Below are 142004 nucleotides of genomic sequence, written 5' to 3' on the forward strand. Positions count from 1 at the left end.
CTAATGGCTTTTCACAGATGATTTGTCAAACATCTTATACACTGACTGTGTGTGGTTGACATACCTCTTAAGTTTCCTTAAGAGAACCGCTATTTTTATTGTAATATATCTGTTGAAAAAGAAATCAAGTTGTATGTCCTGCAGAGTCTTCCATATCCTGCTCATTGTTGTTGACTGCACCCTCCTTCCTTGTGTCTGACGCATGTTCCTCTGGTCTCTCATTCCTGACAGCAGGTGTTAGTTAGATCTGGAGTTTAATCAGACCCATGGTAAGTTCTATTAAACGTGTCTGTTTTCTGTTCTTGTGAGATATTTCTTGAAAAGTTTTCCATGACACTCTGTCTTTTAAAATGACACCCAGGGGCCCACGAGATGGCTCAGTGGCTAAGGGTGCTTGCTGCCAAACTTGACAACCTAGGTTTGGTACCTGAAATCCATGTGATCCTACTCCTGAAAGTTGTCCGCTGACCTCCACATGTGCTATGGCACGCACGTGCCCACACGATAAACAAACAAACAAACAAATGTTAAAATGGGTAAGGCTTCCTTGATGGCCTTTGTCCATCATTGCATTATGACATGCGAAACAGTGGTTTTCAAAGTCTGTCAAGTACTTCTGAATTTATTACCTAAGATCCTTTCCTAAAGCACTTGGCTACATCTGCTACTTGGTTACGCAGGAATACAGTTAGTGTAGAAGTTTCAGGTAAACGTTTGCCTCAGCTTGTGTCCCAGTATCTGCCAAAGGCAATGGTGAGACCAGTGTTAACCTCTGAATATCTTTGCTGAAAGGCACCAGGCTAGCCTGCCACCTTCACGGGTTTCGCCTGAAGACTCACAAATACCAAAGCAGAGGTGGTGGACTTTACCACTGACGGCGCGGCATGAGATTCACGTTCACGTCGATTCTCCCCTGTTCCAAGTTTCTAGGGTGGTGTAGTGTTCCCCAGATGAATACTGTCTGTGCAGTGGGGTTGTGTGGCAGCTGAGAAACACCGGACCTGGGAGATCACAGAGGGATTCGTCTTTGCTCTGAGTATGACATCGCTTGACCCAATGCCTTTACTCTGTGCACACATAACTATGGTAGACAGCCTGGGTAAGGCTGGACAAGGCTGGAGAAAAGCAAGGGGCGCTGGGCTCATGTGCTGAGCTTTTTGAATTATTATGGAAAGGTGTGGCTATCTTTAAATACACTTGGTGTACTTCATTCTATTGCATTCATCGTGCCTTGCTGGTACTCAGTGTCCCTTATGTGACTGGTAGGAGCCTTTGATTTGGCTCCTGCGATTTGCTGGTGTAACTGCCATGGTCCTGCATAGCCTTCTAGTCTAACAAGGTCTTTTGGGCTCGCCCTGTTCATTTTCTACTACAGAGTTCATGTACCTCTTCCTTTGCTGGCTGCTGGTGTCTAGACACACAAACTAGGTGGGAAGTGTGCTCTTAGGTTGGTGTCCGTTCTCTGTTTTAGGGAAAACAAATATTTGTTTTGAAATACAGCACCATTATGGATCATATTGATATTTTAGATTAAAATTTCAGATTGCTGGGCTCAACTGAACTTTAAAATTTGTGTTTCTATCTTTGTTTTCCTAAATTGTGTGTATGTGTGCATGGAGTGTGTGTGTGTATATGTGCATGTTTTGTGCACATGTGTTTGTGGGTGTGCATGCATGTGCACATGTCTGTATGTGGAGGCTAGATGTTGATATTGAGTATCTTCTTCTATCAATGTCTACCTTATTTTTTTGAGACAAGGTTCCTCACTGAACCCAGAGCTCATCCATTGGCTAGAGTGACTGGCCATCAATTTCCAGGGATCTATTTTCCTCCACGGCCCTACCCCCATTCTAGGAGTTACAGGTGTGAACCAAACCTGGCATTTCCGTGGCTGCCGGGTGTCTGAACTCGACAGGTCCCCATGCTTTCGTGGCAAACACTGCATTGACTGAGCCAACTCCCCAGCCCCCATGTCTCTAGTTTTTACATAAAAAATAACATATAGTTACACTGTCTCCCACAGCCTCATGTTTTGAATAGTTACTACCCAACTTGGGGTGTTATTTTGAAGACTGTAACACCATAAGGGGCCTGGCTGGTAGGAGCAGGCCTCTGGGGCAAGCCTTTGAAGATTATACCTGGTCCGGGTTCCAGCCTGAGTCCCAGCCATCATCTTGTCTCTGTCACGTGAATAACCGTTGACTTGGTCTCTCTCAGAAGCTTTGATGCCATGTCTTCACTACCTGAACAGACCACAATCCCTCCGAAACTGTGAGTCAGAAGTCAGCACTGCCTCCTTTGGTGGTTCTCTCAGGTCCTTGACCACGACCACAAGACAAGCAACCGATGCACATGCTTACACGTGGCCTGTACCTCCCTCATTTCTTTCAGAACATGTGCCTGGTATATCACGGCTCTTTTCTTCTTCCTTAGTGCCACCACTGTATTGTCTGGCCTTGCTGGGACCCACCAGGCATCCTCTTGCTCTTCCACTGTGCATCTCCAAACTTCTGCCATTGAAAAGAATGCTTTAGTGAGTGACGGTCTGATGATAACTCACTTGTCATTTACCAGTAAATCTGTGACTAGATTCTTAGAAGTTCAATGAGAGAGCGAGCAATGCTGTAGGCAAGCCCCTAGAGCATTTTTTAAATTAGTGATTGATGTGGAAGGGTCCAGCCCATTGTGTGTGAGGCCATCTCTGGCCTGGTGGTCCTGGGGTCTATAAGAAAGCAGGCTGAGCAAGCCGTGGGGAGCAAGCCAGGAAGCAGCACCCCTCCATGTTCTTTGTGTCGGCTGGAGCCTCCAGGTTCCTGTCCTGCTTGAGTTTCTACGCTGACTGCCTTCAATGATGAACTACAATCTGGGTGTGTAAGCCAAATGAGCCCTTTCCTCCCCAACCTGCTTTCGGTCATAGTGTTTCATCATAGCAACACAAACTCTAAGTAAGACACACAGGGTTGGGCCTTGCTACTTTCTGTCACTGAATACATTATTAAGAGTGATGTGGCATTTCTTTTAATAATTCCAGTGTATCTGAAATTATACACTTACAGCAATTTAGACTTGTTAAAAAACAACCTTTTTACTTAATTTTGGGAGAGTACAAAGATCTTACAAAAAACAAAAAAAACTGTGTTAGTTTGCCTAGGCTGAGCTCAAGTTAATCAAGCAGTCAGAGTTGGCCTTGAGCTAATGATTCTCTTATTTTCACCTCTTAAGTGCTAGGGTTGCAAGCATGCACCTCCACACAAGGTAAAAGAATTCATCTTAGTCATGTGACCAAAGATAACACGTACTATGGAGGATGTGAAGAAAAGGACCCTTGGTGGGAATGCAAACTTGTCTGGTCACCATGTAAAGCAATAAGGTAGGTCCTCAAAAGGTTTCAAAAGAAACTAGTATGTGGTGGCGCCATCTCTCTACTGAATACACACCCAGAGACAAGGGGTACTCTGTTTAAAGAGGCACCTCCATCTGTATACTAAGTATAAGCCCGTTCTCAAGAGCCAAAAAATGACAGCCATCAACGGATGAGTAGATAAAGAATGTGTATTCTAGACACCGTAAACACTGTTCATCCTGGAAAAAGGATGAACGTCATTTGTCGCAAATGGACCTCAAGATCATCAGGTCATATGAAATAAATTAGGCGCACAAAGGCAGGCATTACATGATGTCACTCTGACATAGAATCTCCAAAAGTAGCTTTTGTGGAAGCTGGCAATAGAGCGGTTGTTATCAGGGAACGTACAGGGAATTGGGGGATGTTGATCAGTGGGTCCTAAGGGACAGTTGAGAGGAGTCGCATGTTCTCGTGGGCTGTAACACACTAGGAGACTATAGATAGCGATAATGCATTGTTTGTTTAGAACCATTAGAAGCGATTTTGGATATTTTCACTATTAGCAAGTGATAGGACTAATGATAGAGTGTTTGCCTAGTATTTGTGAGGACCTGGGCTCAATCCTCGGGGGGTGGAGTGGGAGATTAAGAAAACATATAAGAAAAAAGAGTAATGGCAAATGTTTGTGATCATACGTATGGTTTCCCTGATTTAAAGATTGTACAAGATTGGAGCTATAGCATGCTTGCTTAGTACATATGAAGGAAGACCTGGAGTTTGATCCTCAGTGTGTGTGTGTGTGTGTGTATAACTCATGGGTTGAATCTCATATGGTTCCCACAAATATGTATAATTTTGTTTTTATTTGTTAAGACGCAAACAATTAAAAAGCACAAGTGGTATAAGAAACTAAATATTTGTATCAGTCCTGGGTGAAGTGCGAGGCTTTGATGTCACATAGACCCGAGTCTCCATTCTTGCCTCCTCATCTGCAGCTCAGGTGACCCTAGGGGAAGCATTAGTGTGAAATGTGGGGTGTGTATACATGGAAAACCTTTGGCTGAGTGTGGGAGACCAACGCCTGGGAAAGACAAGGCGAACTTCACACGCCAAACACACACAACCCTTCCTTTGTCTTCCAGGGCCTGAGTGCAGGAGACAGTGAGGTCAGCACCAGACAACTAGGCGATAGGTGGAGTAGCTTACCCTAGTCTGCCCTGAGCTTCTTTAGTTTGGGCTCTGAAAGTCCCTGCCCTGGGAATCCCCTCATTTCCGAACAGACTACAAGTGGCTTCCCTACTGGAGAGACAGGTCTGGACAGAGGGGTTCCTGAGAGCCTTCAACAGTTAGAGACAACTCTAACTCACCTTTGCCAAAAGTTCACATAGCAGAAGAAAACAAGCCCAGTTATTGGTGCAGAGAGAACCAGAAGAGACTTGAAGCTCAAGCGGAGCCCTTGTCCTAAGGAAACGACAATACCTGTTTCCTGTCTTCCATCTGTGACTGGGAGCAGTCTTAAAAATGGTCTCTGTGGGGTCAAAGGCAATAGTTGTCTGCGAAGTGATTGCTGTGCAAGCACCAGGACTTGAGTTCTAGTCCCCCAAAGCCATGTAAAGGCCCAGACATGGTGGTGCGCACTTATGATCTCAGACAGAAAGGTTTCCTGGGGCCCACTGGCCAGCCCATCAAGCACTTGGCAAGATCCAGGCTAATAAGAGATCCTGTCTCAGAATAAACAAAAGAAGGAGAGCATCTGAGGAATACCACTGAGGTTGTCCTCCAGCATCCACATGCATGCTCACACATACGTGCATGCATGTGAACACACACACACACAAGGGTCTGGCCTGTTTGGTGTCAATGTTAACTGGAAAGCCTCCAGTCTCTCTTATGCTGATGAAGGATATGATTTTATTGGTAACAATGGTGCATTATTACCAATAAATATGTGCATTAGCTTTCAGCCATTCTGAATTATGGCTTTCATTTCAGTATAATAAAAAGCAATCCCCTGGTACTGAATTTTCTCATCCTTATTCACTGGGGGTTAGTCATGCTTTCAGAATGGCCAAGCGAGAACCCTGGTATTTGGCAGCCTGGTCTTCAGGCCTCACGGCAGGCGTTTCCATGCCAGACTTGTGTCACTGATAGGGTTTCTCTGCTCCGATTACTTCATCATCTTTATGAAAGCATAATGTCCTTGCATGGATTATAGAGTGCCCCCAAGACTGCCAAGAGGTAGCTACCCAGCCAGAAAGTCGTGGGTTGTGCTGGGACCTCTTCATGTCCCCCGTCATCTTGAGCCTCCAGCTCTCTGCTTTTCGCTAGAAACTGAGGAACGGGCTCAGGCATGGTTCCTCAGACCAGGGGGATTTATGACTTGAGTCATGCGTTCTCAATCCTATTAATTGTCTCTGAAGCATAACTTCACATTCAAAATAGCGTAACTGTTCTCCAAAGTCTGGGATGTCCTCCCTGTGGATGGGAAATGAGTGTAGTCTCCCATGGCCCATTACACACACTCCGTGCCCTTTAATATGACTGTCTGCTCTCCTGCTTGGAAATTGGAATTGGAAGCCTCTTTGATTTCAAGTACATTTGTTCTGTTAACCCCATGGAGGGTGTGGGATCATTTTAGGGGGCTTGGTTACCCTCCTGACACCTCGTGGAACCAATTTCCACTAGAAAAGAAGCCATGTTTATAACCCAAGATGATTGCAAGATGCCCACTCCTGGTCCCTCCCTTGCTCCCTTGACATAGCCCAGGGTGGCACCAGGCTCAGGGCTGCTCAGTGGGTCTTCCTCTCAGGGACCTTATTCTCCAAGACAGGAGGCCACCAAGAGGGCTGAGTCATGTTTATATTTGAGCCCACTCAATGCAGCTCCCAGAGTGGCTGAGAAGCAGCCTGACTCTCCGGGCTCTGGCCTCCTGGCAGCTGCCATGTCTTCACACTCTGCACAAAGCATGCTGGGAGTTTGGTGGTGAAGGAAGCCCGAGGGCGGCCATAGATGGTCTGGCCCCGTGGAGCCTGAACAATGAAACAGGAGAGTAAAAATTCAATATTGCTTATTTTGTTGAAGCGGTGAACCAAAACTGAAGACACAGCCTAAAGCACGGCAAAATTGAATCCGCCTCCTGTTCCTCCCCCACCTGCCATCTTTGTTCCTGCAGGTCCCGGCTCACGTGCATTGTGAGAGGGAGCAATGAGCTAATTTTTGGGAAGCACAGACACCTTCCTCACACTGCTTTTGTGGCCACGACTGAGCTTTTCTCTGTGGTTCAGATGGAACAGGTAGGTAAGTGGTTTCGGTGGAAGGAACAGGGATCCGCTGGGAAAGATTTGTCTGGAGGTGGGAGATGATCTTGGCCATTGATAGGCAGGAATGGATGCCACCTGTGAAGTTGTCCCATGGGTCTTTAGCTCTGCAGGCCTCAGGATGACGATGCCATTGCGTGCATGGGGCTGACACCTGCTGTCCTATGCAGAGTGAACGGGATCAGGAAAGCAGGTCTTTCCCACCCTGTTGGCACAAAGGCCTGGCATACCATAAATGTTCCAGAAATTTCTGTCTGCCATGCCTACAACATAAATACTGGAATCTGCCCTGTCTATGTGATTGCATCCCATCCCGCCAGACCTTGCTCAACCCTTGTTGGGTTTTTTGGTGCCTTTTGTTTCTTCTCCCTGGAATATTCTGCTGCCTCTGTTCTCCTTTTATGGGATGCTCGCTCTCACTAGGAGGATCTCAAGCTCCTTCCATGGTCTGCTGGATGTGAGGGATACAGCTGTGAATGACTTAATGTCCAGCCCTTGAGAAGATTCTATTCTGGGGAGGAGGGTGAGCTAAGCCATAGTTAGATAGCTGTGTGCTGGCGATGCATCCCACAAATGGCACAGCAGGCCAGGGTGTAGAGCGGGAGTATATGCCAGCAGTTTTATCAGGAGGGCCAGGGGAGATCTCTCTGAAGAAGACGGGAAATATAGTGGGGAGTGGGCAGGTAATGTCTGGGAGCTGTCTGTGAAAACAGGCAACAGCAGTGACTGGAATGTGCTGGGGATGGCGAGAGGTTGGGAACAGAAAAAAGGAGGCTGGCGATGGAGGAGCAGTGGGGCAGAAGGATGAGACAGTGGTGCTGCATGTAGGGTGGAAGGGAGAGGCTGGTGCAGACAGGGCTTTGGGCTTTACTCTGAAATGGAAGGGCTTCAGGGGACTGGAGCATCCATCCCAGGACAGCAACGGCATCAGACTGACAGACAAAGCCATTTGCTCTGAAGTTGTGTGGAGAAAGCCTGCAGCAGTTGGAGGCAAAAGCAGAGAACTTCAAGGGAAGAGGCCACGGCAGTGACCCTGGCCGGGGAGGACAGTGTCTTGGCTAGGGAGGGGGGAGTTCCTCTCCGAGGGAAAGTGTACTCAGGTGTCAAGAACAGACAGTTCAGTCACTCTCAACCTGACTGTTGTATGGCCACAGACAAACATGACAAACCTGACTCATAGTTTCAATTCTCCCCACCCCAGCACACCACACACACACACACACACACACACACACACACGTTGTTGGTGGTTAGAGACACACTCATGAAGAAAACACCAAGTCCCTACACTTTCTAGGGTCCACCTGGCTTCTCAACAGAGTCTCCTGTGAGGGGAGGGGCCCTAGGGCTCTTCAGACTTGAACAGTCTAACAGGACTGCCTCTGTCATTGCCCCCATTTCACTTTGACCAACTCAGACCTGTCAGATTTAGATCAAATTTCTCAAAATTGAACCAGATTCTGCTGGGTGGTATAGTTGTGAAGTGTTGACTTTTGCTATAAACACACAGCCTGGTCTCAATCGCAAGGCACAAGAATTCAGACCCACTCAGTATGGTTGCCGGAAATGGGCACACTTTCATGGCGGGAAGGCATAGTGTCCTTCAAAACACTGGAGTCTCTGAAACTGCAAGAGCACCCTCACTTCTGGTTGTCCTGAGGTAGGCGTTCCTTCCCCCTTCCCTCATGGTCTCTGCATAGCCACCTTTCAGTGAGGAGATGGAAAGGGCTTCTCCTCGAATTTCTGCATCTGCTTACCTAGCAACATCAGCTGACTACTTACAGTGGGGGAGGGGCTGCCTCAGTTCTCCTTTCGGAAGCAAGGGCCCTCTGCTGAGAACACAAGCGGCCACTTTTTACTAACTCCTTGAGATATTTTCTTTTCCCATTCGTGTTTTTGTGTGTGTGTGTGTGTGTGTGTGGCATGTGTTTGAGTGCCCACGCATGCATACACGTGTATGCACATGTGTGTGGGGGTCTGTAGTTGATGTAAATCAGTGGTTCTCAACCTTCCTAATGCTGCAACCCTTAAATATAGTTAGTTCCTCATGTCGTGGTGACCCCCAACGATGAAATCATTCTGTTGCTATTTCATAACTGTAATTTTTCTACTGCTATGAATCATAGTGCAGATATCTGCTATACAGGATATCTTATATGCAACCCCTGTGATGTCACTACCCACAGGTTGAGAAACCCTGATGTAGAGACTCATCTTTGGTAGTTCTTCCACCTTATTCATTGAGTCAGGGTCTTTCAAACCAACCCAGCACTCAGCGATGTGGCTAAACTTGCTAGTCAGTTTGTTCTGGAATCCTGTTACAAGGAGAGCGGGGTAGCCCCTTGTTTGTCCTGGCTGCCAGGCTAGCTTACACCCGAAATAATCACACAGAAACTGTATTCATTTAAACACTGCTGGACCCATTAGTTCTAACTTTTTATTGGCTAACTCTTACATATTAGTTTAACCATCTTCATTAATGTGTGCTCCATGGCTGTGGCTTACCGGCAAGATTCTAACCAGCGTCCATCTCAGGCAGGAAAACCATGGCATCTGTGACTCTGCCCTTCTTTTTAGCATTCAGTTCTGTCTTCTCCACCTACCCAAGTTCTGCCCTATCAGGCCAACCAGTTTTCTTTTTTTCTCTCAGTCATCCAGAACTGGAATTACAGGCAGGCAGCAGTTATGTGGGTCTGAGGATCTGAACTCTGGTCCTTATGCACAGATGACAAGCTCTTTAACCACCGAGCCACCCTCAGCCCCTGTTTTGATCTGCAGGTTGTTGGACTCTGACAGTGGAGTAATCTAGTGTTTATGGGGGATTTCCTGTGTGCCTGGCACTACCCAGGGCACTTGATGTGACAGCAGTGCCTGATTGGTCATCCTTGACGGACCGATGATGCAAGTGGCATTGCTGCTGTCACACAACTAAGGACATCCAGGTTTGGAGGGAGCAGCAATGTGTCTGAGGTCACAAGGTCTAGGAGGCGAGGGCCCAAGGTTGAAGCCACGTGAGCCAATACAAGAGTCTATGGTGACAGGTGCCCTGTAGGGCAGAGGAGGGTCAGGATGAGGAGCGCCTCAGACAGCCTGTCAGCAAAGCAAAAGTCCCTTCTACATACCCTCACAGACTCTCTCTGGGAGCTCAGGTGTGAATGGGACATGGTCCCTGTCCTCAGGAAGTTCATAGTCTCGCAAAGCAAAGACCAAGAGCTAAGTGGACCAGGATCATGGTGCCACTCATTGCTTGGTGAAGTTCCTTGGGTAAACTGAGAGGAATCACTTTACTGATGTACTTGCTTCTAGGGAATAGACCTTATAAATTATTTTTTATGATTGTTAATAGTGAACCTTGGTGGGAGTGGGCTAGGAGATTACCAGTGCCCAGCACATACATGGCCTGGCCTAGCCCATCTTTGGGGCCTGCTGAGGTCGAGTGGACATTTTATGGAAGGGAGAAACTTTTGGCAGCTCTTGCAATGTGGGTAAGGTGAGTCACTCAGAGGAGGCTCTGGAAGGCACAGGAGGCATGGCTTATTCATGCCCAATTCTGTTCCTTAGCATTGCATCATGGGACCTTTTTCTTCTAGCTTTAGACACTGTGAGTATATGTGTCTGAGCACAGCACACTGGAGTGAGTACTGTGGAACATTCCTTTACACAGTGTAAATATATGTCGCTGTGATTAGTTTAATAAACAAGCTGACTGGCCAATAGCTGGACAGGATACAGTTAGGTAAGAAAGTCAAACTGAGAATGATGGAATGAGAAAGAGTGGAGTCACGCATCACCAGTCAGATGCAGAGGGAGCAGGAGATGAATGTGCCATGTTAATAAGTGTACTTCCACACAGCAGAGTCTATATAAGGAATATGGGTTAACTTAAAATGTAAGAGCTAGTTAGTAATAAGCCTGAGCAATTGGCAGAGCATTTACAATTAATATAAGCCTCAGAGTGGTTATTTGTGATTGAGCCATGTGAACCTCCAGAGTGTGTGGGGAGCTGAGGAAGCTCTCAGGGAAGCTCCATGCAGGTGCCTGGGGTGTCAGGAAGTAGGCTCCAGGCAGATACCTGGGGTTTTCAGGTTTTCCCCTCTCTCTCCCCGGGGAGCTGAAGGCAGGTGTGCTTTTGATACCGAAGGATTCTGGAAGAAGCCTGCCCTCTTTAGCTCCTTGAATATGACATGCCTTGTGGGGCCAAGGACAGAAGACAACAAAGGTCGTAGGACTTCCAGGATGGTCCAACTCACCAACCTACCCTCTGAAGGAGTTGACTGGATCTTCAAAGCCCTGGGCAGAAGACAGGGCATAAAGGGAGTAAAGGACCCGGTCATTTGAGGACTATTTTAATGAGTGTTACCTTTCCCTTGAAGAACTCACCTCTAATAGTACGATAAGCCTACTTCCTCCCCGGATGTTCGAGGTGTACCCTGAGAAGAATATAGCTCCCCTACTCCCCTGTGAGGTACAGATGGCTGCTAGCCCATCTGGTTATATACATTTCTATCTAGACTTGAAACAACAACAACAATTTAGATCAATTTTACTTAGGGCCAGCAAGACGGGTAAATGTGCTTGCTGCTAAGCCCACACAGCAGAAGGAGAAAACCAACTTCTAACCTCCACTGGTGGTGCATATATGAGGGGCTGCTCACGCTCCCGCAGGTGGTGCACGTGCGAGGGGCTGCTCACATGCCCACAGGTGGTGCACGTGCGAGGCGCTGCTCACGCTCCCGCAGGTGGTGCACGTGTGAGGGGCTGCTTATGCACCCACAGGTGGTGCACTGTGAGGGGCTGCTCACGCGCCCGCAGGTGGTACACGTGTGAGGGGTGCTCATGCACCCACATATGCGCACACATAGACACACACACACAACACAATAAATGTAAAAAATAAAACGAAATCTCACTTAGAAGCCAAAGTGAACAGTGATTTATTAACATAACTTCATTCAAGGCCTGTCAGAGAAAAATAAGGCAGTTTATTAGATCAACAAAAACACTTGAAACCCAGGGTGATGGAAAGCAGGGAGTCTCAAGCCGCCTAGTGCAGTACCTTCCCGTATTTTGGTTCTCTTTACCTCAGCACTATCAACATGGGTGCCTGGTAACCCTAGTCACAGGGCTGTCCTGGGTCTTGAAAGACATTTTCAGAAACACTGATCTCTGTTCCCAATGCCAGGAGTGCCAACCCCTTTGTTTAAACCAAAACATCTCTAGACATTTCACATGTCCCTCGGGTAACAAGATCACCCCAGGCAAGGACCATTGCCATCTATTTTGAATGAAAAAAATATTAGTAGGTAGGTGTGTTTGCAACCAGCAAGTGTATATGTGTGTATGTGTGTGTGTGTGTGTGTGTGTGTGGGTGAGAGAGAGAGAGAGAGAGAGAGAGAGAGAGAGAGAGATCACTGTTCCCAACACTCTTAGGATTCTCTTTAATTACATAGACATTTTATTCTAAGGTGGGCACAAAACCCACAGTACAAGTTATTAGGTGGGTAGTTTTCAATATGCTAAAATTTGTATGTAACACATTGGAGTGGGTGTGTTGTTTTCATTATAATTTTTGAGGAATAGGAAATTCTTCATGTTAGAAACATTCAAACCAAATGTTGGCACATCCCCCGAAGCCCTTTGAGAGTCAGCCTGGAGCCAACGGTGCTGGTTTGGATCTGAACATGGTCACAGGTTGGGTTGGGAGGGCAGCTTATCCGTTGCCCCTGGGACCCCTTGGCTCTGTCAACTACAGGCTTGAAGACAAGGAGACTGTGTGTACAGGCCTGGGAATCTCTCATGAGAGGATCTGGACTTGAAGCAAGAAACTAAAGATTGGTTTAGGGTGTGAGACCAAGGGAAAAACAAGCCCCTGGCCCCGTGCAACACTAAGAAAGAGCCCATGAGCCTGGTGACGCAGGGCCAGGAGGTTAAACCCAGAATAATCATAATGAAAACAATCTGTTTGCACCATTGATGTTTCCAGAAATTCCTGGGAGCAAGTCCAAGGCGGAGAACCCCAGCCGGAAGTGCTGCTGGTTGGAACTGAGAAGGTAGTGGTGGGACCAAGGGCCAGAAGAAGGCATTTTCCTTGGCTTCCAAGAACAGGGGCAGGGTGGGAGGGGAGGCGGTGACCCCCCAGAGAAGCAGCAGCCAGCAGAGGGGGAGGAGTCCCCAAGCTGCAGAAACAACAGCTGGATTTAATGTTCTTGGAAGCAAGTCTTTTGCTGGAACCAATTTGTTCTCCCTTCTCTGAAATTTCAGGCCTTGCTCCTCAGGAAATCTGCCTACAATGAGGCCGGACAGCTGACCACAGACAGGCCACCTACCACCAAATCCATAAGAAATCTGCCTGCAGTGAGGTGGACCAGCTGACCACAGATCACCTACCACTACAGCCATGGGGATAAAACATACACAGTCCAACCTGGCAAAGTTTTGACAGGGCAGCCAGCTGCCTGCCTGTACCTCCTCAGCGGCAGGGGCTGTTCCCAGCGGGAGGCTGGCCTGAGGCTAAGGAAGCAGAGAGAAGCTGTGCTGCTTTTAATGGGTAACATCTTCCTCTCTTCTACACCAGGGCCACTTAGGGGAAATCCCACCTTGCCCTACAATTGACCTGTTACCCTGTGTTAGAATTCTGTGCTTAGAAAGACCTTGGAAAGAACAGTCTTCTTGGTTATTTTACAGGGGAGTGGGGTCACTGAGACTTTACTGAGATGACATTTCTAGTCACCTACCCAGCCTTCCTGCTCACCAACTCTGTGCTCTTCGAAACCTGCAAATTCCCTCAGTGGGAAGGGGTTCAGGGCTTCTCAACTTGGTCACCCTGGGGTCTCCTGAGGAGCAGTGGGCATAGATCTGTGCACACTGGGATTGTGTGTGCCCCAGTGTATGCAAGCCTTTGCACACTGGGGGACTGCCATCTGCCAGTACTTATGTAGTGTTAGGTGCCGGGATTAGGGTAAGGTTTGGGGACAGACTGGACACCCGAGTGAGTGCTGAGATTCAGGAAATCTTGGGTGGCCCTGGAGGGGCTTTGACTAAGGGTGATATTAGATTGAAGTCAGGCAGGTCAGATAAGTCATTCCAAAAGGGATGTTGAAAATGTCACTGGAAGAGGGACTTGGGAGGACTCCCAAGGCAGAAAGAGTGAGGCCTGGGAAGCTGGAAAACAATAGTGTAGTTGAGAAATACCCAACAGTCCCTGCCATCTACAGGGCTGGGTCTCCATGAGGAGCAAGCAGCCATCTGGCTGACATCTGTTGAGTACCCACTGTCTATCTGGTGCTGTGCTGGGTGCTGGCGGCCAAGCTGGAGGAGACAGCTGAGAGTCCAGCTTGCGTTTCTGTTGTCTGTTTTTCCACGTGCAAATCCCCTGTCCTGTGGGTTCCAAAAGGAACGAGACCCGCTCTGCACCCTGGAGAACTCCCTGGTCACAGGGTCGACAGGTCCATTTCAAGATGGAGCACAGAGACGAGGAAGGCAGCTTGCCGGGAACTGTGCGTAATTCCCATCCCACTCCTCACCCCACATAGCCGCTTCCCGGGGCTCCAGGGCCAGGTCTTTGTGCATCGTTCAGTCCAGAAGGCGTGTCTAAATTCACGGGATCTGTGTGCATTCCCTTGCTTCTGAGCAAGATTCTCAAAGGACTCTGTCCCAAACACAAGTCCAGGTCTTCTGCTCAGGGAACTCAGTGTTCACATCTCCTTGGGTGAAGAAGGCCTAGCATGCTACCTCTCCATCCTGTGAATAGATCCAGGTCCCGGGCAGGGAGATCCCCAGCTTACCAACCTCCTTGCTTCATAGCTAAAGGCTGAGCCCAGGATGAATTGTCGAAGCAGGTGTGTTTCCATCTTATAGATAGGGCCACGGAGGCTGGGACAGTGTGGTACCCACCTCACGACAGGAGCATACACCACCACTCCTCCCGACCTTTGGCAACTTCCCCCAAATACAGATCACGTGTGCTGTGCTCCAGTGCGACAGACTGACTGGCTCGGTTTCCTAAACCAACCGTGAGGTTTCCTGAAATGTGCTTTAGAGTGGCCGGCTTCAAGGGCTCCCCGCAGAACCCTGCCCAGGAAGCAATGAGCCAGCGCTTCCCTGGTTGTGTGCTTGTGGCTGACCTCCGCCTCAGAGACCTTCCCCTCCTCATTAGGGAAGGATGCTGAGGAGGGTGGAGTAGGGAAGGATGCAGGAGAGAGCCAAAACCTTTCTGGGAACCATCTTAAGGGAAATGGATGCTTCTGTATGGCCCTGCCCTCCTCTGGGTCTTAGCGTGTTGGTGCTGGAAAGAATGGACCTTGGTTCCTGAACCATGCAGAATGAAGAGGTCAGCACATTCCAGGGCCTGGCCTTTCCTCTTTGGTCAAAAACTTACAGCAGATGGAAGATCTGGGCCTCTTCCTCTCCCTAGACTGACTGCGAAGTTGGCAGGTCTCTCTTTGCTGGACAGAGGTATTGAAGCTGCTTGGTGGGAACTGAGGCTGAACTTCCACATACAGTGCTGCTGGGCTCAGGACCACCGCCTGCTCTCAGGGCCTGGCCAGATCGGGCAAGATCTTATTCTAAGACTTGCAAATCCTGATCCCGTGCCTCTCACAGACACCCCCAGGGGTTTTGACCTCCATCAGGGCACAAGGGTCTTCTCAAGCCCTCATACTTCTGTCCTTGTTCTCCTCTGCTAGGAACACCCTCTCCTGCGTCTTCCTCTTGCTAACTCCTGCTCAACCTCAGCTCGACCCTATCCCACTTCCCAATACTCCTACATGTGCCCGCGGAGAGTGGGGTTGGTCTTCAGTCCCACACCCTGGATTTCTTAGTCTGTATGGAGCTCCAGACTCCAGACTAGCCCCGGTTCACCCCCTTTCCTAGACAAGCACTGAGCGAAGGTGATGGCTCCCACACCAGCCAAACTGGCTCCACCCTTACCAGAGAGGATGGAGACTATGTCCTTCAAGTTGATCAGGGTAAAATCCTAGAGTCACTCTGACCTTCCTCTTTCTCTTACAGCTCGCGTCCAGATCCATTCTCCATTTTGTCAATTTTGTCTTAAAATACACGCAGAGGCTAATTGCTGGGAACTGGAAGCCCATCTGTGGTACCTGAACTTTGGGACAAGGGATCACCATCCACAGAAAGGCTTGAGAAAACTTTGGTGATGATGGGGACATAAATGCCTCAGTCACAGAGGCGGTTTCGTGACTGAATATGTCCATCTAAACTTGTTAAAGTAGACAGTTACGTGTAGCTCAGTGTGTGCCAGTAAAGCTATTATTTAAATCGGAGTTTCTCCATGACTTTTGTGATATTCTGGATAGGTCCCTTTCTTTCTCTCAGCTTGCCCACAGATACACTTGGTTTCTCTATGGAATCTTCCAACAGGGCCATCTGCATTCACCATGCTTATCATGACACCCAAGAGGCTGCAGTGGGTGGGCCGTGTCTATGTGACTCAGTTTCAGCCCAGGACTCTTCTGACCCTAGACGCCCTTCCTGTAAAGTGGCTCAGACCCAGCTAAGGGATTAGTTGGAAAGTGGGGGTGTGCCAGAGTGCACAGTCAAATGATGCCTGGAAAATAAGGACCCCTCCTTGGGTCCCTGCTGTACTAGGCTCTCTTCAGGCCCCCCAAAACCTCTAGAGCTTGGAGAGATGTTCAGAGACTTTCATCAACACCCACATCTGACAGATAGGGAAACTGAGGAATGCAGCAATTGCAAGTTCACTCCCTTGGGTACTGATAGAATTTATATAGGAGTGCAGACTGCTAGATGCTTCATTTTTTTTTCCATCTAGGCCTTTAATGTGCCATCCTCCTGCCTCAGCTTCCTGAGTAGCTAGAATGGGTGGCCTGTGCTACCAGGCCCAGATCAGCTTACTGGACTCTTAGTTTAGTAGCAAGTCACTCCTTCCCTTATCCCTGCTTTTTATTCTTTTCTTTTCTCTTTCTTTTTTGAATGCGTCTTTCCTTTCTAATGTACAGCATAATTTCCTTATTTATTCCAGGTATTCTTTGTCCCCTCAGGAGAAGGTAAGATCCGCATGGCCAGAGAGTGTGTCTGTTCTGTAAACTCAGCAACACTTAGAAGAGCATCTTTCCTAGGCTTGGAACAGAGCCAGGGCTTAAATGAGTGCCATGATCAAAGGCTACTGCTTGGTAGAAGAACAAGAGCTTATAGATTATTATTTACTTATTTACTTTTGGTTTTTCGAGACAAGGTATCTATGTAGCTTTGGTGCTTGTTCTGGAACTAGCTCTTGTAGATCAGGCTGGCCTTGAACTCACAGAGAACTCACATCTGCCTGCCTCTGCCTCCCAAGCGCTGGGATTAAAGGTGTGCACCACCACCGCCTGGCTGCTTCCAGATTATTCTTTTTTTTTTTTTTCTTTTTGGTTTTTCGAGACAGGGTTTCTCTGTGTAGCTTTGGTGCCTGTCCTGGAATTAGCTTTTGTAAACCAGGCTGGCCTCGAACTCACAGAGATCCCCCTGCCTCTGCCTCCTGCATGCTGAGATTAAAGAGTGTGCCACCACCGCCCAGCTACTTCCAGATTATTCTATTGAGCTCAGTGGGTCTCTTCAGTACTACCTACTTTATCTGTTTAGTGACCCACAAACACAGGTTTTTCTGGAGTTTTTACAAGCTATACTACAAATGAGGTGCCCTAGCAAGGGCCAACTGTGGGGAGAAGGGCCTTTATTTAGCAAATAAATGTCATAAAGCGACGTAGAGCAGACAGAAGACCAGCAGGCTTGATTTAGGTGTGAAACCCTCGGATGAAGTATTATCTTCTCTCCTTGTAGGAAAAATATTCTGGTTCGAGCCCCGGGGGTTGGACCTGCCCTGCAGTGGGAGAGTATACATGGCACTCAGCTCTGCCTCCTCCCACTTGCTGGCAGTGAGGTTTGGGGCCAGCTAGTTCTTTGAAGATCTTTGTCTTCCCCTCTGTGAAATGGGACCAGAATGTTTTCTCTGTTGACTTGAGGATGTATGGGAAGGTGGGAGTGTTGTTGTTGTTGTTGCTGCTGCTGCTGCTGCTGCTGCGGCCACCTTAGGAGCTAGCAGTGTGGGGCCGTGCCTAGGGGGTAGAAGGCTTTAGGAGCAGTGTGGGAATATGCCTGAGGGTAGGTGGCTTCCACTGACAGCAGGCCCACAAAGCTGCCTATCTGCTTTGGACAATGTGTTGCTTGGGCAGGTCACATGAGCTCAGTTATATTCCCTGAGATTTCTATGTTGACGGCCCAACCATCAAGACACTCCAGAATGATTTTGTATTTGGGGACAAGGTTGTCAAAGAGGCAGCAAATTTACAAATAAGTCTTTAGGGTGGGATGGGATCCAACCCTACTCCCCTCCTCTAGGAAGGAGAGTTTTGACCTAGGCCTTATAAAGAGAAGTTAATATCAAGACAGGGAGGTGATCACCAATAGCGAAGAGCGAAGAGGACCCCAGAGACATCTGCCCTGCCAGCGCCCTGGCCTTCCAGCCTCCAGAACAGGGAAATGATACATTCCTGAGGCAGAAGCTGTCCAGGCTGTGGTACTCCATCACAGCAGCCCCAGGGAACCAATGCTGAGATGCTGACTCTCCAGCCATGCAGACCCCTTCCCACACATTGCTCCAAGCATCCCCTCTCCAGACCAGCCCTCCTCCTAGACTCCAGAGCTGGGCAATTGCAAGCCTATCCCTGAGAGATGTTAGCTCAAGACTGTCCTTAGAACACTGTGGGCACTGCTCCTGAGCTAGACCCTAGGAAGATGGCTTTCAAGGAAGAGCTTCTAGAAGGACTTTCATCAGTTTCTCCCATGTCTGAGTCAGATGAGTGAGGTCTCTTCTTCTCCGTGAAGGGCAGACATGCATCCAGGTCCTAAGCCAAACTCCCTCTTCCTTCCACCTGTCCAGTGGTGTAGGAGGTTCATCTGTCTATGTGTTGCTTTCATTGGTTGAATAAAGAAACTGCCTTGGCCTTTTGATAGGGCAGCACTTAGATAGGTGGAGTAAACAGAAGTGGATGCTGGGAAGAAGGACAGTGTGGCAGATGCCACGGTTCTCCTGCCTGAGACGTATACTGGTTAGACTCTTGCCAGTAAGTCACAGTCGTGTGGTGATACACATTAATGGAGATGGGTTAAACTAAAATGTGAGAGTTAGCCAATAAAAAGTTAGAGCTAGTGGTCCAACAGTGTTTAAATGAATACAGTTTCTGTTTGATTATTTTGGGTGTAAGCTAGCAGGGCAGCCGGAACAAGGGGCCCTGCTTTCCCTTCAACAATCCAGAGGTCCTGTGTAGACACAGGGGGGTTGCTAGGGTTGGGAGCTGTGTCTGCATGCAATGCTGCATCCTGAGCCAGGTACTCCCATGTCAATCACAGGAGAGAGGACAGGGCTTCAGTCGGTTGCCAGGTCTGTCCTGGCTTCTCTACTCAGTAGCCATTGCCTGCTGGGGCAGTTCATCTGGATACCTTCTGTCCTGAGCTAGATTTTGACTTAGTCGTGAAAGGTCACAGTGTCCTCTTACCAGGACTACCCTATTCCCCATTCTGGCCATGAGACCTCTTTCAATTGCTATAGTCAACAATACAGGCCAAAGGCCAATGGAATGAGCTCAATATGTGGCTATTGTGAACATTAATGAAATCCTTTTGGAAGAATGTCCGAGTCAAAGGGTGGGGCAGAAACTGTGTGCGACCTGGTGGAAAGGATCTTACTTTCTCTTAGAGGCAAGGAGAAAACTAGAAAGTAAACAAGACCACCCACATATATTCTCCTCAAAAATCTGGGCCTGCCAGGAGCAGCTATGGGTTTTGGTCCATTGTCATGTAACTGTCACTCTGCAGCCCATGGTCGGTGGCCATCTCCTTATTTGCCTCATTCTTGATTTAGGAAGGAGGAGCTGCCAGGACCCCGCCTGTCAACTCCACATCCTCCACCCTTCACCTCATCTCTTCTGCTTTCTCTGTGTATCTGTGACACACCAAAGAGTCTGTAGGGAGAGAGAATAAAATCTCAGCCCTACTACCTAGCTGCCACAACTTTCCTGAGTCTGAGAAACCTAAGGTCAGACCGGAGGGCAAGCCCAACAGGAACTGGTTGGTGTCCAAATAGCTGCTGTCATTGGGACACTTGAAGAGTCCCTGGGGGTTCTTCTGGGCATTGGAGGATCAGGGCTCGGTATTCCCACTTCGGCTCTGAGATGGACACCCAGTTCGCTCATGTGTTTGTGATGTTTTCTCACTTTCCCCCATGTCATATCCCACCAGCCCTAAATGTGGATGTTTTCTGGTAGAAGGAGAGCAATGCTCAGACGTCAAGGTCTGTGGCCTCTAGTCTGTTTGTACAAAAGGTCAGACTGAAATGGGCCTTGCCTGGCAGTTCCAAGACTGGATTCGCAGCCTCTGTTTGCAGGTCTTATGACTGGAGTGACCTGGGCAATCCATCTTCCATCTTTCTGTCACTGTGGATGGATCCCAGGAAGGAAGATGATGGAGGACTTGGGCTCAGTCCACAAATGTCTGAGAACTCTCTGGAGGTCCCCTGTGCAGATGGCCATTTTAGCAGCCCGTGCTGAAAATGCCAAAGAGAAGCAGGCCATATAATCTCTGGGCCTGCCTGTATTTGCTGTGGGTGCCATGGCACCCAACTTCACTGGAACCCATTGCCAGGGACTTTTTCTCCTCAAGTTGCCTCAATAGACAAGGGAGGAATGAACCAAGCAGGAATGCATGTGTCAAAGATGTTGAGGGAGTTTCCTGGCTGTCACTACACACTAACTCATTTCCTACTTTCACAGCGTGGTCTAGTTGGCATTCAGAATCCCATCCTGGGAATCCTAAACTTCTGACTAATTTTGTAAAGTGTTCAATTGTGCTGACGAGAGGAATCTTCCAGAGTCAGGAAGATAGGAAATGCATTTAACAAAGAGTTCCTATGATGGTCCAGAGGCTCGGATAACGGACCTGACCCCAGCTCAGGTCCCACTGGCTGGTGAGATCGAGGGTCTCAGTCTCTTGGGCTCCTCTGGGCAAGTGTTCATCTTTCTTTGCTTCAGAGTGGCTCCAAGTTGGCTGGAGTCTGACTGGTCCAAACAATCCTCCCTCTGGGAGTTTCCAGTCGGGGCTGTCTTAGTTACTTTTCTATCTCTGTGAAAAACACTGCAACCAAGGCAACTTATAGAAGAATGCATTTGATTGGGCTTATGGTTTCAGAGGATTTATGATGGCAGAACAAGGGCAAGTTCCTAAGAACAGCTGTGAGCTCACATCTGGATCTGAAAGCAGGAGGCAGAGAGAACACACTGGTAAAAACCTTCCCCCTTTTAACAAGGCCACACCTCTTAATCCTTCCCAAATAGTTCTACCAGTTGGTGACCAAATGAGGCCAACCTCATTCAAAACACCACAGGAACATACAGAAGGGAAAGCAGAGGATATGGGGGGTGGAGAGGGAGAGATGAAAGAGATGCAGAGGTCTAAGGAAGTTGTGTCCCAAGAGTGGCAGATCCATCAAGACTGAAGTCACAGATACTGGCTTCTGGGGAGCAATGAAATGAGGATTCATCTCCTGGACTGATGGTGAAGCTTGCATTCCAGCCTTGAACATACTCATCCTGAGATTTGGGGGTAAGTCATAAAGCTCCCTAAGTCTCAACATGCTCCTAATAGGGGTGATGGGTGTGACCTGTTTCCTCAGCTGTGAGAATGTGAAAGATAAATCTCACAGAGTCTCTGGTGCCCTGACTGAAACCCAGGAAGAGGAAGCACTTGACAAGCAAAAGCTATCATCATTACCAACCCGGCCCTAGGATCAACCTCTGATCCCCAAGTCCCGGCTACTGGGCCCTGCTGATGTCCTGTTCATCTATCCATGTAAGATCCATTCATTCATCCATTTGTCAAGCCACTCAACTATCTCGCTATCCACTCTTCCTTCTTCTACTATAAAGAGCTTTCATGTCAAGTCACTGGCATGTTTGTGTTTCTTGCATCTGGACAAGCCTGTCCAGAATGGAAATAAAAAGAGCCTTGTGGGTGTGTTGAACCTGGGTTACCCTATCATTTCACCCATATGGCCCGTAAAGGACCTGGGCTTCAAAAGGTCTTCCGTCCAGTACAAACAGAATAGAACATGATTTTGGGAGCAATGCTCTGGTGGTTAGAGTAGGGCACATTTCAAAATAAGCATCTAGGGGTTTGGTCTTTCTGGAGGACTTCCAGAAGCAGTGGACTTGTGAGGAACAGGAGCAGTAGATACGTAATGTGTATATCCTGTGTGTATGTGGGTATCTGTGTTTGTGCCGGGATGAATGGGTATGTGGATGTTTCTGGAGGGAGGGGGGGTATGTAGTTTTATACTGGGGAGGGGTGTGTGTGCAGTTAGGGAGCTAAGGATGGGGTTCTCCTGTGTGCATACACACCTGAGAATTAGCACATGAACACTTGTGATCCTGACCACAGAGAGTGTGACCCTGACCATCCCGGTGTGCACGTGATTTCTGTGCATGGCTGGTGTGGGGAAAAGCTCTCTTTCGCCTTTAGGAGCCCATCCTGCCACAGTGCAAGATGGGGTGGGCCAGGCTGCCTGGTCACAGGCTACAGGGCTATAATAACAGATTTTACAGGGCCTATTGAACCCCAGGAACCAGAACCGTTCAGAAACCTGTGTCAAAGTCCAGAAAGGGGGGAAGTCCCAAGGATTCTTCTGGGTTTTTGTCTCAAGGGGCACAAAGTAACCTTTGCCTCTTCCACCTGGCCAAGTTCCTGGTCCCCCACCCACCATGAGAGTGGAGAGGCCAGGTTCCTGGTCCCTCCCCACAGCCAGGAAGGAGAGGAGGTTTCACTTTTCTTCTTGTGGTTTTTGCTTTCAGACTCCCTTGCTGAAGCTCCGAGAAAGCGAGATGGTAGCACCTTCGTGATGGCCCAGAGCCATGGTGAGCAATGCTGGGTGGAGATGTCCTGGCCTCAGGACCTGGCCCTGTGATTAGCTTAATCCAGCTGCCCTGGTAAGACAGGCCGTCATGCCATGGAGCACACCTCACTAGCAGCTTCCGCGAAGAGGTCTGTCTGTCCAGGGAAACACAGTGTGAGCATTACGGCCCAGGGCAGGGCAGCGGTCAGACCTAGCACTGAGAAAGGATGTTGGCTGCTGGTTGGCCAACAGCGGGTAAAGGAAGCTGCTGGTGTCCAACCTCACACCTAAACATTAGTCTGTGTCAAGCATCGTGGCTCCCAGAAAACCTGGCTACCCAGAGATGGCTCCATGGCCCTCAGTGGTCATGTCATAACCATCTTCACTGTGTTCTCGAGCCTGGCCAGGTGCTAGGCAGGTCCTGGATACTCTCACAGAGCATCTTATCAGATGGTTCCCAACTACTCTCTGATAGATCCACCTTGTGGGATAGGCTATGAGAAGCTGAGCCAGCCTTCCCACCTGTCCACAACTAGCCTCACTGGAGTCTGTCCACACACACACACACACACACACACACACACACACACACAGACACACAGAGGTACATTCACACAGGCACAGACAGACATAGGCACACACATATAGGCACAGACAGACACACAGACACAGATACACACGTACACACATAGACACAGACACACACACGCACACTCATAGGCACAGACACAGACATTCACACATGCACATAGGCACACATGCACAGGCACAGACATGTATACACACAGACACACACACACAGGCATACACACATACACCATAGGTATTTCATATCCTAAGACACCCCCACTCCCATGCAGTCACATAAACTGTTCCTCTCTTTACCCTCTGCCTGGAGTTAGCTGGCCTATCTCCCACCCTCTGTTAAAGGCACCTTTGTTGACAGCCTGTGCCAACAAAATGTGTCCTGGTAGACTCTTGCTATTCCTCCAGCACATCTCAGAGAAAATAAGACGAGGTTTAGCTCAGGAGAAATTAAGTACATTAGCAAGATTCATGTTTCCTCCCATCAAGAACTTGACATTGCAACCTTAAAGGTAGAAATAATCACAATTTTTTATGTATAGCATCTAGATACAGTTTATCAACTTCAGTCCCCACTCAATTCACTGTTAACTTTCTTCCTACAGAAATGCTTCATGTGCCTGAGCCAAAATCCCAGAACGATGACATCTGACCCCTGGGATGAATTAAATAGATCAGTTCCCTTAGAGGCCACTTAAGAATATCTTTACTTCCTCCTGACTATCCAAAGATGCTTAGCCAGAGTGGATGCTGTCATTAGCATCTTGAGGTGGCTCAAAACAGCTCCTAGCCACTGAGAGAAGAGTTGTCAGGTCTAGCATTTTGTTGTAAGGACATTTTGAATTTTAGATCAATGGGTGAGTTTTTAGTGAAAACATGCCCCCAGTATGGAATAACTTTAATGGTCTGCTGTGCAGACCACAGAACATGTGGTTTATCTGGCATCGTGTGTCCCATCCGCTGACCCTAAGCTGATGCCTACACCCGCTGTCTGTGCTATGGGGCCTCAGAGGCTCAGCAAGGGAACTGTTGCCATAGCAACCACTAAGCTTGTCAATGATTTTCACTGAGGACAGAGCCAGGCTCTTCCCAGCAGTCCTATCCTCTTCAACATTCTAGAAAGTAGGCTCGGCCAATACCGTGGTTGCCTGGTCCTGAGGTCACTTTGGTGTCTTATGTAGCAATTACAAGCTGGGTACTGCCTTAAGTTCATACTTCCGTGGTTCTTCCTATTTTTCTTTCTCCCCATGAACACGTTTTCCCAGAGGAAGAAGGTAAGCTTCATAAAGAGCGTGTCAACCACCCAGTGACCTTGCATCTGAGCAAGGATAACCCTTGTGAACACACGGGACACAGCTCCCACATGAGGCCAGGGTTGGGTTTTGGGACAACACCATTCATATTAATGCTTATCTGTGGGTTAAATTACAAAGCCTTATTTGGTCTTCATCTTCAGTAAGGTTTCTAAGGCTATTGATGACATCAGTGAAGATATGTAGCCAGATCAATACTCCCTGATCAGTATTTGAGAGCTTGGGTTGATGTTGCTCATTTATCCTGTAAAACATGGCATTTTAGGCTGGTTTGTTTATTCCTATAATTGTGAAATGCTTTGGTGCATGCGTTGCTTCCAAATTCCACAGCTATGGCAAGCTCTGTTTTGCTTCCCCACACACAGTGTCTTTGAGACATGCTGACAGCTGAGGTGGACCTGTGAGGGACTCAGTGACAGGTGCTGCTTAGAGTTGTCCTTTGCATGGCTTGGAGAGCTTCAGCGGTCAGATTTCCTTCAGCAGCAGGCTTTGTTAACCCCACAGGCCAGCTGATGCAGAAACCTGCTTCCCGGGAACTTTCTATTTCTTCTCGTTGTGGTTTTCCTTGAGCTAGGGCCACTGTTGGGAGATTTTGGGGGGAGGTGGAACAGTTTTCTTGTCATCTACTTGGGCTGGCAAGAGGTTCAGGTAGAAAGGTAAAGGACAGACCCTGCCTTGGGGGGGTTGGAGGGTACACTCCATGTTCACTGTCCTCCATGTTTCTGAGGCACTGAGGCTCTTATAACAGAGAGGCAACTTGGGCTGTCACTTTGGAGCAAACAGTCCAAATCTAACTCTTGGACTTCTAGCTGGACTTGAAGGACAACGGTCATTGGCTACAGCTTTATAGGGGAAGTCTTCCCTGGCCAGAGCCTTGTGGTAATACCTCTCAAAGAAAGCCGCTCACTCCACTGTATCTCTTGATACGGGCTTAGTTCTACAGACTTCCGTGTTTCTGTAGAGGATGATGAGCTGAGGAAAACTGGAGAAGTTTGGGCCCCACTCCAGCGCACTCATGTCCCACATCATGGCATGCTGCAGAGTGACCTGCAGACCTCACTGCTGCAGATGCAGACTGCACCACTGCAGACCACACTGCTGCAGACCACACCGCTCCCCTAGCTGTTCTAAGGAAGATGGCTTCATCTCCCGGTCTATGGGCCGTGAGGACCATCTGTCACTCCATTTGATTGATAGGGTGAACTTGACTGATCTGACTTGCTTATGTGGATGTTGCCTTCCTCCCTTGTTGCTTCATGTATGTTCATCCTAAAGCTATGTGCTTGGTTGAAGAAGATGAGATTCTCTGAATGGAAAAAGAATGGTCTCTGGTCAAGGGACCAGAGTTGGAGAGTAGGAGCAATCCCCTGCTAGAACCCCAAACAAACTCTCAAGAAAGAACTCATGTCCTGCTTGGGTGGTACCCCTTGGGTTCAGCACAGAAAGCCTAAAGAATAAGGTCAATCAAGATTGAAGAGAGATACAGCTCTGAGTGGCTCTTCCCCACCTTGGTCCCTAGGCAAGGCAGCTTGAATTGTACGTACTGATGATCAAATCAACCCTTTCAAAACATACGTGTCTCTTTCTATTGACTCCTTCAATCCCTCATATCTTTGAAGCTGTGGGAAATAAGCAATACTACTCTTTGACTGGAGAATATACAAGAGGTGACTTTATTGGTGACCTCTGACCTTCACAGTAGTTAGAGCACAGGTATTCCCTTACAGACAGCTTCCTGAGCCTAAGTGTAAAGAGAAGGATGAGGGGCCCTGGATGCTTGCATCTCACTGGGACCCATCAGAGGCATCAGTAGAAAGGATTGATTCCATTCCAGATGCTCCCAAGGCCCACAAGGGAGGAATTTTAATCTGTGTATTGCGGAGTGACACCCTCTACTGACTCCAAGTGACCCATCCTTTGTTCCCTGGCAGCCAGGTTGCAGGATAAAAGAGAATTTGTTTTATGTCCAGTGTGGTCCCTTATGAGAGGGAAGGATGAAAAGAAGCAGAAAACCCCCCATTGAGATGAGAGCTGCCAGGATCTCTTGGATCTACTGGGATGGACAGACGACCCTGGAATGAGACTGTGCGTTCATTTGCCCCGAGAGTATTTACTGGGCACCTTCAGACAGCCAGGCGAGAGTGACCCAGGCCCTGGTGCCCAGACGTTAAAGTATGACTGTTTAGAATGATTAAATCAGAACTGGCTCTTTGGAAGGAAGCAAGGACCATTTTATTATAGTATTTACCAAAGAAAATATCAAATACTTTTAGGCTTCCTCCAGGGAAACCTGATTCCTGCCCCCGCACTTCACAAAATGTTAGTCCCCATGGCTTCCTCGGTCCCCTGGGACTCAGCCGCCTTCTGCCTGTGTAGATAGCATCAGCCCCCGGCTGTGGAAAACAGGGTAGGCATTTGGCACAGCTCTCGGGGTAAAGCCGCATGTAGACGAGGGCAAAGAGAAAGGAACCTAGTGGCTCTGGGGTTATGGCCCTGGGGAGCTCTGCTGACCTCAGCCTGAGACTTCCCGTGCACTCGTGGGTGGCTACCTCAACAAATAAATGCCTTTACCCTTTTCCTCCCAGGGCTAGCAGTTTTCAGGGTGAGTGGTCTTTCTAGGCTTCAGCACAGAATCTGAGGGCTTGGCAGAGGGAACTCAGAGGAATTAGAGGAAAGTAAGAGCCTAAGCCGATTGCAGTTTGTAACATTGAGGGCCTCGATGGAAGTGCGGCTTTATGTCTTCTTAAAACACACGAGAACAAGGCCTAGAAAAAATGAACACGAGAGGCCAGCAAGATGGCTCAATGGGCAAGGGTATCTGCTGCCAAGTCTGGTAACTTGAGTTTGATCAACTTGGCAGAAGGGAGAACCAACAAGTTGTCCTCTGACCTGTACATACACACATTCTCTCTCTCTCTCTCTCTCTCTCTCTCTCTCTCTCTCTCTCTCTCTCTCTCTCTCTCTCTCACACACACACACACACACACACACACACACACTGTTGGTTTTGTTTGTTTGCTTTTGTTTTTGTTTGAGATATGGTTTCTCTATGTAGCCCTGGCCACCTGGAACTACCTCTGTAGACCAGAGCTGGCCTTGAACTCAGAGATCACCCTACCTCTGTCTCCTGAGACCTAGGATTAAAGGCATGTGCCACCACCACCCAGATTTACACACTAAGTTTTAAAAATGCAGGTATAAGGACTGTAGCCCTGGGGCTGGGGACAGGCAGAGCACCCTTCCTGTGGCTGTCATCACTACTCACCATTGCCTTGCGCATGACTCATGCCCGTTCTCTGCTCTCGAGTCACAGAAAGAGTGACCCTGAGTGAACTGGGAAATGAGGCCTGAGTGAGTCCCGCCAGTCACTGAAGCAAGTCGATGACGAGTTAAGCTAACCCAGAAGATGGACTGTACTCTTCTTCTTGCACAGGAACCTACCGTACTCACGGACAATAGCCAAAATCGTGTGCTTTGATCTAAAATAACGATTCAGCAAGTGTGCTTTTCGGGTCTGAAGCAATCACAACAGCACCTGCTAACTTGTCAGAGATGCAGTTTTGACCCCACTTCAGACTTTCTGAGTCCAGGGCTCCAGGCAGGACCCAGAGACCTTGTTTGAATAATCTCTGGGAGCTTCCAGAGCCCACTTAAACATGAAAGCCCCTGCTCTGTGCACACTACCTCCCTCCATGGGCTCACAGCCACCTGTGCCAGACCACACAAACACTACTGCATAGGGAGAATTTAAGGGATGGTACTCCTGGGGGGTCCCCGCTGCTATGTTTAGACTTTCTTCTTCTGCTTTTCATTGCGGTGCTGTGGCGTGTGGAAGATGAGCAGAGATGAGCAGAGCCTGGGTCTCTTAGAGACCTGAGGGGCAGGCCATCTTCCCTAGGATCCATTACTCTTCCTCTCAGGAACAGGGGAGAAGGAGAGCTCAGAAAGCTATACCAAGGTCAGAGAAGCAGAAGGTAATGAGTTTTCATCATAAGACCAAAGTTAGACCTGCTAAGGGGGGGCAGATCTCATGTTATCAACAAGAGACTGCCTTTGGCACAGGCTGCATCTAATATATATTGGGCCACCAGACACATAAAAAGAGAGAAGCAATTTGACTTAGGGTGGGGATTTGCACAGCTGTCCACTCTCTTTCACTATTAAGAGTCTGACTCCCACACTGTGCACGGTGGTGCACGTCTTTAACCCAGTACTAGAAAGGCAGAGGCAGGTGGATCTCTGAGTTCGAGGCCAGTCTAGTCTACAGAACTAGTTCCGGGTCAGCCAGGACTACACAGAGAAACCCTGACTTGAAAAACAAAACAAAACAAACATCAAAAGAGTCTGCCTCTCTGCCCCGTAGTGACATTTCTATATAAAGAAGGAAATACCAAGACTTGCAGAGAAGCCTGTGGATGCTCGCAAGGAGCAGCTGAGCATGGACTTGCAGTTATCTGGGGCCAGGAGCTCCATGGACTGAGTTTGAAGAATGCAGAAAAGAAATGCAATCAGAGGCAACAGGGAGTCCAAAGGAGGGAGGAGGGAGGTCAGAATGGGCCACCTCCTCTGAGTTCTGATGATCTTGAGGAATGTCTCTTGAAGAATGTCACAGTCTGTCAAGAGTCCCTTGTACTCTTGACGCCCAGTTAAGTTCCAGCTTTATCGCTGGAATATAAGGCCCCTATCTGCAGAGGTTACCTCTAAGATTCCTTATTGATCCCTGAGATGGCAGACAGTACCTAGCCCTATTGGTACACCTATGCATAAACATGTATAACCATGATAAACTTTAATTACTATATTAGGTACGGGCAACAAACAATGATGACTATAAATTACAACAATAGGTTGTGATAAATGTCACAAGAGCCCAGCATGGTGGCACACATTTTTAATCCCAGCACTCAGGAAGCAGAGGCAGGCAGATCTCTGTGAGTTTGAGGCCAGCCTGGTCTACAAAATGAGTTCCAGGACAGCCAGAACTGTCACAAAGAGAAACCCTGTCTCAAAAAAAAAAAAAAAAAAAGTCACTAGAGTATCCCAGGTCCGGAGATCATTGGTCAATTAGTTACTGTTCTTATTTCTATGATTAAATGCCTGATAAAAGCAACGTAATATTACATGAATGTTCTCTCTTTCTCCCTTCTTGTGAGGTTGTAAGATGTATCCATCTTCATGAAGAGATGAAAGAAAGGGAGAGATACAGGCCCTGTATAAAGAAGGGGAACCATTAGGCCACGATAAGGCTGATCGAAAGCAACGTAAGGGAGAAAGGATTTTTGTTTTGTTTTGTATCTGCTCATATTTCAAGGTGATGGCGTATCCTGAGAGAGAGGTTCCAGCGTCAGGAGCATCCACAGCCAGGAAACAGAGAGCAGTGGATGCTGCTTGGTGCTAAGCTTGCTTTCTCTGGTAGGCAGTTCAGGACCCCAGCCTGGAGACTGGTGCCTTCCTTTGTGTGCTTCTTTTCATTTCAATTACTCCAATCAGCATGATTCCTCACGGGCACCCCCAGAGGCTGTGCCCTAAGCTTTACCTCCTGGGCAAATCTAGGTTCTGTTGAGTCAGCAAAGAATATTAACCATCATAGGGAGTAAAGTTTGTCAGGAGTCACTTAGCGGCTGAGCTTGTAGGATATGGAATGAGAAAAGATAATAAGATAGATCAGACATTTTTAAAATTATTTTATTTTATGCTCATTGGTGGTTTTTATCTGTGTGAGGTTACATCAGTGTGAGGATGTCAGATCCCCTAGAACTGGAGTTAGGGACAGTTGGGAGATGCCGTGTGGGTGCTGGGAATTGAACCTGGGTCCTTTGGAAGAGCCGACAGTGCTCTCAACCGCTGAGTCACCTCTCCAGCCCCTAGACATGTTTTATGTAGGGTTAATATGATACTAAGTTGTGTGCTGTAAAGTTTATGAGAAGTAGAAATGAACCATTAAGGCACTGGCAGAGCTATAAACAGAAAGTATGCTATATTCTGCATACCGCCTGTGCGATGGTCCCGAGTCCCTAGCAGGAGACATGCACTTCCCCTTGTCTGTTGAGAACTGACAGGGTAGTCTCAGAGTTCCTCCCCATTTCCTATGCAAACAAGAACCATGCTATGTGCATAGCTGGTGCTCAGCAAATATTTGTGAAAGGAACAAATAAACATGTCACCCAGGAATGTTCTAGAAGAGAGGCAATGTCACAGTGTGACCAGTGGCCTGGACTTTGGAATAGACCAGATTGCAGCTTGAGTTCCATGCCAGTCTTTTCCACCGGCCTAGTGAGGCAGGTCCCTTAATTAGCTTCTCCTGCCTCAGGTCCCTTAATTAGCTTGGAGGCTACCCGTGTGACTTCCCATTGTGTACAGAGCCACAGCGAGGAGTTGCGACTCGTCCAAAACCACAAAGGGGAGATCAAGGCAGGACAGGACCCGGGGTGTCGTCTTTGACCCCACTTGCATGTGAGATTCTTGGTGATGGGTTTCCATTGCCAAACTGAGTGTACAGGAAACTGTTGCATGCTCAGGTGGTCCCCCCTCCTCTCCCTCCTCTTTTTAACTTCCCTCCCTGCTTCATTATAAAGCAATACTTCTAAAATTCAGAAGATACAGAAAAATGAAATTTTACAACAGCACATGTCCACTAAGTATAATGATAATCTGCACTGATATTTCACTGCATGTTCTGGTCTTAGAGTATATGTAAATAGCATGTTGTGGTTTGAGTACATATGCGTTTGTGTGCACACGTGGAGGCCAGAGGTCAATGTTGGGTGTCTCCTCCAATCACTTTCTACCTTAGCTTTTGAGATAGATTCTCTTAATGAAACTGGGGCTCATGGATTCAGCTAGGCTGCCTGGCCAGTGTGCCACAGGGCTATCCTGGCTCTGCCTTTCTACTACTGGGCTCACAGACACACACTGCTGTACCCACCTCTGCCAGCATTTTATTTATTTATTTATTTAGATTTTTCAAGACAGTGTTTCTCTGTGTAACAGCCCTATATGTCCTGGAACTAGCTGGGTAGATTAGGCTGACCTTGAACTCCCAGAGATTTGCCTGTCTCTACCTCCTGAATGCTGGGATTAAAGATATGTGCCACCACCACCTGACTCTACCTGCATTTTAAAACCATAACAGCATCTATTATATATGGGGTATATAAATTAGTTTAAAATTTTAAATTGTGTTTATTTATTTATTTATTTAGTGTGTGTGTGTGTGTGTGTGTGTGTGTGTAGTTTGGAGGACAGCTTGGGGGAGTTGGCTCTCTCCTTCCACCATGTGTTTCCCAGGGATTGAACTCAGGTCCTCAGGCTTGGTGGCAAACTCCTTTACATACTGAGCGATCTTGCCCACCCAAATTAGCTTCACTTTTTATTTGATATGATACAGATGTTTTCCTTATTCTTACAACTTAGCCCATGGGAGCTGTGTCTGCACACTTTGGGATCCCTTTTCCTCAGGGACTGGGAAGTCTTGCCTCTGATCTTGAGCCCAGTAGGGTCTAGTGGCTCTGCCATGTATGAGATTAAGAGGGGACAATGTCTTCACTCAGAAGGCCTGAGAGCCAGGTCACACCGACCTCCCCATGGGACCAGCCAGCCACTGGATTTCGGCCTTTACTTCATGTCTTTGAAATGGGATTAACCACCTGACTCCCAGGGTAGTTAGCAGGCAGGTGAGCTGCCAGCTCAGTCCAGATCTTGCTTTAGTGGATTCACCAGAGCCTTTAGAAGCCAGTTACAGGAAATCCAGTCAAACAAACTTAAATCATAAAGAGAATTTATTAGCTCACAGAATTGTCAAGTTCAGATCCTGTGACCCAAGAGGAACACAGGACCTGAAGGATATGACCACAGGCCGGGGGGGTTGTTGTCCTACCTGCCTACAGTTCTGATCATTCAGTCCCAGGGAACATTCTCTGCAGTATTTTCCAGACCTTCACACTGAGGACAGTACCCTACTGCTGGCAGCCCCAAGAGAAAACACACTGGCCTGATTGCTCCAGCCGAGGCCCAAGTAGCTCCTGCCTCAGTGGGCATCCACCCACCTACACCTCCTATGCTTTGGGGAGTTGAGGGTGGCCCCAAGAAGAGTCAGGGATGCTTTCATCAAAAGAGAGGCCAGCTTGGGGAGGGGTGAATAGCAGTTATGTCCTTCATACAACACTGATCCCACTGTGGCTAGAGGAAGTTCTCAGAGCAGGAAGCCCAGCAACCCCTGCGGGCTTGATAGTCACAACCCATCATGATGAGGCCAGAATCTTCCCCATCACCCTCTTCTCCTGTCTGCCATCCACTAATGCGGTGGGCGTTTTCTTTCAAATCCACATGCAGAGAACCACACCCTCAGGCACTCAAACCTGGTGACCATGAACTGGGAGGAGACTGGCCTTCAGTGACCTCATCAGGTGACTCATCTCACCTTTGCGGATATGGTCCAAGGTGTATTACAGTGTCAGGCCCAATTGAAGGGTCTATGAGTGGGTGGGAGAGCCAGTGGTGGGGGAGGGCAGGATCTGGACCGGGGAGAGGCTGACTGTGACAGCTCTGGGGTGGGGCTGGAAACCCCTATCCAGTCTCAACACCCAGGGCCCTATCTGTGTTCAGCAGGGAACAAAGATGTGCAGTAAGTATGTCTCCCATCAGCCCTGGTACTAGAGCAGCCAAGAGGGGCAGGTGCCTGTCGGAGCCACCCAGTTGTGTGTCCTACAGTGACTTCTTGCTTTCTTCTCTTGTGTTTGCACTTGGTCGTTGTCCTGAAGGCTTACAAGCCTCCTGGCAGGAAGTCAATCCAAGCAGGGCAGTGTAGGTGTATCAATGGCAAGGCAGGGCTCTGCTCCCCTTTAGGGGTGAGAAAATCGTGGCTCGGTGCTATGGAGACAGTGGTAAGGGTCCTGAGGTCGGAGGGGACAAGGAGCCTGAGGCCCTTCCAGGAATGGAGGACACTACAGATCTAGACAAATAAAGGGAACAGACTGGACACTAAGAGGAAAGTCGCCTGAGGAGAGAGGGCCCCAGACCTAGATCTGGAGCCAGGGTACAGGACACCTGCTGCAGAGAGGTCAGAGGTTGATCTAGGTGTTTGCGGGAAATCCAGGAAGTGGGCAGGCATCCTCAGGCCTGCTCATGAGGGCTTCCAAGGGTTGACTCTGCTATCGATGAAGTACGAAGACACAGGACAGGAGGGTAGGGCAGAGGGACTGAGAGGGCTGTGTGTGTGGAAGCCTGTTGTCAAGGCTCTCTCTCTCTCATCCTCCCCCCTGTGTGCGTCTGTCTGTCTGTCTGTTTGTGTATATACTGCAGGCAAGACAGGCTCCCTGCAAGAGGAATGGTATTTGAGGCTCGTGCGGAGACACCCCGCCCCCCAGGTTCTCCACATGAACCTAGAGGGAGATTATGCTGGCTGTGGAGAGGACCTGGGCTTGGAACCACAGCTACCATGGGTCTGGAAGGAGGACTATGTCAGCGGTGGAAAGGACCTGGGCCCAGACAAGGCAGAACCTCCAAACAAAACAAGTTGGGTACATCCAGGGAGGGACCAAGAAAAAGGAAGTCACAGCTGAACACATAAGAAATTCACATCTCTGGTGATGGTGACCTATGAGTCCAGCCACATGAGGACACACAGGATAGAGGCAAGAAGGTAACCCCACTTTGGATCTTGCAGGGGAGTAACCTAATCATGTACGGTCCTGGGGGGCAGAGTTTTTCTTCAGAGCTGGATCAAGACAGCCGCACCCATAGCAACGTTAGTCAGCTTCAAGATGGATCTGTGTGACCTTGTGAAGAGCTACAGAGCTTTCTGTGTAATGCTGGGGGCAAGGGAGACCAGAGGACTCCCTGGGAGACCTTCCACAGAGGGTTTAGTCATTCACTATGCTGGCCCTGCACTATGGAGACCAGAAAGGCGCACCACAAAGAAGCGACCTACACGGCTGAAATGCAGCAGGAAAGGAGATGTTACATATTAGAGAAAAAGATCTCTAGGTGAGTTCCTAACCATTGAGCTTAGTCACTCACTGCCGGCCCTCGGTCCTAAGATGGGCTGTTAAAGGAAAAGAAATCACTATTTATACAACAAGCACATTAAAGACGTTTGCTTGCATTGTTCAACCCCAGCAGATGGTCGAATAACTCCTGTTTGCCCCTCAGTCATTTCTGAGATGGAGAAAAGCCCCTTACATGTGTACCAACTACCAGTTGCAAATATGGCAGGCTTTATTTACTAAAATACAATGTAAAAGCCACTACATTTCCCCTTTTTGTCTAAAATGGTAGTTGTCAACATGATACACCTTGAACTGTTGTTGGTGCTGTTTTTAGGTGACAATCATGCTTATTGGGAAAGAATTAGGGGAAGGAGAAAATTCCACAAAATTTAAATAGTGATATGAAATTATGGGAACTCAACAAAAATATAACTTTCCCAGTAGAGTTAAACACAGTAAATCGCAGAAACAAGCACCGTGTCAGAGAGCCCACCTATGGTTCTCGATCTACTCCACAACCTTGAGACAGCAAGACCCATGGGTCCCCAGGTCCCCATTGCAGGACTGAGAGCATTAGACGCGGGCTGAAAGTGTGCCTGCAGAGTTGACCCCTTTCCTCACAGGAGTGACAATGAGCCCCCCCAGCATGGGCTGGGGCTATGACCTGAATCTGAATAGGTACGGTGCAGACAGGGCAGGTTGGACCCTGGTCCCCAAGGAAGAGGCTGCCGAGGGAGCAGACATGGGAGATGCGTGGGAGAGGCCCGTGGGAGTTAATTCTTTCCTTGCCAGATGACCTGCACTGGGTAAGACCAGGAGCTAGCCCAGCCGAGCCAGATCCTGAAGACGTCATCATAAAAGACAACTGAAACGATCATGGGCGTGGGCCAGGTCCTGGCACATCCCGGAGAAAGCGGAGAGCAGCAGGAAGCATAGCACTTCGGTGCTGTAATATGGTCCAATTGTCACGTTGCATTTTCTTGGCTGGGGCGGGGTGGGGGGAGGGAGGTGGTGGTGGTAGTGGTTTGTGTCTGAGTGTTGAGAGGGAGAGACTGGCTGGGAGAAACAATGGCATGAAGGAGGCCCAGAGAAAACCCATGCCGGAAGGCCGGAAGTGTGGAACAGTAAAGAGAGAAACAGCATCCTTGTAACTGGCCCGACAAGCCCACAGGTGGCCGCAGCTTGGCTTGGGGCTTTGCTTAGGAGGAACTCACCAGGCTGGTTGCGGTGGCGGCAGGGATTGCAGTTTTCAGAAGGGAAGGGCAGACATGGATGAGGCATCCCACCATGGGCTCTGGATGTGACTTGCCTGTAGCTGTGGCTTGCAGACTGCGTGCAAGAGCCCCTGGGTGCTTAGACTGCGGTTTCTACGGCTCTGCTACTTACCAGCTCTGTGACTGACCAAGTTATTGTACTTCTCTGTGCCTTAGGTTCTTTTCTTTTCTTCTCCTTCTTTCTTTCTTTCTTTCTTTCTTTCTTTCTTTCTTTCTTTCTTTCTTTCTTTCTTTCTTTCTTTCTTTCTTTCTTTCTTTCTTTCTTTCTTTCTTTCTTTCTTTCTTGTTTTTTGAGATAGGGTTTCTCTATATAACAGCCCTGGCTGTCCTGGAACTCACTCTTGTAGATCAGTCTGGCCTCGGATTTGCAAAGATCTACCTGTCTCTGTCTCCCAAGTGCCGGGATTAAAGGTACGTGCCACCACCACCGGCCCTCCCCTTTTAATTTTTTTTAAGAAAAATTTATTGTTCAGTATGTGTATGCATGGGTGTCTGTGTCAGAGTATGTACCTGTGAGTGCAGTTGCCTGCCCACGGAAGCCAGAAAAGGGTGGCAGATTCCCTGGAGTTGTAGTTACAGGCAGTTGTGGGCCATCTGATGTGGGTGCTGGGAACTGAACTCCATCCCTCTGCTGTAAAAGCTGTACTCACCCTTAATCACTGAACCATCTCTCTAGTCCTCAGCCTCAGTTTCTTCAAATGTAAATCAGAACTAACAAAAAGCATCATCTTCCATTGGGTTGTTTAGAGGACTTAATGAATTGCTGTTGTTTTGAGCACTGACTTCGAAACGTGTTAAATAAAAATATAAAGAGATATCTCCTCATGAGTTGTTGGCGAGGGAAGACCCAAGGGTCCCCAAAACCATATAGACTATTGCCATTGATCTCAATTGCCCACTAGAACTAGATGATAAGATCATATTGCAGAATATACCATCTGCTTTTGTTGCGGGGCATTGAGAAATCAAATCCAGTTAGTCCTCAGAGTGCTAAAAGGTACTAAGTGCCGTGCAAGCAGCTAGGGGTGGAAAGCCATGAATAGTCTCACCTAGCTGCTAGCCCCGAGAGTTACACCACCAACCAGTAGCCGCATGGCTATGTGGGGGTAACTGGACTGTTGTGAAATATTGGTTAAAGATGAGTCACATTCTTTTATGTGGTGGAATATTTGTTTAATGATGCAAAGAAGTGTTGCATTTGTTTAACTGCAAAGTTCTGTTACTTTGCCGGCTGAAAACACCTGATTCATCTAGTAAAGAGCTGAACAGTCAACAGCTAGGCAAGAGAGAGGCATAGGCAGGACTGCCAGGCAGAGAAAAAAATAGAAGGAAAGAATGAGAAGAGGAGGAACAAAAGAAGGAAGAGAGGAGGATGCTAGCGGTCAGCCACCCAGTCAAACAGCCAGACATGGAATAAGAAGAAAAGAAACGTTATGACAAAATAGAAAAAGGTAGAAAAATAGAGGCAAAAGGTAGATGGGATAATTTAAGAATGACTAGCTAGAAATGAGCCAAACTAAGGCTGGGCATTTGTAAGAAAGAATAAATCGCCATGTATTTATTTGGGAGCTGGGTAGTGGGCCCCCAAAAGAGCAAAGAATAAAAATAACCAAATACTTTCTTGTTGGCTTTTAGGCCTGCTCCAGAGGAGGAATTCAAACCAGGTACTATAAACCTGGTGAAAAGCCCATGGCTAGGGAGGTCATAAGCCCTAGAGAGGAACCTGCAACTGTTATTTTGCTAGATGGGCATAGCATCAAAGTGCCTTCTAAATATTTGCTTCTACCATAAATCAGTGCTGTTCTCAGCCTTTGTCAGAGAAGTTTCTGTTTGCAGTGGGTGATGGGTAATATAGAGACTCAAATGGTCAAAGCACAGAGAATAAGTGACTCGTGAGTGCTAAACAGGACATCTGTATCACCCTCTCCCAGGCTCTAAGGACATTACAGAAGAGGGGAGAGAATGATAGGAGAGGCCAAGGCTGGGAAGGAGTACCATGAAATCATCCCATCATGGACAAGGGAGGGGCTCAGAAGGCCCCACCCCTCCCTGAGGAGCCATAGGCAGTTAATGGTTGCTGGGGCAGAGTCATGGTCCTCAGTGGTCTAGCCACTGGTACGTTGTTCTTGCTCAAGTAGATAATTCCCCACCCAGGCTCATGCGGGCAACTCTGATTAAATACAGTGGGTCACCAAAAGCCCCAAACTGAATGGCAATACCAGAAAGAAAGGTTTAAAAGTAGGAGGGGACTTGCTGGGAACAAAAGGGGTTTAGTGAGAGGGAGAAGAGAATGAGAAGGTGAGGAGAAAGAGAATGGGGGTGAGGAGATATGGCCAAAGTGTGTGTGTGTAGATAAAACTCTAAAAGAATAAATAAGAAATGGTTATGATAATAAAACATATACAACAAAATATAAAATAATCATTAGGGTACCCTGCAAGGACAGCAAGGTGCCCATGGGTGACAGAGAGCTTGAGACCTTGGCTTAGGAGAGTTTCCCCAACTAGGGAGAGGCACTCATCAGAGAACCCCTGAACCCTGTCCTTGTTAGAGTACGCCACCAAGGAGCCAATCAGTCAGAGTTAATTCATGATCACACTCAGGTATAAGTACCCAAGGAAAGCCCATCAACTACTGCAGCGGTGAGCCATGTAGCCCATGGACTGACAGACAGACCTACCCTCAAGGCCATGGCCAGTAGCCACCAACAGGAACAGCTCATGTCTCCAGGGACTGACTATAAGTAAGAGCAATGGCCAGGGACTTTAGGAATTAGGAAGTCACAGCTATTACTGTGTGTGTGTGTGTGTGTGTGTGTGTGTGCCTATTCATGTGGCAGCAGAGGTTGACTCCAAGTTTTTCCCTCAGTCGTACCTTTCCTTATGTTTTGAGCCAGGCTCTTTCATGGATCCCAAAGCTTACCAATTTGGCTAGACTGTCTGGCCAGCAAGCCCCAGGATTCTATTGTCTTTGCCTTCCAATGTTGTGATTCCAGGTACATGCTACCATGAGAAACATTTTAAAACTGTACTATTTTAATTAATTCTTTAAGGATTTCATAGATGCATACAGTATATGTGTCCAGCTTTCTTACCTGGTTCCTGGAGATTGAACGCATGTCCTCACACTTGCATGGCAAGCACTTCACCAACTGAGCCACCTTCCAGTCCCTCAGTAAACACTTTTCAAGTAACTGGGCATTCTGGTCAAGTGGGATGTACAAAGAGAATTGGCACAAACCTGTGCTCTCAAGGAGCCCGCAGCTGAGTTGGAGGAAGAGATACTAACGTCACCTGGAGAGAGAGGAAGAGACCAGCATCCTTGTGCCACCAGGCTCCACAGCGATAGTCTGAGTTGTCTGTCACCTCGTGCACACTTTACAACAGCCCCACGAAGATCGTAAAGGTTAAGAGAGCTATTGAAGTAACGAGGCTGGTATGAAGTCCGAGCGTTTGTCTGACGGGAAGACTTGTGCCCTTAGTCATCACACATATTGTGCCAACTGTGACCTGTGATAAAAAAAAAAAAAGGTCAGGAACACTGTGTGTTTACACTCTCTCCTTCTGGGGCCTCCTGGACCCATAGAACTCGTACTTTGACCCATATTCCCCACTGGAAACTCTCAGTGCAAGACCTGACCGGCTCATTACTATCCCCCAGGTCACACCTTGTCCACAGCACCGGCAGGCTCCAGTTGTCCTCTTTGAAGATGAGCTCTGATCTCTCCACTCCCCTCGCCTCCCTCCTTCCCCTCTTTCCATCCCTTGTTTCTGCAGTCTTTTCTGGACACCCCCCTCCACGCATGCTTACCGGGAGACTTCCTCCTTTCTGGAGGGTTAGCATTGCTTCCACTCACCCATCTCTTGACTTCAGTGTCTATCCTGGGCACTGAGTCTGTGTAGCCACCTCCCAGCTGCCCACCTTAAAAAAACAATTCTTTATTTTAATTTAAAAAACTAAAATATAATTATATCATTTCTCCCTATCCTTTAAACTCCTCCCACATCATCCTCAAATTCATGGCCTCTTTTTCTTTAATTGTTGTTACATACACACACACACACACACATACACACACACACACGCCTAAATATGTAAATCCAACCTGCTCAATCTATTTGGTGTTACTTGAGTGTACATGATTTCAGGACTGGCCATTTCTCCCACTCTCCTCATTCTTTAGTTGCTCATAGTTCTCTGCCTGTGGGTGGGGCCCTGTGAGATTTCCTCCAACTGTGTTAGCGTGTCTCCTGGTGTCCTTGTCCAGGTCTTGTTTAGGTAGCCATATTTTTGGGTGTCAAGGGTGAAGCTTCCCTTTCATTTCTAGGAGACAGCTTCCCAGTAGATTTCCCGGTCCTCCAACTCTTAGAATCAATCTCTCCATTCAGTGTTCTTGAATGTTCCCTGAGCCTTCAGGGCAAGAGTTGTGTTGCAGGTTTATCAAGTGGAACTGAACAAGGCATGGTCACTTGTTCTCCGCATTTTGACCAGTTGCAATTTGCCGCAATGATGTCTATCTGTTACAGAGATGAGTTTCTTTGATGAGACAAGAGAACCATAGTTGTCTGTGGGTATAAGAATAAATACTTAGCCTGGCGGTGGTGGCGCACACCTTTAATCCCAGCACTCGGGAGGCAGAGGCAGGCGGATCTCTGTGAGTTTGAGACCAGCCTGGTCTACAAGAGCTAGTTCCAAGACAGGCTCCAAAAACCACAGAGAAACCCTGTCTCGAAAAATAAATAAATAAATAAATAAATAAATAAATAAATACTTAGAGTTTAGCTGCCTATCTTTACTTGCATGTAGCTCAGACTGGGAAAACTCAACATGAATCCATAGGACACAGCTGACTTCCTCCCTAGCTGCTGGTCCTTCTGGGTCCCCTCTACCAGGGACGAGCATGGCAAATGCTGTGTGCACAAGCTGAATCCTGGGACTCACCACTGCTCTACCCACCACTGGTACACAAGTGCTGTCCCCTTGTAGTATTTCCTGAGTTTTTCTCCCCGCCCCTTGTGCAAGCCAAGCCTGCATCCCTACTCCTGGAATCTTTTGCATACTTTGCCCCTTTTCCTCTCTCATCTGGCTGCCATGGAGGCCCATGGGAAATGCAAATCAGTTCAAAGCCCCTGCTACACAGAAGCCTTCAATAGTTATCCCTGGGTTCTGGGAATAAGACCTCCATTCTTAGCACGCCACTCGGTTTTCCAGCCTGGTCCTCAGCCTCATCTATTCCTGCTGTCCCTTCCTTTGGACTCCAGCCAGAAGGACACCAGGAAGCAGATGTAGCCTCCTTCCCTCTGTCTGTTTCTCCTAATCCTCCTTATTCTTAGGGTTTTACAGAGCAGAGACAGTTACCTCTTCAGACAGGCGCTCCTGCTGTCCTGTGTGAATTGGGGCCCCTCTCCTGCCCATGCACAGCTCCTATTCACAGTCATTCTGTAACATGCTTCTCTCCACTCTCTCCACAGAGAAGGAAAACACTTCCTGAAGTCAAGGGTTGGGAAGTCCAGCTGGCAGATTCTGGTGTTGCTGGTTTAAGGACATGGACGTGGAGACCTTGAATGTTGGTGATGGGACATCCTTTCTCTGCTTTTCCCCACCAGAAGCTCAATTTTACCCCAGGGATGACTTGTGTGTGAAGCTCATTTTTTTTTTCTTTGCGTTCCTTTGCAGGGGGTTACTTTGTGGTCCAGCCAATAAGACTTAAGGCAAAGTCTCTCTCTCTCTCCTCTCTCTCTCTCTCTCTCTCTCTCTCTCTCTCTGTATGTGTGTGTGAAGTTTGCTTCTCTGCTGTGAGTCCGGCTCCTTCCTGTTTTCCATCTTCCACTTCTTTTCCAAAATAAAGAGAGAAGGCTGGAGGAGGAGCTAGAGGAGCTAGTGACCATGAGCTAGCCTTAGTCATGGGAGTCACATAATAAGGAATCCTGAGGGAATCCAGTCATGACCCTCTGACTACCTACCAGCAAAGCTCATGCAACAGGTCCAAAGGAAACTCCGTTTCCCCAAATCCTGGCAGGTCAACAAAAGTCAGCTACCCATGCCCCGTATAACCCTGCTGCTTTGGCTGTACTCCCTCTTTTTTGCTCCCCCACCCCACCTCCCCCACCCCGCTCTGGACTCTTCCAGTTGCCTCTGGCTGTTCTCTCTCTTCTCATATCTACAACAAAATCCTTCCCCTTAACCGTACCGTGGAGCAGCCACTTCATCAGCTCGTGCACAGACAATAAGTCTCACTGAAGCCACTGTGGTTGGATCTCCAGGGCATTTAGTCAAACCCTACTGATAACATTTCTGAACACCCATTTCCTTTGGAGCTGACACACTGGCCCTGATACCAGGCCGAGGGCAAAGTTAAAGGAGCAGGACAACATAAGCACAGGAGAGGTGGATTCTCCTGGCAAGCCTGGTAGACGAGCATGGGGAAGGTCACATGCTGAGGAAGACTTTCTAACCACCAAGAGTCCCCCACGTGAAGGGCGATTGCTGTACTAGAGAGAAAACTGTATAAGTGTGTGGGTCTAGAGAGATAGCTCTCAATAAACCACCTGCCTTGCAAGCAAGAGGACCCGAGTTCAATCCCAGGCAGTCAAAGAAAAATTTATAATCTCAGGGCTTGGGAGGCAGAGACAGGTGGACCCCTGGGGCTTTCTGCCCAGCCCCCTCCGGCAACTCCAGGCCACCGAGTCCCCCCTTTCAGAAACAAGATGGATGCTACCTGAGGAACAACACCTGTGACTGTCCTTTGGCCTCTACACCCCTCCACTCCCACACAAAAATGCTTCATGGCTGGGCTTTGGCATCAGGCAAAGCTGAGTTCCGGTTCTATCATGTCCTAGCTGTGTGGCCTTTGGTCCCTTTCTATTTTATTCCACTAGCATCCTTGCCTGTAAAGTCCAGACGGTCGAAACACCTTTCACTTAGATCTAAGAATGGGGGTGGTCCATGAAATCTCCAGAGCACCAGACACAACCCATGGAGTGTCACCTCTGTCTCCCAGCAGCCTTCCGTGTGTTCCACCTCACCAGGGACAGAATGGTAATCAAGCTTGCTGTGGGCCTGGAAAGCCAGTCTGTGTGTACCTCTCTCTGCGGGTGAACAAAACAACTAGAAGATGTCCACTGTCCAACAGCCTCTGCGTATTGCTGTGTCCTTGGCCTGTAGGTACATAGGGAGAAGTTCCCAGAGCGCCAGGCCAGACAGGAATTGGAAAGGCATTTGGCCTTGGGTAGAAACAAGGCAGCGTGCACCACCCTTCACCCAGCCTGTGTCGTCCCCCCCCGCCCCCCCCCCCCATATTGAGGAGCATCTTTTCCTAGGCTGGGCTGGGCTGCAGCTGGAAGAGGTAGCTCTGCAGGGAACAATGGAATAGGGGCTGGAAAGATGCCTCCTCTGCCGAACTGCCTCAAGTGCTTTTGTTGGATCCTTTTTGGTTTTTCCCGGAAAAGGATCACCTTCTTTCTCTAAGATTCCAGTCCAGGAGGGGGAAAAACCTTGTTCACTCAGCCTACAGAGGAGGTCAGTGCGGGGGCAATTCCGTCAGACCAGCGCTTTCCTTTGTCCCACCCCCCAGCACTTCAGGCCAGACCCGCTGACACTCGACAGCGCCTGCAGTTTACCTTGGCTCGGTTCCAGTGAGTTCGAGCCCAGCCCTGGGGCGGCCCCCACCTCTCCACCTTGTTACGCCTTCCCACCCTCCTCTTCAGCGCAAAGAGCAGTTTAAATATAAATCAGTCCTCAGCACAAACAGAGCTTGGGCGGCGAGTCTTAGAGCCATCACCGGAACCGAAGGCCCAGGTTTGCGGAGCGAGTGCAGACACGCAGAGCCCGGCTCTGGACAATCCCAAGAGCCTCGGTGACTCTTCGCTCCCTTCCTCCAAGTGGAGACCCGCGCCGCCCCTCGGGTCCCTTTCAACTCTCCACCCCTTCCCTAGTTCCGTGCCCACCCTCTATCCCACCAAGTCCCCAGGTCTCTCCACTGACCTGCAGCCTCCTGTCTCTTCCATCTGCGGTGACCCCTTCCTCGGGGGCCCGCCATCAACTCGCGTGCCACCTCCCTGCCTGCGGGACCTCCTGGGTAGTTAGGGCTCACCAGATCGAGTCCTAGAGACTCTGGGCTTCCGCAGCCGCGAAGTCAGGACCCAAGACACCTGCCCGGGAAAACGGCAGAGGCTGGGCGGGGGCTTGCAGCACCTCTGACACCCGAGGAAGAGAGGGAGGAGAGAGAGAGTGCGTTTCATCATCGCCGCCACTTATAAAAACTTCTGAGAGTTCACTCTCTTGCTCAGTCACCGCGTCGCGCTCCCCATCGCTTGGCTACTACTGCTGCAGCTCGAAGGTCCCAAGTCCCGCAGAACCTGTCCCCAGCCTGTTGCCTCCGCCTGGGCCGGCCAGGGGACTTTGCCTCCGTCGCGATGGGGCTCCTGCCCAAACTCGGAGCTCGCCAGGGCAGCGGCACCTCCTCTGTCCCAGCCAGACGCTGCTCCAGCTCGGTCTTCAGCAACATTAAGGTGAGTAGAGTTCGGGGGAGGGGAGGAAGGGAACCAACCTAGGGCATCGATGTGTCCAGTCCCTGAGCTCTGAGTGCACCGGCCCTCTTCTCTGTGCCCGGTGCCACATCCTTGGGGCATGCCAGGGAGTGTGAAGGGGCGACTGCAGGTCGTTCGCTTGTTCTCTCTCTGTCCACACCCCCTCCCCCCCGCCCCGTGTGCATGATCGGGTGTGTATCGCGCATGTAAGCTCACAGGCTCTGCTGGAGATAAGAACTAGAAGAATAGACGTGCCTTCACACAGAGGGAGCTGTACTGTTGTTCTTCCACGGAGAAAGAACACCTCCAGGGAAGTCTTTGGGGTCTCAGCTGTGGGCACGTTCTTCCTTAATGAGTGGATCCAGAGGACCCCAGTGGGCAATAACAGGCTGTAGGCATGCTGAGATGCCTCAAGTCAGAGTGCACTCACGTTGTCCCAGGTGGACGACAGAAGTCTGCACTTCTTGGCTGGGCTTTCCTACTTGCAGTTCTCCCGGATCAGCCAGCTTGCTACCTGGCTACAAAGCCCCCAGCAGTTTTAAGAAATCCCCAAACGCTTCTGGTTTGGAAATGGCCTCAAGCAAACAGCAGGCGCTCCAGGTTTATTAAAAAAGGTCACAGGAGGTGCCTGTGGCCTGAGAGTTATGGGAAATTAGGGAAGGAAAAACAAAACAGAGTGTTGGAAACTGTTAGGATGAGAATGCCTTCTTTGATAATGGTCAGAAGTGAGGTCCACTTTCTTACAGGTCTACAAGGGCCTAGAATGGTTGAATCCTCACTCATAGTATTTGAGGGGAGAGGTTCCTGAAAAAGGCGCCTCCTGGGGAGCGCTAAACGACCCTGTGGAAAGTAAGAAGCCACAGAACCTGCATCTAGGTACCTTGGGATCAGGCAAGAATATGGTGCTGAGAGATTATTTCCCACAATCCTACCTTAGATGCAACAAGCGCTCCAAGTATGGGGTGCCCATACCTCACATGGAAGGATTGGGGCACTGTGTGCAGCCTCTGTGTGTCTAAGAGAGGGAGACTGAGAGGTCAGAGTGGATGCCACCTCTTTACCACAGGGTGTTACTGGTAGATCAGGGGTTCCTTGCGGTGAGCCCTGCCTTGATTCTTTTCTCCACCACAGTTTTAAAAAGTCGCTTAGATTTCCCTCTTGGAATATTAATAACATGGAAAGTGGGAGATAACTGTAAACAATCCTCAGATCTCCCCTTGAGCCAGACCTGGATGGGAACAACATGTATTATTTTGGTTCTGCCAGTTTGGAGGGACTTGGGGAATTGTGAAGATTTTTTTCATATTTTTAACTTGAGGAATTAAGAGGAAAAGGCATGCGCCAGGGTTGGGTGGTCTCTAAGCAATGAGACTGTGGCAGGACTGGCGAGGGAGGACTCTGAGTTTCCCTGAGAAGGGTAGGAGAGGTGGCTGTGCCAGGCTTCCTGACAGTGAGGCAAGGATGAGCTGGAGAGATTGAGAATAACTCCGCAGTTACCCCTAATTCCTAAAATAATTGGCTGGCAGCTTTTTCTTTGAAAAAAAAATATAAAAAGAAGATTAAAAAAAAAAAAAAAACATGTTTCACATGCCCGAGATTCAAGTCAGAGCCCTGGACCCAGGCCAGTTGGCCTCCCAAGAGAGTTAAGTGTTCTTATCTATCAGTTGAGAGTTTTTCTTGATTCTGTTAAAACATCTCCTTCCTTGACGGATAATTGAGCCATGGATGGCAGGGAGTTGGGAGAGAGCCCGTCTTGGCATCCCTATAAACTGAACCCAGTTACTCCAGGAGACCTTGGGCACACCTGGAATGGAGATTCCCACCAGCTGAGCTTTTCCTTCTTGAGGAAGCTATGCCTGGGGCTTCGCTATTTGAAGGGAGATTTCTTCCTCTTAATGACAGGTTGGATGATTGCCCTATAACTTCCCAGTAGGGAAAAGGTGATACAAAAGACTGGACCGTGACAAGGGACATCCAGCTCAGAGGCTGGTTTTGCTAGAATCATTGTCACTGAGATGGATGATCAAGAGTCATGTTGTTGTAAACCCCATGTTCCACATGGTTCAGGAGTGGGGGTGAAGTCTGAGGACAAGATCCATGGCCTATCCCAGCCATTCACTTCCTGGGTCATGCAGGAAACATGGCTCACCTTTCTTGGGCCTCTGGGGTCCCTTCTGGAAAATGTGGGTGCCATGAACAGTTCCCACCCTCGCAACTCAGTAAGAATTACATGGGGTAAGAGAAGAAAGGCTCTCCCCAGGGTGAGCGCCAAGTGAGATAAGTTTATAGACAAAGTCCATGAACAAGACTGTGCATTCCAGTGTTATCTAGGAGTTCTTGTTTCAATGCTAGCCCAGCATACATGAAGCCTCGGGTTCCAGCCTCAGCACCACATTGTGGACCCTGTGCAGGTTCAAGCCAGATGGGTTCCCAGAGCTGAGAAGGGAGAGTGGGCCCCACCTCTAGCCAAGATGCTAGTTACAATTGATACGTGCCAGCAAAGGGAGAACCAGTGTTCTTCAATGGAGCATCAGTGGGAATGCCAGCCACACTTCTGGGAAGACCCCCTTGTCCGGGAATAGCTGCCCAAGACAAAGTGGACTCCATGATTTTTTGTTTGTTTATTTTTTGTCGGTTTTTTGTTTAGTTTGGGCATTTGTTTTGGTTTATTGGTTTTTATTTGTTTTGATTTTCGTTTTCGAGTTTGTGTGTGTGTGTGTGTGTGTGTTTTAAAGATAGAGAGGCAGAAAGAATACAAAGTTGGGTGGGTAGGAAGGTGGGGAGGAACTGAAAGGGGTAGAGAGGAAACATGATCAGAAGATACTGTACAAAAATATAACATAAAATAAATCTTTAATACTGTTTAAAAGTTAATTAAAAACAAAACACGTAATAAAAATAAGAAAAAACTGGGCATGGTGGTCCTATAATCCCAGCATTCAGAAGATAAAGGCAGGGGGATTAGAAGCTCAAGGTCCTCATTGACTACATAGTGAGTCTAAGGCAGCCTGGGCTACATGAGATCTGTGTCCAAAATCCCACTTATTTCATAGTGCACAGTTATTCGTTAACAACTGCAGTTAATATTAATCATAATACCCATAATAATATCAACTATTAACAGCTAACAGTAATTGATTTTATGAATGGACAGACTTTGAGAATTGTGTGTCCGCATTCCATCTGTTTTACAGTTCTATCAGGTGGATAGTATTATCAGTCTCATTGATGAGGAAATCAGTGCTTCACAGAATCAGGAAGGGTGGCAGGGAGAGAAACGAGGCAGGAGAAGCCGTAGAGCAGAAAATTGTTCTATCCAGCCCCTCATCAGCATCATGCCTTCCACTCCAGATCTGAAAGTGGCAACAACACAGCCATCAGCTAACAGTACTTTCTCCAGGTCCGGGAGACATCCAGGAGGAGGTACAGTGGGTACCCAGACAGACACCCTCAATACCGATCAGCTCCTACTTCTTCACCCTTTATAATGCTCAGTGAAAGAGACTTGCAACTCTTAGGGGAATGTTTGTTTTGTGTGTGTGTGTGTGTGTGTGCATGTATACAAAAGTGGACACATGTGCACAGATATATAGGGGTCAGAGAACACACTACAGTATCACCCTCAGGACCACCTATCTCCCTTGAGAAAGGGTCTTAACTATCCTGAAGCTCACTGCTTACGTTTGGTTGGCTGGATCCCCAGGGCACCTCTGGTCTCTACCTAGTATTAGGATCAACAGCACCCTGACCTTGGGCAATGACATTCTTACCTAGGTGCTAAGTACGGAACTGGGCTCCTTCCTCTTACAAGGCAAGAGGCTTATAGGTTGGGCTGTGGTCTTATCCCTTGGGAAGTGTTCTGTTTCTGTTTGATTGTTTGTTTTGTGGTGCTGTGGGCTGAATCCAGAGCCACATACAAGAAAGCCTTCTCCCACTGAGCTCCCTTCCAAGCCTTTCCGGGCGAATTTTCACAGCTCCTCCTGCAGGAGGCATCTCCCAAGATCTTGTTTGCAAGATTCTTAGGAAGCTGGGAGCCACCCAGACAAGGCTGTCAACTGCCTTAGTACAACCCCAGGACTCTAAATTAAAAGCAGTCTCCCTCAGAGATCTCGGGGTAGGACAACTCCATGCAGACAGAGCTCTCTAAAGTGAAACACCCCTTTGGAGCTAAGTCAAGGTTATCTTACAGGGGGAGCAGTCTGTTGGTGATGGCCGCCAAACTTTAGGAAAAGCAACACCTATTAGGGGATGCAGGGGCACCCAGTGGAAGAACAGTGGGAAGAGAGGAAAAAAGGGCCAACCTTGTGGCTTGCTTTGAGCGGACTGGGAGCACTAGTCTGGGGAAACTATCTTGTTCTTGTCTGAGTCTGTAACTTCTGAGGCCTTGGACCCCCAGATGGTGGGGAGGCATCTTGAGCATCGCTTCTTGGTTTTCAGAATCTAGGACAGCATGCCAGTAATCTAGTCCATCCCCAGGAAAACACTCCCAAGGGACTCCCTGCACCAAAGAACAGCAAAAGAAGACAGGAAGATGCACCTACTTCCCTCCAGGGGGCGCATTTCTCTAGCAGTGAAAGAAGTGTTCCCTTCTCAGAAGGCCATCTTGGCAAGTTTAGAAGGCAAGGGTAGGGAGAAGGAAGGATGAGGATTGGTGGCTTCCTGGGTAATAGGACACTGGGATCCTCTCTGGGATGATAATCAAAGCCCTCTATAGCTTTTCTCTTCCCAACACAGAACAAATGAGAACAAGTTACATTTCTGCAGTTAATCTTTCCTGACTTTATGACATGGCTATCCTTTTTCCATGCTAGGAGACCCAGCCTGGGCTGTTGGGATGAGGGGCAGGCTTCTCCTCACCTTCTCTTGTCTCACGGTGTCATCAGTTATGGTGTTTATAGCGGACTGTCAGAGGCCTCTGACCCCCATATCCATTCCCCCTCCTCCCTCCCTTGCTTGCTTTATTCCACACCATGGTTTTAACCACATCCAGACAGCCTCTCTATCTGTAGAGGCACTGGCTGTACATGTCTGTTATGTGCCCAGTCCCCAGGGCAGGGATGGAGAGGAACACGGAAGACTCAAGCTAGGAAGATTCCTGGACCCTCAGTGAGACCCCAGGAGGTTGTTCTCTGTTATTCTTAGTCTATCTGGATATTCTAGCCTCGTTTTCTCAAAGAATGCTGTAAAGAAATGGTGTTGTGAGTTTGCCCTTGTTCGTGCCCACAGGACCTACGCAGGGAGCTGTCACTAGGGGACCGGGGCTCTCTCACAGTGGCCCCATGAGAAAGTCACCTGTGTTGCTAGTACCAGACACGACCTGATTTGTTTTAGAGTCTTTTAGAAAACTGTATTCGGTTTAAAACGATAACGGGTTCCTAGTAAAGCTGACCTTAGAGGTCCTGTGTCTCCTTCACCCACTTTCTCTCAGGGTTCCATGCTGCATAACAATGGTAATTCCAAGGGCTATCAAAAGCAGGAAATTGACATTGCTATCTCGTGCACGTACAGCACAGTCCGGTACTGTTATCATGCGCAGGTTTGTGCAGACGCTGCCCACCAGAGGATACAGGAGTGTTTCACCACCCACCACACACAACTCGCCATGCCAGCTTGTTTGCCTGCTCACCCTCTCACCACTTGCCCCTAACCCCTACCATCGACCCAGTCCCCATCTCTGGGAATGCATGATTTCAAGGATCTTACATGAATGGGATCATGTAACAGGTGACCTTTGGAAACCCAGCTGTTTGCTTTCAGGATAACGTACTTGAGTTCCATTCCATCTAAAGAACTGCATGTCTCAAGAGTTGGTTCTTTTCTACTGCTGGAGTGTGCCAGGTATGGATGTACTATACATCGCTGGCACACTGTTCACTTACTGACGGGGTTCTGGCTTATTTCCCTTTGGGACTAGTTCAGATAAATCTGCAAGAGTGATTGGCACAGACCTTTGTGTGGACATAGCTTGTAATTTCTCTAGGGCGAATGCCATGGTGTGTTGCTGGGTGGTGTGGGTGTTATACAGGGATACTTTTTTAAAAAAGGAACTTCCCAGCTATTTCCTGGAATGGCCATCTCACTTTACACTTGTTTTGGCTGCTTGACCGCGTTTGAGATTGTCACTCACTTTTGTAAAAATTCTAATAGATATGCGGGACTTCTCACTGTGTTCTAATTTGTGTTTTCCTCATTGCTGGCAGGATCAAGACTGAACCACTCTTCATGTGTTTGTTGGCCGTACATGTTGTCATTTTCCTTTAGTGTTATGTAGTTTTAAGAGTTCTTTGTTGTACGCCAGCTACAAACTGTTTGTCAGGTATTTGGTTTGCAAATTTTGTCTTTGAATTTGTAGGTTTGCTTTTTAAAAATCATTTGAAATTATTTTCTAGAGAAAATCCTTAATTTTGATGAATTCCAATTATCCATCTCTTTGTATGTTTATGTGTATATGCCTGCTCAACTGTGGGCATCGGCCCTCATCTTCCACATTGTTTGAGACAGGATTCTTTGCTCACTGCTGTAGATAACACCAGCTTTTATTTGCTTCTGTTAGTCTTGTGTAGACCAGGATGCCCTCAACTCACTGTGTAGCTAAGGCTGGCCTAGAACTCTCCATCCTCTTGATTCCATCTCCAAGTTGCTTAGGCAACAAGTGTGTGTTGCCATGTCTGGCTTACAGTGTTCTGGATGCTTTTTTGTGTGTGTGCTATATACAAGAACCCTTCATTGAATTATCCTTTCTGGGCATTTTTCTCCCCTGTATCTTCTCGCAAAAGTCTTTTAAAAGTTTTTTTTTGTTTTATTTTGTTTTTTACTTTTAATTTTTTTGCATTTAAATCTAATCCATTTTGAGTTGAGCTCTCTGTAGATCCGAGGATTGGTCAAGGTCTTGTTTTCCTTACCTCTCACTGTCCTTGTACCACGTCTCTCCTCTCCTAAACGGTCTCTGTCCAAAGCCAATTGGCTGTTGTCCTCATGTGGGTCCTACTGGTTCTTCATTCAGTGTCACTGTTGTGTATGTCTGCAGCTCTCTCCGGGCCAGCCACTGCCTGGTTGTTGTGACTGTAGAGTGGGGTTTGAGGTGGGAAGGGCTTGCTGTCATCCTGTGGTGGTGTAGTTACCAAACTTGATAACTTACGGAGTTTCTCTTGCCCTTCGTCTTTTAGGATGATTTCAGGGCAGGTTTCAAGCTCGCTGTTGGTAATGGGGATGAGATCTTGTGCACTTCTGTCTCCATTTTGCCTTCTGACCTCAGCTGATTGATGTCTTTCCCCATTGGACTTTAAGATCTGTGCTTCTAAATTCTTTCCTCTGGGAGTGGGAGATGGCTTAGTCTGCCATGCAAGCATATCCCCAAAACCCATGTAAAAATCTTGGAGCAGTGGCACAGACCTACAATTTCACTGCAGAGAGGGCAGAGACAAGAGGATTTCCGAGGCTCACTGGCCAGCCAACCCAGATGAATCCCTAAGTTCCAGGTTCAGTGAGAAAGCCTGTCTAAAATCTAAGGCGGAGAAAGACTGAAAAGACACAACCTCCGGCCTCCACAGGTACATGTATGTGCTCTTGCACATGTGTACACAGACACGTACCCACACAATAAATAAAAATTCCTTTAGGATTCTAATGACATCCCTGACGAGAGGTGTCAACACCTCCTTCTCACAGCTGAGGAAAAGGAGAACCATGCACGGCTGCAAGCCGAATAACTGGCAAAACAGAAATTCCCACCAGCCCACTTCTTCCTGTGGCCATGGAAGGATTCTGACCTCTAGATTCTTTTGTCTGGGACCGTGAGGCTTGGGCTCAGTGGTCTCAGGGTTTTTTCCCCAGTCTCAGATTCTCATCTCATGCTGGCAGTTGCTGATTGGGATGAGACTAGGAGCGGAACCGGTTAGATCTGCGCTATGCTTGGAGACCTCTTAGGAAGCCGGTGGAAACAACTGGATTCTTCCATCAATCCCTGCTCACTTGGCTCTGAGGACCTTGGGTCTGCCTTACTGTTGGAAGTTGATTAGATCTCTTCAGGAATGGAGAGTGAAACCAAGGCAGAACTGTGAGGGTGAGGGATGGACTGATACTGTGGGGGTGTGGGAAGTCCCCTTCCTGAGCTGGCCTTCCCAGACTCTTTGTATTCTGGGTAGTGAAGCTCAGCAGAATTTCCAAGAGGCTCAGCCACACCCAAGGGTGAAATGAGGAGAGGGAGCCCGAGGGCTTGTGAGGAGCCCATGAAACACTCAATATAATCAGTATTGGGTGCTAACTGCCTTCTCCTACGAGGGATACAGCAGACTCTTCCCTCCTTAGAGGTTTAATGAGTGTTGGGGTCCTAGAGGAGTCTGGAAAGTTGCTTATATCCAGAGGACTATTGCACCTGATTTCCCTGGAATATGAGCTAGCCTAGAACACCAAGAGTCTTGGTTAGGACACAGAAGTCCTCAGAAGGGACCAACATAGAGCTCTGTTTGTCAAATGCCCCATCTCAAGGCCATGGGTTCTACACGGAGTACATGGCTTTCCACACCTGTGTAAGACAAGAGGACAATGTAGCTGAGGCTATGGCTAGCCCAGAGGGCTACATTTCTTTGATACATATTCTTTTTTCCCCTTAAAATCAAGAGAATTTTATATTTTGTTCTACAATCATCTGTTTCTGCAAGTTTGTTCTCGTTCCCCAATCTTGCAGTAACATCAACAGCCCAGGGAGTTGCTTTGTGTCTCAAATGCAGGACCCAAGATGAAGCCCACCACATTTGAGAAACATGATTCAGATAGACGTCAGGTGAGAGCTACTTTATCTGGTTAGCTCACCTCGTCAGCTTCTTGGGTGTTGAGATAAGGATTCTAGACCATTTAAAGGGAATAGGGATGTGGGATGTGAGTCAGAAAACTCTTAAACTGAGCTATGTGGGGGACATTTCAAAAGAGGACCCAGTTACAGAATCTGTTAGAACCCTGAGTATGGGGGATAGGGACATATTGGTAGGCTGCTACCAATATCTATCAGCAGAGATAGCAGGTTTTCCTGGGGTCTTTGTCGCCAAACAGATCCCTAGACAAATTTTAACCAACCACCTTCTTACTCAACTTTGTAAATCATTCTTCACTTGGGCCTTGGGACCTCCTCTTTTTCTTAAATTTTCTGTTTTTCTTTGTTTCACAATGTAGGTTGAGGCAACAGTTGGGAGGTAAGTGAGGAGTCTGTAGTTGACTGATTGTGGGTGAGACCCTTTCTAGCTAGGTACTACTATTCTGTCTGCCTCTCCAAGAGGCTCCCAAGTTTCTGAGATGAATGCCCTGGTTCCCAGGCTGAACCACTGCTTCCGTTTGCCCTAGGACACAGGATTTTCAGTTTTAAACCTGGAAATGTTATATGGAAGTTGAAATGAGTAAGTTGACTCACTGGTTCCCATGCTAGGATAGTTTACAAAATCAAGTTTCTACCCTCTGTCTTTGGGATACTATATGTAGTGAAGAGGGCACCGATTATATTCCTGGATAGAAATGAACTTTGGGGGTTCACAGAAGCTTCCAGAGAGCAGCTTATTGGTGGACCAGCTTGCACAGTGGCAGGGCTCATTAGTCTCTCCCATTTACAGGTGAAAACCCTTCTCCCCACTTGCCACATCCACTGTGGATCATGGCTAGTTCACTGTATAGAATCCATACAAATTAGATGGGATGCGCTACAGAAAGATGAGGCTTCCTGGTATGGGGAATTATAGAATTTTAGAATTGACTGTGATGTGCAAACTCATTTTCTCAAAGATGCAGAAATCTACTGATGTCATTGTCCATGTAGTTTTAAAGATGAGGACCTCACTGTATCACCAGGCGAGCCCTACAGATGTTAGCACCCCAGCCTTATCTGGTCCATGCTGAGCTAAACTCGACCTCTGCTCTTCCATGTCTCTGCTCTGCAGAAGCCCCTCCACTCTTGTTCAGTCACCTCCTAGGAAATCAGGACCTCATATTGCCTGTTCTAGCTTACTTTCCTGAGAAAGCACTTTGACCAAAAGCAACTTAGGGAGGAAAATGGTTTATTTCGTCTTATACTTTCAGGTCCCAATCCATCTCCAAGGGAAGTCAGAGCAACAACTACAGGCAGGGACCATGGAGCAACGTTGCTTGCTAGTTTGCTTTCTGGCTCATGCACAGGCTAGCTTTCACCTACAATCCAGGTTTACCTACCTTGGGATGGTACCACTCACTTAGGTGAGGCCCTCCCATGCCAATCATCAGTTAAGACAATCCCTCTCAGACATGCCCACGGGCCGATCTGATTTGGGTAATCCCTCAATGGAGACTCCTTCAGATGACTCTAGGCTCCATCAAGTTTATAGCTGAAGCTAACAAGACATAACCTATGTATATATTTAATGCATAAATATGTAAAATTTATAAGAAGTGGGGTGGAATTATTCATACCTGTTTGGCTGTCTTATTTGTGTTATAGTTCAGTTTAATTTAATTTCACTTTTGCTTTTTTTGGGGGGGGGAGGATCTTGCCCTGTGGCCCAGAGTTGAATAAGACAGCTAGCCTGTGAACAAGGCAGAGAACAAACAAGCAAGAGTATTCCTCCATGATTCCTGTCTTTAGTTCCTGCCCTGGCTTCCCTTAATATTAGCTTATGACCTGAAGATCTAAGGTGAACCAAAACCGGGGAAAGATTCACTCATTAATCAGGTGTACCTTGAACTTGTAATAGTGCTCCTGCCTCTGCCCTCTAAGTGTGGTTATTATGTACACGAGCCACTCTACCTGGCTTTGATTATCTTTAAATCAGTTGCCCTTAATTCCAACACATTCTTAGTAGCAATAACAAAATTCCTTCACACAATCACACACAAAAGCATATCCATGTTATTAGGACCATGTGTATGGTGAGCCATATAAAAATGGACAGCGGTGACTATAATTATCAATAGATTTGAGGCTTCCTGTATGGGAACACACCTGCTATGTACGAGTTTAGTGAGCATATGTGGACGAGACTAGATCCTTCCAGAACTTTGCTGTGAAGTGCAAACCATGACTTCACATTTTACTGTGGAGGAAACTGGGAGGTGGCCTGAAGGGACTGTCACTTACACAGGTTTGGAGCTGGAACCAGGGCTCTCTGGAGATTTTTCTTCCCCTCCACAGCTGCACCGTCCTTCATGTATCTCCAGTAGTTTAGTCCAGAGCTGTGCTACATCATGGCTTCCTACCAGAGGTACAGAGATGTTGCTGCTTCCTAAGCTGGGTTTGCCAAATGTCCTGGAACTCTAACTTCTGCATGGTTCTTCTTTGGATGTATGTTCCTTCTTCTTTCATCTTGAATGGAGACCCACACTCCAGGGGTACAGTACCATTAGATTTGGTGTGGATGAGGTTTAAAAAAACAAAACTCACTTGATTTCTAAAAGAAAGAATTAATGGAAACCTAGTCCACCCCACAGTGTCTTAGCATACAGCTCATCCGCTTAGAAACTCCGACTGAGGGAAGGGCCAATCAAGTCATTGGAGAGTCCATAACTAAACCACAAGATGTCTGTGGAATCTTTGCAGATCTTTTGTGTGTATGTGTGATGTTGGGAATTGAACTACAAATCAATTTTAAAGTTTTAAAAATAAATCAACCATTGCGAGGAGCTTGTTCTCCAATGTTAAGTAAAACGAGGTAGGATGGACAACTGTATTAGAGGGGATGGATGTTTCTGAGAGAAAACACAGAGCAGCTCTAAGAAAGGCACAATTTAGGCAGCAGTGGTTCTTCGGGGAGGGGCAGCTATCAACAGTTTCACTTTGTTCTTTGTGGCTTTCTGTGTTCTCTATTGTTCTACGACAAACATGTCCTGTGTTTATGTTTAGATGAAACTACCGACTCCAAACCCTAAAGAGTGTAGTGGTTGGTATCCACCCTCCCTTGCCAGGTGCACCAAGACATTGCACCAGTGGTACGTGGGGAAAAAAGCAATGGAGGACAGAGTGTTGTTTTTCCAGAGCTCTGAGAATGGACCAAGGATGCAGCAGGGTTTCAGTAAGAGGGATAGGGAGGTCCTGTAGGGTGGCTGTGATTCCCATTGCATCTTTACGCTTAGGACTGCATTCCAGTCTCGCTGCTTTCCCAGAGATGGAAGCAAAGTCAGATGGATAACAATACTTGAAGCCTTAAAGAGTGACAAGAATGTGGAACATTCTCCTTTCTGGGAAGACGGGAGGCAGGTCTATCCAGGAAGCCCTCCCTGCTCTTATGGTGCCTCCCCACCACCAGGGGCTGGCTCAGAGTTTAGGAATCTGGCCCCAAGGGTTGATGGAACTTCCTACAGAGATGAGTGTGTGTGATCAGCTGCTGCCCTGTAGGAAGAGCAGTCCAAGGGTGAGACAGCAAGAACAGAAGCCACCCTGGATCTGCTGAACACTAGTTGGAGGAATGATCCTGCTTCTGTGGTTTGATATCTGGGAAGATGTGGAAACCATCTCTGAGCGGACTTGCCCAGAGTCACTTTGGTGAGCCTGGATTGCTGCCCGGCCCCACATTGTCTGCAGGGCTGGACCCTGTTTAAGCAGCAGTGACCTTTGACCCTCTGAGGCCAAAAGTGGTGAGGTTCATTTATTCATTCATATTTAGGTGTGTGTGTGTATGTGTGTGTGTGTGTGAGAGAGAGAGAGAGAGAGAGAGAAAGAGAGAGAGAGAGAGAGAGAGAGAGAGAGAGAGAGAGAGAGAGAGAGGACAACTGTTTGGTTTTTTTGTTTGGTTGGTTTTTAGACAGGGTCGTTCACCAGCCTGGAACTCATTAAGCAGTCTACCCTGGATGGCCAGATAGCCTCAAAGGTCTGCTTCCTCGGTGACAGGATTACAGGTGCACAAAAACCTGCCCAGATTCTTTTTACACGGGTTCTGGGGATCAAATCAAGGTCCTCACGCTCACAAGGCAAACAGTTTGTTGAGTCATCCCCCAATCTTCATCATCTTCATCACTTACCATCAACCATGAGCAATCCAGTGAAGAACAAAAGCAGAAGGGAACGCCTGTCTTCCAGGCAGACAGACAGATAGTGCACAGTTAGGCGAAGAATAGCAAAGTCTCAATGTCACATGCCATATAAGTGGGGGAGAAAGCTGAATGTTACCAAGGAGAATAAGGTGATAAATAAAGTGGAGTCTGCTTCACATACCTGGGCCACAGACCATGAACTTTAATGTCATCCTCACTGCCCTCCCATGGAATGACTGAATGTCAAACACCGCTAGGAATGAGACAAACAAGGTCTCTGCCTCCCAAAGGCTGGGTAGAAGGCATAAGATGGACCATAATGAGCTCTAGGGAAAAGTGGCTTCCATCGACAACACAGGTCCGTGGATCATGGAATCCCTCTTACTGCAAATACGTAGAGGTGCTTTGTAAAAGATGCAGAAGAGCCGGAACTCCTACGCTGTTGATGGGACCGTGAGCTGGTCCAGCCATCACAGAACATAGTATGGTGATCCCTCAAAGAGTCAAAAATAGAATCACCATAGGATTTAGTGATTCTGTCTCTGGGCAGATATGATGGTTCATCTTAAATGTCAGCTTGCCACAAGCTAGAATGACCAGAGGAAGAGGTTTCAGCTGGGGAATTATATAGATCAGGCTGGTCTGTGGGGGATTGTCTTGATGGATAATTAATGTGGGAGGGCCTAGCCTACTTTGAGTAGCACCGGGTAGTCCTAGATAGCACTTGGCAGCTAGTCCTAAACTAAGAAAGCTAGCTGAGCATCAAGCCTACCTGTGAGCCAACAAGCAGCATCCTCCATTGTCCCTCCATGTTTCTTTGACTGTGAAGTGGGATCCTCAGTCAGAAGCAATGCTGTATACAATAGCAACCAGGTCTGCCTGGACTTACTCCAATGCTGGGCTGTGACCTGGAACTGTAAGCTGAATAAATCCTTTTCTCTCTTTGCTTTAGGTCCAGGTACTTTATCCTAGCAACAAAAATGAAGCTAGGACAGTACACAGGCAAAAAGAACAGAAAGTAGGGTCTCAATGTGATAGTTAAACATCCTTGATCAGAGCAGCACTAAGGTAGAAGCAGCCCTGGTCTCCACCGATGAATAAATGAAGAAGCAAAACAAGGCATAGCCACAGGCTGGAGCACTTAGCCTTCCAAAGGGAGGGAGGGCATTCCCCCATATACTATAAAAACGGATGGACCTGGAGGACAATCTGCTCAGTGAAATATGCCAATCGCAAAGTGACTAAGATACAATTTCATTTAAATGATATCTCTACCGTGGTCAAATTTATACATACAGAATGAAGAGCGGCAGTTTCCTGGGGTTGGAGTGGTGGAGGGGAGTGGGGAGCTACTGTACAATGGGTATTCACTTCAGCATTGCAAGATGAAGTGTCTGAGAGGCGGATGTTGGTGGTGGGTGCACAGCACAAATGCATAATGCCACAGGAGCGGGCCCTGTAAACAGTCACGATGGCAAATGGGTTGAAATGTGTGCTTACTACAGCCAGAAATATATGTGGGTAATCGGTGAAAAGGCTCTGGACACATGTCTTCCAAAAGAGAAGAGAATAAAGAAAAATGATAACAAAACAAAATCTAATCAAAGGATGGAAGAATAATGGAAAGGTGGGAGGGGGAGCAAAAAAAAAAAAAAAGCCCAAACCAAACCCCTTTCATCGGAAAGTGGAGAATGATGTGCCAACCAGATAGAAGAAAATCACAACCCTTGCGAATGACCTACCCTCATCATTTCCATGCCAGAGAGTCTCAGGTTTTATTAAAATATACAGTCAAAGTGCTTTTGAAAAGAGACATCTACAACAATTGGGTGTGAGGGTCAACCATGTTCCTTCCTGTCCTGCCCCTTCCTCCATTCTTAAAGATAGCGGTTTAGCATCTTGAAGTCCCGCAGCTCCTCCTCCCCCTCCTCTCTCATAAAGACTCTTATGATTACACACAGAGATCTTGGATAAGCTCTCAATTTAACACCCTAATCACACCTTCAGGTTTCCTTCTTGCTATGTAAGCTAATATATTCAAAGGTTACACCTGTAACTCCAGCATTTGGGAGGTGGAGGCAGGAGGACCAGGAATTCAAGATCAGTCTTAGCTACAGAGCAAGTTGGAAGTTAGCCTGGCCTACATCAGACTCAAAAATCAACCAATGAACCAACCAAGTAACAACAAAACAACAGGATGAAAACAACAGGACCCAGAAAGGTTGACAGTCAGGGGACAGGAGGTTACCAGGAGACAGAGACATAAAGATGACTTATCCATGTTAGTAATGAGTAAACATGCCTAAAGCAAAAAGCACGTCAGGCTGCAATGTGTTTGCAATATCTAGAGGTGACTGGGACTCACATCTAGAATATACACAGAACATAGCACAAGAAACCCAACAAGAAAACATGAGGAAAACTTTAACAGGTACGCTAGAGTCTCTGCGTCTCTTTGAATGTCACTGTTATTCTGTCCAATCACAAACAGGCACCTAGGAATTACTGGCTTGGATCAAAGCTTCTGTCCATAGTGTGTGTTTGTGTATGTGTGTGTTTCCACAAGCGCACTTGTCAATTTCTCTTAAAGTTTTGCATTGGGCCCACTCAGATTATAGAAGATTATCGTCCTTGCTAAAAGCTCGGTGATTCTGCATTTTAATTATATCTGCAGACTCCTATTGCAACACCTGGATTGTGTTTGATTGAAGGGGTGGAGGCAAGCCTAGCCATGCTGACGTGTTTAACTCACTGTTAGAGTTAGGACCTGTGCAGGATGGACTGTGACCACTCCAGGAGTTAGGGGTACCATGGGACCATGGGGTATCCGTGAAATGTGGACCCTCCTGTTGCTGGGAGGCATGAGTGCTTGAGTGAGTTTCTATAAGAAGCCTAGGAAGGGGTGTGGTCTGCCCCTTTCCTGTTCGGGAAAAGCTATGATGGGAGTCTGCTTCCTTCTACAACAACTTTGCCAGGCCACAGGATAAGTGGCTCACCAGTGTCTAGATGCCCCTTCCGCATGGTGCTTTCCTGCTGCTAGGTCACAGGCCCCTGGGGTGCAGACGTGAATGGGCGGGTGGTGGAAGGTAGGTGAGCTCATGTCTGCTGCTCCTGGAACGGCAGCTGTAGGCGTTGCGTGTTTGCTTGACTTATCTTTCCCATCTGAGGATGCTCACTGATGAAGGCGTTCAGGAATCTTGAGGTCTGCAGGGAGAAAGCCTAGCCCAAAGCGACCAGGTGCAAATAAGGAGTTCACATTCCCCTCTTCTCCTGCACTTGCCTTCAGTGTTCTAAGTGAAAAAGGAAAGGAATAAGGATGGGGGACTCCCCCATGCACACTGTGCAGCCAGACCCCGACACCCAGTCATGGGGTGGGGGCGAGTCTCATAGATTCTCACTCCACAGAAAGAGTTTGCTTTTCAGCGTCCCTGTTTTTTCCGGGATGTGTATGACCAGAGGCTGAGCTTCCTCACTGGACAGAAAGATGTTAGGAAGGGAGGACTTAGGCTCAGGCGGACTTCCTTTGACTCTACAGCAGTGACTGACAAAGTGGAACATTTCCTTGTGCCCCACCCCAGACTACCGAATGACAAACTGGAGGCACTGGATCCACTGTGTTTTGGTAAACCCATTGATATTTCTGATGTGCCCCAAAGTTCAAGGACCTCTCCTCTGAGGCAAGCACATCTTGAGGCCCTGATGTGCAAGTAGAGTGTTCATCCTGTGGTTGCTACTATGTGTGTGGCCAAGGTACTCCTGCAAGTGATTGGCAGGAATTAATTCATATTCGGCTCCCCTGGTTGCCAGGCAACTTGAACTTCTGATGTAAGCTTTTGTAATGGATGGAGGAAATTTGCCTGGCCTCTTACACTAACCAGTGACAGCCTCCCAGAATTTTCCGGTGTGGCTCAGGTAAAAGTTAAGGACTGAACCGCTGACCCTGAGACCTCTCTGAGCCAGGAGACGAGAGTAGCCGTCTTAGCCAGGAGGAGCAGCCATGGTAGAATCCGCAGTCTCTCTAGGGGTACTCGACACACACAGGCTGGGTTCCGTAGCAATGACCACAGAACACCACAAGGATAGCTTGGCTCTCTGCCCTCCTGGGACAGCCATCAGGGGAAAAGCTACAACTTCCAGCTAGGACCGTATGTGCGAACTTCCATCTATCCAAGGCTAGACCAGAGACTCAGCTTCAATCAGACCGTAAATACTGTTAGAGTTCAAGTGCCCCTTGTCTGGCTGCAGATCCATGAGCTCGGAAAATCAGGGTTTAGTTGTGTTAAGGTATCTGTCAAGGGCCTGGGGCTTTGTCCTGGTCCGGTGTCAGTTTAGTATCTCAGCTGTCAGAAGGTGTTCATGAAGCTCTATGTCAAGGAAGCCTTCCACCTTATTAGTGGGGACAACGTGGAGTCTGGAAAAAAGGCAGAAAAAGGCCGTAAAGATGAGGGGATCAGTCTTGAGTGGGCAGACAGCTTAACCTAGCCTTCACAGGCCCCAGGGTCTGATTCCCAGCACTGCCAGGAAAAAAAAATGGAAAGAGGGAGTGAAATAAAGAAAGGAAAAAGAAACTGGGACTGGTGTTTGTGTTCCATACGCTCTCCTCCAGGACGTGAAGCTGAATAGCGAGCAGAAAAGTCTCTCTTTCCCTGGAACTCCCTGCCGGCCTTGCTGAAACCCAGAGGCCACTCCTAATGCCACTACCAGTCAGCCTTTGAACCGCTTTCTCTGTGTATGTGACTAAATTGTCACCAACCATTTATATGACCAGAGAAAACTGGTCTTGTCCTTGGTAGGCAGACCAGGGGTGCCCTGCCTAACTTTCCCCCCATATTAGGCCTCTAACTGACCTTTTGTTTTGTTTTGTTTTGTTTTGTTTTGTTTTTCAAAACAGGGTTTCTCTGTAGCTTTGGAGCCAGTCCTGGAACTAGCTCTTGTAGACCAGGCTGGCCTCGAGCTCACTGAGCTCCACCTGCCTCTGCCTCCCCAGTGCTGGGATTAAAGGCGTGCGCCACCACCGCCGGCTAACTGATCCTTTTTTCCTTGTTGTCACTGTCCCCTGTCTGTCTCATCTCCTTGCACTCTCTCTTCCGGGCCTCTCCTGATGGACGACACGGTTAGACTGCCTCCCCCCAGCTGACCTGTTCACTTGCTCCCGCATGCTCTCCTTCAGCCCTGTGGCCTGTGCCTCTCACCACCTGCTCTGTCTGCCTCACCGTCTGAGCCCCTTGTTTCCCTCACACCACTCTGTCCTCTCTTGGCTCTCAGATGTCCCTTGCCATCCCTGGGCCACCTTAGTTCTCAGCCCTTTCCTTGCCAGAAATCCTCCCTCTCCCTTGGCTGTTCTCCAGCCAAGGCCACTGTCCAGCCAGAGACGTCCTGCCTTGTCTAGCAGCCTACCCTCTCCTAGTCTGTCGGCTTTCTTCCCTATTGCAGGTCAACCCATGGGAAAGGTCCAGCAGGTGCCATCCTGGCTTAGCAGTCTCCAGTGATGGTCAAAAGGAGATGAACTCCTATGGTCCCTCTAGGGAGCCAATTCTCCTTTACGATTTAATTTCTTCCTGAAGGTACCCAGAGCTTTCCCTAGCTAAGCAGACCTTCCCCTGGCCAGAACACACTGTTTTCCTGGAGATGGTCCCTGTTTTTCTCTCCACTTCCTAAAATTTACTTATCCTCAAAAACCTAGTTCTGACTCACTTCTCCAGGGACCTGGGCTTCACCCGTCCACAGTCCTTGTCATGGTAGGGCACCTGGGCCACTTATCTATTGTCTGACCAATTCTACTCAAGAGATTTTGCTGCAATTATACTCAGGGATCTTATCAACAAACTGTTCCCAAAGGGAATCCAGCCCTGTTTGCTTCTTGATCTCTCCTGGAATGTACCTGACCTAGGCAGCTAGTCAATAACTATCTGCTTATGGTCTCGAATGTTCTTTTCTAGGAAGAATCAGCAATAATACACTGTCCCTCTCCTCATAGCCGTGATTAAGAAAAACCAAGCCTTTCAGAACCGATAGACCAATGCAATTACAAAGTGTTCCCTGTTGCCACCATCTTGGCTCTCAAAGAGTGAATGTTGACCCAACAGGAACAAAGCTTCATGCTAAGCACCCTGCAAATGTGCGCTGTTAGTCTCCGAGCAATCCCACAGGACTGTTCATAGTTACTGCCATTGCCACAGCTTTACCCACACAGAAATGACGCTGGGACTGACTTGTCATCTTATAGTTCATAGCACTTGGACAAAGTAAGAGTCAAATTCAGCTTCCATGCAACACTCAGGCTTCAGACTTGCCTTTGGAAAAAACCCTGGCCCCCACTGTATTATAACAGCTTCTATTGACTAAACAAAACACCACAAGCTGGGGTGCTTAAAACAACAGGATTTATCTTCTTTTGTGTTTGAAGGCCAGAGATTAAAAAAAAAATCAAGTGTGAATCAAGTTGGTTCCCTTGAAGGCTGAAGGCAATCATTCCAATCACCTTCCTTCTAGAGACAGTCAGAGGTCCTGGGTATTCCCTGACTTGTAGACACACTGTTTCAATTTCTGTCTTTACTGTCATGCGTGTCCCTGCCTGTGTGTCTTTCTATCCAAACATCTTCTTATGGGCAAAAGCCAGTGGGTTTGAGCCTCCTCTATTTCAATAACCCAACACCACCTTGATTATAGTTTCAAAGCCCCTGTTTCTAAATAATGCCAGATGCCAGGGGTGAGGATGCTTAGGTAGCTTTCTGGAAACCATGATTTAGCCTGTAATACCCAGCAAGGAGGCTGGGGACAGAGAATGTCTTTAATGTTTTATGTGAGTCCTAAAAGGATTGGAGCAAGACCATAGCAAAGTGTACTAGGGAGCGCTTCTAAGGCTGGGGGGTGGGTACGAAAAAGGTGTGGAGACTTGTGAGGGTGCACAGCCTGCCTTCCCTGCCACCGTCACCCACACACGGACCTTTGGGTTCATGCCTTTGGTACTTGGTTGGTTAAAATCTGAGCAGTGGTGGCAGGACCCTCTCATGATCTCCTGGAGGTTACCTAGTGGAATTGTGTTCACAGTTTAAGGCAGAGAGGCATTTCTTTCCCCTGAAGCATCTGATGGGGTGCAGAGATCTCAACACTGGGTAAGAGCTTTTTTCTGCTTCCTACCGCCCTCCTCCTTGCCTCTTTTTCTGCTTTTCCTGCAGGGAGGGCGGGGCAATCGGCTCTGCTGCATGTTACATCTTCCTGTTGTGTTTTATTTTGCCTGAATATCTTTTTGTTTATTTGTTTGGTTGATTTTTTTTTGGTTGTTGTTGTTGTTTGTTTTTTGTTTTTCGAGAGAGGGTTTCTCTGTCTAGCCTTGGCTGTCCTGGTACTCACTCTGTAGACCAGGCTAGCCTCGAAATCAGAGATCTGCTTGCCTCTGCTTCTCAAGTGCTGGGATTAAAGGTGTGTGCCATCACCATCCAGCTTTGCCTGAATATCTTATCCTGGCTCAGATGGACCTGCTTGCACAGGGCCAAACTTGCAGGGGACTGACATCACATTTGGGGTGGTGGGACTTTGGCAGGGACATGCCTGTAAAGACAGCGTGTAGTTCTGTGAGTCCCTGGCAGGCTGGAGAGGGGAATAGGAGGTGACTGTGGTGGAGTGTGAGTGTGAATGTTCCTGTATAAGAACAAGCGTGTCTTACAGGGACTGCTGATTACAGAGAAGGTGGTCTCTGAACAGTGGGTGGGGGCAGCGCTCACCCGCGGTGTACAAGTGTTGGCTCTGGAATGCCTTTACCTGGAGAAGGACTTTTACTTGGGAGCAGTCAGAGGAGACAGTGTGGACAATGAGTGGGGCTGGGGACCCACTTGGGAAGGATGGACACCCCACACGCATGCTCCTCAAGTCCTCTCCTCATGTCTCTTATTCATGTGTTCAGGGACCCACTACTGAGCGCTGGAGCTCCATGTGGCTTCTGTGGCTTCCAGCAAGTGCATTAAGGTTTCTTCCAAGGTCTCCTGGGAGCCGCTGTTGCTGTGGAGATGAACGGGTGGTGGGTGGACACACAGGCTGCCCTGAGCAAGGCTTTCCCTGAATGAAGGTTCTTTCCCATCCTGTCCGGACACTGACTAATTTCTGATGGAACTTTCTTGGCTCTCCACTGGGTGCCCCAGGGGCACAGCTTAATACCCTCTGCTTCTCATGCCCAGAAGAAACTCGACAGCCCGTTGTCTGCCAAAACAAACCTGTGGGAGTGGGAAGGACCAAAAGTCAAAACTGAGTCTGAGGCTTCGCTTCTCCACATAGAGATGGATCTGTTGGGAGCTCTGGGCTAGAAATAGCCTCTGGGATTCTGAAGAGAGTAAAGGAATCAATCCACAAGGATTTGCTAAGTGAATTTCTTTGTCTCCAGAATTTTTAGGGGGAGGTGAATGGGTATAATGGAAGAAAAGCACCTGCTTTTACAATGAATTTATGACCCAATTTGACAACTTTTATGTGCACTTAATACTAGGTTAGGGGTGGCTGGGTAACTAGGGTGTCATTCGCTTGGCATTTATTCCTGCCTTTGCCCTGTTGTCAGTATTTATGGGGAGGATTGCTTTTTTCTCATGCTTATCCTACGTCTGTGGTCATTCCCTTCCCATCCTGCTGGCGACAGGTGTGTCCTGGGTGCCAGGAGCGCTGTAGGGTCCGGAACACTCAGGGTGGCTGTAATTGCAGTCTGGGCTCAGCTCCCTGAAGGAACCATGGAGAACTATAGTTCAAGGGACATCCTTTGACCCTAGACTGGTGAGTAGAGGTTGATGGGAAGAGGGGCTAGGAAGGTGGATCCATCGGTGAAGCGCTTGTCGTGTAGCATGAGGAGCTGAGCTTGAGCCTAAGAATACACATTAAAAAAATAGGACAGAACTGAGTGTGGTGGTGTGGGGTGCTTGTAACCCCAGCGCTGGGTGGGAGAGAGTGCAGAGACAGGGGGATCCCGGGAGCTTGTGACCAATCAGCTTATTCTATGTCTCAACCTCTCCGTCAGTAGGAGACCCCATCTCAGAACAACCTCAGTTGTTCTGGACTCATACACACATACACAGACGAACATACACATGTATGTGCTCTCACACGCATGTGCGCACGCACACACAGGATGGTAAAGAACCCTCAAAGGAGAGCATTTCTCATCATCGTGTGTTGCCCAACAACACATCACCTGATGTGGGAGGGAGCAGCACCCTTTCCATTTTGCTACACATTTCAGCACTTAGCACCAAGCACTGAATGTAGGTGGGTTGGAACCTGAGAAGCCAGCTTGGACCCTGTGCTGGGAGCTTAGGGAGAGGGGAAGGTGGATAAGAGTTAGAGAACGGAGGGCACTGTAGGCTGGACACTGGGCTTTCATTTCACGCAAGCTGGTGGTAACCCCACAGGCTTGTCACTGTCGTGGCAAGCTCTGGTCTCCATTCTCAGATCATGCTGCCACCTAGAAGTCCTTTTCTACAGAGGCCAAAGGCAAACTGACAGGGGCTCGTGGAAGTCGGGAGAGTGGCTGCCTTGGAGCTGAGGCAGGTGGCAAATGGGGAAACCCCGGGGAGCTTTGTGGATGCTGAGAAGGATCTAGTTTTTATTATGGGTCCCTTAAGTGCAGCCGGGATGGGAATCTTTTCCAAGCTGTATTTTTACAACATATGCATTTTCTGGGTGAATGTCATACTTCAATAAGAGGGTTTTCTTTCTTTCTTTCTTTCTTTCTTTCTTTCTTTCTTTCTTTCTTTTTTTGGATTTTCGAGACAGGGTTTCTCCGTAGCTTTTGGTTCCTGTCCTGGAACTAGCTCTTGTAGACCAGGCTGGCCTCAAACTCACAGAATAAGAGAGTTCTCAAAAGACTTCCCTGGCTGGTGTTTGAAGAGTAGATAGGAGCCGGGTGTGGTGGCACACACCTTTAATCCCAGCACTTAGTAGACAGAGACGGGTGGATCTCTGAGTTTGAGGCCAGCCTGGTCTATGAAGTGGGTTTCAGGACAGCCAGGGCTACACAGAGAAACCCTGTCTCAAAAAAAAATAAAAAGGAGGAGGAGAAGGAGGAGAAAGGAGGAAAAAGAGAAAGAAAGGAAGAAGAGGAGAGAAAGGAAGGAAGAGGAAGGAAGGAAGGAAGGAAGGAAGGAAGGAAGGAAGGAAGGAAGGAAGGAAGGAAGAAAGAAAGAGTAAGTAAGGAACGAGTAGGTGTGTGAAGGAAATGTGACAGAGGGTGGACCTGTGAGAGCTGCTGGTGGCAGGGACTGGAGAGGACCGAAATAGATGAATATGACAAATTTGAGATTTGTCTAGGATGCACCAGGGGCAAAATCTAGAATCCAGAAGAGACTGTAGGAAGGCATGAATGGTATGGGGCACGGACTTGATGGGAAGTCGGTGGGAATAGGAGGGACACAATTGAGAGAAGTCAGTTTGAGGAGGGAGGACTTTGGGAAGCAGCCAAGCTCCCACAGGTGGGTGAATGAGACCCCTAAGGAAAGTATACGTGGAGGCACAGACACCCTGGGTACCGTTACATCCAGGGGAGAGTGAAGAAATCTCTTACCAAGGGTTTTACAGTGGAAACAAACAGCTAGAGAAAGAGGATCACATAGTCCACTGTTGACCCTTGTTGAATTAGCTGGGAGTATGTTGGCGGAGAATGCTCATTCATTTCCCAGCCGCCCAGACCCGAATAATCACACAGAAACTGTGTTATTACAACACTGCTTGGCTAGCTCTTATATCTTAAATTAACCCATTTCTATTAATCTGTGTATTGCCACATGGTTGTAGCCTACCAGTAAAGTTCCAGCATCTGGCCTTTCTCCTGTGGAGGTCACACGGCTTCTCTTTGACTCTGCCTACTCTCTCCTCCTCTCTCTGCTTGAAATTCCAGTCTTATTTTATTCTGCCCTGCTGATCGGCCAAAGAAGCTTTTTTATTAATCAATGATATTCACAGCATACAGATGGGAATTCCTCATCAGGTGTAGTTGTACACTCCTGTGATCCTGACACATGGGAGGTAGGAGTTCGAGGCCAGCCTGGGTTATACAGCTAGTTCCTATATAGCCCAGGGGTTGGGAGGGCATGGAGAAGAAAACAGAGGAGTAAAGAGAGAGAGAAGGAGAGAGAGAGAGAAGAGTCCTATAGTAGAACTTAGGTTTGGAGGATCCATTGACGTCATGGTTAGGAGCTGTATCCTCAACAAACACAGTTTCTGCGACAGCTCCTTTTTCTGAACGCTGCTAAGAGCAGACATTGTGGTGGAATGGAAGGGTGGTACGGCTTGGTGTCTGTGGTCTGCTATCATTCGCCAACGGCAAAATGAGAAGCTTTTGCATGTTCCCCCGGGCCTCAGTCACCTTCTCCACAGGCACGAGGAATCACTCATTCCCCAGGGGCATGTGAGATCAACTAGGTTTGCAAGCCTGCGCTGAGTCTGTGCTATGTGTTGGTCTGTAGGTGTAAAAGGGAGAAAATTCCAAGTGAAAAACAGAGGAGCCGGACGGTGGTGGCACACGCCTTTAATCCCAGCACTCGGGAGGCAGAGGCAGGCGGATCTCTGTGAGTTCGAGGCCAGCCTGGTCTACAAGAGCTAGTTCCAGGACAGGAACCAAAAGCTACGGAGAAACCCTGTCTCGAAAAATCAAAAAAAAAAAAAAAAAAAATCCAAGTGAAAAACAGAGAAAGGAAAACAAGTAATAGAGACAAGATGGTGTGAGGGCTGTAAGTGCCACCCCTCAGAGCTTCCTGGTGGCCATGTCCCAGTTATGAGGCCACAGCACCCCTCCCTTGAGGTCAGCTCCAAAGGTCCTAGACTCGTGTGAGTCTGCATTTGGATTACAGTTTGCAATTTCTGTCTGAAAAACTGGCTGCCCTTTGCTTAAAGGCAGGAAGGGACGGGCTTTATCTTCAAACCCTTCCAGGATGTGAGAAAAAATATTGACATCCCATCTTGTTACCAGAACAAAGATGAGGAAGGATATGAAATAGCAAGAGTTTCCATATTCACAGGGTCTGAATGTCCTCTCCCTGCCATAAACGCATTCAAAGCACGTTGCCCAAGTGCAGCTTCATTTTAACCTAACAAGTGACTCCAAGCCAGCTTCCCCAAAACACAAGATGGTACTTATTCTCCATTAAGGAGTGTTTTACTGTCTTAAAAATAAAATAAAATAAACCCCTCAGAATCTCTGGAAAAGAATGAAATTGAGCATATATTGACATGAACGCCAGTGGTAATTTTGTTTCCAAGTGTGTATTTGCCAGGAAACGAAGCTTCCAGTTAATATGATAAATCCATACGGCCTCGCATGCTCACATTTTAATCCCTCTTAGAACTTTTTTTTTTCTTCCCAAATCTGTGACTTTGAAAGCACAGAACCCAGATGTCACCCTCAGGCAATCTCTCACAGTTTGCTCTTCCCTGTCACCCTTCCACCACCTCCTTGCAGTCTGCCTCACCCCTTCCTGGTGCCGAGCATCAGACAGGCAACCCTCCAGTGGAGAGGGGGGCAGACCAGAGCTGCCTAGAACAGCCAGCACAGCAGGCCTTTCAGGGTACCTGGTGTGGCTGGGAGCTCAAAAGCATCTTTGCTTCTCTCTTTTATGCCCTGGTTTTAAAATGAGGATGCATTGTGGAAAGCCACAGGCTTCATTTCCACAGCAAGCAGATGGATCCTTTGACTTCAAAGGATACCCCAGGACTCCATCTTATCAAAGACCCTTTCTAGTGATAATACAATCCCAGGTCCAGCTCCCCAAGTTGCCTGCTTCCCTATGAAGGAACAAGGAAGTGTATTGCAATCTTCTGTGTTCTGACTCTGCTTTTTGTTTGTTCGTTTTAACTTCCAAGAGCCAAGAGGATACTGTCTTATCAAAGGCCTTCTCTAGTGCATAACAATAGTAATAATCGTGACGATACTCTGACTTATTTTTCCTCCAAAGGACACCAGCTTGGAGCCTGGGCTGGCTATTTTGAATCTCTGAGTGTTATCTTGTGCAGACATTTCTTCCTGTATGGAAATATACTTGATTTCCTGAATCATTTTGTAAGAGAAGCTTCCCCAGTGGGGCACTGGGCTTTGCTCTGCAGAGGGTACAGGAGGCTTAAGCGGGCTCAATGACTGTCTAGATACTTCTGATTCTTTGATTTACTTCCTTCACCCTTTGGAAAAAGTAAGAGAGATTCCCCATCCCTCTTCCAACAGTGAGGACCTCTCAGATGGGTCCCAGAGGCTCCAACAGCCCCTCTCCTTTTTCAGCTTTCTGAAATGTCTGATGACATTGAAAAACATCATCTCTGCTGCAATCGGGTGTCTTGAACCTGGGACCTCCCCATTCAGCTCTTAGCCACTGGTGAACTGCCAGGCAGCAGGAGGATGAGCTGGGAGCAAGGGAGTGAAAGTGGGGGTGAGCACACATCCAGAGTCAGTACCACTATCAGGCCAAGTGTCTGCCATCAGAGGCACACCTCACTCTTTAGAAGATTCCGCCAACTGGATAACAACGTCATGACCCGAGTCTGTGGGGGAGAAGGATCTGTTTATACTTTGGAGGTTGACAGTTTAATCCACTGCCCAGGATGTAATAGATGGTCCCTTAATGATGTGTTTGGTGCCACTGTGACATGAAAGTACACCCACACCACCACCCTGTCTTCCAATTGCAGTACAGTGTTCAATAAACTTTATGAGTTAGCTAATACCTTGTTATGAAATAGTCTTTCTCTTAAATGATTCTGCCCCATGGTAGGCTGATCTAAGCATCCCATCCCGAAGCTGAGTGTGAGCTAGGTTAGAAACACGGTATACATTATCTATGTAGGGTATTCTTTATCAGGAGTTTATTAAATATGCTTCTTAGAGCCTGTCTTTTTTTTTTTTCATTGAAAAAATGTGGGCAGAAGGTTGGGAATAGATTGGATTTGCAATTCAAGATGGCAGACTGAGCATATGTTCATCTCTCTTCAGCTCCAGCCTCCCCATTGTGATGAAAATAATGATTAAGGATGATAAAAAAAAGATATTAGAAACAATTAAAAAGGGAGAGACACTATGAATGGATGAAACAACTCAGTACTTTCTGTGGGATGGACAAGGGCTGGAAAGTTTTGATGGGTGGGGTAGAGTGGGACGGGCAGGCTCCCTGGTTCCTTCAAGGGGCTTTCAGCAGTGGGGAAGGTGAGGCCTGTCACAGCCCAGAGGCAGCAGGTATAGAATCTGCAGGTGTGTCATGAGGCAGAAAACTCAGTTCTGGGGGTGAGGGTCAGCAGAGAACAGCCCTTTACCCAAGAAAACCCAGCTACCCTTTGCTCGTGAATCAAGGGCACTATCAGTTGGTGTGTGTGGAGGGGGAGGGGGTGTTTCCAGGAGGCAAGCCCTGTTCCTATGGCTTCCGCTTTGCTTGCTACAAAGTGGGATGGTCTAACAATAATAAGGGTACAGACAGAAGTATGAAAAGTTGGGAGGAACAGGGAGAAGGACACATCTAAGTGAGCAGACCCCCCGTCCATGAAGGCGCATAGTCTACAATGACAGAGAAGAGGGTCTATACCGAACATAGAGGGCTGAGACCAGGAGAAACAGAAAACCTGCGCCGTGGGACTGCGGGGCCCGGTTGCATCCAAGTGCCCGCTGGCTTTGATACTCTGAGCCCTTCTGAACTGCTTGAGTTTTTTAAGCATATGAACGTTATTATATTGATTCTAAGATGAAGGGGGGGAAATAAAATGCATAGAGAAATATGAACAGATTTTAACATCCCAAGTGGGACCTGGTTGGTGGAGGCCAGGAGTCCCTGCAGGCGGGAGCCGCTCAGGCCCAGCTGGGGGTTCAGTGTGGCTTGAAATCTCCTTGCCAAGAAGTCCATTTCTCTGAGCAGTAGTAAATTCCTGATGGCCTGGCTCATAGCCAGCTCCAGCTTAGAGAGAAAAGAGTTATAGAGTGGTCTCTGAGGCCAGATGTGTGCGTGTGTGTGTACATGCATGTATACATGAGTATACGTGCACCTGTATGTATATGTGGTGTGTATGTATGCGTATGTGTAGAACACATGTATACAGGTGTATAGAGCCACAGGTCAAGAGGTCAGCTTCAAGTGTTAGCCTTTCATTTTGTTGCTGTTGAGGCAGCATCTTTGTCTAAGACCTGGGTCTCCTCCATTAGGGTAGGTTGGTTGGCCAGCAAACTCCAGGGACCCTGCTGTCTCTGCCGTTGCTGTGCTGGGCTTACAAGTACACACCACTACAACCCAGCTATTTGGGGTTTTACGTGGGTTCTGGGAGTTGGTTAACTGCTGATGCAAACACTTTATAGGCTAAGCTATCTTCCAGGCCCTCTCTGAAGTCAAAGAAGCTAAAGCAGGCAGCAGAGGCCTCAGAGCAGCTTGGACACACTCGGGAACCACCCAACATTCTTGTGGAGCGAGGGGAATGTTTCTCTATGTCTGCTTTTCCTTCCTTCCTTCCTTCCTTCCTTCCTTCCTTCCTTCCTTCCTTCCTTCCTTCCTTCCTCCCTCCCTCCCTCCCTCCCTCCCTCCCTCATTCCCTCCCTCCCTCCCTCCCTTCCTCCTTCCCTCCTTTAGGAAGGACTGCTTCTTCTAATCCACCCTGAAAGTTTCTTTGAGAAGTAGACAGCTACCATCTAGAGATGAAAGGGCTGGGAGGTCACCACCTGATGCTCAGCCAGGCCACCCTCAGGCTGCTTAAGGCATTTTATCCTGCTATCCAGCTCCTGTCATTGTCCTGAATCACCTCAGTGAAGTCACATCCTACACATCCTGCTCACATCCTAGTGGTCATAAAGACTCCCAAGAGCAGAGTTCTACTTCCCTGAGATTGACGTGTACAAAATCAGAGCTGGGTGGCAGCAGGGGCAGCCATTGTCTGGTCTGTAACCCTCTGGGCACATGTCAGACTGCCTGGTAACATCATAGCCTGCCAGAGTTTCTATGCTCTGATGCCAGGACCTCATAGCTCCAATGTTTGGTACAGGAAAAAACACGGGTCGTGAAAATGATAATGAAGACAAAACAAAGCTTGTCTAGGGTGTCCTTTGACCCTTCCCCTCTTACCCTGAGTTGATAGGGTTCCCTACTCACCCAGAGTGCTTGCCGCTACCATTGTCCTCCACACATCACTGAAACTTGCCTTGGGCCTGGGATACTTCACTCTACTGTCACAGTCTTCCTCTAGCCTTTCTTAGGTCACTGGTCTTAATGGCCAATCCAGTTTCTCTGTCTCTCTCTTCTTCACCCTCCCCACCACAGCCTCCATAACTGTTAGGACTGAGGAACAGGGCTGTAGGAATGGGGCTGTGAGCATGGCTTTCATATTTGGATGTTCAAGAGCCTTCTTCACATGCAGCCCTGCAAGAAAGTCCCCAGCAAGGACTTGTTTGCTGACGTTCTCTGTAAGATGTACCTAAAAGAGCACTGTGTTGAGGATACATACACCACACACACATACACACACACACACACACACACACACACACACACCCTGTAAACCTAGGTGTTTGCATTAGTATAGACACCAAATCTAAATATTTACATGAGTTTTGAACCATTCAGCATAGGCCCCTTGAATAAACAAACATTTCCCCAACATTGCCAATGCTCATAGTTTAAAACAAAAACAAAACCAGAAAGCTGTTTGTAGAATGTCCTTCAAAGCGTCAGAATATTATTTGGAAACCCTTCATGCTTGTGACTTTGTCCTCAAAGGAATTTTCCTTTAGTCAACTTTATTGAGGCCTAGTTTGCCTACAATAAAATACGCAGACCTTAAATATAAACTCTACCTGTATAAATATCACCGCCATAAAAATGTAGACGATTTCAGCCACATCAGAAAGCCCCTGTATACACAGTTGCAAATCTTTAACTTTTGCAGTATTGGTTTGGAATACTCAAGTGCCATTCTGAGGAAGCCAGGTAAGCTAGGGGACAGCAGGCCCATGCTTACCAATTATAGCCACATCAAAGGGGAATTTTATAAATAATCAAGACCGGTCGTTTCGATGAATGTGCAATGCCCTTAATGTTACACACCTCCATCCGGGTTTCCCTGTGAAGTCCTGACTGTCCTGGAACTCGCTCTGTAGACCAGGCTGGCCTCGACCTCACCGAGATCCGCCTGCCTCCGCGTCTGCTGGATTAAAGATGTGCACCACCACTGGGCTCCTGAGTGGCTCTCTGCTGGCTAATAGTCCAGACTATAGGTTATTGCAGTGTTTTGAAGATGCTCACTTGACCGTTCTGAACCAGACATTCCTTCAAGCACAGGGGATTATTTGTTCTGAAAAATCTCCTGTCATCTCTTCTCCTGGAAGTCGATAGCCTGCTGGGGAAATATCAACAAACAAGAAATCATATGTGCCGTATAATTCGTGGAATCCAGAAATGCCTAGAGAAGGAACGAAGGTAGAACACGGAGCTAGAGAGCCGTTAGTAGTAGTAATCCCTAGAATACGGTCTTTGTTTACTTTTCTTTATCTTCTGCGAGGTGTTCTGGAGAGGTCTATTGTCTGTTAAATGGGATGGAGTGGAGCATCTAGCTCTTTATAGCTAAAGAAGGGTGGGTCGGGGTTCTGGAAAGTTCAGTGGGATAAAGAACTTACCTCGAAAGCAGAAGGGCCGGGGTTCAGTCTCCAGCACCCAAGTGAAAAGCCACATGTGGTGGTGGTGGTGGTGTGTGTGTGTGTATGTAAGCCCAGTGCAGGGGAGGCAGACTAGGAGCTCCCTGGCCAGCAAGCCTAGCCTAACCTACCAGTTCCAGGTCCCGGTGAGAGACCCTGACTCAAAAAAATCAAGGCATATGGCTCCTGAGGAACAACACTTGGGGGTTGGCTTCAAACCAGTTACACACACACACACACACACACACACTAACACACACTCACACACACAGATATGAGGGAAATTGGCTTAAAGCTGAGCAGGTCTTTAATGAAGGACTTCTCAGAGACTTTGCCATGCTAATATAATTGCAGGTTTTCATGGGGGAATGTTCTAGTATGCCCCAACCTCCAGGGAATTCCACTGGATTTGGAGCATGTGGAGCAAGAAGCCGCTTCTGTAGCAGCCTGGGGATATAGCACCATTCAGCTCCCACATCTCATGGTACAGAGCTGAAAGCCATAGAGAAGTTCATTTCTAGGGGTGAGGGAAGAATGAGTTAAGGCAGCTTGTGGGCCCAGCATGGTGCCAAGAGTCCTAACCACCCCCTTGGGTAATCCTTTCAGTAAGGTTTTACAGAAGAACTGTGGCTCAGAGTGACCCTGTTGGTAGCCACAGGTTTCCTACAGAGCCGGGATCTGAACCTAGTCCCATATGACTTCACAACCCAACCCTTTGGAAACCAGGATGGCCTAAGGGAAGTAGTAGGAGGTTGTAATCCAGCTAGTGTGTCCTCCCTACTCCACTGTCAATCTATGCGTCCCCTCAAACCACACCCTCCTCAAGGGGTGGCGGTCACTTTTACACTGGAAGGTGGTCATTCCTCCCTCTCCTGCTGGCTATGAATGGTACTTGGTAAGTCTGAGCAGACAAGGACATGGTGGTCTCCTGGTTCCGTCCTCATGAAATGGTATCAGAGCCAGGCGCCTGTGACCCTGGAGTGGCACTGACCAGCAAGCTCAATCAAAAGCATCCCTCTGTGGCTTTCTCTCTTCCTGGCATTTTCTCCTGCTGTTAGAGCCGCGCATCCCATCTCTCTCCATCTGCGGAATCCCCTGGACTATGACTCAGACCCGTATCAGCACCTCTGTCAGAGCATCAGTGAGGCGTGCAGATCGCCAGGGCTGCAGTGGCCAACACTGGTGTGAGCCTGGTGACGGAGGGACAGGGACAAAGGCTTAGCCCAGGGGTGAAGATGCAGAATTCCATTATTTATTGGAAACAGCAAAGACGTCTTTCAGGAAGGGCTTGGAGGCAGTTTCTCTCCCACCATCCCCTTCTTCCTCTCAGGAGATGACAGAGGAAGTTGGTAGGGGATTACCCATTCCTGCTAATTCATGACTAGTGGAAATGAAGGGAAATGGGTCTTCTCTGAACGCCATGCTCGGAAACTAAAGGATACCAGCTCTGAACCTGCTGCTCTTCCTTCCCATACCACTCTTCTCGTGGGCCCCTTTTTTGTCTATGACCTTTTCTCCTTCCTGGCTTCTGGCGTTTCTGCTGTTTAGAGTCAGTGACAATCCAGCTTCAGTGGGAGTCCCTGACCTGGTCCCTCCTCACATGTCCACTTCCCTGACCGGACCTTAAGAAAGGAGACAGTCCCAACTGTCCCCAGAGGCCCCGGCTGGAAGGCTGGGCAGGCACCCGGGCCACCGGGCAGGGACCTCACAGGGCTGTCATCTGTTCCCCAGGTGTTCGTGCTGTGCCATGGCCTCCTCCAGCTCTGCCAGCTGCTCTACAGCGCCTACTTCAAGAGCAGCCTCACCACCATTGAGAAGCGCTTTGGGCTCTCCAGTTCTTCCTCGGGTCTCATTTCCAGCTTGAACGAGGTGAGTGAGAAGCTTTTTATTAAAAGAAAAAATTAATTAGATTTACTTATTTTTGTGTGAGTATTTTGTCTGCATGTCTGTAAGTGTACCATATGAATGTTTGGTGCCCAGGGAGGTCGGGAGAGGGCATTGGATCCCCTGGAATTGGAGTTATGGATGCTTGTGAGCCACTCTGTAGATGCTGGGAATTAGACGTAAATCTACTGCAAGAGCGACAAGTGCTCTTAAGTGCCGAGCCGTCTGTCTCCGCAGCCCTGAGTGGGAGGCTCTTGACCACCCTTCATTGTGTATACTACTCTAACCACAGGATCTGAGAGGAACGTCACAGGGGACTGGGTTTACTGCCCAGTGCAGAATACAACCCTTGAATTTGGCCTTTGACTTGATATTGTCCACACACACAACAGACTGCAAGGAAACAAACCTCTGACATTTATGTCACTGTAGCCTGGCCCTGGACCTTGTACATATCACAAGTCACCCACAGTTCTTGGTGAGTCCAGACACAGTCTCTGGATCCTTCTCATACCTTGTTCTAGGCTCCTCTGCTAAACAAACAAGATCTGACATATAAGGTAGACCGTCTCCCACGGCAGTCAAGAGAATCCAAAACCATGAGCTCCTACCCCTAAACTCTATCTGCATCATTGAATGCTTGAAATAAAACTGTGGTCCAGGAACAACTGGAATTTGTGTGCTGTTGGAGGTGATTATGCGTGTGTGTCCCCAGAGATGTGTGAAGAGGGTCCAGCCTGGTACAAGGGTGGGTGGGGCCGTCTGAGTGTGTAGTGAGAGTTCAGACCTGCAGACTGAAGCTCCAATCCAAAGCCTTCCTGGGCCCAGGTGAGATGAAAGGACACAGACTAGCTATGGCGGTTCAAGGCAGGTGGAGGGGCTTGGACAGAGAAGCCATGACTGTCTTGGCCTTGGGAAGCAACTGCTCCTATCGTCTACTGTGACATGACACGAGGGGGGAAGAGACAAGGCGGGTTGGATCCCTAAGGCCCCACTTTGAATGTCCATCTCCAGTCCCTAACCCCTTGGTTTTGAGACACGGAAGGACAGAGTATGTTATTAATGGGTATTATGTCAGATTTCAAATGTTCAACACACCAAGTAGATGGAGCTGTTCTAGGGGCGCTGTGACAGTGATGGGTGAGGCCTGAATCCTCTCCTCCTTGGCTAGAACAACTGCAGTTTTGAAGTGTGCTTTCAATGGGAAAGGAATGAAGAATTCTTTCAAAGGCATACTCTGCTGAGGAAAAGCTTGGGAACAATACCCAGTACCCGAGTAGGCCCAGGGACCACAGAGAAACCAACCGTGGCTTCTGCAGATGAGTGGGGACCCAGGTACCCAAACATTCCTCCCTGGGTTTGTTCTGGATCCCACCTCTCACATGCCCTTTGAGTCAGCTAGGAGAGCTGAAATGGCCTGACATTTTAGTTCGTTTATTAAAAAAAAAAAAGAAAAAAAAAAGCAACAAAGAAGCAAAAAGAGGGGAAAAAAATGAAACCCAAGAAGCTCAAGAATAAACTTTCCCATCGCAGAATGTTCTAGAAACTTCAGGCTGGAGGGGTCCCTGCTTCCTCATTCACCTCACAGAGCTTCACTATGTGCCACAGCCCTGTCTATTGGCCATGCTCCTTGACACATGTTACTGGACATCAGCTGTGTGCCAGACACTGCCCTAGATGTTGGGAGGCAGAAAGGAATGGACGGACATAAAGCTAAGACAAAAGTTTAGAAAGAAAGTTCTGGTAGATAGGTTCCATGAGAAGGTGGTCATGGGAGAGGAAATGCATTCAGGGTCACAGTGATGGACACAGGACACACCTTCTGAGGACCATCAGGGGCACACTAGACAGGACTTGGAAGGGTACACATCGTCCTTGTCCTTCATTTTGAAGAATTTAGGATGGGGGTGGGGGTGGGGGTGGATTAGACCCAGAGTTGTTGAGTCAGAAGCCAGCTCCTCCAGAAGACTGCTCTAGTACGGTGTAGACAACCTAAAGTCAGGCCCCCTGGTTCAGTCTGTCTCCTGACTTCACGGATGCAGACATGACAGCTTTGCTGTCAAGTTCTAGCTTGCTTTCTGTTGCTGTCATGAAGACCATGACCAGAGGAACTTGGGGACCAAAGGGTTTATCGCTCTTCCCCTTCCACACCAGGCCATTGTGGAGGGAAGCCAGCGTAGACAGACTATGCAGCTTTCTCCTCTAGCTTTGTTAGTGCACCCCAGGACCACCTGCCGGGGATGGCATTACCTGCCGTGGGCCAGGCCTTCCCACACTAACCATTAATCAAGAAAATGCCCCCACAGACCTGCCTACAGGCCAGCCGATGGAGGTATTTTCTTGATTGAGGCTTCCTCTTCCCAGATGACTCTAGTTTGTCTTGAGTTGATGAAAATTAACTAACATGGAGTTTAAATGAGAGCAGTTGCGGGGGCATGGGGTCACGGATGTCGCTTGGTTGTGACTTTCAGTCCAGAGTCCCTGAGTACGTTAGCCTGGACTTCGTTAAAGTTAGGAGTGTAATTAAGAAACATATGCTACTCCAGGAACCTCCCAGGATTAGAGGCTTCCTTGGATTTTGCCCCTAAAGATTTTTCTAGAAGGGTTAGGGAGAGGGCTTGGTTGGTAAAGTATTTCTTGTGCGAGCATAAAGACCTGAGTTCCACCCCCAGAACCTACATTTAAAAATCCAGGTGTAGTGGTAGCAAGTGCCTATAATCCTAGAGTTAGGGAGGTAGCGACAGGAGGATCCCTGGACTCAGCCAGCCTAGATATCTGGCGAGCTTCAGGTCGGTAAGAAACTGAATCAAAAGAAAAAAAAAAAGAGGTTACTAGTACACACATTTGCACAGCGAGCACACGCTCTTGCTGACGCATACACACATTCAGAATTTGTGTATAAAATGACCAATATTTGGGTTAGTTCGTCTTGTCTTTAGATAATTCCACTGGGTTGGTCCCAAAAGCAGAGGCTGAAGGAAAACCGGTGCTGTGAGAATACAGCCTAAACAAGAAAATCTGGGCAAGGCTAGCGTGGCTTTGCCAGGGACCCCACTAATGCTGGACAGCCCCTCCCCTGTCTATTCTCCCTAGATGAAGTATGGTTGGTCTCTTCTGGGCCGGGGGAGGGCAGGGCCAACCTGACTCTCACTCGATCCCGTGTCCCCTCTGCAGATCAACAATGACTCTCACTTGATCCCCTGTCCCCTCTGCAGATCAGCAATGCCGTCCTCATCATCTTTGTCAGCTACTTTGGCAGCCGGGTGAACCGCCCACGGATGATCGGCATAGGGGGTCTCCTCCTGGCGGCAGGTGCCTTTGTCCTCACCCTCCCACACTTCCTGTCAGAGCCCTATCAGTACACCTCGATCACCACAGGTGAGTGGTCCCAACTCCTGCCTTGAGATGTGGCAGGGTGAGTGTGGTACAGAGTTGATGGGGGTGCCCCTGCGGTTGGGGTTTCCACTCTGGGTCATGCGTCTTTCCTTGCCCACTGGAGACTGCCCTCGGCTTTAGTAGTTCAGTTTCTCTCCAGACCACATCTGAAATGTGGGACCTATTGAACTACACAGAAGTATGAAGTACCTGGTTTCTGGCTTGTTGAGGATAAAGAGGCCCTGTGGTTGCTGGTTATTTCCCCATGACTCCTTGTGCTTCAGGTTAGGCTCGATCCAAACACCACCTGCTTTGGGACCAGAGCCCCCAAAGGCCTGGAGGAAAGAGGACCAAAGTGTGGAACACTGACATTTGGGGGTTTTCTGGATGCTTGGTAACGGTTACACTCACCGATTTTACTTTAAATTGCATAGCATTTGTATGGTACACTCACTGATGCCGGGGCACTAGTGGAGTGTAGAGAAAAGTCATCGGATGAGAACTTATGTAACTTTTCCAGGAGAACGTTCACTCCACGTGACAATCCAAAGAGATGATCCTACTCAACTCTAGCTTGGTGAACCAATAGGTTTATTCGGGTTGCTGACAGGGGCATGGGTAAGGGATTACAGGATCATAGGTAAGGGATTACAGGATCATAGGTAAGGGATTACAGGATTATGGTTAAGAGATTACAGGAGCATGGGTAAGGGATTACAGGAACATGGGTAAGGGATTGCAGGATCATGGGTAAGGGATTGCAGGATCATGGGTAAGGGATTGCAGGAGCGTGGGGAAGGGATTGCAGGAGCGTGGGGAAGGGATTGCAGGAGCATGGGGAAGGGATTGCAGGAGCGTGGGGAAGGGATTGCAGGAGCGTGGGGAAGGGATTGCAGGAGCGTGGGGAAGGGATTGCAGGAGCGTGGGGAAGGGACTGCTGGAACATGGGTATCAAAGGCAGCCACATCACCAAAAGGTACTCTCCATCGTACTTGAAAACTCACAAAATCTGTATCCTTAGAGTGTCCTGTCCTTAGAGCATCCTGGACAATTTGTAGCCAACTCTGCCAGAGTCTCCTCTTCCCCAGCAATTGATTCCTGCTTTGCATGACCTCGGGGAAAGCTTTGTAACTTCAGGGACTTCCGAGTGTTACAAGTTTCTATAGCTTCCTTAGTTTTAAGAGCTCCCCTCTTCCTCAACCTTCCTAACACTGCTGCCCCTAAATACAGTTCCTCATGTTGTGGTGACCCCCAACCATACGATTATTTTTGTTGTTGCTGCTTCAGAACTGCATTTTTGCTACTGTTATTAATCATAATGTAAACACCTGATATGCAGATGGCTTTAGGCGACCCCTGAAAGGGTAGCGACCCCTATGAAAGGGTCATTCTACTCTTAAAGGGGTCGAGACCCACAGGTTGAGAACCACTGTTCTAACCTGAAAGGAATGTTTCAGTTAGAAGGAAATGACTACATAGTAGGTCTTGACGCTTGGAGGTATTCAGATATTTTTCTCATGGTCCAAGTAGCTAAGGAGAGAGAGAGAGAGAGAGAGAGAGAGAGAGAGAGAGAGAGAGAGAGAGAGAGAGAGAGAGAGAGAGAAAGGGAGAGAGAGAGAGAAAGGGAGGGAGGGAGGGAGAGAGAGAGAGAGAGAGAGAGAGAGAGAGAAAGGGAGAGAGAGAGAGAAAGGGAGGGAGGGAGGGAGGAAGGGAGGGAGAGAGAGAGAGAGAGAGAGAGAGAGAGAGAGAAAGGGAGGGAGGGAGAGAGAGGAAGAAAAAGGCCTGTCTCCTGACCCTCATCAAGTAAGGGCTCTTTCTGTGATCCAAACGTCTGCTTTTTATTGGGATGCCTTATGACAGGATGAAATAGACAAAGGATTTATGTGGTTAAACATGGTATTAACTAGTACTGAAGGATCTAGGGAAAGGAAACCTTTCCTTGCATTCTATTTTTAGAATTATTTTAATTAGCATATATTAATTATACTTGATAATAGGTTCCACTGTGACATTTCCATACATGTACATGATGTATTTTGATCATATTCGCTCTCGTTCTCCCATGCCTGCTAATCTTTTTCATTTCTGAACTAGCCCCCACTCCTGTGTGTGTGTGTGTGTGTGTGTGTGTGCTCGCCAGTGAGTTTCAGGAGGGTTCCTTATAGGAGCGCAAATGAGGGCTTATTTATAAGAGCATGGGTGCCTTACCACTGGCTTCGCCACTGAAGGAAATGTTCCTCTCTTCCATCAACCCATTAACTAATTATAAATTGTTGTTGTTGTTGTAAATTGCTGAGTTTGTGATTTCATACAAATTCTAAATAGCTCTTTGTTGGATGTGAGCTTTTCAAACATTTCCTCCCAGTCTCTAGTTCATCATGTGTATTCTTTTAACAGAATATATGTCACTTCCAGAACAAAAAGAGGTTTTAATTTTGATGAAATCCAATTTTTCCTTATTTTTTTCCCTCCTACGACTCATTTTTCTGGTACTATACTAACGACCTCTACCTAATCCCAGGAGAGGGGTATTTTCTATGCTCTTTCTCAGGGTGTTTTTATTTTTTGCATTTACATGTAGATTTATGAACTGTTTGAATTAACCATTTATCAACACTCAAACTTTTTCTTTTGTGTATGAATGTGATTTTTTTCCCCAGCACAACTTGTTACAGAAACTGTCTTTTCACCACACCACAATTTATACCATTACAACAGATAAGTTGTCTTGGACTACAGCTACGGCTCAATGGTAGAGAGTTTGCCCAAAACCCGGAGTTCTATCATCCACACTGAGAGGAAAGTTGGTCACATTTGTGGGTCCATCTCTGGACTTCCTTTCCAGCCCATTGATCTGTGTGTCACCTCTGCCTGCACTGCATGCCCTCCCTTACCAGTGTTTTATTCAGTTTTGTTCTTTTTTCTATATAAACTTTGAGATCTAATTGTTTATATTTAAAAGAAAAATATCCTTTGGAATTTTGATCGGGTTTGCATTAAATTCATGGATCAATTGGCATGCCTGTTAAGTGTAATTCTCTGACTCTGTTTTTTGTTTTTGAGACAGGGTTTCTCTGATAACCCTAGCTATCCTGGAACTCACTCTGTAGACCAGGTTCTGGCCTTGAAACCACAGCGATCCACCTGCTTATAGCGTGATTTCTAATTGGTCTTAATGATAAAAACCCAGAGTCAGATATTAGTGGGTGAAAGCTGAAAGACCAGAGAAGCAAAGCAACCAGCCACTAGTTCTGACCTCTACGAGATCCTCAAATAGAATGGGGAATCCTATTTCTACAAGTCCTCAGACTAAATGCTGACTCTACAAAATCTCAGACTGAATTCTGAGCTCCTGTCTCCCTTATATTCCTCTCTCTACTCAACCTTATCACTTCCCATCTCCACCTCCCTAGTGCTGGGATTAAAGGTGTGTGCAACCAACACTTGGCTCTGTTTTTCTTTTAGATGGATTCAATCTCCTGTAGTTCAGGGTGGCCTTGAACTCACAGAGATCCATCTGCCTCTGTCTCCCAAGTGCTGGGGTTAAAGGTGTGTGCCACCACTCCCTGGCCTCTATGGCTAACTAGTGGCTTAGCTCTGCACTCTGATCTCCAGGCAAGTTTTATCTGTCAAAGCACAAAGAAAATAGCACACCTGCCTCTGCCTCCCAAGTGTTGGGATTAAAGGTATGCACCACCACCACTCAGCTAATTCTCTAACTCTTAAATAGTGTGGCTCACCATTGCCTGTAAACAGGGACTGCTTGTTCATTTCCCAGTCACCAAGACCTGAAATATTCACACAGGAACTATATTAATTAAAGCAATGCTTGACCTATTAGCTTAGTCTTTTATTACCTAACTCTTACATCTTAAACCATTTTTATTATTTTATCATGAGGCTCATGGTTTACTGGCAAGGTTCCAGCACATCTGTCTCCTTCGGCAGCTACATGGCATCTTAATGACTCTGCCTTCTTTCCTCCTCTATCTCTGCTTGGAATTCCCGCCTTGCTCTATTCTGCCCTGTTGTAGGCCAAAGCAGCTTTATTCAGTAACCAATGGTAACAAAACACATTCACAGCATACAGAGGGGAATCCCACATCAATTGCCCCTGTGTTTAACATTGGTTATGACTGAACAAGCTCTAAGCTGATGACCGTCATTACTCTTCAGGAGAACATGGTCCCTGGATGCCTTAATGTCCACTGTCCATCATTGCTGCCCAGGACTGTGGATGCACCTGCCTTACCCTACCTACAGTGCTCAGTTCCTATTAATATTTGCCTGCAGGGTTATGGGTTTCTATGTTCACTGTTATTTGGAGGCATTTCACCTATTTTCTTGCTTCAATTTCCCCCTTTTCCTGAGATATATCCTTTGTTGTTACTTTGATGAACCCTTGGGTGATAAATTCTCTGTCAAAAAAGATTTTAATTTTACCCTTGCTCTTGAAAGAGTTTAACTACAAACTATTTTTAAATTAATAGTTTTTCCTGCTCAGACTTTGAAGACAACACACCTTTGTCTTTTGGGATTTTCTGTAGACCTTCTTCATGTGTCAAATTTCTCAGCTCTAATTTTATGATTTCTTAATGCTTTAAACATGTGTGTGTGTGTGTATTATATATTTCTTTGGTATCTTCAAGTATTTTAAGTACATTTTTATGTAGTCTTTTTGATATTGTTCCACTTGCTCAAGGTTTAGGAATGTGACTCCTTCCCCTTTGTTGTGTCTGCTTGTTCATGCTCATTACGAATCCTCCTTTTGCGGAGTGAACTGAATTTACTGTGGAGTGAATTATAGTGGGAATTTTTTCTCCTCTGTGTAAGTTACCTGTGGGCAGATTGGGAGTGGACCAGCAGAAGTATAGTGTTTTACTTCCCCGTGTGGACTCAGCAACCCAGGATCATCACTGCTTTGCAGGTAACTTTTGTCAACTAGCTAGCTCAGGATCAGTTTGTCCTTGTCTTGGGAGAAGTAGGATGTGGTGGTGACTTTATGATGAGCAGTTTCGAGGGGCCCAGTGTGCAAATGCTCATCCTTAATTCCCTGCAAATGTATTATTCATCCTCATTGGTGGAGGATGAATGAGCCACCCAAGAATATGCTGAGGAGGGAACCGATTTGTGTTTACTCCAATCAGGTTCTTTTTAAATTGTTTGTATTGAGCTATACACTTTTCTCTATTCTCCTTCCTTCCTCCCTCTCCCCTTCCACTCTGTCCCATGACTCCCCATGTTTCCAATTTACTCAGGAGATATTGTTTTGTTTTGTTTTTTCCACCTTCCTATGTAGATCCATGTATGTCTCTCTTAGGGTCCTCTTTGTTGTCTAGTTTTTCTGGGGTTGTGGCCTGTAGGCTGGTTTTTCTTTTTTTAATTGTTTTTTGTTGAGCTACATATTTTTCTCCACTCCCCTCTCTTTCAACCCTCTCCCATGGTCCCCATGGTCCCAATTTACTCAGGAGATCTTGTCTTTTTCTACTTCCCATGTAAGTTAGATCCATGTATGTATCTCTTAGGGTCCTCATTGTTGTCTAGGTTTTCTGGGATAGTAATTTGTAGGCTGGTTTTCTTTCCTTTAAGAAGCAAAGTTGTGAAAGCCTGCGCAGGGGACAGGTAGTTGGTTTGACTGGGAGTGGTGAGTGGGGAAGATTAGGAACAGGGAGACCTACTGCGAAGTGTCTGCAAGATTCTGGTACTGGCACTCTGTCATCCTTCAGATGGCCTAGTCATTTTTGTAGGCATGTTGTCATCCTGGACTGTTTAAAGGCTGAGCCTGGCTTCAAGTGAGACAAGCATGACAAACCCAAGCCCATGGGCTCTGCCCTGTCCTTTCTCCCTTTTATCTAGACAAGGCATCGGAGACCAGCTCTGATGGAGAGAGTCAGGACTTGACCTTTCTGATGCATGAAGACAAGGCTAATGAGATCAGCAAGGGAGCCTGGAGCACTGTGGCCAGGCTGAGGGGAGGGCACTTTGCCAGACACCACACGCCATGGCCTACTCAGTCAGGCTGGTCGGCTCCCCGCGGCCTGGGCCCATAGCCCGTGGCATTTGCTTTGCACAATGCAGCCATGGGAGGGAGGTTAGGGATGGCCTCACTTCTCTCCTTATTAGGGATGGCTGTTTAGATGGAGTTGGGCTTTGCCACAAAGCCCCCAGATCACAGGAAGTCACTTCCAGCCCATTCGTAACCCCATTGCTCCTGGCCCAAATCACCACGGCTTGCCTGACGGATCCACAGTGTGCACAGGCTGAGAGAACGGACTGTCTCGTTATTGTTGTTGTAGCTCATCCTGTTTGGGCAAATTCTGATCACAACAAGCGAGTGACACTTGCTCTGACTGGAATTCAGGCCACAGCTGGAAGTGTTCAGGGATGGACTCCCTTCGGGGCATCTTCCTGGTGCCAGACAATAAGATGAGGAAGACCTTGGTCCAGCAGTCACATCTGTGGCCTTTAGTGGGGCTGTGTACTAGGGACTGATGCAGTGTGGACGTGCGCCATGTTAATACGTTCGGATAAATATTCATCAAGTCCCATTTCATTGGAAAAAGCTGATTGGGACTCTAAATGTATTTCTATGGGAACTTCAGCTTTGAACTAGGCGAGGTCACAGGGGAATACATATTTCATTAGATGTGACATCCAAATGGTGTGTCTGAACTGCCTTCTGGAGCCAGGCGGTCCTGGGGCTGAGACCGGGCTTGTAGACTCTCTGATGGCATGGCCTTGGGCCATTTCCTCCTCTTGAGTCTCAGTACCTCAGGAGGGTCTAAAAGAGAAACCCCTCTCCTATGAAGCTATGATGGATGCAGAGGCACGTGTCCTTGCAGTTAGCCCAGTGACTGGCATAGCCGGAGATGGGGAAGTGGTGGTTCTTGCTCATATGGTAGTGGGGAAGGAGCTATAGAACACGGAGTAAACTGGGAGCCCCTAAGAATCCCCAGCGGGCTGGTGTCCTTTGACGAGTTCTTTGCTGTGGGCTGGATAGCTTGCAAGAGCCTGCAGGTGAACGTTAGTCCTCACCCTAGGTCTTCCCTCGCACCCTCATGGGCACAGGGTCCCTCTGGGTGCGAGCATGGACTGCTGATCTGTCTAGCTGCCAGAGCCTCCCAGAGCCTCACATTGGCAGATGGAGCACGGACTTTGACACTCAGATGGGGCCTCAGCCGCTCACTTGTCAACTCTCCTAGGAGTGGGGTATGTTTCCTTCCTAAACTTCAGGATCCTTACCTGTGAAGTGTGAGCAACAAAACCAAACAAAAAATGTTCTCAGAATTAAAGTGGAATAATATAAATATATAACATATATATTATAGATATAAAGAATGTGGTGCATGGTGGCTTTGGGGAAATTTCTATTTGCTTGCCTTGCTGTCGGACTTGGGATCTGCTTATGATCAGGATCAGCCCCATCCTCCTCTTCATGAGTATTTGCCGATTTCTTCCCCCTTGGAACACAGCTGCTCCAGGAACGATCATGGGAAATGCAGAAGAACACTATGATTTTCAGGGGGAAGAAAGTTGAAGCAGGGATGAACATTGTGGGAAGTCACGAAGACCTTTAACAACTAATTGCCTATTTTAAAAAGCCCATCCAGACATTTATGGATGTTTAGATTTTCTAAATGTCAGTGGGGTCCAGAAATGTGCCTTGGCGCCTTTGGAGACTAGCTACCCAGCCAAAGCCTCCCTCCAAGCCCACGTCTAGAAGGTGCAGAGCAGTTTTTGCAGATGGGACACCAGCCAGCGTGAGACCAGTTCTCCTAGGAGAGAAGAGAAGGGGCTTTGGAAACCAGTGTTTTGAGGGAATTGGAAAACCTGTGAAAGATTCAGGAGAGTCCATGCGGAAGTCAGCCTGGCAGACAACGGTTGCCTGGGCAGGAAGCTTCCCAGAGGCTAAGCAGGAAAGGAGGAGGGGAAGTTGTATTTTTGGAGCAATTAAGAAAAGAAAGAGAAGCAGCCCTCCCTAGTCCTTTATGTCTGAAGCTGCAGGTCCCTATCCTGTGCTCTCAATGGTGTCCCTAGGAGGGGTGGAGGTAACAGGAAAGTAAGGGGAGTGGAGCCTTGGGATCCAGTGTGACTTCAACACTTCAGCTGTTCTCAATTTCCAGAGCCAAATCCATCCCCTAAACCTGTTAGCCACTCAGGGCCAGGCCACAGAGCAAACCTCTCTGGCACATGAGCTCAGTGGCTATGTGGTAAACACCCAGCTATGGTGTGAACCAGAGATGCCCGAAGCCTTGGGGAAAATGAGGGGCACATGGTGTGCAGGTAGCCCAAGTGTGCCCATGGCACATAGGTATGTGCCAGGCAGCTCCCGCTATATGCATGGAGTTGAATGAGGTAGGGAGGCAGCTGGGCATCTAATTTTTTTTATTTCCAGCCTTCAGAATATCTTCTCAGCCATTCTCCTGGCTCTGTAGCATTCCCGTCATCCTGAGACTTGCCAGCTGTGTCCCCGAGGACAGATCACAGAGTGATAGGCACAGAGTCCTCCTACCGCAGGTATGCAGTGAGCTGGTTCCCCTGAGGATGCTCTAGATTTAGTTCCCATCTTGCCTAGCAGATATAATGACAGACTTTGTCAACAGGCTGCCTCCAGTCAAGCCATGCCATGTCATGGCTTCTGCTGGCTTAGGAGCCTCACTAACAAAGAAAATGTGTGTCGGGGAGAAGGTGTGAATGACTTTTGTTGGCTCTGCTTACAGCTCTGGGTTTTCTTCAAAGAGCTCCCTGGCAGCCTAAATAAAACTGTGAGCAATAAATTCTACTTCATAACCAATAAAAGGTACTAGTAAGGTGCTCGGCTCCTTAAATACTAAATCCAGTGCTGTAAGCTGTCATTTTTTTTTTCTCCCCTAGTCACTGTAGAAACCAGCCTGATGCTCACAGCGTAGGTTCTTGTGCCCTGGTAAAGGGCAATGAGCAAGTAGGAGAGGGGAGACCTAGGCCAGCAGTAAGGATTCTGATTTTGCTAAGTCCTGTGCACAGCAAGCCCCATACCCAGTACAAGTAACATTTCCAAGGCCCCTTCTAGAACAAGGGAGGCAGTGTGGGGAGAGAGCTCCAGTCTCAGCAAACACTCACACACATACACTCACACGCAAGCACACATGCATACCCCAACTCCAGCACACTCCTTCTAAGCACATACATTTGCCCCGTGACTTCTTTGCTGTAATCTATTGTTGCCAGAAACCATCATTGGTCTTGTCTCTTGTTACTGGATCCTTTAAAAAGCCTGAGTAACATTGCTTATCGGTGTTTCCCTTATCCATTTGAGTTTCTCAAAGTGACTCATCATTTTGAATGAAAAGTAGTATTATTGGAGGACCTTTATGTCCCAGATTATGATGTGTAAATTATTTTTATAGAATAATATTTTATAAAATAAAGTTTCATGAATAAAGAGAACACAAAGTTGTGAAGGAGTGGGAAGGCAGGAGTGGACCTGGGAAGAGTTGGGGATAAAATGAGGATGAATACGATAAAAATACACTGTGTGAAGTTTTCAAAAAATCAATGAAATAGTAGATTAAAATCTGTTTCATTTGTAATGACACAATAATTACACATGCTTACATAGTATGTGACATTTCAGCATACATATGCATGTGTACTGCTCAGATCAGAATGACTGACATATCTCTATCATCTCAGCCACTTCTTATTACTTTATGTTGGGAACATCCATCCCTGCTCCACCCCTGCTCCATCCCTGCTCCACCCCTGCTCCATCCCTGCTCCTTCCCTGCTCCATCCCTGCTCCACCCCTGCCCCATCTCAGCTCCATCCCTTTTCTACCCCTATTCCATCCCTGTTCAATCCCTGCTTCACCCCTCTTCCATCTCTGCTCCATCCCCGCTTCACCTCTGCTCTATCCCTGCTCCACCCCTGCTTCACCCCTTCTTCACTCCTGTTCCACCCTTGTTCAATCCCTGCTCCACCCCTTCTCCACCAAGCTCCATTCCTGTTCCATCCCTGCTCCATTCCTGCTCCACCCCTATTCCACCCTTGCTTGCATCCCTTCCTGGGTTCATGGGTCACATCCTAGGAAAGTTGACTTCTTGACACAAAATCTCCTATATTGCAAAACTACCGAGGAATCCAAAAATCAGAACTGGAATTTTGAAGATAAAAAGTTCAGGATGAATCAGAATGTTGACTCACGTGCTGTGCTGCCAGGGTGGGGCCGGGGTGACCTCAGGGGTGAGGCCAGCCTGTTTCTAGTTAGCACTGCACGGTCCTGTGAAAACTGATGGGAGCAGGTCTCTGGTATCCTCCCGGGGTTAAAAAAGATGCTCTGATAAACTTGTTCTTCCCTGGAGTTTACTTTGGGGAAGACAGAACAGAGGCTAACATCCCGTTAATGAAGGCACATACACACACACACACACAAACACACAGGACCCCTGCAGTATGGAGGCAGACAGCCTTGGGTAGACAGATGGAGTCCAGTAAAGTTCTGTAGTGGCTGCAAAGGGGTGCCATTTCCCCAGCCTTATCACGGAACTTTTATTATTTTTGAAATTTTGTGAGGGAGCAGATATAGTGACACACTCCTTAAAACCCTGCATTGGGGAGGCAGAAGTGAGCAGATCTCTGTGAGTCTGAGGCCAGCCTGGTATGCATAGTGAGTTCCAGGACAGCCAGAGATACATTGTGAGACCCCAATGTGGAACTGGAGAGATAGCTCAGTGATTAACGGGACTTGTTCTTACGGAGAAAACAGGTTTAACTCGCAGCACCCACAAGGTGACTTGTAACCATTCATAACTCCAGTTTCAGGAAAGTAGATACCTTCTTCTGATCCCCAGGGGTACCGGGCACACAAATGGTGAATATTCATACATATACATGCAGGCAGAATACTCATACACATAAAATAAATCTATACAATTTTTAAAAAATTGTGTGTGGTATACATGTATGGGTGTGTTTGTATGTGTGTTCATGTGTGTACATACATACATTTGTATGGAGGCCAAAGGTCAATGTTGTGTGTCTTCTCCACCACTCTCAACTGTGTTCCTTTTGACACAACATCTTTCAATGAACCTGAAGCTCATCTATTGGTCTAGGCTGTTGGCCAGTGAGTTCCAGGGATCTTGCTTTCTCTGTCCTCAGTGCTGGGACTACGGCGCCTGCTGCCACACTTGACTTTTTCTGTGAGTGCCGACAATCTGAAGTCAGGTCCTCATGCTTGCATGGCCATCACTTTACTGACTGAGCCATCTCCTAAGTCACAGTGAACAGCCGGGGAAGACTCTGAACATCCCCAGGTGTAAGACTTGAGAAACAACGAGTGGTTGTTGATCCTTAACATGGGTCAAGATCCTGGAAAAGGCTGAGAACTCTGCCATGGGGAGGAAGTGGGAAACTGCAGCCCAGAAAGCCAACCCGTGACACACTTACTCTCTCTGTTGAGACCCTTCCCAAGGTCCCCTCCAAGACCTGTTCTTCCCTTCTCCCTGCCTCTGCGGTCACCTTCCATGATGCCCCCCACCCCCGCTGGTTAGTTTTGAAGGGAAGAGTTCAATGGTCGGTCAAAAATTCTAAGAAGACCCTATTCTCATGCAGGATGTGATAGCCAGGACCACCCACTACAAGGGGATTTCTGGTTTGTTCCTAATATTCTATATAAGAATCCACCTGAGACATATTCTCTCACTGGGGCCTGGGCTTGCCAATCAGACTAGGCACGGTGGCCAACAATCCCCACTTCTCCAACACGGGCATTACAGGCATGTGCTACCATGCTGGGCTTTTCATATAGATTCTGGGGATCAAATTCAGGCCGTCATGCTTATGAAGTCAAGCACTTTATGAAGCGAGCCCTCTCCTCAGCTGTGACCACTGCCTCTTTTCACTGGCGTCAGAGCTGTCTCTGAAATAGACTTGGGTCCCATTTAGGACTGGCATCAGGAAAAGCATGTTCTCCACAGACCTCTTGAATCAATGTGGGAAACAGAATAAAGCCGCGGAGAATTTGGAGACTTGGATAGAGTTGGGGCCAACTGATTAGTTTTTTTTTTTTTTCATACATGCTTTGAATAAGAGGCATTTCTGACCCGCACACTGACATTTTTTTTAACTTGGTGATAGTGAAGCAATCCCTAGAGACTTTGGCTGCCACTTCGTTATGTGAAACTTCATGGGGATTTTTGTGGCTTTGGCATGCCACACAATATGCCACATGAAGACTCAATAAGACAGTCAACGTTTTTACAATCTTTGATGACCATTAAATGTCTCACCAAAAAAAAAAAAAATGCCTTTGCCAGCCAAGGCACAACAATGTTCTCATAAATGTGAGTCTAGTCAAATAATGAGGATGGACAAAATCAGGATGTAATGCTTAGAGCAAACAGGTTTTTTTCTGGCCCTCTGTTTCCCCTGGGAGTTCCTCAAGTCGCCCCCTACCTCTGCCCCAACATCCCCACCTCCTGTTCCTTTCATTCTCTTACTGCAGTCCAACCTTGTACAAGATTTCACTCCTCCAGCCATGGAGCTCCTACAAGCCCGACCTTCCTATCACACAGCAGCAGCCTCCACTGTTTGAACCCTTGGCAGTTCTGGCTGAGGGACTCCTGACCCTCCCATAAGAGCTTCTGGAACACAGGCCTTAGTCCCCCAGCAACTTTATTGCATTGCGCTGTCAAGGTCTTTACCTGTCTGGGGGTTTGCTCCTGATGCAATCCAGGCCCTTTCCCAAGGCCGGCTAGCCCGCCTGCAGTAGCTGCATTGCATACCAGCCTCACCAAACCTCTTGTGTGTCCTGCGTCACCCACTTCTGAGTGCTGAGCTGCATCCTGGCTTCCCACTGTTTAGAGGCCTCTTTTTTTGGGGACCCCATTCCAGCCCCGCCCCCACCACCAAACTGTTTCCTGTTTTCCCCACTTACCCTTTGCCCTCTCTCCTGGTGCATGCCTGGCAGTATTTTTTTTTTTTCAATTGTGGCGAAATATGCAACGTGAAACTTGCCATTCCAGCACTGTAAGATGGTGCTGGAGGTGCCAAGTGTGGCCATCACAGCCATCCCTCTTCAGAGCATTCTTATCTGAACCCACTGTGCAGTCTCTACTCCCTTCTCCTCTGCCCCTGGGCAACCTCCCCTGCCCTGGGCAACCTTGATCCACTCTCTGGTTTTATGAATTTGACCGCTCTAGAAGCCTCCTATCAATGGAGTCAGACAGGACTTGCTTCTTCGTGTCTGGCTTCTCTCACTTAGCACACAGTGCCCTGCAGGCTCACCATGATGAGCATACATCAGAATTTGCTTCCTTTTCAGACTGAATAACTTTCTGTACTATGAACCATATTTGACTTATTTGCTGGATTGTTTCTACTTCTTGGTTTTCACCCACCAAGGTGACCATAAAGATCACTTCCAGCACCTGCTTCTACTTCTTTTGATTATTGTGGAACTGCTGGATCATTTGGTAATTCTACACCTGAACCTGTTTGGCAAAGGGCTTTACCTTTACCATTTGACACACTCCACCAGCAGTGTGCAAGGGTCTCACTGACCTTGCATCGTCACCAGCCCCTGTTGTTTTCTGGCTTTTTGATGCCAGTCATCCTGTGGGGGTATTAAGTGATATTCTGATTCTGATTTGGTGAGGCAATTCTGTGGTTGACTTCTTAGAAGCTGGAGCCAGTGGTGAGTTGAAGAATATGTAAGGGCTTCAACACACAACGCCTCTCTGCGCTCTATACACTACATACAGTTACCGAGCTTCATGCAAGGGGCTGGAGATTGAAACAAACAGAGACACACAGACAGAGAGACGGACACGGACCTCTAGTCACTGCTAAGAAGCCCTTTATTGAATAGTACCACGGAGGCTTATATACCCAACACAGTCTGGTGGGCCAACAGATGAAAACCTTGTCCTCTGATCCTCAAGGCAAGGCAACATGTGCTTGTGAAGCAGAACTGGTAAACAACTTTGACACAGCTTTCAGTAACTCAAATCAGAAGGAAAGTAAAGATCTCTAGCAGGGAAGAGCAGCTGGAGGCCAGGACTCCAAATGGTCCCAACATCGGTCATGCCTGTGTCAGCTGTCACTAGCCAGATGATATTGAAGGAAGGCTGCTTGTTGGTTCCCGGCTGCTCAGTCCAGAAATAATCACACAAAAACTATATTATTTAAATCACTGCTTGGCCCATTAGCTCTAGCTTCTTATTGGCTAACTCTTTCATCTTAATTTAACTTGTTTCTAGTAATCTATGTATCATAATGAGGCTGTGGTTTACCAGATAAAGTTCCAGCATCCATCTCTAGAGGGGCTATATGGCTTTTTTCTCTCTCTAAGCTTTCCTTCCCCCAGCATTCAGTTTAGTTTTCCCCGCCTACCTAAGTTTTGTCCTATCATCAGGCCAAGGCAGTTTCTTTATTCACCAATGGTACTCACAGCATACAGAAGGGAATCTCACATCATCTCCCTTTTTCTGTTTAAATAAAAAAGGAAGGTTTTAACTTTAACATAGTAAAATTACATATAACAAAACAGGTACCAAGCAAGAATTACAGTTACAATATTTATATTTACTTTATCTTTTATGATAACGAAAGAAAACTATATTATTACTATCTACTCTTCAACTCCATCAAAGACTCCAGAAGAATACAATATTACCTTAGTAAACAGGAAGTGCATTGTAAGCAACCTCCAAAACTCTAGAATTGACAGAGACATCTTGCTGCCTGGACAGTCTCCCAAAGTTCTTCTGTACCATTGAGGCATCCATATTCAGCCTACAGGCCCATAATATCTAGCAGACTTTTCCATGAAGCAGAAAATTTCAAAGACAGTTCTGATTATATTGGCAATTTGTCAGTCCCTTTCTTCTATGTCCTGCAGAATGTCTAGCAGATTATTTTATGAAGCAAGAACCTTGAAGGACAGTCTCACCTTTAGGCAAGTTCATCAGTCATTTCTCTGTGGGTCCTGCATGTCCAGTTCACCCAACATACCATCAAGCAGTCCAGGCAAGAGCAATTTCTTGTCCAAATGGCTAACCAACTTCATAAGGAGCCTCTTTGATGCCCATCTTCCTCTTGAAGTAGCATGGTGCTGCCAGGAGCAGATGTGTCTCACTATCATGAAAATTCCTAAGTTCTTAAACATTTTAAATGTCATATGCTGTAGTCTATGAGAAGTTTAAAGAATGCCTACCCATCTGAAATACATCTCTGTACATTTAGAATATGCCTACAAGCTTGACTATTATAGATGATTATCTATTAACCTATATTTCTTAATTATACATTACATTTTTAAGTGCACAAACACAATACCTTAATCAAGAACAGAAATATACATATAACAAAATTGACCTTAAATTTGTATCAATAAACCAAGATCGATACCAATGTAAATCTTTATAGCATTTCCCCCTTTAAATGTAAAGAAACATATATAAACAATACTTGAAAATATGGACGTAGTTCTCGTCAAACCTCTTCCTGATTTTTGTTGGGTGAAGTATTTTTGGGGTTATTTACAGTGACCTTTCAAGGTGCCTTGGTCCATCAAATCATATTAGTCTGGAAGGATTCCACAGGCTCTCATCTTTTGTGGAAACAAAAGAAGAACCTCTTTTCCAAAGCAACATATTCTCAGACCCAAATTTTGAATTCAAGATACCTTTAAAATATATATGTTGGATTAGCCTAGCAGTCCCCAGAATCAAATGTCTCTCTGCAGTCAAAAAATCAAAGAAAACACAGTAGTATACATAATCCAGACTCTCTGTGTATATTCCATCTTTACATGGCTTATTCTTTATTTACTCCTTTTAATCTATGACTGTCTGGACTCTGTCTCTTTAAAGACTTTACCTTTTCTTTAAAACCATTTACTTCTTTTTATAACTGTCAATATTCTTTTTCTTCTTTCTCCCAAGTCTACATACATTTATCCAAAATTGTGACCCATTTAGAGGTCTTTTATGTCTGAATGTGTCCTATTGTGAATCTGTAATTCTTTACTGTTCAGGAGAACTTCTTAAAATGTGAAGTGCTTTTTAAAAACTTAAGATGTGGCATTACTAGGGCATATATGGTACTGACTGCTTGCTCTACCTAGTCCAGCATGGTGGAGCTGTTCACTGCCTCTGAGCCACACACCGCCCCAGTTGCAAGTATGCAGCAGGTCTATGTCGAGCCAGTAAGCAGTTTGTAACAATTTGTTTACAAACCCTATTTAAATGCTCAGCCTCCTGAAAGAGCCAGAGTTCTTACTGGCAACACAGCACAGAAAGCCAGCATTTCAAAACAGCTCAGCTTTTTTTTCTGCTACCACTGAATCAGGAAAACCTCTCTTAAAGGACCATGCCTTTGCTTGCTTCTAGCAAACAGAGCCCACCCAAGAAAATGCTGCTACCAAACCATGCTTAACTCTGTTCTTTTGTGTCTAGGATTCCTTTTTAAGCTTTCTCAGGTTTTGTTTTTTTGTTGTTGTTGTTTTTGTTTTTGTTTTTTTGTTTTTTTTGAGACAGGGTTTCTCTGTGGTTTTGGAGCCTGTCCTAGAACTAGCTCTTGTAGACCAGAGATCCGCCTGCCTCTGCCTCCCGAGTGCTGGGATTAAAGGCGTGCGCCACCACAGCCCAGCTCTCAGGTTTTTATGTAGATGTAGTTACCCATGTTGGCATGCCAATTTGTTGAAGGAAGGCCCCTTGTTGGCTCCCAGCTGTTCAGCAAATAAATAATCACACAGAAACTATATTATTTAAATCACTCTTGGCCCATTAGCTCTAGCTTCTTATTGGCTACCTCTTACATCTTAATTTAACCCATTTCTAGTAATCTGTGTATCACCATGAGGCTGTGGCTCACCAGATAAAGTTCCAATGTCTGTCTCTAGCAGGGCTACATGGCTTCTCTCGCTAAGCCTTCCTTCCCCCAGCATTCAGTTTAGTTTCCCCAGCCTACCTAAGTTCTGCCCTGTCAATAGGCCAAGGCAGTTTCTTTATTCACCAATGGTATTCACAGCATACAGAGGGGAATCCCACATCAAGATGACTGAGAGACTAAAACAGTGAATCTTGGTGTAGGCATTTTTCAGTAGGCAGGCATCACCCACACTGCCATTCAGAAGATGGCTTCTCAGATCTAGGCATGGGTCTCCAGTGGCTGAGCTGGGAAAAAGGGGACAAGTCTTTATACCTCTTCCCTGGGATTGTCATTTGCTTTCAGATGACCTTTAAACTATTTCTTGAACAGATAATAGTCACAGATAATGGGCCCCTTATCTGGGTCTGGGTCAAAGTCATCAACATGCTGCACAACCCATGAGCATTAATTGGTAGTTATAGTAATATTTTGGTTTGTTGAGAGGGTCACAGGCTATGAAGACCAGGCTGTTCTCTAACTGGTAATCCTTCTGCCTCAGCTCCTTGAGTTCTGAGATTACAGATGAGCACTGTCATAAATAGCTTCACATAATACTTAACGTTGGTCCCCTCTGTTTTTTCTAAGTCAGACCTCAGTGATGAAAGAGTGATGAGGAACCTTTGCTGGAAGTTTGTAAATGGGTCTTGTCTGGACCCTAACGCCGAGAACAGGCAGTGATAGTGTTAGGCCAGGTGAGGCCTGGGTGGGAGGGGAAAAGGGCAACAGAGACGGCAGAGCTCTTGTCCCAGCCCTATCATCTAGTTCACGACCCTCACTTTTCCTCTCCAGGAGACTCTGGGGTCCCCCTGCCTCAGGGCCGTGCCTCTCTGGAAACATCATAAGTAGGAATTAAACTGATTCCATTAGTGAAAACCACAGAGCGAGAATGGTGACATCAGTGATTTCCATTGGCTAGAATGAGGCAGAAATAAAAGGAATCTGGAAAAGATCCCTCAAGCCCCTCAAGGCCTTGGAAAGCCGACAACGCTGTTTAGTGTGGACCAAATCGAAAGCAGAGGCATGGAAGCAGACACCAAGCCTGACAAGGTCCAAGCCACAGGAACCGTGGCATCCAAAGTCCATGCTGGGATGACTGGAGCCCTTCAAGGAGGGCTTCCAGGTGCAGCCTAGCTCCCCGATCTAACATGTGAGGGCCTCCAAATCCCCTTGTTTTCCGAGTCTGTGATTCTTCACTTGATCCTAGCCAAAAGGCCAAAAAGCATTAAGAATCTCCGATTCTGGGGAGCTGCCCAGGTGTGGTCAGGTCACTGAATATCTTTGGCAGCAAGTCCTTCAATGTGCTGGGGTGCTGGGATCATTCAGAAGTGAAGGATTGGGGGTCATGACCCAAGGAAGACCAGAGCCAGGGCTGGCGGTGGCAAGAACTCTGGGTTTTGACTGTGGATTCCCTTCTTCCAGCTGTGCAGTGCTGTGCTCCAAGGCTGCAGTCTGATGCATATGCTCTGCCCTCTATCAGCAGCAGTAGAGGAGGAAGAAGGACTGCTCCTGCCCCATCTTGGGCAGAGCTGCTCCTGATGCAGGGGCCACAGTCCCCCTTACTCCCACCTCAGTTCCTGTAGTTCCTTCTGCCAGTCTAACAGAAGAATATTCCTCAAGGACCTTGTCCTGTTTTCCTTTCCCTGACCCTCCTTCCCTTCCACTGGGATATGGAGAAAGGACAAGACGGGGGCAAGATTGGAGGACAGATGGCGGAAGCAAGAGGCCAGGGTGGTAGTGACCTGTGGGCATGCTCATTGCAGGAAACAGCAGTGGCCTTCAGGCCGACCTTTGCCAGAAGCATTTGCCGGACCTGTCCCCCAGCAAGTGCCATAACACCGTGCCAGACACGCAAAAGGAGACCAGCAGCATGTGGAGCCTGATGGTGATTGCTCAGCTGTTGGCCGGCATTGGGACTGTGCCCATTCAGCCGTTTGGGATCTCCTACGTGGATGACTTTGCAGAACCCACCAACTCCCCTCTGTATATCTGTGAGTCTTGAGTTTTAAGAGGGCTGGCCCAGGGGAGGGAGGGAGATTGGGGCCCGATGTAGCATCTGCAGAAGCTCTTGGGGTTGAAATGGGGTCTGATCTTCTTGGCCCACAATACGGTGGATGACAAAGAGCTGTTATGAATGCCAGTTCTGTTTCCTTCCACTTGTATGGGTCTCAAGTGGCTAGCCCAGGTTTCCAGGCTCTCATCTGGGAGGCAGAGACAAGATTCTTTGTGTGTCCCATGTGCTTTGGGATTATGGGAGCTGATGTGATCACCATTTAGCACTGTTTTGAGCCTTTGACATCACAACGTGCATGACATTGTGTTCTACCAAGTTCACACTAGAGAATCATGCAATCGAGTTCTTCAAATGCAACAACAAGACACATAATGTTTTAAGTAAGATGAAAATGTGTATTGGGCCACCTTTGTAACTATCCAGGAGACCATGTGGCCTCTGGGCCATGGGTTTAGACACTCTGTTGATCCTCCAAAAGTCACTCAGTCCTCCAGGCTCATGCTGGGTAATACACGACTTCTCTGAGCTGTGAACAGATTGTCATGTGTGAAGTGAGTAGCAGATGGCCAACTGGTGCCTGAGTTCTTCCCTCAGAAAAAGCCACACTGAGCTTTCTCAGGGCCTCAGGTCACAAACTGCATCTCTGACTCTACCTTCGCTCGCCAGAGCCCCAGCACTGTACACAGAAAGCTTCACCCACAAACACGCCCTGGACTGGTATTTTTTAAGATACGGTGGAGGCAGGTTCATTTCAGGCCGGGAGATCTCTCTGGCAGGAGCTGGAGGAGCAGCAGGCTTGGTGCTGCCAGCCTTGGCATCTGGCCCTTATCTGCAGGAGATGTGATAGGTGTGGGCTTCAGGAAGTGACCTAGGCATGGTGGGCTCCTTACTCCCAGGGGACAGTGGGTGATACCTTGGGAATCTCCCTCAGTTTGGGAACCTAGGCTTGCTGAGAATTCTCAATGTCCCCTCAACCCCTTATCCCTTGCTTCAATTTCCAGCCATCTTATTTGCTATCGCTGTGTTTGGACCAGCTTTCGGGTACCTGCTGGGCTCAGTCATGCTCAGGATCTTCGTGGACTACGGCAGGGTGGACACTGGTAGGTATGCAGAAGACACACGTTCATGTCACCCTTTTGCTGGGGCTTCTGATTTAGCCCCTCCCCCTAGGGACGAGCAATGGAGCCCCGGGACCAGGTAGGACAATACCTGTCGCCGAGTGACTGGAGATCATTCTGACACTTTCTTCCAGAAAAGAAAGATTCTGTCTCCATGTTTGATGTCAAGGAACACAATGGAGGCTTCTAGATGGAGGGTGGGGCAGATTTTCAGGAGAAAATTTCTCTTTTGGAGGACAGGCAACCCACCGTGTTGATGGCTATACTTGGGCAACTAAGAATTATAGGCCTGCCTTTCTTAGGGTTCCTCAAAAGTAGGGTTAAAATGGAGCTCAGAGCTCAGTGGTTAAGAGTATAGGTTAGGGTACCAGGAAGACAGGTCTGAAATTGACTAATGGACCAGGGATTTGGTTTCCTGATTCGTTAGAGGAAGTCAGATATATGAAACAGTTCCCCCACCCTCATGCTAGAGGAGACCCTAGGATGATGGAGATGAAGTGTGTAGTACATGAACCACGCCAGCCCTCTGGAGACCAGATCATGTCACCATTATTCCCGCCAACAGCTAGAGAAGAAGCACAGTGTGAACAGGGGTGGGGGCTGGGCATTCTCTAGTGTCTGACTTCCTGTGCAATGGTCCGGGTGGTCTGGGAAGACCAGAAAGGCCTGGCGAGGGAGTGTCGTGACCACGGTCCTACACCATGGGGTGTCCTGTCACCATTATGGGAAGAAAGTCAGGGAGACACCCCTTGAACTGAAAGTCCCTTTCCAGTCTGGAGAGAATGCATGTGTTCCACCAACAGACACTTTCATCCTTTGATTTCTTTCTAGCGGCTGTGAACTTGAGCCCAGGTGACCCCCGATGGATCGGAGCCTGGTGGCTGGGCCTGCTCCTTTCTTCAGGCTTCTTAGTTGTTACTTCTTTGCCCTTTTTTTTCTTCCCTCGAGCAATGCCCAGAGGAGCAGAGGTAAGTTTCCCAGAGCCCACGACTTAAGCACAGTACACAGGGTGGGGAAACAAAAAGCTGGGAAGCTGCAGCTGCTTCAGCACTCTGGGTGAGAAGGTGACAAGTCTGGGGACACAGGGCTCATCAGAGACTGAGAGGAGGTGCCCCTCAGTAGTCTCCTACCATGATGTCATTTCAAAGGCCAGATGGTTCCAGGGAGCATAGTGTGGGAACCCCTGAGTCCACCTAAGCTGAGCTGAAGTGTTAGGAAACAGTAACAGTGAATGGTGGGATGGGGCTAGAGAGCTATCTCAGTCTGTAAAGGGCTTGCGTGCAAACGTGAGGACCAGAGCTTGAGCCCCACAGTATCACTTTCTAAAAAAGTCAAATATGATGCTGTGTAATTGCGATCCCAGGCTGAGGAAGTGGAGAAATGGGAGGATTCCTTGGAGTTTCCCAGCCGGCCAGGCTACATGGGGAACTCCAGGCCACTTAAAGATCTTCTCTTAAAAAAACAAAACCAAGATGGCGGGTACCTGAAGGATGACACCCAAGGTTGTTCTCTGTCCTCCACATGGATGGACACACACACAGAGTCTCACACATGCTGAGCAGGCGGTGAGGCCCAGTTGACTTCTATGTTTGATAGAGCTTACTAAGGTTTGAGCCTGAAAGCCTGGGTGAGAAGGGGAATCTGAGGCATGAGGTGCGAGGATGCGTCGAGGGCGGCATGTTTTGAGCAGGGCTGTATCTGCTGCAAAAAGGAACGAGGAAGTTGAGAATGGAGACTGGGTGGGGCCTTTATGTGAGGCTGAAATGTTTCACGTTTTCTCCAGTGAGTTCCAGGCAGTGGGGTGACTCCTCCAGCCACCTAGTGACAATATGGCAGTTGGCTGAGGTTGGGATTCATGAAGGAATAGAAGTTGGAGATCTGAGAGGCTCAAGAAAAGATGGAAAATATGGCTAAGGGCCAGAGCAATGGCCACCAGAGAGATGGGGCCAAGGGCAGGCTGGCCCCCTTGTTCCTGAGGGGGTGATGCAGAGACTTGGCTGTGGATTGAGTTGGAGCTCACGCATCCAGGATTTGAGACAGAAATGGGCCCCACTGTGGGAAAGGGGTCATGGGTAGAGGAAGCATTTACAAGGTTATGACAAATTTTAATAGGCTAAGTTAGACAGATCTAAGCTTGAAGACTTCCACTCATAAACTAGTTGAATGATCTTAGCTAAGTTGCTTTGTTTCTAAGCTTCCTCTCCTGTAGCATTCTTGGGGGTAATTAGAGAACCTGTCTTGGAAGGAAGCTGTGAGGAAGGAGGCAATGCAGGGGGAATGATGGGCATGTTGCCCAGAGTGGAGCAGGTGCTCAGTTAATGGAGCACCAAAGAATGCCAATGGTAGAGCACAGGCCTACATCTATGCAGTGGCTCAGGGAGAGACACGGCCTCTGTCTTGAGCTGCTGGCTTCAGAGACTAGCAAGAGCACTTGGGTAATGTTCCCAGAAGGCACAGGTGATGGTTAGGACAGAGGCTGGATTCACCTTTGGACTGGGGAGAAAGCAGAGACCCTAGAGAGGACACAGAAAGGGAAAGCTGAAAAAAAATAGATATGGGAGACCCCTGTTGTCCTAGAAACCAGCCCTCCTTGGAGTCTGCATATGGGACACAGTGTAGTCATGACATATAGACAAGGGGTAAGATCCAGGATGATGCTTTTGGCCTCAGTCATGGGAAAGTCAGATGAAATAACATGCCCTTAGGTTCCGTGGGAGGTGTTGGCATGGATTAACTCTGGTCTCCAGCCAAGGCACCAGGCTCATTACAGCGCAGGTGGTGTTTGCTTCAAGAGTGCATCCTCAAGATGCCCTCCCATGCATCCACGTGGTCCTTGAGCCACCGAGTCCAGAGAGTCAAGGGCACAGGGATGGGCCATTAACATCACCATGTTTGCTGCCTTCAGAGATCTGTTACCTCAGAAGAAACACTGAAGATGGAGGAGGACAAGTCAAGAGGCTCCCTGATGGATTTCATTAAACGTAACTGACTGCCCCAGCAGTCTTGGGTGGGCTGGTTCTGGGTGGCAGGAGGCCAGGTTCAGGGTACAGGGCGACAAGAAACAAGATCTGGGACTGCCTCACCTCCTAGGTGCCCCCTCCGTTCAGAGGGCTTCGGTCAATGATCCTGGTAGATGGTTCTTTACAGGCACCAGTAGACGCTAATCCAGGCAGAGCCAATCACCACCCCAACCCTCCACTTCCATTCTCTCCTCTTCACTTCCTGTAGAGGTGACAGTTGTGGGAGGAGACATTTCCCAGTGTGAGCCCAGTTTCTATGCACCTACCGCCAGCATCGTCTTAGTCAGACCACAAGTGTGCTGAGTGGGATTCCAAGGACCGTATCCCCCTGGGATGAAGACTGTGAGCCTGAGGGTCTCTAACTGTGCCCCAAGGAAGAGAGGAAGCTTGCCTAGGGGGACGAGTCGGGGTGCTGGCAAGGCTTTGGGAAGCCTGTGATGCTCTTAGCAAGGCCTGTCCCCTGACAGCCATCTACCTGCAGGGTTCCCCCGCATCTTCCTGAGGCTGCTGATGAACCCACTCTTCATTCTGGTGGTCCTGGCTCAGTGTACCTTCTCCTCTGTCATCGCTGGCCTCTCTACGTTCCTCAACAAGTTCCTGGAGAAGCAGTATGGGGCCTCAGCCGCCTATGCCAACTTCCTCATCGGTGTGTCAGAGGGCACTGCTGCAGGACCTGGGGGTGCCCCCTGGGGAGGAACTGGGTACCATGCAGTCCATCCAAGAATAACCCAGGGCCAGAGCGGATACAGACCGGAGACAGGAGAATTTGTCCAAGAGAAAGAATTTTAAGGATTTTTTTCCTGGTTGGCAACCTAGGATGTTTTTGGCAGATTTCTAAGACTCCTATTCTTCTATTCAGGAGTGGGTGAAGGGACTGGGGGGACTGGGGACTGCCTTCCTTCCCATCAAGAGGGTGGGAATCTGATAGCCTCCCAACAGACCTTATCAGGGGCAACAGAGGAGAGAGAGAACATGGAGCTTGAGACACACGAAACACCTCTTAAGGGGTTTCCTTCTCCAGGAACTTGAGTCTCAATGTCATGACACATCAGGCTCCTTCACACAATGGCAATGCAAATGCCAGAGCCACCCGGATAAATGAACCCAGAATCTATGGAGGAGGTGTCCATACCGATGGGGAGTCCTCCAAGTGCCTGGGTGATGCCTGGGACCAATCCATAGATGAACTTAACCACATAGATAGATTTGACAAGATAAGAATTGAGGATGACTCCCTGGACTCATTGAGCTCCGGTGTAGGCTTTAGATAGGACATTATTATCTCCCCTTCAATCTCAGACTTGGTTACAATGCCAAAATGATCCACTTCCTTACCCTTGTTGCCGTCATCTTGTTTCCTATTTTGTTTCTTTGAGACAAGGCCTAGAGCAGCTCAGGCGAATAATGAACAAGCTAGGTAGGGGAGGGTGACCTTGAATTCCTGACCCTCCTGATTCTGCTTCCCAAGTGCTGGGATTATATGTGTCAAAGGTTGACTGCTTCTTTTTTCTTTGATCAGGCAGGCCAACCCTCTAGTGAAGCAACTTCTCAGGATGTACCCAGTCAACACTCAATAGTTAATAATTCTTGGTAGTCATCCACTACTACTGTGATCAAGTATACCCAGTGTTCCTTCATGAAGCCGCGCTCCTCACTGGTGGCACAGCTCAAGGCTCCGGAGCTGTGTATCCAGCTCCTCTCCTTCTCCCCTAGGTGCTGTGAACCTTCCTGCTGCGGCCTTGGGGATGCTGTTTGGAGGAATCCTCATGAAACGCTTCGTTTTCTCCCTGCAAACCATCCCCCGAGTGGCTGCCGCCATCATGACCATCTCCATGATCCTCTGCGCCCCTCTCTTCTTCATGGGATGTTCCACACCAGCTGTGGCTGAAGTCTACCCCCTCAGGTAATGAACTAAGGGATGCAGAGATACCCTTTGTAACCGCAGCCAGAATCCAGTCACTGTGTGTCTTTCTGCTCTGCCTCTTTTTACCTCCGCTGTCCTGTCTGCTTGGATCTGATCTCTGACATGGTAACACAGAAAACCAGGTCTCAAATAGTGTGTTCCGTTAAGAGATGAGACCAGCCGGTGGTCGGGGTTAAGGTTCTGTTTTGTAAGAAGCATCACAAACTGATCGGTTTGGTTTCTGAATGAGCCTGAACCCTAGGAACCAGGAAATAATCTATGATTAGTGCCAGCCCTGGGCTAGCTAGAGTTAGGTAGAACCTTGTTGATCTGTCAAAGAAAGATGAGAAGACTTGAAAAGATTTCGAGACGAGCAATGAAAGTGGGCCAGAGAGGCAAAGGGCAGGTCCAGGTGCCAGTATTTGTAAAAAGCAGCATGCAGCATGCATTTAAAGTCAAGCTTCATCTTCAGAAAGGGTGTTTCAACCCTGTGAGCAAGGGACATGCACAATCCCCCACCCCACCCCCAACCCTCTCGCTCCAATAACCGCCTTGCAGCCTTTTCTTTAGAACGTAGGCTAATGAGTTTGCAAGATTTGGAGACTCTTTTAGCCCCTGAGTGTTCTTTTTCTCATAGAGAGCTGTATCTCCAAATATAGCAACAGCATCAGGCAAAGACCAAAAGAATAAATAGTTTGAGATGACCTCTGTATTTGAGGGATGAGGGAGGAGATGGGAAACAAAGGAAGAGAATGTTGCTTAGCGTGGGGAACTCCCTGCTGTTGTGCGGGCTGACTCTGGACCCAGAGAAGCCTGAAAGCTCTTGGGCCTTTAGAAGGTATTCACTGGGAGTTTGGTCCCAGCTCTGTCATCTGCTTTGCCTGAGTTCTAGGTATGATGTTCTTCGTTGCTATGAGAACGTTATCTACCTAAGCTATAGTTTTCTCATGCTCTTAAGAATCATGATTTTTCTAGGCTTACTGAGGTGACTATACCTGAAAATCCCCTTCCACTGTGACATCCCATAAATGCTAGCAGTCACTAGCATTGTTTCAGCTGTGATCTGTTAGTCCCTGTCACAAGTTCCCCAAAGAAGATCAATAAGATCAATCATTGAAATCCACTTTGACGAAGTTCTGGCCAGGCTGGGAAAGGGAATAGGGAGACCCAGATCAGCAAGTCCATATTGAATCAAAAGATGAGCAAGCAATGAGAACCTCAGGTGCCTCCAAAGGTCCCAGCCACTGCCTTTAACCAAAACTTAGCTGGAAGATGAGAGAAGGCTAGTATTACCAATGACATTACTGTGGCATCCACCATTTCTTTCAACGGAGTCTTAATCAGTTGGTCACTTTGACTCTGACAGTGGCATTGGGGTTTGCTGGCTAGACCTTTCCAACCGAGTAATCGGTGCATTTGGGCTCCAGCGTTAGCATAAATGGTGAGAGCCATGGTTTCCAAACAGTGGCAGATTCGCAGCTGGCCCCCACGGGCTCAGTTCAGATCCTTGGGCGGCAGGGGCCCAAGACAAACAGAGACATGCAGGCACATCCACTAGGCCAGGAACTCGTGCCGGGCTGGAGTGTAGCGCCGTTTCTCCGTCTCGCTTTGTTTGATTCCTTGCTTCCTGTCTTGCTGGCAGCACATCAAGTTCTATACATCCGCAGCCTCCTGCCTGCCGCAGGGATTGCTCGTGCCCAGATTCCATCTTCCACCCAGTCTGCGGAGACAATGGAGTAGAGTACCTCTCCCCTTGCCACGCTGGCTGCAGCAGCCTCAACCTGACGTCAGCAGCTTCCAAGCAACCGGTAAGGATGCGGGGGTCAAGGGGACAGACGGAGCCGCATGGAGCGTGGGGGCTCAGTGTGTAACCTCCAAAACTGTTCCTTGGCTCTGCTACTCAATATCAGCATCCTAGCCTCCTCCACTCTGTCTCCACCTTCACTGCCCCAGGGTCATGACCAGATACCTGCAGCCCAGAGTCAATTAAAGATTGGCCCGTGACCAACAAGTCCATTCTTGGGGACTTGGTGAAACAATAAAAAACATGTTGAAGTATTTGCCCTCAGTGGAGACTTGTGACTATACTGAAGACTCCTTGGGGGCACTTCTGTGTTCTGGCCTCAGGCCTTGCTACAGGGTCACATGGACTGGGAGCAGAGGGACTTTGGGATATGCACCCGGAAGGTCAGTCCCGGGAGCAGCAGTCGAGGGCCTTTGCTTCAACCCCTCAGCTCCCTTGGGTGCCATGGATCTGGTCTGAAGCCAGGAAACTATTTAAGAGCAAATCTGGGATTAGAAGCAAAAGCCCTGCCTCACCTGGAGTTCAAGACCATAGGGTCTCTTTCTTGGACAACCTAGATGGGCCCCATCCATTAATCTGTGAGGGCAGTGGCCCCATCAATCTGTGAGGGCAGTGGCCCTGGGCCAACAGGGAATGACTCCTCCGGTTATTAGTTTATGAGTCAGCAAACAGAACAACACACTGAGTGCAGCTGCTATGCTGAGGAAGAGACGAGGAGCTTACAACCAAGCCCCGCTCTCACAATTTACATTCAGTCCAATAAATGCACAAGATAAAGGCTGAGGTGAGAAGGAAAGACACTTGAAAGCACAGAGAGTATGGGGGCGGGGGTCCCTAAGATGACTGACACCTGAGCAACCAGCAGAGGAATCCTGCGGAAGCCCGAAGCCCATGGCAGGTGCGGGAAGAGCAGGGACAGAGCCCCCTGTGAATGCACCGCAGGAACAGAGAGAAGGCCCGGTGGGGGTTAAGTGAGGAGTGTCACAGCTAGCAGGGCCAGGGCCAGGTAGGCCCAGCGCTGGGCAGGGCTGGGCAAGCCGGGCTTGGGGGTTAGATGATCTTTCTCCAGAGAGAGCAATGGGAAGTCTACACCATTGCCTTCGGATGTCCCAGTAGCAAGGATGCATTTGTGTGGTGGCCATCACCCAGGGTAGCTTCCACTTACCACCTCTTCCTAGGAGACAGGATAAGACCGTTTCCCCAGCCACCTCTCTGGGTTCCTTGGCAAAGTAACATGCCAAGATGGTCCCTTAATTTACCTTCTAACTGGAAGAGTAGCGGCCTCTGTGGTCTTCTTATCTTTATTTGCTTATGTCTGACTCATCTACTTCCAGAAATAATCTTGACAAGCTTCCAATAACAGCACAAGTACATCAAGATAAAATCCATTACCATGATATCAAGGAAAAAATAATAAATTGTAAGGGGAAAAAGTCTTGCTAGTTTAAAATCCAGACCAAGGGAGGTAACAACAGTATTGTGTATTATAAACTTCTGAACTTGAGAACCAAGGTGGGGCAGGAGCATGGGCCCCACTGTCTGACAGAGGCAAGCTTCCCAGCCCATTAGTTCACATAGCTCCGCGACGGCTACAGCTCTGACCTTATCCTAGGCTTGGCCATCAGCCACCGTAAGGGGGAAGGTAAAGATGACCAGATGAGCAGTGACCACCGAGTGAGTTGTACACTGGTATTGAGCCATATAGAATTATGACAAGGCAGGGCATCCTCTGGGGTCCCCTCTTAGGCCAAAGGACGCCTCCTCAGTGGAAAGCGATATAGAGGGTTCAAAGGACTCCATTGTTGTTTCCTGGGCTCCCTGAGTATATCTTCGCAAAACCACTACAGCTAGCTAGGCCCAGAGGAGAGCTCTCCCAGGCTCTAGGCTCCTCGCTGCAGGTATTTTGCCTGGTGATGAGATCTTAGGTGTCTAGATGATGATAAGATAAGAGACTGCAGGAGTTTAGCCCATGCTGGACTCTTGGTGAAGATTGTTTCTAATGCCCGAACAGTAAGAGAGGTGGCATCCCACGGGGTACTCTAGAAGCCTTGTCTGGCCTCTCAGTCTTTGAATCCAGGCTCCTCCTTCTTCCCCGGGGACTGGAGGGCAAAGGGGTTCATACCAGTGGGAGTCTGCAGCAGGAGCCTGTGTGGAGGTGTGGACATGTGGAGGTAGAGTCGTGACGTACCCTCCTCCTGTTCTTCGTCAAGAGCTATTTGAACTGCAGCTGTGTGACTGGAGGGTCTGCGTCAGCAAAGACAGGATCCTGCCCGGTGTCCTGTGCACACTTCCTGCTCCCGTCCATCTTCCTCATCTCCTTCGTGGCGCTCATTGCCTGCGTCTCCCACAACCCGCTCTACATGATGGTTCTTCGGTGAGTGGTGTCTCTGATCTTCCCAGCCCTCCCTTTGATGTTCCATCCTGTCTCCACTTGGAGTCTCTCCTCCAAACCCTCGAGTGTCCAGTGGTGACAAGACGACAGAGTACACTAACAGCAGGTGTCCCTGGTCCCAGGAGGAGCTCCTGGTAAGGCGGCCTCACTCAGGCCCCCAACACCTAGGAGACACAGGCTCTGCTGGCACCTCCGTTCCATTCGTGGGATGGCAGAGCTGTCCAAAGGCCGAGCCCCGTGTTAAAGACAGGTTGTGCATACAGACTCTCTTCTTTTTCAGTCTTAAAAGAACTGAGGAGAAAGAGGAGGAAATCAACTGGATGTACAAACAGCAAGTTGGGAACTGAAGAAAGTTCCAAAAGCTGTGGGAAAGGGTAAAAATGAGAAAACCACAGGAGGCTAGAGACTTAGGGCTCAGGTTGGGCGGGGCATGCTGCCCAGGGTAGGGACAAGGGAGGTGTCTCATTGCAGCTGACCCTTGAGTGCCTCTAAGGTTTTATAGAGAGTGCTCCTCCTTGGCCACCTCCTGCATGCTTCCGTCTATGTCTTCCCGCCCTTTCCATCTGCTTACTTAGAAAGCAGAGAAGGAGAAACACAGACTGGAAACTCCCTGTCAGATTCAAAGTTTCTGCAGCATACTTCCCGAGTGTCCTTGGGTGTTGGCTGACCTCGGGAGCCTCAGTTTCCTTGATAGTGTCAGCTTTACAGGGTCAATTGCTTTGTACACAGAAGGTGCCATGCTGGGTGTGGTGGTGTCGCCTATAAACTCAGTACTCGAGAGAGGCGGAAGCAGGAGGATCAGGAGTTCAAGGTCATCTTTGCCTATGTAGTAAGTTAGAGGTCAACCCAAGCAACATGTAACCCTACCTCGGTGTTTCTCAATCTGTGACGCCTTTGGGAGTTGAACAACCCCTTCACAGGAGTCACCTGAGACCATAGGAAAACACAGATATGTACATTAGATTCATAACAGTAGCAAAATTACAGTTATGAAGTCACAATGAAAATACTTTCATGGTTAGGGTCACCACAACGTGAGGAACTGTATTAAAGGGTCACAGCATTAGGAAGGTCGAGAGCCCCCCATCCTACCTCAAAAAGGAGATGGGAGGTGGTGTTGCCCATATTGGTTAAGACCTATTTTCTCCAGAAGGTTAAGAGAAGGCAGATGCTATGCCAAGAATGTCATTTAGTGACAGAGCCTCATGCGCGAAGCCCTGGGTTTGAGCCCCAGCACTGAAGGAGCATAGAGCAGCTGCTAGTAATGTACTCTATCCGAGTCCGTTCTCTGTCCATTAGCCCACAGGCTGCCAAGCTCCTGACACTCTTACACTTTCAGTGACGCTGGCAGAAGATAAGAAATTCTTGCATTGAAAACAAAAGATATCGTTACAGCAGCCAGCAGCACATCCCCTGAAGGTGTATCCATTACCCTTGTCCTCCGGATCCTTCAGAATTGACACACAGATCCAAATGCGGGCCTTGTGTGCGGCAGGCTTTCATACCAGCATGAGAACACTGAGCTTGAGGGAGCCGCTGCTTATACTGTGAGCCGTGAGCCAACTCCAGCTCCTGCCTCAAGGCTGCTACCTGCAGCCACAGCCCAGGGAAACAGCCCAAAGGCAGCAGTCAGGACTATAAGATCTCAGTAAGAATGGGTATGAATGCTACTGCTTCCCGCGCTGTGCACCCCAAGGACTGGCTCAGTCATACAAGGTGCTTCAGTGGAGTTCCCTTCTTCCCTGCTGGCTTAGGTAGTTCTGGCCTACCTTCTGACCCTGACATAAACCTGCATGAGGCCCTGAAGAGGAGAGAGGGTAAGGGATTTGGATAGGGCATTCCATCCCTATCAAACACCTTCCTATGTAGAGACTAGCATCAGTTCAACCCTCCAAAGACTGGCTGGTCTAGAGTAGAAACAGAGAGGAGTCTCCAGGATCCCAAGGTGGTTGGCCTAGGAGCTCAGTCAATAGCCAAACTGGGGTGTCCAAATCTTACTAAGTTAAAGCATATAGTGGTCAGACTGCCTAGGTGAAGGACAAAGACAAGGGGGCAATGAGTTTGTTATTTTTCCTGTTTCTGGGACAAAATGCCTGAGAAAAGCAACTTACAGAAGAAAGGTCTTACTTTGGCGCATCGTCCAAGGATACAGTCCATCATGGCAGAGGAGACATGATGGCAAGGGCAGCCCTAGCTGTGGGGCAGGAGCAGGAGGCCACTGGTGGCACTGTAGCCATAGTCAGAAGTAGGAAGACGAACACCAATCATCATTCAGCGCAGGACCCCAGACTTCTTCAACGGTACCATGAACATCCAGGGGAGGTCTTCCCAGCTCTTAGTCAAACCTCTCAGGGTGCAACCTCATGAATAGATACACCAAGGGCTTGTGTCCCAGCTGACTTCAGCCCCATAACTTGGCAATGAAAATCAGGCATCCAATATGAATTGGGCCATTGAAGGGAAGCTGTAGATACAGAGGAAAAGAACATCTGTTCTATCAGGATTCCAGGCACTGTCCCCTGGAAGATCCCAGATGGTGCCTCTTTCTCTCACTAGTACCCCAAAGAGCATCCCTTCACGGGGTCATCCCTCTGGGGATGTCTCTCAGTTGCTGGCCGACGCTGGCAGCAGTTATTATAAAAAAATGTGCAATGGTCTGGAGGCTACTGTGGAACCCTGGTCCTTGTTGTCCCCTCAGCTCTGAGTTCTTTTCCAAATGACAATCCCCTACCCAGGAGTATGTGTGCTGAAAGCCTGGACAAGTCTGAGTCTAGTCATACGGCAGGTCCTTCTCCCTCTGCTCTGGGCTCCCACCCTGCATGTGAGGTGCCCCCCTCCAGCCCAGTCCCCTACTTCCATTCTCCAGATAAGGGGGGGAGCTCTCTAGGGAGAACTAAACCTCTTGACCTGGCTTTTCCTCCTCCCTCTTGAAGAAGAAAGGAAGAGCCATACATCAAATCCACAGAACCCGGTGCAAATGAAAATGTAAAGCCTTTGGCATGTGAATTGTTAAGAATTTCAAGTCATACATAAACCAAACTGGGCCTTTCTGAGGGCGGCATCCAATGCAGCTGCTCAAGTCACACCTCACAAAGCTGGCCCAGGGCAAGGAATTTTTTCATACCTGCACAGAAGCTGAGAGCCCAGGGCCTTCCTTTCCTGGTACAAGACACCCCATGGGTGCTGTTCAGACCTGCTATCTTAGCATCCAGCCAGAAACTCCCTTCTACTCTGTCTCTCTCACCTGCTTTTTCTCCAAGTAGTCTCTGGACAGCCCTGAAAACGATACAGACTGTAGGTTCTCGAATTCAAGTTTGCATCCAACTCTCCTGGGATACTGTGTATCTTGAATAAATGTCAGACTGAGAATCTGTATTCTGATGAAGCTGATGCAGCGACTGAGAACCGTGGGTGTCATAGGAGCCCTTAACCAGGCAAATATCATTGTCCATGTGCCTGATCAGACTGGGGAGGACTGGTTCCAACCTGCTCTAACCTGCTCTGAGTCTGTCTATTCCCCTCACCCCATGCCCCACTCTTTCTAGGTGACACTGCAGCCCAGAGTCCTCGCAGAGCCTTCCCTATGCTGATTTCCTGTTTTCCTTTTCAGCGTGGTAAACCAGGATGAAAAGTCATTTGCCATTGGGGTCCAGTTCTTGCTGATGCGCTTGCTGGGTAGGTAACTAAGCTTTCTTTCTGGGGTAGAGGCCCTGGACCAATGGACATCGAAAGGCTATGGAGCGGGACAGGATTGAGAGAAGCCCCGCCTTCCATCTGCTGTATAGGGAGCTGTGGATAACCAGCAGCGAGCGGGTACCAAACTCCAGCAGGAACAGTCTGCCTAACTGCTTGAGATTGGGAAAGATTTTGTCTACGGCATTCAAGCCAAACTAAATTATGTAAGCAGAGGAAAAGAAAAGGGCATCGCTGAGAGTACCGCATAGAGAGTTAAAAGCAGGTATTTGTAAACTTTCGCCAGGAATCCATCCTAGGAAACAATGCCTCGCATTCCTGCCCCAGACAGAGCAGCTTCTGGGCTGTGTCCTGCCTTTCTTCCCCCTTTCCAGACTTCACTCCTCTGCCCTGGTTTCAGCAAATATCTCTTCTGTCAGGAGGCCCTCTGCCTATGAACCCTGTTTGTCTTCAAGTAACCTGGAGCTTCCCATCTCCACACTCAAGCTGTGTGTACACATGGTCAGCAGAGACCCACAGGGAGGGAGCACCCCATGGGAACAGGAGGCATCGGGCTTTTTCCGAGTGCTAGAAGGGTGGACAGAAGTGAAGAGATTAAGTTCAACAGAGGACCTTTGCACTAAGAATTGCAGGGGTTGGATTTGGAGATTCCAACTTGAGTGATTTCAGTTACTATTAATGTAATAGTAATACTGCCTTAACACTGAAACCTAGATGAAGCTTGTTCTGCACTATTATTAATTATTATTATTTTTTTGGTTTTTCGAGACAGGGTTTCTCTGTGGTTTTGGAGCCTGTCCTGGAACTAGCTCTTGTAGACCAGGCTGGCCTCGAACTCACAGAGACCCGCCTGTCTCTGCCTCCCGAGTGCTAGGATTAAACGCATGTGCCCCACCACCTCCCGACTCTATTCTGCATTATTAAGCAGAAGTGCAGGTCACAGCCATTATCCTTCAAGCATGTGTCAAGCATCCCTTCTAAGGTCAACAGCAGGAGCCTATGCAGGGCTGAGCCAGCATTTCAATGGAGTTTCTTGACTCAAGCCACTCGTCCTGTGATGAAGTCCCTTTAAGTTCCAAAGGACACTCTAAACGATGCCTGTCACCTTTCTGGGCCACACAGGGGACACACACAGCTCCTTGTATTCACTTCTGATTTACCATCTCGAGCTCATTTGTGACTTATTCTAATGCCTGGTTGGGAACGAGACCTGGCATTTCTCCCAAATGACTTCCTGCCCTGCTTCCATGTGTGACTTAGAGAATGGCCTTTCTGTCCCACTGCTCCAAGCACTTGCTGCTTTTGCTTTTCCACTTGAGCTCAGATAACTCAGCGTGGGACCACAGCTAGAAAACGCAGGCCTGGAGGAATTCCACTCATTACTCCAGAACACAGCTCCACTCTGGGGTAGATGAAAAGATTGCCTATTTATAAACTCCAGCAGATGTGCAGTTACCCGCGGAGATATGGTTGAAAACTCGCCTTGGCTTCTATTGAGGATGTGTCACCAGAGTCTGTTTCCAGTCACTATTCACCTGGAAACTGGAAAGTGACCAGGGACTGAGAGGCTGCTTCTGGAAGTTTCTCACTTATGGGCTAGGGCCAAGGGCTGGATCACCTCTTTCTTCCAGAAACAGCAACTCACAGGGTGTTGATAGTCAGATGTTTTGGGCACTGTGTTTCTAAGTACGGCATGGCCCATCCCCAATGTCAATCCTGGACAAGTCCACTCTGACCCACTGGCTGTCCAGAATTTAGCCAACAGCACAGAGCATGGTGGGGTTGAGGAGTGGGCATCTAGAATATTCAGCACCCAGCAGAGCACTGCGCCTACTGGACTATGTAGACATTACCACCCAGGTGCTGGGACGTTTGGCAACCTAGGTTCTGAGCAGTTTGGATATTAAGGGTTTTCAAGGGGTGTTGTCTAGTCCAGAAGAGCAGTTTAGAGGGAAGAACATAGGAGCTAAAGTGGAGTTCAGTGTATCCTTGTAGTCAAAGGCTGTTCATTCGTTTCCCGGCCGCCCAGGCCTGAAATAACCACTCTGAAACTATGTTAATTGCAATACTATTTGACCAGTCGCTTAAGCATATTGTTAGATAGCTTTTATATCCTAAACTAACCCATCTCCATTAATCTGTGCATCACCACGAGGTCGTGGCCTACCAGCGAAGTTCCCAGCTGGTGTCCGTGTCTTTCTCCTCCGGCAGCTATGTGGTGTCTCACTGACTCTGCCTACTCTCTCCTCCTCTGTCTGTTTGGAACTCCCGCCTTGCCCTATTCTGCTAAGCCACTGGCCAAAACACATTTATTCATTAATCAATAAAAGCAACACATGGAAGGACGTCCCACACTGCAATCCTTGTGCTCTCTTGCTCACTTGCTCTTCATTGTAATGAAGCCACCTGGAGACCACGTGAGAGCTTGGGGACATTAGTACTCTCCAGGCAGAGTCTCTACTTGGGGCCAGCCTTGAGCGTGGGGGACCCGGGCATCTCTGACTGCAGCTCCACATGACGCAGACACTCTGAATTCTCTTTCCCATCGTCGCCAGCCTGGCTGCCATCTCCGGCCCTGTATGGTCTCATCATCGACTCCTCCTGTATCCGGTGGAACTACCTGTGCTCAGGGAGACGAGGGGCCTGCTCATATTACGACAATGATGCTCTCCGAAACAGGTGAGGGCTCCTACCCACACGGGTGTTGAAGAGATCCTGCCCAGCAGACCAAAACAAAATAAAACAAACAGGCATTTGCCTTGTGGCTGTGGTAGGGGCTGTCAGGCTTCTAAGGGACAAGATAGGAGGGATGTCTCTGCAAACTCTGCCATGGACAGAGAGCAGGGGCCACCATAGTACGTATCTGGAGACCTGCAAGAAGCCATTTAGGTAAAGAGACAGAGGGCCTGCCTCCTTTGAGATGTCTCCCGAGGTTCTGTCCCTCACGAGCCCACGGTAGCAGAAAAAATTCACCAAAGGTAAAGGGATGCTGGAGGCTGAGAGAGACTAGGAACTATACCACACAGCCTCCACTGCTCAGAGAGACAGGGTCTATAGCTCAGCACCCAGCAGAGGTCCCAGGAAGGGGGTCCAACCGATGCCAGTAAGTAAAACCCAGCCATCTCTCTCTTGTCGCCATTCCGTCACCTGGAGATGGTGGAGAAGGTGGCCTTGAAGGGGCTGTACAAGGGCTAGAGGGATGACAGAGAAGACCAGCAGAGGGGCAACAGGAAGATGCAAGCCCTCCGTGCACAGCTGGGGCAGTGGTGCCACCTCTGGCCCTCAGTGGTACCACTGGGGAGCAGAGGATCACCAGTGTTGTATGTATGCCCAAAGCGGCCCCCACCTGGGAGATGGCAGCTTGTTAGCTGAGTAATGGCCTTCACAGCTCCCAGGTCACTGTGAAAACAATGTCCATCTTCTTGCTGTCCTTGGCCCAGGGACATAGACTGAGGAGGCCTCCTCCCTCACCACTCCTGTCTCTTTCTGTCTCACAGGTACCTGGGCCTGCAGGTGGTCTACAAGGCCCTGGGCACACTGCTACTCTTCTTCATCAGCTGGAGGGTGAAGAAGAACAGGGAATACAGCCTGCAAGAGAATGCCTCGGGCCTCATCTGACCCTCAGTCATGGCTACCCCCGTTTCAGAGACTGGATCCTACCCCTCCATACTAGCCTGTATTAACTGATGTTAACATGCCTTTTCCTTTTCTTTCTTCCTTCCTCCCTTTCTTCCTCCTTCCCTCCCTCCCTCCTTCCCTCCCTGCCTTCTTCCCTCCCTCCCTTCCTTTATTATTAAGAAAGACAGTCCCGTTTCTCCTTTGCCTCAGCCGCCTCACCCTCCTAAAGTCTACTCAATGGTTCTTGAGGCCTTTGTGCACTGAACTAAATGAGCACTGAACTGGAGGGTCCAGTTTTCCAGACTCCTTGGAAGGGGTCCCCCACATCGGCAGGCTCTCCTCAGCGCTGGGTCCTCCCACGAGACGCCCATGAGGCAGCCCCTGCTCTCACCAGCCTCTCAGGAATACTTAAGAAGAGTGAGAATAGGGGTCTGTGTGTTCTGGGCCAGGCCAGCCAGCTCTCCTCTGCCTGGAGCCAGAGTGAGAAGAGGAGGAGGAGGAGGGGGTTGATTTCTTAACAAGGAACTGGCTGCAGTACCTTTCCAACTGGATTCAGTCTAGAGTGGAACTCACCAGGGACTGACCAGGGCCTGGCTCCCTTAGTTTCTTCACTTTCTGCCCTCGAGGCTGATTTGAAAGCCACCATTTTGGGAAGTGCAGACCTCTCTCTATAACCTATACCCTGGTATCAGAGCAGGAACTAAGGAACCAGAGACCAGGTCGTTCAAACACTGTTCATAGGAACCTGAGTCCTCTCTACTCTCTGCCTTTCTGGGGTTCCATTTCAATCTGAGAAAGCCACAAGAAGACGACCTAGGGAGGGCCCAGTGTCCCACCCTCACAGTGGAGACAAGACCCTTCACATTCAGAGACGCGAGAGGCTCTCCCTACCCTTCCCTGGAATCAGAAGAGTAGCCTCCCATGGACCCCACTGACTGGACCTCAGCCCGTGTGCAGAGGAGTAAAGGGAGGCCACCTGAGATGCGGCCAGAGCAAGCGATGGAGCAGAGTGGATGTCACCTGTCATGGTGCTTGATGCAGCCCACAAAGAGAGCAGCCAGGTTGGCTTGCTTGCAAACACGTCGTGTTCATTGACGTTTTCTCCACTTCTTCTCACTACCTCTGGGTGGAGTTGGTCACCTTCTGTGGGCCTGGACTGGAGGCCACTACTGCTATCCAACAGAGGGGCAAAGGCAGAAGCTGAGGAAGGGAGGGTTTTACCAATGACTCTGTTTATTGGCTGAGACGGTGCTTAGCAGTGATACTACATGGTTCTCCGAGAGTGCCCCTGTCAATCTTACCACCATTCATACTAGGGCCTCCTCCCAGAGAGCGGTAGGTGAGCATCAGGGGCACACTCTCATGCTTGCCAAACATATCGCGTGCCCACAGGTTGGCAGAGAAGATCCTGACATGGCCATTCATGCCAATGAGGGCTCACAGACTGACTGCACCTGACCCCAAGTGAGAACGGAGAGCTGCCTCATCATGTCCCTGAAGTAGCTAGGCAATTGTCATTGCCCTATGTGACATTTAAGTGCCTTCCGGAAATGCCTTATATGGAGAGAAATCAAAAGGTTTATGTCGGCGGAGCCAAGCTGCTGTGCACTGAAGTCTTTGTGGAAGCCATCGTTACCGACAGCGTGCTTTCTGAAGCCACCAGGATTATTTCCACACATCTTGCTTGGGAGGAGGCTGCACACAACCTCACGGGCCAGTTTCAGCATGTGCAAAGGTTCTGCTTGGAACCTGATCCTCTGCAACTAACCCTGGGCTTGCTCACTGCAGTTTAACCAGATTCTGAAGGCATAGCCTCCAGCCAACTTCACGAACGATGAATGCCAATCTTTAGCTTCTGGAAGATTGGTTGTCTCCACAAGCCTTTATTCTATTGTATTGCTATTAATATATTATAATTTTGTCATAGGTGTAAGCTGGTCATGAATTTGCGCTGTCATGTGTCTATCAGAGAACAGACACAATCTGTACCTTCTGGACAACCCTCCACCTTCAGAGGCTTGTAGCCAAGCGCGCTAGAGGCCACGTCACTCTCAAGCCATCTGCCTGGTGCTGACTAGGCCCCAGCTATTGCTTGCTGTTGTTTGGACCCTGGGCTTGCTTTCCATGCAAGCCAGTGTCAAAGACCCATGAGAATGGGCTCTTGGGAGGCCCAGTCACTGTCCCTGAGTTCGTCTCCAGAAGTGGGTTTGGTCACAAACAGCTGTTTCCATGAATACCATAGTCATAGTTGATCATTTACTATCATCTAGCAAATCTTGCCTCTCAAATGCCAAAGGGGCTCTAAGGATCTTACTTTCACCTCAATTAGAGAACCACGTGTCAGATGCGTTGGTTGTATCATGCTCAAGGTTGCTGTTACAATTCAAGAACACCCTACACAAAGCCTGAGTCCATGTCTGACTGTAAAAGGGGTCCATAAAGTCCACTTTCCAGGCCAGTGGAGGTAGCCCTTGAACCCTATGTGGTGGGTCACCTGTGCATTAGAGACAAATCTGGTCAAACTGACCATGAGCATTAACCAAAAATACCTTTACATTTAAGCAGGCCATAGTAGACCTTTGATCCTTCTCCTTGTTTCCCCATGGAGCCTAGAAGCCCTGGAGTGTCCAAATCAGGGCCAGGGTTCCCTTTCTGGATGCAGCCACAACCACAACTATATCTTTCCCTGACACCCCACCTCCTTCGAACCATCCAGCCTCACAGGGGAGGACCCAAAGAATCAGGAAATGAAGGGTCTGCGGGTATTCCCCACCCAGCATCTTTTGTCTCTTAGAAGAAGAGAGGGGTTATCGCTATCAAGTATCCTTCAGTCCAAAGCCTTCTGGCAGAATTCTCACCACAGTTCATGATGAAGGCCACACTAGTCTCAGGGTTCTACTTGAAAATGAAGAATCTTAGCTGGGTGTGGTGGAGCATATCTTTAATCCCAGGATTTGGGAGGCAGGTGGATTTCTGTGAGTTTAAGGCCAGCCTGCTCTACATAGTGAGTTCCAGGACAGCCAGGTTCACATAGTGAGACCCTGTCTCGATATATGTATATCGAGAGAGAGAAAAAGAGAGAGAGAGAGAGAGAGAGAGAGAGAGAGAGAGAGAGAGAGAGAGGTGTGCGTGTGAAAGAGAGAGAGGTAGGTGTGTATGTGTGTGTGTGTGAGAGAGAGAGATAGAGATAGAGAGAGAGAGGTTGATGTGTGTGTGTGTGAGGGGGGGAGGGAGAAGTTGTGTGTGTGAGAGAGAGGTAAGGGTGAAAAATCTTTGTAAATTCAGAAGAAAAAATCTCATCTTTCTCAGCCACAAGAACTAAACATTGGAGAAAAAAATGTCCATCCTCTGCCCAGAGGGCCAAATTCGTTAACCTTTCATCAGTGATTAAATATGTAAACAGTTTCCAGGCAAGCCCTTGGCAAATCATTAATGAGAGAAAGCCTTTCTCTCGTGACATGCCCTGCCCATTTATCAATCTCCACACCCATTCCCAGCCCTGTACCGTGGCCACAGAACACAGAGCTCTCTACCTAGCTAAAGTCCCTGATCCCCAGGCACCTGCTACACTTTGATAACAATGATAAAATGTGCATAGATCATTACAGTTTGCCAAGTCATGAATTCATTCAACGAACTCCTCAGTTCCCTCAGAATAGACTTGGCTAGGCTTCAAGAAGCCTCACTAGTCTCAGTCACGTGACACAACACACATTTATCTCTTGTTTGCACAAAGCCCATGGCTTGTCTGGGTGACTCTCCTAGGGCAGTGGCTTCCAAGGGTGGCTCAGTATGCCAACTATTTGGACTTGAATTACCTCTGTTTCATCATCCACAATTAATTAGGCAGGGAAGAAAGCTAAGAAGGTCTCACGTTGGTAAGCAAGTGTTTTGGTCAAAAGGCATACAGAGTCTTTCTGTTCCCAGGCTCTTGGCCAGAGCTAGTCTTGTGGCATTGTCTAACTGCTGTATAGGTGGCAAAATATAATCCTCCCTGCTCAGAGAGGAGAGGGAACAGATTTGGACAAGTGCTAGAATCTTCCACCACGGGGAGTGATTCTAGGTGAGCCAAGATGCTCCCTGAGACCCTTCAACTGGCCTTACCAGGCTGTTGGAAGAAGAATGAGCACAGCCAGGAAAAGTTTCCCAGGAGAGGAAGCATCCACAGTGGGCCCCCAGAGATGAGAAGATGACATTTGGTCAAAGCCGAGGCTGACTTAGGGAGGAAAGTGGGGAAGAAGGCAGGCTCAGAAGAGGCAGAGATCAAAGGCTGAGAGAGATGGAGGGCCAGAAAGGGGATCTTTTTAGTTGATAGAGAGATCTAGACAAAGGATGAGAAGGCTGAGGAACTAGAGGGAGGACAGCTGATTGAGCATGTCCCAGGGGACACAGTCACATTCCACAAATAGCTAACCGAGGCCCCTTCCAGCTGTCAATCATGCTTTATTTGTTTAGCAGCTGATGTATGGAAGGACCTAATGTGACACATTCCTTGACAGTGCTGGGAGCAAAGACCCAAGTGCTCTGAATTCAGTTGAGAAATCAGAGAAGGTGTAGGGCTGATTCCAAGGGTCAAAGGCGTAGGCAGCGGGGACAACAAAGTTCTGAGCAAAGGTAGGAAGGCCAGCAAACTTGGGCACATTCCGAGAACTCACTGGTCAGGGGCACCTGAGAAACAGAGAGGCCAGGAGAGAGGTCGGATCTAGGCTTAGAAACTCCCGTAGGGACCCTTCAGGGCTGGCTTAGACCAAGTTGCGAAAACTGGAGCCAGCCCCATTCTCTGCCCACTCAAAGCCTGAGGAATGACCTTAGAGGCCAGTCAACCAGGACCAGGAGGGCATTCCTAGCTCAGAATGGCGCCAAGCTCAAAATATAGCCCCCGGGACCTGGGAGGGGACTGCTAAACTCCAGAGAGCAGAAAAGTCACCATTTTTAGCAGTCCCAGGTTACTCCCAGGGGAGCCTCCATCCTTTGCTGCCACCAGAGCAGACTTCCCCCAGCCCCGCCCCTCCTCCCGTCACTCTCCACCCCTTTCTCCACGCCTTTTCTCCTATCTTCTCGCTCTCCAGGTGGGAGCCGCAGCCCAAGGGGTGTAATTAGAAGCCAAAAAGATAGACTCAGTGTACAGTGGGACAGCTAATTTGAACAAGTCCTCTGTTCAGGTTCCTTATGTACCCTAAACCCCTTCTCTTTGCGCTACGGGTCTCTCAGTGCGTCACCTAAAATGTCCACAGGCCCCAAACCTGCGAGTGACCTCAGAGGATTCAGATAGGGACAAGCATTATACTGAGTGTTCTTACCCCTCATAAAGACCAGGTTCCAGGGGACCGGCTCTCGAAATGACAAGAGCACTCTCCCCTGAACTTGTCCTGGAAAAAGGCAATTGGAATTCCAGAAAGGCTCCAGAAGTCGGGAGTGGGTTAAAAGATCAGAGGCCGCCAGGCGCTCCGTGCGTTCTGCGCGAATCGTGAAACGCAATTAGCACACTGTTAAATGAAGGAAGCAAGTCTGGCTTCAGGGCAGAGGGCAGTATCGCCACCTTGTTCTTGCAGCGTGAGCAGCGCTCCCGGTCCTTGCAGTCTCAGTAAGCCACCAGGGGGCACCGCTCAACGGGACCGTGATGAGGTAGCGCCACCCTGGGGTCACCGCAGCTAGCCTGCAGAGAGGGCGTTCCTGCGCTAGGGAGCTCGCTGCAAAGGGCACCCCTCAAACTCGCAGCCACACTGACACTCCAGACTCCCCACCCAAGCACCCGAGGCCCTGTGAGCGAGTATGATTTCCCCAGGCCCTACGACAATATGGGCAGAGTGGTCTCTAGGCTGCATCATGGGACCACTCTCCCCCAGGTGCTATCAGTCTTCCCGGGATTTCATAGTATTCAGAGACTGCAGGACGCTCAGTGGGTTTCCACCTCTACCTTCTAGGTTGCCAGTATTTAGCACCTCTTGGGCCTCAGGAACCGGCCTCTGAAAGAAAGCCGTCCTAATTAAAGGCACTGCCCACCTCCAGAATAGGTCCCTGTGCCTCCTGTCACCTTCTAGGGCATTCTGGAAAGGCCTGAGCTCCGGGGCCAGGGTCAGGGTGTAGAACAGTGTGGTTCTTAGAAACCATGCTAATATTCCTTTGTATATAGTCTGTGCCCACTTTCCCACCCTGACTCCCTCATTAAAAAACTTTCTCTCACCATGGGTTAACCTAACTTATCCCAAAACATCATATAAATGGTTTTATACAATCCATTCTAAAGCTTTTGAGATTTATTGCTTGTAGTTGTGGTTATTCATTCTTTTTTATTGTTATGTGGCACTCTGTTGGTTGAATACGCCATGATTTCTGTTTCTATTCATCGGGCCGTTTAGATGCCTTGCCATTTTTTATTATCACGAATAAAATTACTATGAAGATCTGTGAGTGAGGTTTTTGTGGACCTATGTTTTCATTTCTGTTGGGGAACTATCCAGAAGTAAAAACAGATAGATCATAGGCTAAGTTTCTTTTTAGCGTTATAAGAAATTAACGCTTTCCAAAGTTGAATAATTTAACACTTCACTAGCAACGTAGAAGTCTTGAAAAACTTTGGTGTTTCAAAAAAAAAAAAAAAAACAGCTTTATTGAGGTTTAGTTGGCATGCAGTCATGTCCACACATCCTCAGTGCTCCTTCAATTTGTTAGGATAAATGTATGCATTCGTATGACCACTGTGATGTCCCATGTGGGCTCGTGTATTGAACACTTGCTCTCAGTATGCGGCACTGCTCGTGGAGGTTGCGGAGAGATGCAGCTTGCTGGAAGAAGGTCCAGGGCCAACCTTGAGTCTGTAGCCTTGCCTCATTTCCGCCCGCTTTCTTTCCACTTCTGTCTGCCATTAAAGATGTCATCTCTAAGCGTCCTGCTCCAGCTTCCATGACTCTCTATGGTGGACTCTTCCAGGGCACAGCGAAGTACACTTGGTATCCGCTGAGCTATTATATCCTAGAAAATTTCTTTTCTGTAATTAATTGTCTTAGACCCTTCCGGAACTCAACCGTCTGATCTGAGACATTCCACAGATCCCTTGTTGGTTTGTTTTCCTTCACCTTTTCTTCCTTGCTGATCCTCAGATTACATTTTTATTGAGCTGTCTTCCAGTTTATTGAGGTTTCTTCTGCATCCTATAAATACATGCTTGTAACCACCCAGATATATTTTTAGTTTTATGTTTTTCAGTTCTAAAAATACTATTTCTTTGTTCTTTTTCAGTCATTTCCATAATTTCTCTGCTAAAAGCCCTTATTTGTCAATTAAGATTGCATCTTCCTTTAGCTATAAGGTCTTTGAACTATCATAATAGCTACTTTAAACCGTCCGTCTGCTAAGTCAGATATCTGGGTCATCTCACGCCTCGGCTGCTTCCATTTCTGGACTTTGGCCACCCTTCCCTTTTTATTGCTAGTCTAGTGTACACGGGACGTTATGAGTGAGGTTTTGCAGAGACTCCAGATTCCATTGTTGTCTCTCCCACCTGGTGCTGGGATTGATACACAAGGCCTTTTCTATGGATGAGGAGGGAAAGCTCTGGTGTCCACTCTACCGTCTTGAGACTTTGAGGTTGTATGAGACAAGGGACTGGGCAAATAGGTGGTGTTGGAGTCACCTTCTACCTATGGAAGGGAGCTTTCTTGGGTCTCTTACCCATCTTGTCTTTCTCAGGAGTATCCTAGGGACCCCCATGTAGAGTATTACAGGATGGCATGCATGATCCACCAGTGTCTGCGGCCCCTTAGGGTCTGTGGCACCTAATTCTTCTCAACAGATATGCAGATGTGCTAGCCCAGATGTGTCTTTTAGGAGCTTAGTCAAATACGAGCTGATCATTTTGCTTTGTTTGTGTTGTTTTGTTTGCCCAGCTAGATGTGGAGTTACACAGACAGTCTCCCGTCTCCTGTGGCTTTGGAGCCTGTCCTGGAACTAGCTCTGTAGACCAGGCTGGTCTCGAACTCACAGAGATCCGCCTGCCTCTGTCTCCCGAGTGCTGGGATTAAAGGCATGCGCCACCATCACCCGGCTCTCAACGCTCTTGTAATCCCAGTGTCTGAAGGACATACAGTGTTGTGTCTTGATCGCTTGTCTGGGTTTGCTGTGTCTTAAGAATAGGAAGAATATTCTCTTACAGCTTTTTGTTATTTTTATTGAGCTCTACATTTTTCTCTGCTCCCCTCCCTGCCTCTCCCTTCCCCTTCAACCCTCTCCCAAGGTCCCCATGCTCCCAATTTACTCAGGAGATCTTGTCTTTTCCTACTTCCCATGTAGATTAGATCTATGTATGTCTCTCTTAGGGTCCTCATTGTTGACTAGGTTCTCTGGGATTGTGATTTGTGGGCTGGTTTAATTTGCTTTAAGTTTAAAATCTACTTTTGAGTGAGTACATGTGATAATTGTCTTTCTGGGTCTGGGCTACCTCACTCAATACGATGTTTTCTAGCTTCATCCATTTGTCTACAAAATTTTATCTGTTGGATAGAAATCAAAGACCTCAGATATAGTCTCCTACACAGAGTGAAATAACAGTAACCATAAAATGATTGATCAGTTGAAACATATTGTCTTAGAGTTTCCATTGCTGTGAAAAAACACTGGAACCAAAAGCAACTTGATAAGGAAAGGGTTTATATTCATCTTAAAATTCCTATCACAGTCCATCGCTGAAGGAAGTCAAGGCAGGAACCCGGAGGCGAGAGCTGACTCAGAGGCCACAGAGGGGTGCTACTTACTGGTTTGCTCCCCATGGCTTGCTCAGCCTGCTTTCTTATAGCATCCAGGACCAGCTCAGGGGCGTGGAGGCACCCACAATGGGCTGGACCATCCTAATTACACTGTTTATAATGCTACCAGTACATCACAGATAAACCTTGCAAACATTTTGTTGAGTAAAAACTGAAACACAGAACACAAACCCAATGATTCCAAAACCAGAAAAATAGTTTAAAAAAAATAAAAGTGGTTAAATTTGGAGGAAGCAATGTTAGTGGCTAGGAGGAGGAGGGAGGGGTGTTGATTGTAGCAATGTCCCATTTCTTGACCTTGTGGTACACATGCTGTGCTGTCATAATTCATTCATTGTGAATTATGTGCACTGTGCACGCTTACTTCTTGTGTTTCTGTGCCCTGGACTTTCCAGTATAAAATATGACGATACCAGGCACATGCCTCAGTTGGACACTATAATAATTGCCCCACTAATCCCAGGAATTAAACAAAGAATCATCTTTGGAGTCAAATTCATACCTAATATTTTCTACAGGTTTATTTAATTAGAGGTTTTGCAGGATTTCAGATTACAGTCAGCACTCATGGTTCTATTATATTAATAGCATGCTACAAACTGGAAAGAGATGCTTTCGTGTTAAAATGTCCTGACCAGAAAGCATTCTCCACTGTGGAATTTGTGCAAATCTGTCTCTCCATGTATTAAGTTGTTTGAATGAGGGCTGATATGACGGCTCTCCAAGGAACCTGCCTACTCTGAGATTCATTTTCCCCAGACGTGGCCTCAAGCCAAAAGCCTGACTTTTTTCCTTAGTGAAATCTAAGAGAAAGGTGACATGCTTCCTTGCTTTCTCAGTCTGCAGTCAGAGAGAACAAACAAATTATGTGGGAAGAAATGGGACCATCCGTTGTAACACCAGGCATAATTTATAATAGCAGACTAGACTGTGTAGCCTGAAACTAATTTGGGACTGAAAATACTGCAATTAGTAGGTTTTTAGCCCTAAACATCTTTATCTATTTGTTACTCCTCAACAGAATGCAGTATTTATTAGATGAAAGCTTAATTATTGCTAGATGGCTTAATTTTATACTTGCAAAGTACTTATTCCAGAAACGTTTTTTGTTGTTGTTTTAAATAAAGTCGAGTCCTCTACCCATGAATTCGAAAGGAAGGAAGGAAGGAAGGAAGGAAGGAAAAAAGAAAGAAAGAAAAAGAAAGAAAGAAAGAAAGAAAGAAAGAAAGAAAGAAAGAAAGAAAGAAAGAAAGAAAGAAATTCATTTAATATGCTCACCCACATCTCAGAGTTTAAAACTCGCAGGTTCTCTCAGCGTTGCCAAGATGTTTGCTGTACCTGCGCATCCCTGGCTGTAGAGACACAAGGAAGACAGAGAAAGAAACACGCCCATCATCTGCTGCTGTGAGGACGGTGAGTCGGGAAGCTACAAACCATTTTGGTGTCTATCTGAATCCAGGAACATTACCACATCTCTGTATGGGTAACCTGCCGGTTAGGGTTTCAGGTGTGGGATGTCCAGCGGAAGGGAGATGTGATGGTTGGTGTCTTCAGCTTGACAGGATCTGGGATTACCCAAGAGGCAAGTCTTTGAGCACAGCTGTGAGGGATCTTAACCCCTGTGCCCGTAAAGGATTGTTGGTTAGATTAACTGGTGTGGGAAACTTCCACAAAGTGGGCAGCATCATTCCCTGGGGTTGGGTCCTGGCATTGTAAGAGAAACCCAGCTGAGCACAGCCTGCCCACCTCCTCCAGCTGGATATACCACAGTTCCTTAACTGTCTTAAAATAAAATGCCATGTTTTATTTTTAAAATGAACCTGCTATAAATTCTTACCAAAAAAAAAAAAAAAAACTCTCTTAAAGAGCAAAGTTTACCATTGCTTTGTTTTTCAGTGTTGGGGTCAAACTCAGGACCTTGTGTCTCTGCCACTGAGCTACACCCGTGCCTTCCACACACATGCCCTTCCGCACACATGCCCTTCTGTACACATGCCCTCCTGCACACATGCCCTCCCGCACACATGCCCTTCCGTACACATGCCCTCCCGCACACATGCCCTCCCATACACATGCCCTCCCGCACACATGCCCTCCCGCACACGTGCCCTTCCGTACACATGCCCTCCCGCACACGTGCCCTTCCGTAAACATGCCCTCCCGCCACACACGCTCTCACACACTCTTATATGTTTATCCACCAAAGACTCTCTGGCCAATCACAAGATGAGAGGAAACGTAGCCAGGGATTCCTTGTCAGTGATTAGAGAACAAATTTCAATCCTTAGCACAAAAACAATTTGCAACTCCAGGTAAGCAGCCAGTTTTTATAAAATGTGCCCTAGTAAGCACTCCTTTCCTGAATAAATATACAAAATAAGATAGCATTATAAGTGTATTTTTCCAAAGCTTCAAGATGTGTGTGTGTCTGTGTGTCTGTGTCTGTGTGTGTGTTTATGTGTGTATGTGTGGTGATGGTGGTGGTGGCAGCGGCAGGGGCAGCAATGGTGGTGGTATTTAAAATGCTTGAAATTGAATGTGGGGTCACATGCATGCTAGGCAAGCACACGACTGAGCTGGATTCCAAACCCAGCCCCACAAAGTCTCATATTAAGGACTAAAGTCCTTCCAGAATTAACCACAAAGCCTAGAGTTCAACTATAGAAGGTTAGAGCACTTGGGAAAGTAGAAGGCTTCCAGGCTCTGACACGATAAAAATAAGTAAATAATTAATATTCTCCCACTTTCTCTTTTATATAAAGAAAACTCAGTTTGGGTTTAAAAAAGAAAAGAAAAAGCATGATTAGTATAAATTATTCACACACCACAAAGAGGTTAAAACAGTTAAGAGCCACCACAATCAGCATCAGCATCACCCAGGCATTATTTTGTGTTCTAGAAAGGCTAGACAAACGTAGTAAAACGTTTCTATGAATATGTGATTTCTTTCTATACACTATTTGTAATAAGTTATTACATCTAACTGCCTTTCTATTTTCAAATTTAAAAAGAAGTCAAAAGGAAAATGAAAGAATTACGAAATTTCAATTAGGTATTATTTGCATCAAGATAATTTTGAAAAAGAAAACCCTTCACATCACAATAAGGAAGCTCTGGAGGGGGAGGCAGAGCTGAAAGGAGACGAAGATGTTCTGTTCCTGGCTAGAGCTGGGTCCTGGAATGCACTCCCAGTGGGCCACGAATTGATCCCTGGGATTGGAGGTAGAAAACCACAGAGAGGTGCAGCTTCCTGCGAAGCTCTTGGGTCACTAGGAGTGCACTCACGGAGAAGACACGTGCTCTCTCTTTCCCTGGCTTGTAATGTCAGCTGTTTCACTTCTCCACATGCTTCTGTCATGCTGTGCTGTCTCAAAACAGGGTCTGAACACTAAAAGCATAAGGCAAAATAAATCTTTTCTCGAGCATTTGTCTCAGGCATTTTGTTATAGTAACAGAAAGCTGAACTAATACACATTCCAAACTTCTTTCCTTTTTTTTTTTTTTTTTTGGTTTTTCAAGACTGGGTTTCTCTGTATAACAGCCCTAGCTGTCCTGGCACTTGCTCTGTAGACCAGGCTGGCCAAGAACTCATTTCAATAGAGGTACTATTATTTGATCCTGCTATGAGTGATGAAGAAAGTAGATCTAAAATGTTTCTTTCTTATCTCCCCCTCTTTATGTATTATAATGTTAACAGTCCAAGATAAGTACTATTTACATTTTACTTTGTAACTATCATTTTCAAAATATTTTATATTAATATTATTTGATAGTTAGGTGTTTTCAAGAATTACCACTAGAATTTTTACCACAGTTCTCCATTCCTAAAGTTTTCATTTTGATTTACAGAAATTTAATTTCAAATAAGACTTACTACTCACAGTTAATGACACCCATTTTTAATGCTTTTATTCTCAAAAATACTGATTTTCTCCAACATAATCCTTTAAAAGCTTTCACCATAAATTGTGATCTTTTGGGATATTTATATTTTTCCCAAGACTCAGAGAAATTACAAGTTTTTGTTCAGTGTTACAGAGAATTGCACAGCTAATCTAAAAAGCCAGGATATAAGCATGGTCTAATTCCCGAACCTTCTCTCCTAGCATCTACCCATTACCCAGGCTGCCATTCACTTACACACTTGTTAATTATCTGTTCTTCCTACCAATCTACTTCTGTGTCTATCCGTCTGCTAGGTGGACCATCCACCATCTCTCTTATTCTCCTTTTCTTTCTCTTTAATTTTTAAGTTAATTAACTTTTGTTTTCTTTTGTTGAGACAGAATCTCACTCTGTAGCCCAGGCTGGTGTGGAATTTGTAGTGATCTCTCCTGCCTCAGCTTCATGTACTGGGATTATTGGTGAAAGTTACCATGCCTACTACTTCTTTCTTCTCCATTCATGTATATATGTATGCACAGTATATATACAGTATACAAATAGTCTATCTGTCCCATCTGACAAACCACCCACCATATTACTGTTCTGCCCTCTACCCAATACCTATATTCATTTACTCTAGCACCCACCCAGTTAGATGTGTGTACTAGACACACCTACTCATCCAGTTACCTATCCAACATTATAGCCACCTATCAATCTTTTCAATCACAAATCACATCATCCCATCCCCTATCCATCGTTCATTTTTTTCTATTAGTTCATTTATCCATCCAAGTGGTTCATCAATTTATGTGAAAATCTGGAGACCCATGTCATTTCCCAGGTGGGAAACAGTTTCTTTCTCTGACTCTTCATTTTCAGCTATTATGAGAAGACCACACATTCCATGGGCTTAATAAGGAGGTCTGTTCACTTAAGGAGATGCTGAACATCCTTAGCCATCAGAGAAATAAAAATAAAAACAACTCTGAGATTCCATCCTACACCTGTTTTAATAATGGCCAAGACCAAAAACCCTGATGACAACCTCTGCTGGAGAGGATGTGGAGTAAAGGGAACACTCCTCCATTGCTGGTAGGAGTGCAAATTGGTACAGCCACTTTGGATATCAGTATGGCAATTTCTCAGAAAATTAGGAAACAACCTTCCTCAATACCAAGCAACACCACTTTTGGACATATACCCAAAGGATGATCAATTGTACCACAAGGACATGTGCTCAGCATTGTTTGTCATAGCCAGAACATGGAAATAACCTAAATGCCCCTTGACCGAAGAATGGATAAAGAAAATTGGTACATTTACACAATGGAATACTACACAGCAGAAAAAATATGACATCCTGAAAATTGCTGGCACATGGATGGAGCTAGAAAACATTGTATTGAGTGAGGTAACCCAGTCCCAGAAAGACAAATATCATATTACTCACTCATAAGTGGCTTTTAGACAAAAGTCAAAGAAAACCAGCCTACAATTCACAATCTCAGAGAACCTAGACAACAAAGAGGACCTTAAGAGAGACTTACATGGATCTAATCTACATGGGAAGTAGAAAAAGACAAGATCTCTTGAGTAAATTGGGAGTATGGGGACCATGGGAGAGGGTTGAAGTGGAGGGGAGAAGAAGGGAGGGGAGCAGAGAAAAAATGTAGAGCTCAATAAAATCAATTAAAAAAACAAGGAGGTCTGTCAACTCATGCCCTAATTTTTGGTCACCCAAATAAACATTGCAACAGACAATGTGTATCTTACAGTATCATCTCAAACACTGGGTCTATTGCTATCAATCTCCTAATAGTTGTATATTCCAATTTTACCTAATGTCTACTATAAAAGTTATAGAACAAACAGAACATACACACCCCACTGTAAGAGCATCTGTAAATAAGTATTATAGACTTTATAAATTTATTTCAATATGTGAGAAAGAATATTAGAAAAGTTAAGAAGCGGGGACTGGAAAGATGGCTCAGTGCTTAAGAGCACTTACTGTTTTCCAGGCAACCTGGGTTCAGTTCCCAGTATCCACATGGCAGCTCACAAATGTCTGTAACTCTAGTTCCAGGGGACCCGGCACCCTCACACAGACATACATACAGGCAAGACACCAACACACACAAAATAAAAATAAATTACATAAAAAAGAAAATTTAAGAAGGAGCAACAAGTCACTAGAAACAAGCCATTCAGAAAATGACAAGTCTAAAAGTTCTGGCTGGCCTGTCACTTGCTGTAAAGACTAGACTGACTTTGAAGTCATAGGGGTCCACTTGCCTCTGTCTCCTGGGATTGAAAGAGTTTGCCAATAGGCACAGTTTTGCTCTGTTTTGCTTTGTTTTCAATATATACTTGAAGATACAGGAAAGATAGCAAGATAGTAAAGCAATAGAGTTTAGAAAAGGATTTATTTAACTTTCAATTCCAAGTTAGAATCCAACATTGCAGGCAAACAGGGTAGGAACTGAAGCGGTCACTTTACACCCACAGACACGAGCAAAGAGCGAATAACTGCACACATACCTGCTTTGTTCGCCTGCTCTCTGCTAGCTTCCTCCTTTCTCATAAGAGAGATTCCCAAGAGCCCCAGATGCTGGGCATGAACCTGCTGGATTTCGTGTTTGTCCTGCTAGGTTTTTGCTTTTGTTTTAACCAGTGCTTTCCTGATGTGGTCCCGTTCTTCCCTTCGGAATAAGAATGCCTAGAGAATGTTGCTACCCATAATGATCTGGATCTTCTTATATCAATTAGCAATCAAGGCAGTCTCCTACAGGGCAACCTGATCTAGACAGCCTTTCATTGAGATTCTCTTCCCAGACAATTCTAGGTTTTGTCAGTTGACAATAAAACTAGCCAGCACATATGGATTGTAGATTGTGAAGATATCGGATATGCACACGAAAATAATGCTTATGAACTCAAAGATGATTTTAAATGGTAAGTTTGAAATACTGGAAGAAAAGGGAAAACTGTGAAAGGATATATTTTTTATATATATAGTAGATTTAAAAAAGAAGAGCATGGACATTCTAGACTTTAAATGCAATGACAAAATTTTAAGAAACCATTAGATGAGGTTTTAAAATACAAAACAAATCCAAAGAGAAAGTTAATAAACTGGACAGTTGATCAAAAGAAAATAATCGCAAAGCAGCATGAAACGACAAAAAGAACAGACTATGTAAGATACACGAAGTACAAAGAAGGCACGGTTATTAATCTCCATTGTCAACTTGACATGATTTAGAATCCTATGGGAAGCAAATATCTGGTCTGTCTATACAATCATTTCCAGGGAGGTTTAACTAAGTGGAAAGACCTACCCGGGCAGCACCCTTCCATGGACCAAATAAAAAGGATAAAGGGGGCAGAGTGCCAGCACTGGTCTCTCTTTGCTTCTTGTCTTTGAACACGATATGACAAGCCGCCTCAGACTCCTGGCACTATGCCTTCTCCTTCATAATCAATTATACTCTCAAACCATGCGCCTAAATCAACCTTTCCTTCCTTCAGTTCCATTCGGAAGATAAGAAGAAATGTAAGGAAAGGAGAAGGTCTAGCTATAAATACAGTCCTGGAAAGAGAGAGAGGAGAGAGTGATACGGAAAAAAAATACCTTTCAATGGGTAAGAATTTTCCTAAACCAATGATATTCAAAATATTGCAATGCGGTGAGGAAGGGAATGTTAAGGTTATGGACACAGTGGCCAGAAGTGGCTGTCGTTCTTAAGAATATTTGTTCCAGAGCTGGAGAGATGGCTCAGCAATTAAGAGCACCGGCTGCTCTTCCAGAGGTCCTGAGTTAAATTCCCAGAAACCACAAGGTGACTCACAAACATTTGTAATGAGACCTGGTGCCCTCTTCCGTCATGCAGGTATATATAATAAATAAATAAATATTAAATAAAAAGAATATCTGTTCCATTAAGAAGTATCTAGTGCACTGGGGCAATAGGAAGTATGCCTTATGGGTAAGACCCCACACAGGCAGAGCGTCAAGATACAACAATGTAAATTCATTTGAAAAGAGTGTGCCTGGAAAAGAAATTGCCTTCTAGGTGTCCTGCTGGACAACAGAAGACTTGGGAAGTGTTTTCTCTATAGCTGTGGTTCAAGGGGGCCAGGCTACACCTCAGGCTAACAGCAGAATATGACATCATTCCCATAATTGCTTATTTTACAGGCATGCAAGATTCAAGGTAGGAATGTCATGGAGGCTTGTACTCAGGGCCCAGTCAGTTGCTGAGGCCAAGCTTTCTATCGCAAGATTGGATTTCTCACATGGAACTCTTGAGTAGGCTACGTTCAAAACTGGGAAAGTGAGGTTGAGGTTGCAGTGGAGGACCCAGGATACTGGAGATGCCAGAGCCATGGGATGTTCACTGAAAAAATGGCTGGCACTGATTGAGGCCAGTCCATGAGAGATGACACACCGGCAAACAGCCGAGAAAATCAGGGATTCCCAAGTCCATTAGAGCCCAGTTGATGCCTCCAAGAGCCCCAGATGCTGGACATGAAGTTACTGGGTTTGTGGTTTGTCCTGCTGGATTTTGTTTTTGTTTTAACCAGAGCTTTCCTGATATGGCCTCATTCTTCCCCTTTGAAATAAGAAAGGTTACCATGTGGTATATTTGAAGAACGTGACTTTCTTCTATTGGCTACACAAGGGGCTCACAGGTAAGGGATTTCCTTGAATTTTACAAGAGACTTTGGGCTTTTGGACAGCATGGGGAGTTCTTAGAGATAGATCAAATACATTTTGTTCTATCAGATGGACAGGAGACTTAGGGATTCAGGAGTGGAATGTTACGGTCTAAAGTGAAGGTTTTGAGTATCAAACTGCCAAAGGGTACACTTGTGATGGTTAATTTAGACTGTTACGTTGATTAGATTAACAGACACTTGAGGTTGTGAGACACACTTTGGGTTGTGCCTGTGAGAACTCTTCTAGAGAGGATTGAGGAGGGGTGACCAAATCTGAATGTGAGCAGCCCATGATCCAGGGTCCTAGATTGACTAAAAAAAAAAGAGAGAGAGAGAGAGAGAGAAAGAGGAGAAAAAGGAGGAGGAGGAGGAAGAGGAGGAGAGGGAGAGGAGAATGAAGAAGAGGTGGAGAGAAGAGGAAGATGATGTCAATTGAGCACTGACATTTTTCCTTCTCTCTTCTGTTCCGCTGAGAAGCTAAGAGGTAAAAGGTCAAAGGTGAGAGTCATACTTTTCCTGTAATGATGAACTGAAACCCTAAACCATAAGCTGAAATAAACGAATTTTCCCCTAAGCTGTTTCTTGTCGGGTATTTGCTCATAGCAGCAAGGAAAGTCACTAAAACACTAGTTTCAAAACCATGTTGCACTAAGAATTCAGAGCACAAAACTGGTGTCAACTTAGTATTAATATCCCATCAAGGGGTAATATATTACTTCAAATAACTCTAAATTTATCAGCATAAGATGTTCTTCACAAATGTCTTATACTTTGTCCGCCATTGTATATAATAGCAATGGTTATAATTAAAATATGCATATTGATTCATTTTCAAAACTGTTTCAAGTCATTATTTTTGGTTTGTATTATAAAAAACTGCAAAATAATTGTTTGTTCCTATTTTGCCAGATCATGAATAATCTCTCCTCTTTCTTTGCCATTTCAAAATTAGATACTTCACATGAGAGTCTAATACCAGGAAGGAATCAAATCCCACTGACATTTTTATCTTTGTTTATTGAATATCTGGCCAACATTTGTTTAGAACTTCTCATAAGTCTGGGTTATTTACTTAAAATTGCTGAAACACTTTCAAGCATGCTTGAGCCTACTTTTATTTATATCTAGCTGGGATTATTTTTGACATATATAAAATATTCAAAATATTCTTATTTCAGTTCAATTCAGACTTTTAGGCCATAAATGGACAATATTTTGTAAACTAATTTGGACATCCTAGAAGATATCATATCAAAATACCATAGAACAGCATCTCTTATGCCACATGGGCTTCTTTTTTTTTTGGTTTTTCAAGACAGGGTTTCTCTGTGGTTTTGGAGCCTGTCCTGGAACTAGCTCTTGTAGACCAGGCTGGTCTCAAACTCACAGAGATCCGCCTGCCTCTGCCTCCCAAGTGCTGGGATTAAAGGCGCCACCACCGCCTGGCTCCACATGGGCTTCTTAAACTTTAAAAAGTACCTGTAATTTTTCTAACATTGGATCAATTATCTTTGGTATTATGGAGAAGGGATCACAGTCTATAGGAAATCCATTATTAAGTTTATCTTAACTGAAGACCAATTTTGTAGAGTATCTTATTTGTCTTCATATTTTAAAGATAATTTCCACAACTGATATAAGGATTTATTTTTGTCATTTCTCCATTTAAAATGTTGCTGTTATTTGGATACAAGAATGCCAGTTATCTTATCTGGTCAAAATTTCAACTTAGATCTCAGGAAATGTATTATCATTTAAATTCCCGTTTCAAGATAATAATTCCATTACTTCTTGATGACCTGTAATGAGATTCTTAGCCAATTCATTATGAGTTGAAAATACCTATGACTCTTGTCTTATTTTTCACACAGAAATTTACTTTTTGATGTTGTGTGCTGAACAGGTTTTAGTTGCTATCATTATGGCATCTGTACATAACTTCCTTCAGCTTCTTTTCTTTTTGGTGTAAATACATGTGTGCACGCACGCCCATGTGCACTGTGAGCATGTGTGTGTGCATGTGAGCATGAGTGTGTGTGTGAATGTGTGTGCACATGTGTGAATGTGAGCATAAGTGTGTGTGAATGTGTATGTGAGTGTGTGTGCATGTGTGTGCTCATGAATGTGTGTGTGAATGTGTGTGCATGCGAGTTTGTGTGCGTGAGTCTATGTGTGCATGTGTGTGTGCATGTAATCATGAGTGTGTATGTGCGTGCATGTGTGTGTGTGTGTGTGTATCTCAGAGGTCAACATTGCACATCTTCCTTGATCGACTTCCATTTTATTTTTTGAAATGGGTCTCTCACTAACCCTGAAGCTCACCGATTTGATCAAACTGATTGGCCAGCAAGCACCAGGGATCTACCTATCTCCTCCTCCTTGGCACTGGTTTTACAGTCCTGCATAGCACCATGCCCAACTTTCCTGGGGGCTAGGTGCAAACTCAGAACCTCATGCTGGTGTAGTAGGCAGTTTACTGACTGGGCCATCTCCACAGCCCCTAGTTTCTGGCTTTTGTTCTGGTCACAGTATTGTTGCCTCCTTCCGCTAGAGTGTACACTTACACTTTCAGTTTATATGTAAAGTTTTGCACACTCATTTTCTCTTTAATTAATTAGTGTGTTGTATGCACATATGTGTAGCTGCATGTGCCTGCGTGTGTACACAGGAGAGAAGGATGTCGGGTGTCCTGCTTTATCGCTCTCTCACTGAACCTGGGGCTAGGCTGTCAGAATCCAGTGAATCTCCGGTCTCCTTACCCACACAGTGAAGGGGTTTCTAGCTTCATGTGACCACACCTTGTTTTTCATGTGGTTTTTGGGCATTTGAACTCAGGGTCTCATGCTTGCCCACACAGCAAGATTTATTATCCATTATGTCATTTTCCCAGCCCCTGCACAGTTACTTTCTAGACTAGGAAAATAATTCCATCAGTACTTACAACTTATATAGGTCCCACTGTATCTGTATCATCTGAATATAACTCTATATTATTATACTGGCATACAAATATATAAATAAATTCATGCTGAGTCAATCCATTAGCACGGACTAGAAACACGGAGTGCTTATGCATAATTATAGAAACCCCATGACATGATGATACAATAAGTTATGTAATGTAACTGGTAGAGCAAACCATAGTCCAGAAAAATTATAAAGCTGTGTTTAAAAAGAAAATATTTTACACGGTTTCGGTGTTTAAGTTGTGACAGTGGTATTAGCCACGTTTATGCGGAAAACACACTGTTAGAACAGCTCAGAAACCTCTTCAAAGTCAGAGAAATCCATATGACAGAGAAATCTAACTCCTAGGCACCCATACCAGTGGTCTGAAGATACATGTTAGCACCAAGGTCTGAATGTGAATGCTGAGGGCAGTTTTAGCTATGATTTCCCCAAATTGAAACAATAAAATTGTATTGTAATTGACAAACCAATTAAAAAAAAACAATAGCATATCTAAATGGTGGAATGCTATCAGCAACAAAAAGAAATGAACAATTTAGCAATTCCACAAAATGGATGAAGCTTAAGTAATTTTTCTAAGTGAGATAAAATAGATCCCAAAGGCTTTGTATTGAATGATCCCATTTGTGTGGCATTCTAGGAAGGATAAAGCCATAGGACTAGGAAGCAGGTCAGGAGCTGCCCGAGACTGGTGAGAAGGGATATATTCATTGTCATGAGTGAGAGAAAGGACTCAGACTGTTCTGTGTGATGCTGTAACAGTGGATATATAACTCTAAGTCTGTAGGAATTAGCACAATAAATACTTTTACTTATGAAAATGTCACATGCAAACTAGGCTATCAAGAGAACCAAAGTGGAATGCAGGCTAATAGGCGAATCAAGCTCTATTGTTAATTAATGCATAACCATGTCTTAGTTTATTTCCCTGTCGCCGTGATAAGATACTCTAATAAAACCAACTTCAGTGGGAAAGGGCTTGTACTGGCTCACTTTTTTGCCACCTTGAGCCAAAATGAGTCATCTGGGAAGAGGAGACCCTGGCAGAGAGAACACCTCCATTGTATTGGTCCACAGGCAAGTCTTTGGGTCACTTTCTTGATTGACTGATGTGGGAAGACCCAGCCCACTGTGGGCAGTACAAGGTGGTCCTGGATTCTATAGAAAAGCAGGCTGAGCAAGGCATGAGGAGCAAGCCAGTAAGCAATATTCCTCCATGGCCTCTGCTTCAGCTCCTGCCTCCAAGTTCCTGGCCTGAGTTCCCTCAATGACAGATTGTAATATGCAAGGTGAAATAAATCCTTTTCTCCCCAAGTTGCTTTTGGTGATGGTACTTATCACAGCCATAGAAACTTAACTGGAACGGGGTTTATTTTAGCTCACAGTTCCAAGAAAAGTGTCCCGAAGGAAAAAAAAAAAAAAACACAACACATAGGGGGCTCCATCTTGTGAAGATGCAAAGTCACTTAAAGGAAGAAAATCCAACTTTGGAGTTCCCTGCTCCTTGAAAGCAACTGCCTAAGAAAGTGCTTCTCCAGACTGGCACACAGAAGCTGATGTGACTGGTTCAAGGGTACCAGGCTCCATGCCATGCTAGCAGCAGACTCAGACCTTTAGAGACCCTCGATGAGCAGCTGAGGCCTGGCAGTGTATGGCAGGGGTGGAACAGAGATAGTAAGAGGCCATTGTGTGAAGCTTGGAAGTGAGACCTCGGTTGTAATGGAGACCCCAGGACATCGGAGATGTCAGGATTGTGCGACATCTGTCAAGGATTGCTGCAGGCATGTGGTAGGTGGCTAGGAGAGAATCTGTGCTTGCGCAGCTGACAGAGCCGGAGGAGTGAAGCCATCCAAGCCTTTTGAAGCCCAGTTGATTATATCGTGAGCTCCAGATGCTGGACAGGAAGCTGCAGGATTTGCTATTTGCCCTGTTGGATTTTGGTTTTACTTTGGTGTGATTGTTCCCTGCTATGCCCTGGTTCTTTTGTTTTTTAAATATATTTCCTCTGTGACTTTATAAATGTTGGAAGTGTGTAACTTGTTTTGCTTTGTTTCTTTTTTTTTCTAGAAGCTGACAGTTAAGAGATTTTGGGCTTTTAAAATTTTGAAATTATTAAAGACTATGGGGACTTTTAATGTTGTAATAAATACATATATAGTCATGAGCCTATGTGTGGGGGGGGAATGAAGGGCATATTATTTACTTTTCTGTTGCTGTGCTAAAACACCATGACTAGATATGACTTACAGAAGAAAAAGCTTATTTTGGTTTACAGTTTCAGTGAAAGAGTCCATAATAACAGGAAGAGTGGCAGTTTGTGGCCCCAGCAGGGAACAGCAGTCTTCAACCCTAAGCAGAGAGAATAAGCTGGAAATGGGGAAAGGCTAAAACCTATGAAAGCCTGACCCAGCTGACATATTTCTTCCGACAAGGCTCCACGGCTTCACCTTCCAAAGATTCTATAACCTCCCAAACAGTGCCACCAACCAGGGACGGAGAGCTCAAATCTATGAGCCTATGGGGACCATTCCCACTCAAACCACTACAAAGGTTATGGCTTCAAAGTGAAGAGCTTGACACCCTTCTCTCAAAGCTCAGGGAACATCATGGAAGAGGAGGGAGAAAGACTGCAAGACCCAGAGGCCAAAAGCAGCATCTTCTGCATATGGCTGGGCGGCTGCCCTCATGAACTCACAGCTGCTAGGCTTGCCCACATGAGGCTCACACAAGGTAAAACAACAAATAATATCAATAAATCAAAAGTGCATTAAAGCAATCAATAAATCTCTAGACAGAATGTTGGGGAGCAGGGAAGAAGGAATATATAAACTGTCAATATCCGAAATATGAGACATATCAATAGAGAGTTTACAGAATTAAAAGATTAATATGGCGATGTTGCAAATAACTCACGTAAATGAATTGTATGGCTTAATAGACAAATTCCTTGAAAGACACTGTTGGTGTTCCTTCAAGCAGACAAACAGATAACCTGAAGAGCCTAATACTGACTAAAGACACTGAGTTGGTATTGTTACGCCCCAAGTCCAGATCCCCAAATAACCACCAGGAGAATAATTCCAACGCAAAGGCAGAGTCTTCATTGCAAGTTAATTCGGGTCCCTCTGCCATTCAGGAACAGCAATGGCAGCAACAGGATCAGATCAGGAGAGACCCTTGCAGTGTGGGAAGGGGATTTTTATAGAGGGGAAGGCTTGGGGAATTCCAAGCCTACAAGCTTGTGATTGGCTGCCCCCTCTGGGTTAAGGGCCGGAAATGGTCATAGTACATCTCTAGGCTAGAGGTTACTACTTACTTCCCCAGGCTGAAGTTGAGAGAAGGTCATACCTCTAGATTAGAGGTTACTGCTTTCCTACTCAGGGATTGGTCGGTTTTTCCTGCTCAGGGATTGGTTGATTTTGTGTCAGGGGCAGAGATGACTCTGATTTCAGGGCCAAACTGTGTTTCTTTCTCTGGTCCATTTTAGATTTTAGGCTCCAACTTTAGGGCCAGGATGAATTTCTTCTTATCAGGTTCTGATTCCAGGGGCAAAGTGTATTCTTTTGTCTCTGATTACAGAGTCAGGGTGCTTTTCTCTGGCTCTGTATACAGGGACAAAGTGTTTCTTTTGCTGGCTCACAGATCTGCTGGGGCCTGGATCTCTTAGTATTTTTTTTTAAATCTTTCCATAAAGAAAACCAGGATTGAATGGCTTCATTAGCTAATTCTGTGCCACTTAAATAATTTTTCATTTAAAAAAGTCTTAGCTGGGTACTGGCGGTTTACACCTTTAACCTCAGCACTCAGAAGGCAAAGGCAGATCTCTGAGTTTTAAGTCAGCTTGTCCTACAGAGGACAGTTGGGGCTACACAGAGAAACTCTGTCTCAAAAAACAAAAAAGAAAACCTTTATACGTGTCGGTGTGAGTGTATGCCACATGTATGTGGGTCCCTGTGGAGACTAGAAGAGGGGCTCAGAGCCCCTGGAGCTGGTCATGAGCTGCCTGATGCAAGTGCAAGGAACAGAAATCTGGTCCTCTGGAAGCCCAGGTGACGCTCTTAACCACTGAGTCATCCCTCTAGTCCTTCCATCCAAGTTCTAAAGAAGTAATACCAATTTTACACAAACTCTTGCCAGAAATCGATGACACCCTTGTATTTCTCAGTTCATTTTTGTGAGGTCAGCATGATTCTGATACCCAAACCAAACGGTGGCATTGTTAGAGAAGAAAACTGCAGGCCAACACCATTCCCAAACATAGGCAAAAATAAATAAATAAATAAATAAATAAATAAAGTCCCAAAATTTTAGTAGATGGAATTTTTAAGTGTATGTAAAAGAACAATTTATTATAGCTAAGTAAGGCTTATCCAAAGAATGTCTGCATCCTTTGTGGGTGAGGGAATAAACAGACTACCATCATTTACGCCATGGCTTATCTCTCAGTAAATGGAGGGAACCTAATGGTACAAATAGGAACTCAAGAATCTCCATGGAGTTATCATGAGTGGAAAAGAAAAGCTAGTGCCCCAAAGTACTATGTAATTTCCATTCAGTTCTTGAGATGACGAGTTTAAGGAGATGAAATGGTCCAGTGATTGACAGTGAGGAAAGCAGGAACAGGAGGTTCTTCATGATGATAGGAATGCCTTTTCCTTGGCTGCCAGTATACAGACCATGACAATTAACTGGTGAGATGCAACCATGGGGATGTGGGAGGAAGATAAAGGATCCACAGGGTCTGTCTTTATTGTAACTGCTTGGGAACCTATAATGACTTCTGTTGTTTTATCTTTGGCACAGCGCAGCTGTGCCTTAACCTACTGCTATTTCAGCCAGCAGTTGAGACACCACAGTTTTTGGCCTGTTTCTCTGGCAATGGCTTGTTGCTTAGGCTGCAGCTTGGCAGGAAATCTGCTCCCATAGGCACCAGCTCTAATGCTGCTGCTAAAGGTAGGTTTCACTAAATCTCTATCATTCTGTTTTATAAATAGAACTCAAGATTCAAAGGCTGGGGTGAAAACCTGCTAGCTCAGAGAGGTCGAGTAGCAACTAGCTAACCTCTCCTTGTTGGCATCTCCC

At 47.2% G+C, this 142004-nt stretch overlaps 1 protein-coding gene across 1 annotated transcript; it reads left to right on the plus strand.

Annotated features, from left to right (window-relative positions):
- The first annotated feature begins 43489 nt into the window (after positions 1-43489).
- Positions 43490-117874, plus strand: Slco2a1 (solute carrier organic anion transporter family member 2A1). The gene is made up of 14 exons (XM_057768484.1): positions 43490-44232; positions 76580-76717; positions 79948-80110; positions 98782-99009; positions 100034-100132; positions 100982-101118; positions 103056-103131; positions 103652-103816; positions 104884-105073; positions 106716-106881; positions 109088-109251; positions 112880-112944; positions 115518-115641; positions 116460-117874. The coding sequence occupies exons 1-14, from the start codon at positions 44137-44139 to the stop codon at positions 116578-116580; spliced, it is 1932 nt and encodes a 643-aa protein (XP_057624467.1). The 5' UTR covers positions 43490-44136; the 3' UTR covers positions 116581-117874.
- Positions 117875-142004: the final 24130 nt, after the last annotated feature.

The sequence above is a fragment of the Chionomys nivalis genome, chromosome 4 (assembly GCF_950005125.1).
Source record: "Chionomys nivalis chromosome 4, mChiNiv1.1, whole genome shotgun sequence".
In the NCBI taxonomy this organism is placed as follows: Eukaryota; Metazoa; Chordata; class Mammalia; order Rodentia; family Cricetidae; genus Chionomys; species Chionomys nivalis.

Excerpts from the sequence above, each read along its gene's own strand:
- Slco2a1 (XM_057768484.1), top strand. The coding sequence starts at position 44,137 with ATGGGGCTCCTGCCCAAACTCGGAGCTCGCCAGGGCAGCGGCACCTCC. Across the intron at positions 44,233-76,579 it reads CGGTCTTCAGCAACATTAAG|GTGTTCGTGCTGTGCCATGG; the intron begins GTGAGTAGAGTT and ends TCTGTTCCCCAG. Across the intron at positions 112,945-115,517 it reads CTTGCTGATGCGCTTGCTGG|CCTGGCTGCCATCTCCGGCC; the intron begins GTAGGTAACTAA and ends CATCGTCGCCAG.